Genomic DNA, 144,179 nt, shown 5'->3' on the forward strand with positions numbered 1-144,179 from the left:
GGTTGAGAATTTTTTCATATGTCTGTTTGCCATCCGTATGTCCTCTTTAGAAAAATGTCCCTTCATGTCCTCTGCCCATTTTTTAATTGGGTTGTTTGTCTTTTTGGAGTTGAGTGAGTTCTTTATAAATTTTGGATATTAATCCCTCATTTGATATATCAATAGCAAATATCTTCTCCCTTTCACTAGGATCCCGTTTTGTTTTATTGATGGTTTCCTTTGCTGTGAAAAAATGTAGTTTGATGTAATCCGACATGTTTATTTTTTCTCTTACTCCCCTTGTCCAAGGGGATATATCAGTAAAACTCTTACTCTGGGTAATGTCTGTAAACTGTCTTCCTGTATTTTCTTCTAGGAGTTCTATGGTTTCAAATCTTACATTTAAGTCTTTAATCCATTTTGAATTTAGTCTTGTATATGGTGTAAGGAGGTGGTCCAGCTTCATTTTTTGCATGTGTCTGTCCAAGTTTCACAGCACTGTTTATTGAATAGACTGTCTTTACCCCACCGTAAATTCTTGCTTCCATTGTCATAGATTAAATGACCATATAGGAATGGATTTATTTGGGGCTGTCTATTCTTTTCCATTGATCTATGTGTCTGTTTTTATGCCAGCACCATGCTGTTTTGATTACTGTAGTCTTGTAGTATAACTTGATGTCAGGTATCATTATACCTCCCACTTTGTTCTATTTCTCAAGATTGCTGAGGCTATACAGGATCTTTTACAGTTCCATATAAATTTTAGGATTATATGTTCTATTTTTATGAAAAATGTCCTTGGTAGTTTAATAGGAATTGTGTTGAATCGGTATATTGCCTTAGGCAGTATGGATATTTTAACAACATTAATTCTTCCTATCCATGAGCATGGTATGAGTTTCCATCTATTTGTATCTTCTTTAATTTCTCTCTTCAGTGTCTTATAATTTTCTGAGTACAGATCTTTTACTTCTTTGGTTAAATTTCTTCCTAGATATTTTATAGTCTTTGAAGCAATTGTAAATGGGATTGTTTTCTTAATTTCTCCTTCTGATATTTTATTATTGGTATATACAAATGTAACTGATTTCTGAATATTAATTTTGTATGCTGCTACTTTACTAAATTATCAGTTCTAATAGTTTTTTCGTGGAATCTTTAAGATCTCTATATATAGTATCATGTCATCTGCATATAATGACAATTTTACTTCCTCCTTATCAATTTGGATGCCTTTTATTTCTTTTTCTTCTCTGATTGCTGTGGCTAGAACTTCCAGAACTATGTTGAATAGACGTGGAGAAAGTGGGCATATTTACCTTATTCCTGATCTTAAGGGGAATGGTTTTAGCTTTTCCCCATTGAGTATGATGTTAGCTGTGGGTTTATCATATATGTCCTTTATTATGTTGCAATATGGACCCTCTATTCCCACTTTCTTAAGAGTTTTTATCATAAATGGCTGCTGGATTTTGTCAAATAGATGCTTTTTCTGCATCTATCGATATGATCATGTGATTTTTATTTTTCATTTTGTTAATGTGGTGTATCACATTGATAGATTTGCAGATGTTGAACCACCCTTGCATACCAGGAATGAATCCTACTTGATCATGGTGTATGATGTTTTTCATGTATTGCTGAATTCTGTTCATTAATATTTTGTTGAGGATTTTTGCATCTATGTTTATTAGGGATATTGACCTGCAGTTTTCTTTTTTTGTAATGTCTTTGTCTCATTTTGGGATTGGGGTGATAGTGGCCTTGTAAAAAGGGTTTGGAAGCTTTCCTTCCTTCTGGATTTCTTGGACTAGTTTGAGGAGAGTAAGCGATAATTCTTTTTTGAATGTTTGTAAAATTCACCTGTAAAGCCATCTGGTATAGGGCTTTTGTTTGTTGGGAGCTTGTTGATTACTGATTCAATTTCCCTGGTAGTAATCAGTCTATTCAGGTTTTCCATTTCTTCTTGAGTTAGCCTTGGAAGGTTGTAGAAAATTGTTCTAGAAAATTGTAGAAACTTCTAGAAAATTGTCCATTTCATCCAGATTGTCTAATTTGTTGGCATATAGTTGCTTATAGTAGTTTCTTAAAATTTTTTGTATTTCTGTGTTGCCCATTGTCACTTCTCTTTCATTTCTGATTTTACTAATTTGGGTCCTCTTGGGAGAGTTTTTAAATTATGAATTTAATTTACTTAATAGTTTTAGGTTAAGCAAAATCATTTATTTGTCGTTAGTGAGTTATAGTTTGTTTTTTTTTCAGGAATTGATCAATTTCATCTATATTTTCAAATTTATATAGAGAGAGCTGTTTTCATTATCCCCTTGGAATTTTTTTGATGACCGCAGATTCTCCAGAGATATACCTCATTTCATTCCTAATATTTGTGCTTTGTGTCTTCCCTCCTTTTTAAACTTGTTTTGCAAGAAGTTTGTCAATTTCATTGATCTTCTAAAAAAATCAGCCTTTGTCTCTTTGACTTTTTTGTCTATTATTTTAATGTTCTCCATTTCACTGATTTCTGTTGCTTGTTATTTCCTTCCTTCTGCTTCCAATCTTCTCAAACTCCTCCAAAAATTGAACAATAGGGGACACTTCCAAATTTATTTTATGAGGTTAACATTACCTGATACCAACAGGGGCACTGTAACGGGAAAAAATAAAACTAACAAAACAAAACTACAGTCCAATAGCTTTGCTCAACATAGATACAAAAATCCTCAACAAAATACTAGCAAACTGAATTCAGCAACACTTAAATATGATTGTACCTCGTGATCAAGTGAGATTTATCCCTGGGATGCAAGAATGGTTCAAATGACAGAAATAAATAAATGTAATACATCACATTAACAGACTGAAGCACAAAATTATACGATAATTTCTATAGATGCAGAAAAAGCATCTGACAAAATTCAACATCCTTTCATGATAACAGTCCCCAATACATTGGGAGTAACATAGTTCAGCATAATAAAGGTCTTGCATGAGAAGTCCGCAGCTAACATCATAATCATGATGAAAAGCTGAAAGCTTGTAATGACGAGCGGGGAAAAGAAGGAGGAGGAACATACTAGAGAGGAGCTAATGAATTTATTTATTTAGTATCTAATCTATTTATTTAGCAATAGGCAGTAGCAAAAGACAAAGGCAATTAATAGAGTATGTTAATGTCAGAAAGTAAAGGTGGTTAAGACTAAACTATATACATTGATGACAATGTCATGTCAAAGGAGTGCACATACATATAAGTTTAAGAGATCCCAACATATGTTTACTATTGATCAAAAATCACTGGGCTAAATACACAAATAACATCAGTGAGGGCTATCCAAAAACAGTAATAAATTCTATAGGCTAGTAACTATTATACTAGATGTCAAAAGCTCACCAAACCAGGGGAGAACAACACTGGAAAAGTCATAAATCAAAACCTTGCCAAGTCTGTAGCTGAGAGAAACTCAGGTGTCTCCCACACCGCTGCTTGTTAGTTCCCAAGAATGCTGCTGTTGTTGTCTTTGCTGTTGTTTGTTGTTGTTGTTGTTGTTGTTAGAAGTCAAGGTGTCTTCTGACACTTTAAGCTAGAAGCTGCATACAAGTTTTCAAGGTGTTAATCTGAAGAATGTTGTTGTTGACGTTGTTGTTGCTGTTAGAAGTTAAGATGTCTTCTGATGTTGTAAGCTGCAAGCTGCATGCAAGTTTTCTAGATGCTAACAAGTTCTCAAGAAGGCTAACCATGGGGAACAACACCGCAGAGGTCAAGAACCAGCCAGCCCTCACCAGATTCACGGCTGAAAGTCATGACATCCCCTGGTGGTGTAAGCTGCATGTTGCTGGAAGTCTTCAAAATGTTACAGTGATGAGAAATCACCAATGACAAATGACCAAATGACAAAATAATATTAATTATTACACTGCAACTGAGGTCTGTCTTATATATTTTTTCAGATGTACCTTAGAGCCAAGTTACTTTGTTCTTGCCTCCCGATCCGGGAATAGCCAGTTCCGGGAGGGTCCAACAGTTACTGATATAAATGTTGTCCATCCGTCCAAAGGGTCAATTTAAGCAATACCTGCTGTCCTTGTTTGGGATCCTCAGCCCAGTTCTTTCAAAGTCTGGCAATGTGCCTGTCATATTGTCCTGATATAACTTAGCTACTTTTTCACTTTATCTGTTGATGTGGACGAAATAGACAGAACAAAGAGGGAATTCTCTCAACCCCTGATGAAGAATTTCTTTAACCCTAAGCTAACCATCACCTCACAACACAGACAGAACAACAAGCATCATCTCATACTACTCTCCCCTACTTGAGAGAATGAGACCAAACAGAAAAACAACCTCATCTCATGTCTCTCCTGCTCAGGAGAATGAGACCCAAAAAACAACATCATCTCATATCTCCCCTGCTCGGGAGAATGAGACCAAAGGGGGAATTTACTCAACCCCTGATCACAGCACAGAAATCCCCTCACATGAAGGAACAGATAAAAGCTAATAGACAAAAGCTCACATAAACCAATGAAGGCAAATTTTCCTCAATATCTACCCTACAATCTGCCTCAAAATTTGTATTCATTGGTAATCACATGTAGTCTTTTATATGAGAGAAAAAAGAGTCAACAGACGAAACTTAACCATCACCTCCAATGCGGTCTCTCATGTGAGGGAAAAAAGAAACAGATAAAAGCTAATCATCACCACACATGCAGTCTCTCATATGAGTGAACAAAAAGCAAACCAAAAAGCTAACCATCACCTCACATGGAGTCTCTCATGTGAGGGAACAAAAAGCAAACCGACAAAAGCTCACATTAACCCATGAAGACAAACGTTCCTTAACATCTACCCTACAAAGCTTTTCCTCTAAGATAAACAAGAGAAGGACACCAACTTGCCACTTCTATTCAGCATAATACTGAAAGAACTATGAAGATAAATCAGGTAAGAAAAAAGAAATTGAAAGGTATCCAAATTGGAAAGGAAGAAGTAAAATTATGTCTCTTTAGGTCTCAGCCTATTTGTATAGGCTGTGGATCCAATGACAGTTTGATTTTCTGGCTTTTGTAGCTTTTTCTGTTCTGTTTTGTTTTGTTTTGTTTTTAACTGCTTCATTTATTTGGTACCATTGTGGCTTCCACCAGTTCTTTCTGGTGATGCCTGAGTGGCCAGAAGGGATTACTCAAGGTCTGGATACCAGCTGTCGCTCAGTAAGGGAGAAATGTAGTGGGATCCTCCTACCACTTAATACCCCCACCCACACACTCCCACCACCATCTGTCCTGGCATCTCCAAGCAGGAGAGAAGAATCTCTGGTAAGAGGACAAAGAAGCTTTATATATACACAATGGAATACTATTCGGCGGTAAGAAAGGATGATATAGGAACATTTGTGACAACATGGATGGATCTTGAGAGAGTAATGCTGAGCGAAATAAGTCAGACAGAAAAAGCAGAGAACCGTATGATTTCACTGAAATGTGGTATATAAACCAAAAACAACTAAAGAACCAGACAAACAAATGAGAAACAAAAACTCATAGACACAGACAATAGTTTAGTGGTTACCAGAGGGTAAGTGGGTGGGGGGTGGGAGATGAGGGTAAGGGGGGTCAAATATATGGTGATGGAAGGAGAACTGACTCTGGGTGGTGAACACACAATGGGATTTATAGATGATGTAATACAGAATTGTACACCTGAAATCTATGTAATTTTACTAACAATTGTCACCCCAATAAATTAATAAAATAAAAAAAATAAAAAAAGAAGCTTTCTAGTCAGTAGTGGAACCATTACGGTAGTGGATCTCTTCTGGTAACACTTGCTACCATTCTTGGTATCTCTTAGAGGTATCTCAAGGCTGATAGGGGAGAGTACATCCCTTGGCTGACTTATTTCTGGTCCAGCTCCCAACCTTTGCCATTACATTGGTATCAGGATGGCCTGCTGTTGTCAGGAGAACACTCGTTACATCAAGGGGAAGCATGAGTCTACCTGAATAACTTCTGCTCCTAGGGGTGGAGGGAAGCAGTCAGGAAACATCAGGTCTGGGTGGTCCTCTTCTGCTAAGTGGGAGTATACAAGACTCCCAGGTCAGAGATCTCAAACCAGCTCACCTTCTGAACACTGGTTGTCTGTTGCGCCTTTTCCAAGAATTATGTAGTTGTACTTAGCAGGGAAGTTTAGGGAAAAACAGGTCTATGCCATCTTGTCCAGTCTGGAAGTCTTTAATTTTCATTTACCATTCTCTCCCCTTGTTACTTTGAAATTTTTGTATTGAGTGTCTAGGTGACAATTTTTAAAATTATCTTCATATACACTGGGTAGACACTCAATTTGAAGGCTCATGTTTCTTCACAACAATGGGAGTTTTTCCTTCCATAATTTCTTTGTTAACTTCATCCCATACATTTGACTTATTCTGTTATCCTGGAACTCTTAATACTTGAAAATCGGCCGGCTCTACTGATAATTTATAGTTTTTAAAATGTTTTCCTCTGAGGCTTACATCTTTATCATATTGCTGTATTTCTAGGAATGTTACCTTTATATTAAAGCATTTGTATACATTTTTTTCAATTTAGCAACTGTATTTTTAATCTCTGAGAATACTCTCTTTTCCCCCATTTTTCATAATATTATTATTTTGTTTCTGCAATCAATAGCAATATCTTTTTGAAAAGCTCTAAAAAACAACTAATAGATTTTGTTTTTAAGTTCTTTTTTTGTACCTTGAATTATGTCTGATTTTTTTCATGATTTAATTTTTTTGTTTATTTTGTTTTCTTAGTCTTTCATTTTTACTCTGTTGCTGTTTTGAATCTCCTCTGATAATGTGTAATACTTGGCTATTTACCGTGAAGCTTGCTAATTGTTACCTTGATATGTGAGAGGCTTTTCTGCCATTAACAGTGGGTTAGGTTTGTTGTCTACTGATATGATTGTTTTATTGCTGAAATAATGAGAACAATAGCAACTCTTCACAGGTTTGCTCAATTTTTCAGAGACTATTTCTATCATTTTTTCTCCTGGGGCTGAATGCTAGACTGCATGGTATTTTTCACTTAAAGAGTGGATGAAAAGGTACAGGTGTTTTCTTTATTAAACCTCAATCAATTTCTCATTTTCAGCACCCCTTCTCTCCTTGGCCCTACAACAAACTACCAAAGAGAAGCCTAGATCCTTTATTGAGTTTGGCCAGCCAATCTACATTCATGACATACTGGCATCTTTCTCGCTGCTTCATCCATTAGCATTCTCCAGAGTCCAGCCACAGAAAATTTTTAAAACTCTCACCCACTTATGAAGACTCCCTCATTTCTCTTTGCCATTGTTGTTCTAGTTCTATTATTTCTATAGTGCAGTTGAGGGGTAATGGGATGTAAATATTTGTGTTAAGTCTTCCATCTTAAGTTGCAAGTTTATACATATATGTAAGTGCTAAATTACATTTGTTATAAAGATACATTTGCCAACAGAGAACCTCTCTTGAGCATAATATTTACCAATAATTTCTAAAAAAGAGAACAAAAATGCTGTTATACGAGTATTATTCTTTCCATGACAACCAAATTACAACAACAATTTCCCTAAAGGGTTAAAAAGGGAAAGTACATGCTGGATTCTCTTAAATTCCTGTAGATATTACAATACTTTTAAAAAACCTCCTTGTGATCTATCTTGCATCAATACAGAATAAAATATTCTAGAATTTTTGAAAATTGCTTCTTTACCTGATTTATTAGGGTACTTACACATTTGTTATAGAAAAGAAACTGAAACATGTGAAAGAGTGTCACATTCAATAATTTAAATATTGGCTTGAATACCATACCTATCTACATGTGAAGATTTATGAGTTAGAATTATATTTATATGTATATATTTTAAAACTAGATCCAGAATGTTTCTATTTTACCTGTCATTGACTAGAAGTGTGATTCAGAGAAGTTATTTTATTTCCCTGGGTTCAATTTTCCACCTGAGAAAAGAGGGGATTTCACTAGATAAATGTGTATTTTTCTTAGGATTTTGTATTTTATAAAGTTTATGTTTTGGTCTGTATATGCAGCTTATGTTGGAAACATCAATTGCTGAGGAATTTGTAGATTTTTAAAACAAATAGTCCTAAAATTTATATAGAACCATAAAAGACCCTGAATAGCCATGACAATCAAGAGAAATAAGAACAAAGTGGGAGGTATCACAATACCTGACATCAAATCATACTACAAGTCTATAGTAATCAAAACAGCACGGTACTGGCATAAAAACAGATGCATAAATCAATGGAACAGAATAAAGAGCCCAGAAATAAATCCATGCCTATGTGGTCATTTAATCTATGACAAACTAAGCAAGAATTTACACTGGGGTAAAGACAGTCTATTTACTAAATGGAAAAACTGGACAGATATATGCAAAAAAAAAATAAAAATGAAACTGGACCACCTTCTTAGACCATATACAAGAACAAACTTAAAATAAATTAAAGACTTAAATGTAAGACCCCAAACCAGAAAACTCCTAGAAGAAAATATAGAAAGTAAACTCACAGACATTGCCCTTAGCAATATTTTTACTGATATATCCCCTCAGGCAAAGGAAACAAAAGAAACAATAAACATATGGGACTACATCAAACTAATGTTTTTTCACAGCAAAGAAAACCATCAACAAAACAAAAAGACATTCTACTGAATGGGAGAAGATAATTGCCAATGATTCATCTGATAAGGGATTAATATCCAAAATTTATTTAAAAAAAACCTCATACAACTCAATACCAAAAAATCAAACAACCCAATTTAAAAATGGGCAGAAGACATGAAAAGACATTTCTCTAAAGAGAATATACAGATGGCCAATAAATCCATGAAAAAAATGCTCAACATCACTAATCATTAGAGAAATGCAAATAAAAACCACAATGAGATATCACCTCATTTCTGTCAGAATGGCTGTCATCAATAAATCAACAAACAATTAGTGTCGGAGGATGTGGAAAAAAGGGAACCCTTATGTGCTCTGTTGGTGGAATTGCCAATTGGTGCAGCCACTGTGAAAAACAGTATGGAGTTTCCTCAAATAAATTAAAAATAGAACTATCTTATGGCCCAGCAATTCCACTCCTGGGTATTTAATCCAAAGAACTCTAAAACACTAATTCAAATCCTAATGTTTATTGCAGTGATATTCACAATAGCTGAGATATGGAAAGAAAGAGCCGAAATGCCCATCAATATACGATTGGATAAAGAAAATGTGGTACGTTTATGCAATGGAATATTACTCTGCCATAAAAAAGAATGAAATCTTACCATTTGCAACAAAATGGATGGACCTAGAGAATATTATGCTAAGGGAAATAAATCAGATGGAGAAAAGACAACTACCATATGATCTCACTTATATGTGGAATCTAAAGAACAGAACAAATGAGCAGAATAAAGAACAGAATAAACAGAAATAGACTCAGAGATACAGAGAAAAAAACTGATGGTTGCTAAATGGGACGGGGTGTTGAGTGATGGGGATAAGGTGAAGGGATTAGGAAGTACAAATTGACAGTCACAAAACAGCCATGGGGATGTGAAATACAGTATGGGGAATATAATCAATAATGCTGTAAAGATTATGTAGCATGCCAGATGGTACTGGACTTATCAGGGGGATCACTTCATAGACTGTGTAGATACCTGAGCACTGCACTGTACACCTGAAGCTGAAGTAGAATAATATTGAATGTCAACTATATGTATACACACATTCATATAATATAGTCACAGGGTGTAAAGTACAGTATAGCAAATATAGTCAATGGTATTGTAACAGCTATATATGATGTTAGAGGGGTAATAGACTTGGGGGGTTATCACTTTGTGAGGGGTGTAAATGTCTAATCATTATGTTGTTTTGTTCATCTGAAACTAATATAAAAAATGAAATTAAAAAAATAATTTCTAGTTTTAGCATTCTACCTTATTTGCTAATATTTAAACATCAATGAAATATTTTGGCCATTCTGGAAAGTTATTAAAATATTATTCAACTATTTAATTAACTTCAATAAATGTTATTGAGTTTTTATTTCTGTCAAGGCACTTAACTTATTTTACCAACTGAGCTAAATACAGTTTAGAGACCAATATATTGATCAAATAAACATTGGAAACACACATATTAAGAAGATACACACATGTGATGAAATCATTTTGAAATTTATATACAAGGAAATATTAAAATTAGTGTATTTATTTTGCAGGATTACATGTGATAGTTACTTTACAGTACCTTCTACATATCCATTTTTATTTTTTTCTTTCTAATTAAAATCTGATATTTTTAGAATGCTAATGTACCATGTAAAAATTGTTCAGCCTTCTAGACTCCCATAAAGTTAAATTTGTATAACGGATCCATATATGACCAATTATATATGTTATATAGCACTTCCTGGGTAGCACTTCCAAAAACTGTTTATATTCTTAAAAAAAAAAAAAAAAAAAGTATCAAACTTGACTAGTACTCTTCATTTGCTCTTCAATTTCAGTAGAATATGTGTAACAGCCATCTTTCAAGCATAGACAACAAGCAACATAGTAAGCATATCAGAAAAGAAAGATAAAACCACCCTTGGAAACTTATTATATCAGAGAAGTATCTATACCAATTCTCTTTATGTCTGAGGTTTCCTGATCTATAAGAAAAATAGATCTCCATTTAGATAAGTCTCTGTAGGTGTATCACAATATGTGAAGCTGAGCATTTTAATTTTGCAGTTTCTTCATTTTCCAATTAAATAAACATTTGCTGACTTAATAATATATGAATAGTATAATGTAATATTAAAATCATCTGTTTTTATTGTTAATAAGGGCAGTCAGATGATACATCTGTCATGCAAATTCAAGTAACAGCATATTTTAAACCTTCTCAGGAGGTATTATTTCTTGCTAGGAGGTAGTATTTCTAAATATAGTTAACAGTATTACCAAATTAGTTAAATTCACAGACAGCTTTAAAAAAAAGAAAGCTAGACATCTGATCACCATAGAACTTGACCTGAAGGATAAAGAGTAATTCATTAGGTGGTCTAAATATGGCATAATATATAAAGCACAAGGATCAACATGTCCAAATATACAGAAACATAGAATTGCATAATGTGTTTAAAGAATGTCAAATAATTCAATAACTGTCTTTCCTGGTAATCTATAAACTCTGAGGACAGTGGAGTTCATCTGTAGCACTTAGAACTGTGCCTGCTACATAGTTAACACCCCAAAATATTTATGAAGTAAATAAGTAGATAAATGCTTTTATGAAAAATCCCACATGGTTTAGTGGTGGTAGGGATGCAAAAGACAGGGAGTATATTCATTCTTGTTTATTGGTTACTTTTTCCCCCTAATTTTTTCTTTCACAACCAGGTTCTTAGTATTTAATAGCATGGAAATAATTATGTTGGGAAGGCTATCTTTCTGTGAAAGCTAAAACTATATGTCTACATACATTCAACATTAATGAATGGGTACAATTTATAGGCGTTTGCTAAACATTTAATATTGACCATGTTAGGCATTATAGAATTTGAAAAACAAATGTCAGATAACAGGTTAATTCACTAAATTAATTACATGAGCAAGATTTCAGTATTCTACATGACGTCTTAATAATTTGGGTGTACTAGTAATAAAAGATAAAAAATTTGAAATATTACAAGGAGAAGTTGCTTAATGAAGTTATATTTGAGAAATATATGACTAGTACATGGCAGATGAATTATTTAAAACAAATAATTTAGAGGTTTGACTTTTTTAATTTATAAAAATATTTCCTGCAAGATAATATATATTCTTAAAAATTAAATCTCTGTCTAGCCAATCTCCATTTCATCCTGAATTATAGCTTACTTTTACATAAAGCCATAAAAATTGCATTCTTCCAATTTCTGTTGGTAATCAACTGTGACATTAAATGGCATAAATCTTTGTTCAATTCATTTCCTGCTTCTTCAAAGAAATAAAAATAAAGTACATCTAAAAATGGTGATTATAGTAAGCACTAGAGATTCTAACTTTTTTGCTAAGTTCTTGAAAGTTTCAATTTAGATTTAAACATTTCCTGTCATTCATCTGTAGCAACAGAAGAAAACTTGCTTTATTCTTAAACTAAAGATGACAGCTTAAAACTTAAACTTTTTTACAATTTCAGATCAGTTTAAAAACATCACTCTTTAAAAAACATAGTCCTGTGTTTTCTAGTTCAAACCTCAGGCAAAGATAGTAAACATAACAGCCTAATGTAAGGGTACTGAGCAACCAGAGCAGATGGGTCCAGCACCTGAAACTGACTCATTCTGTTGAATTGGGTGCATTTCTAGACCAATCTATACCTAAAGTTTCTTATGAGAGTTAAATTATCGGTAATATCCATGATGGGGAGATGATCTGTAGATTTGTGATTTAATTTACAGATAATTTTTGAATTTGAAAGATTTTTAAAATTACAGAGTAGTTTTTTTATGAAGAAAAATTTCAAGCACATGAAATTAGATAAAGGAGTATAATTAAATCCCCCCAAAATCAAATGTTCAAATATTATCAATATTTCTCTTGCTCCATTTATTGTCATTAAATTTATTTACTAAAATGTTAAGAGAAATCTCAGACTTCATATAATTTTATTTTTATATACTTCAGTTTGCATTTTTAAAATATAGACATTTATTACTAAACGATTCTACTCATATAACATGTAACAAAAACAAATCTTTGTAATCATCAAACACTTGGCTTATTCTAGGAAACTCACTAAAAAAGAAAAAAAAAGAAAAAAACATAACTGATGCTAAGAAAGAAAGGACAAAAAATGAAATTTTAAAATGCTCAATTAAATCCGCAAAAGGCAGAAGAGTGGAATACAAAATAAGAACATCTATGAACCTAAAAATAGAATGTCAAAATATGTAAGGCAAAAACAGAGAGAAAGGCACAAAGAAATAGGTGAATCCACTAATGTACTTTAAAACTTCAACACTTCTCTCTCAGAAATGAACAGATTCAGAAGGCAGGAAATCAGTAAGAACATAGTGAAACTCAACAATACAATCAATCAACTGGAAATTATTGACATCTATGGACTACATCATCCAACAACAACAGAGTTGACATTCTTCTAAAGCTCACATGGAACATTCACCAAGATAGATCACATTCTGGGCCATAAAACAAACCTTGACAAATTTGAAAGAATGAAATTCATACAATGTCATGCTCTCAGACCACCATGGAATTAAACAAGAAATCAATAACAGAAAGATAACTGGAAAATCCTAAATTACATGGAGATTAAACAACATACTTTTATATAATACATGAGCCAAGGAAGAAATTTGAAGAGAAATTTAAAAATATTTTGAACTAAATGAAAATAAAAACACAAACTATCAAAATTTGTGGAATGCAGAGAAAACAGTGTTTAAAAATAAGTTTATAGCATTGAATATACACATACTGGAAAAGGAAAAAATCCAAAATCAATAATGTATGTTTCTATCTTAAGAAACTATTAAAAGAAGAGCAAATTAAATCTAAAGTTAGCAGAAAAAATAAATACTAGAATAATAAGAATTAAAGAAGAAATGAAATTGAAACAGAAAGTCAATAGAGAAAAAACATCAAACTCAAAAGCTGCTTTTTTGAAAAGATCAATAAAATCAATAAATCTTATAACCTGGTTACCTAAAGACAAAAAGATAGAGGACACAGATTTCTAATATTTCAAAAGAAGAAGAAGACATCACTACAGATCCTATCAACATCAAAAAGACAGGAAAGGAATACTATAAAGAACTCTATGCTCAGAAATTTGATTACCTAGAATAAATAGACCAATTTCTTGAAGGATGCAATCTGCAAAAATTCACACAAGAAAAAATACACAACCTCAATAGGCCTATATCTATCAAATAAAGCAAATAATTAACCTTCAAACAGAAAGCTCTAGACCCCGATGGGTTCAAGGCTGAATTTATCAAACATTTAATAAGAAATTATACCGATTCTCTACACTCTCTTCCAGAGGATAGAAACAGAAGAAATTCTTCCTAACTCAGTCTATGAAGCCAGCATTGCCCTAATATCAAAGTCAGGAAAAGGTATTACAAGAATAAAAACTAGAGACCAGTATCGCTCATGAACATAGATGTAAAAATTCTCAACAGAATATTAGCAAGTCAAATCCAAAAATGTTAAAAAAAAATTACATCATGAATAAGTGGGCTTTATCCCAGATACGATGCCAGTGCAGAGCCTGAAGCTATTCAGCAAAAGTCTTGGAGCACACCAAGGCCAGTCACAACCTTCCTGGGGTCTGTCAGACTCTGATAGTTTTCCAAGAAAGAGAGCAATGAAGACAGGACTTGCTGCTCTTGGAGAAAGAGCCTCCAGGTGTTGGGAGAGTTGGGTGGAGCTGGGTCTCCAGTGACTCAGCAAGGCAGATCTGCAGAGCTCATCAGACCAATCAGATTTAGACTTGGCTGTGTGAGGGCGGGCACAACACAAAAAAGGTGATGCCTGTTTGCCGGCTATAGGAGAGGAAGACCTCACACTGGGAAATAGCGAATGTCCTCCAGCCCTCAACCCAGAGCAACACAACTCAGTCTGTTCCCTGTATGTCTCCGAAACCCCCAAGTTATTGTCCCTCCGCTGGAGCCCAAGGTGAGTGCCTTTGAGTGAGAGAGTCTATACGTGGGTCCTTTAAGAGAATGCCTGGGCTTCCCACCATCTTCTGTCCCACCCAGATGGTTGGAATCCCCACTATTTTTCACAGCCAGATGTTGTGGGGGCTCTTCTTCCTGGCACCAGTACTCTGGGCTGTGGAGGCAGGTGTGAGGATGGGGTGTCTTGCTCCTCTGGGGGGAACCTCTGTGGCTGAGGTATCAGTTCTGATTCTCAAGTGCCAAATGAATGTTTGGAATTAGCCAGTTCTACATCCCCACCCCTCCTACCAGTCTCAACTCAGCTTCTTCTTCATATCCTTAGTTATAAAATTTCTGTTCAGCCAAGCTTCAGATGGTTCTTCAGGTTGATTGTTCTATAATTTAGTTGTGATTTTTATTTGTTCATGGAGAGAATCAGGTACAGTGTTTATCTACTCCACCATCTGGGAACTCCTTAAAAATTTTTAATTAGTAAATTTTTTTAAAACCTCAAAATACCATGATTAAAATGAGTAATTATAAAGTAATCTGTTATAGGAGAAATGCCGATTTAGTATGCAAAAATAATTACTGTATCACCTTCCTAATACATTAATCAACCTCTTCGTTATTTAAATATAATTAAAATAAGATCCTCTGATATAATAGCAATAGGAAATTGAATAAAGCCTACTGTTTTTAGAGAAATGCTGATTTCATTTATTTAAATCTTCTCCTTAAAGCGTTTTTCATTAAATTATTAATATTTCTTTTGTATCCTAATTTCCTCCTTTGGATTGGATCCTACAGTCCAGTTCATTCCTGGTAAATTTTATTAGGTTTATCCCACAGTAAATCCTTGTGAATGAAGTCAGTATATACTTCAAATGAGGAAAAGAAAAATGAACCTAAAGAAAATTGATCTGCACCCTTCAATTGACTTTGAAACAACCGCAGAGCATTTTAAAAATCAAGTTTAGAACTCTTTATCCTGGTGAGAAACCTAGAAAGAGAATGCTCTTTACACTAAAAGAAAAAAAAAAAAAAAAGCTGGCTCCAAAGAAACATACAAATTAAAAGCTTCTTATCAATAAAAAAGATCTAATTACTGTTGCCAGGACCATCTTTTATATAGCACCTCAACACTCAAGAGAGGATACCATCTGGGTGGATTTCAGTTAGATGGTGAAGGTAACCTAGCAGAAATGTCAGCTATAAAAATTGCTTTCTCAAATCTTTCTGTTAAATACTCTAGCATAAATTAATGCAGAGTTGTTAGGGAAACCATTGGAATTCCTTTGTTAATCCTTGAAAAATTTCATCCTGAAACACACAAATTATTTGAATTCTATTCTGTAATCCAATTTACTACACAACCTTAATTGAACTATAATTTCTGTCTTTTCTGGTAATGTAATTAAATCAGAATGATTCAACTCTATGATGATTGAAGGAGCATGTGGCTTTAGTTCTTCCTTCTGTTTAAAAGGCAGCTGGTTTGTCAATGAACTGAAATCAGTACACAGGATTGAGGCAGTTAAATAGATCTGCCTTCCAAAAGGAAATGTGTTGTGGAATAAACTGGTTGTCCTTGCAAAATCTTCCTCTAGTATACAAATAGTCTGAGCTATTTCTACCATATGAAGTTCACTGATTTTATTAACAATAAAAAAAATCTCATTTATGGAATTATTCCAGCTTCTTTCCTTCCAGAATCAGAGTTTGAGTTGAAATAATATCAGTAATGGTATATAAACTCAAGTAAAGATTATAATAGGATTTGTGAACATGCAGGAATGCCTACCAGACAGCATTAGCAATAGTATTCTAACCTAATGCATGTGCATTGAAAGAGTGAGAGAATTTTCCTTTTACTATCCATTTGGGAAAGACATATTTTTCAAGCTTTGACTTCTTAATTTTCTATCTCAAAAAAAAAAATCACTCCAGTCCTTATTAATATATGTTTTTCAAAAAGATTGACTTTTCCTAAATTGAATTATTGAGCAGGCTGTTATCGAACTTGATAATGGTCCTTAAGGTGTCTTTATCAAGAAGAATAGTCCAAACACAGATTTCAAAATTGATCTCCATATAAAATCATTTACTGTATTTCATAAACTAAAATCGCAGTGGCCTGTCTGCCTGTCTTGGCTTCCTTTACCCTCATTCTGCCATTTCCTTTTCCTTCAAGTTGAGTTTCATCATAGCTTTGGATCAACTGTGTTCTTAGTATATATAAAGGAGATCTTTTCAATAATATTGAGCAGACTTGAAAAACAAAGTAAAAATCAACATAAGTCATCTCTTAGTACTAAAGCTCAGCTTCTGCCCTGCCCCTACATTGTACTTCAAAGTCTGGGAGGCAGGGTCCATAATTACCAGGCCTCCTCACAAAAGCCCCACCCTGAAAACCCCCATCTGTGGTCTGGCGTGCCACTCACTGCTTCATTTCTCCCTAGAATTATATGCTCCAGGCACTGTACATCTCTGGTTAACCCAGGCTTCTTTGTCTTTTTTGTGCTATTTTGCTTCTAGGACGTCTACCCTGTTCCTTATTATTAAACCCTAACACAATGACTGCAAGTATGAATCACCAAATCATCTGTCACATCACTCTGGATATCAGCAGCCAAACTGAACTTCATACCTGGCTCACCCTAATAAACACCACTATTTTCCCAATATCTGACTCCCCTTTCCTGATTTATGCCATCCCTTACAGAGCTTTCAAGCACATTTCTGGGAAACATTGAATCAAGTGTTTTCATTGAATTTTTCAGATAATTGACTAGCTTTTCAGTTTTAATATATAAATCTATTGATGAGAACACGGATGTTATGAACAACCTCCAGAAGGTGTATCAAGGGATAAGTTTCATCCAATATTTATTCAGAACTACTTAACGAGTGCCATCATGTACTCATTACTGGAGTTACACAAGAGATATGACAATGTCCCTGATTTTAGGGAAGTTTGTGAAGTAATTCAGATAATGTGCCAGCAAAATTAATTAACATGATAATTTGGGGATAAATTTTAATATTATGAAGTAACAAACCAGGGAAAGATGAGAGCAACCACTAAATTGTAGCAGTTTACAAAGGTCCTATTGATGAGTTGGCACTAGCTACCTGCAGGACAATCTAGGAATAGTGTTCAAAGGGTGAGAACAGCAATTGCAACATTTCTGAAGGAAAGATTTTAAAAAGTTATATATAAAAGTTATATTTCAAAATGAGAAAGCTAACATTGAAATAGATTATTTGATAGAACATAATTCTACAATGGAGTGTAAGAATACATTAATATTAAAATATCATTAATGATGCTAAATAACAATTTCCTCGAATAAGAACAAAGAAATTTGTCAGTTCACAGACTCAATCAGAATAATTATTGTTCTCGGGATGATATTCAGACCTCTAAAGGTCCCTGGAAAAACAGTTTATTGCTGTGGTTGTTGTCTTTCCTGTTTGTTTTTTTTTTTGTTTTTTTCTTCTCTTTTTGCTCTGCAAATAATTTTTTCTGTAGGAAAATGTGCACAACTATTCTGAAGTGTCCGTATCAACTTCCATCTCAGCAATTCCACATTAAATGTTGTACACCTGAGGATAAACATAAATAAAGAGAAAACACTTAATCCAGGTCTCTGCTTTACTTGGTCTGAGTAACCACAGAAGTTTAGAGAATGACTTAAGTTTGTGGTGAATACACATGGCTCATAGTCTTTTTATTCTGAACTACCACCTGGGAGCTATTGTACATTCATACTAAATGAACAAGATACACCAATATTGTCTTTTTTTTGTATGATCCCTGTGAGAAATGTTTCATCTAAACTAAACCCTCTGTCACAGGGAAAATAATTCATGATCAGTGATGGCAGCTGCACTATTTAAAAATGTAGATTGCTAACAACAAATTGCCTGTCTTTGATTACAGCTAACTTAAATTTACAAGTAGCATTAAAAGCAGTTATACTAGCTTTAACACTGGGGGTTAGGCAAACAAACCTTAAGTCCAATTCCAATATTTGTCACTTCTATATATCTATATCTATCTATCTATTTATCTATCTATCTATCAACTATCTACCAATTTTCTATCTATTTATCTACATGTATCTATCATCTATCTATCTACCATCTGGCTATCACCTATCTATTCTATCTATCCGTCTATCTATCTATATTTCACTCTACTGTATATGTTCAATGCTGATCATGACAATCACAACCAGAAAATCTAGTTTAAACCCTTTATTTCACAAATGAGAAGAGTTCAATGATCTGACCAAGGTCATAAGCCTCATTCATTAGTGACAATCCATAACCCTATTCGCTCTCCCCAAATCTATCAAGCTAACTGATGACTACCCCCATTCATCCATCAAGAGCATGCTAAGAAAAATTTTTTTTCCATTAATTCATTTCTTTTTTGGATATTATTTTTTTTACATTTGCCTTATTAATAACTTATTATAAAACAAAGAGTCCTTTTAGTACATATAATATTATCATTATTTTCAGGTAAATTCTTGAGTTGGAGCAATATAGTAATTTGGTTTCAAAAAAATCTGATTTCTCTCTATATAGAGCAGGTAGAAATTATGTAAAATATTTGAATATATGAAAATAACTGTCATACACTATTATCATATAATACATAGACGAACATGTTGAGACTTAACAAAGTAAAGTGATTAATTTCAAATTATATAAAAAATTTCAAACTTATGCAAAAGTATATTATAGTGAACCTCTATGTGTCCATCACCTTGATTCAACAATCACTAAATTATGGACAAACTTTTTATATCATATCCTTCAACCCCCTCCAGATTATTCTGAAGCATATCCTAAGCATATCATTAAATAATAATAAGTATTCACATTTTACTGGTTGTATTATAGACATACATTATGTAAAAAACACACATTTTTATATTCTTATCTCTACAGTTTATACATAAGGTATTAGGTTGGTACAAAAAATAATTGCGGATTTTGCAATTTTTAACCTTTTAAACTGCAATTACCTTTGCACCAACCTAATAGATACATTGTAATTTTTTGATATGTTGTTTGTATTTATTGGTCTATAGACTACAGTTCTTTGTTCTAGCTCTTCTTTTTCACTTTCTTCCAAGCTTTTGTGGAAGAAATCAGGTTGTTTCTGCCCTTATATGAATTTTACTTCCATAAGCCTCATGGTATCCTTTAGTATTTCTCCCATGTATTTCCCTCTTGTCAGTTAAAAAAAGAAACTTGCTAAGAATTTTAGTGAGACTATTTCCAATGTCTGTCTGCCTTTCTTTTCCTAATGTTAGTGCCCACAGATTATCAATGCTTAAATCCATGAATTATTAGAGGCTGAAAAGGTTAGTACTCTAAATCTATCATTATTTCTTCATTTATTGGCTAGAACACTTTCATAAACTTCATTTCACCAAGTATTGCATTATCCTAATGTAAATATTATGTAAAAAAAGAAGGTAACTACCCAACTTCTCCTGTTAATTCACCAGTTTTATTTGTTTATTTTTTTCCAATGTGCAACCCACTTCAGTGCCTGCAGCCTATGAGGCCAAACAATGGTTCAGAGCCACAGTTTGCTCTGGCATGGGGCACTATGAGAGGCCCAGGGGGACGGGCCTGCCATAAATCCAAACCTCTGCATGCATTCACCAGTTTTTAATAATGAATTGCTCTGTAGCATCCTCAAAGGTTAAATTAAGTTCTTTTTTTTTTTTTTTTGGTTATAATTGTGATCTATGACTCTAATGTACTTTATTCATTTTAACTTCTTGCAGTAATTGTTCTTATGAACTCACAAATGTTGCTATCATAGCTTATTCTCGCTGTCACCGGAGTTCTTTTGTCAGAAGCTAATAGTCTTCAAGAGCTTTCTTGTTTTGTAGCATTTCAAGATATTCTAAGCTCTTCCTGAACATTTCTGGCTCCAGACGTTTTATCAGCCATTTCTTTAAGGAGCTCTGGTTTCTTTTAATAAAAAATAGTATTTAAAGACCATAATTTATTTGACAAAGGGTGCTCATTGCTACTCAGTTGGTCATTGTTTCCAGGTTTTTTTTGGTAACGAAAGCTGGGAATACGTGCTTTAAAAAAAAAAAAATAATAATAATAATAATAAAGTATAATTTGAGTTGACAGTTTTTCTAATTTCAAATCAGGACTTTAGGATTTTTACTTAGCAGGTACTGTATATGTTTTTGGTTACAGTTGCTATCACAGTTTTCAACCATTTAAACCACTCACTATTTACTAAAAACTTCTCACTGTTTACTTATCCTGCCTTTGTTATAGAACTCTAAAGTGGGATCCATATTGTGGTAAAATTCTTTCAACCATTGCATGTACTATAATAAATGCCACAAAATCCTATGTTTTCATTTCTTATTAGGGAACGTTTGGGAAATTCTCCATAATATGCCTGAAAGTGCTTACAATAATGTCTAGTAAATCTTAATAACTGAATTAGAAGCTAGATGTGGTCAAGCAGAATGATTTCACTGAGGATTTTACTAAAAATCTTCTGTTGGAACACTCTGGGTTATAAAGACTATGATTCCAGGATGGGGGAGGATATTATCCAGGATACCTTAGCTGTAACTTGTCTTCGGCAGTTATCCTATTCCCAATATGAAATAGCTTTTCCGGACATGGTTTACCTGGGTTTGTAGCCATGGAGTCATATGCATATGAAGAAGCCAAATATTTACTTACAAAACTTGTGGCTAAAATAATATCTATCTTATGTGTCTTACTCTTCAATATATAAAGAGGGTACTTATGTCAAGAAGTGAAGAGGATGGGGGAAAGTGGGAGAGGTGGAGCTTTCCTAGAAAGCATGGAAAATTAAATGTGGAAGAGACTAATGTTAGTATACAGTTTCTTTTTTTTTTTTTTTTTTCTTTTTTTTTTAATTTATTGGGGTAACAATTGTTAGTTTTGTGTTTTGTTTTTTTTCTTTTATGTTTTTCTTTTTCTTTAGAGTATACAGTTTCTAATGCCTGGTATTACATAGAATCACCTAGGGAGCTTGATAAATACAAATCCATGCCTGGGCTGTACTTTCAGAGCCTCTGACTTACTTGATTTGAAATAAGATATGGACAAATTTTAATCCTCTTCAAATAAATCTAATGTACAGCTAGAGGTACTCCAAGCTCTTCATCAGATAATTGAAGCCTAAAGAAGTATAATGTGAAGAACACAAACCTGCAAATAAGAGCCAGCTTTATGCACAGGCCCATAAATATCCTATGCCTGCATGACATGTCACAACTTGGTATCTTTTTCATTTTGCAGCTGGGAAAACTACTCTTTTCCACCCCCCTTTTGTATTACTGTTTCTGTACAGTCATCATGTGTACTAGATACACATGCAATGAGTAAGGAGACATTTCCATCAGGAAACACTGGACTGAACTTGGTGGCAGTTCATTGGCTGATTTCCACTGGCATCCCTTCCTCTCATGCTCTGTGTTGGCAAGGTTGTACATGGAAGGAACTTCAGAGATAACTAGCTTCTACTAATCAGGCAGTTACCTACATCTTACAGTGTAGGTAACTTACTTTGATAAAAGGCTTTGTATTTTTCAATCTTCTCTGCATCTCCTGGAAATATATTAGCTCCTGTTAATTTACTATATGTAATGATAACCAAAGGAAATGACAGTCTATAAGAAATCATGGCATTCTCAGCAGGAGTTTTTACAGCTTACAAGAGAAAAAAAAAATAGCCTAAACCTGCGCACTTCTTGGGGGCTTTTTAGTTTTTGTTTTTCCTTTTTCTTGTTCTACTTAAATATTTGCATACTGGATGTTATAAAGCGTAGGCCATGTATTTCTCATCTTGCTAAACTGAAATGTATATGCTGTAAATATTGGAATAGTTTTCACTAAATCACTTAATTTCACCAAACCTTTACCCCGACAGTTTTCCAAAATTATCTGGATAATTTTTGAACATATTATATCTAACTGAATCTCCACAGCTTAAGTCCATGACTATAATTTTCATTTAATTAAAGTAAAGAGCTGCCAAGTCTGTTTTAAAACCAATATTGGTCTTTTCACAAGCTGTTATGATCCTGGAGAGCAAAATTCAAATTTTATGTGTAATTGCACTAAGAATGATTATGATTTAAGATCATCTTGTACAATAGGCAAGAGTAAACAGTTTACTAAAACCGAACTTGAACCAAACTTAATGATTTATCTATCTTTTCTAGAAATCACTGTGTTCTATGGCAATAGTTTTTATAATCTCTAAGTGTCTATATCCGAGGATATTACTTAAAATCTTCTTCTAATTCAGTAGTTTTAGCGAATCTTGAGATTCTGTACTTCTAGAAATTTCCCAGGTGCTACTTATATATGACAATTTCAGAAACATGGACCTTCTTGAGTAAGAAGTTACTAGGTTACTAAGAGGAAGTCACAAATCAAAGATAAATCATTTTCACTGTCAAGGGAATACAGTCAAATTTTCCAGCTTGTCTTTCCTTAATACTCTCTCAAGCCACTTATACTTTTGGGGAGCTTTCCACCTCTCTATGTAGAAAATTAAATATACTGTATAATTGATACCTGAAAGAAGTGGCAAAACTGGAATGACAGTTTAATAACTATGGGTTTTTCTTTTTCTTATTTTTATTGAGATATAATTGACATATAACATTATAGTACTTTCAGAGGCACAGCATAATGATTTGATATATGCATATGTTGTGAAATGACAACCACAATAAGTCTAGTTACCATCCATCACCACACAGAATTTTTTTTTCTTGTGATAAGAACTAAGATTTATCTTAGCAAATTTCAAATATACAATACAGTGTTATAAACTATAGTCACCATGCTGTACCTTACATTCCCATAACTTATTTATTTTATAACTGAGAGTTTGTATCTTTGACCCTCCGCACCCATTTTTGCCCCACTCCCATTCCCTACATCTGGCAACCACCAATCTGTTCTCTGCATCTATGAGTTCAGTTTTTCTTTTTTCTTTGTTTTTTGGATTCCACATATAAATGAAATCATACAGTGTTTGTCTTTCTCTGTCTGCCATGGGCTTTCAAAAGACAGGAAACAGCCTACAGTTAACCTCCTCCTCTTCTTCATCCTTATGATTAGAAACTTCTTTATGTTATAATTATTTATAAATTTGCTAACTGAAAAAAAAAATCAATATTTATATGTATTTACTCCACAGTGCATTATAAAGGTAGTATAGACCATACCTATACATATGAGGTTTGACAATTAAGTTCACGAACTCATCCTAGAAAAAGTACTACATACCTCATTGCTGAATATCACTAAAGTCACCTTTGAACTACTCCCCTTGAGAAGCTATGCACCAACACCAGTGCCTACTCCACCCTTCAAAGCAATTTTGGAACTCTTTTTCTGGAATGGCCATATGAACTGTCGTTGTATTACTGTTGATGTCCTAAATGTCATCAAAGTGTCTTCCTTTCAATATTTCCTTTATCTTTGGTAAAGAAAGAAGTCATTGGGGGCCAGATCAGGTGAGTAGGGAGGGCATCCAATACAGTTATTTGTTTACTGGCTAAAAGCTTTCTCACAGACAGTGCCATGTGAGCTGGTGCATTGTCGTGATGCAAGAGCCATGAATTGTTGGCGAAAAGTTCAGGTTGTCTAACTTTTTCACATAGTTTTTTCAGTACTTCCAAGTTGTAAACTTGGTTAACTGTTTGTCCAGTTGGTACAAATTCATAATGAATAATCCCTCCGGTATCAAAAAAAGTTAGCAACATCATTGCAACAAGTTCGCGAACTTAATTGTCACACCGCATATAACTCATGTACAATGGGTTAGCCTACACTGCTTTTCCAAATAAAAAAGGGAAAATAACATTTGACATTTTTTTAAGACTATAAACCAGTGTCTCTCTAAAATCATATCCATTTTCCCTACTCCAGCACTATTTTAGAATATTTAACACCTAAAAGTGTTTCTAGAAACAAATCCTGTATTGGGAAGTGGGGGAGTAAGAGATTCACCTAATTGGGATTCTTTTCTCCCTGCCTCCACCACACATGCATCTCTTTCTCTCTCTCTCTCTCCCTCTCTCTCTCTCTCAAACACACACACTTTAAATGTACATGACTTGTTCTGGGCCAGTTTCTGTTCACTTCAATTATATCTTTTCCTAAATAATCCCTAAACATTTTGAAAGAAGGATATTTAGAAATCCCTGAAATTCCCTATGGAAAAAATCATGTACTATGGATGATGCTCTAGATAATTTGAAAGTATTTTCAGTGAGGAAGCTAGTAACAATAAACATGTTCCAATAGTCTCTTGTGATTGTTGAATTAAAATCCAAAAAAGGGGGAGGAGGAATCAATCTATGTGCAAGACCTTTATATAATAATAAATTCTGCAGAAGTAATTTGATTTTACAATTTCTTAATAAATATAAAGAACATTGCACTTGAGATTATGCTCCAATTACATTTAGTTGGATCTAATTAGAATAGTGATCATCTATCAATGTGAAACTAGGAACTTTCTATTAGATTCACAGATTTATTTTTCTAAGCAAAATGCTATGAGATTTGATGCAAACCAGTGTTATATGTACCAATAAAGCCTGAAGAAACTGATTTCCTAAAATAATGTTCAATATCTTCTGGTTTACTTTTAAAAAAATTATGAATGTATTTGCTGTATTGGGGAAATCAAAAGGAAGACAAAGAATGAGGAAAGTCATTCATAGTGTTAATCTCTGAAAATATCTGTCAAGTTTTACAACATGATAAGCCCTGCTTGACTGAAATACAAAACGTGAAAATTCTCAGGCTTCATTCAGGACTTGGGCTCCTCTATAGTAACAAGAATAGAATTTTAACGTGATAATTATAATCATCAATTTAAAATAATCAGTATAACTTGATAACCACCACGTTAGCCTATCTTAATATCTGAGGGTATAATTCTTGTTTTAAAATATAAATTTCCCAGATACGTAAAGATTCCTTATTATAAATATCCTAACATAAACAAATATTTTGTTTTTCCCAATGGCAGAGCACTACCTCCATTCCCCATTCTAGTGTGAGATGCATACCGATTTTGCAGTGCATGGGAATTTGAAAGACTAAACACCAGATAAATGATCAAAAATATAGATTACTTACTTTAGACTTCATTTTGAATGACTATCATGGGTTTCACATTTAAGACAGCAGGTAATTGTATTCTAAACAGAAAGTATAAGGAATGAGATTACTTCCTTTAAAACATTTGATATTTAAGGAAAATGAAAATCAATGTGTTTTATCACAAAAATTTGAATGGAAACAATATGATACAAAAGAAAATCATAAGCATAAGACATATGTTGATTACCATTGCACTTTTTTTGGTTCCTTATTTTTCATTATTTTATATCAAAGGGAACTGCCACATATACTAGCAACACAAATGCACAGACAAAAAGAGAACACTATATTTCCAAATAAGCAACTATGAATGAGAGGAGATATTTAGTTGGCTTTGTAAAGATTCTTATAGGAACTCAATGCTAAGAATTATAAAACCATAAACAAAAATTGAGAAGTGTCTCTTCTTCAAAAAATAAAACTTGTGTAGTTATGCATGCTACAAACTTAAAAGTTTTATAAAATATATATTTGAGCTATTACAATTTTATGTTTAAAATAGATAACAATTATAATAACAAAGCATTTGTAAAGGTAATGTAGAGGTTAACTAAAATGAAAATAACTGGCTGATCTCCATTTATTATTTGACATATAAAATGAAATAGAATGGATGAACTGAATATGTAATTGTGTTCATGGATATTCAACACATGTTTGTTACCCACAGGAGAATTGAAACTGTAAAGTAGGGAGAATAATTTTTAAGCTTAAACACTAGCATTATGCATCTAAATTAGTGTTTCCTCCTTTAAACTAGTCATCTTGCTTTTCCAAAATATTTTAAATTATTCTATTAAAATTGTTTTCTATATCAGAAAGACAATTCTATGAATAGACTGAAGGACAGAAAAACTGTATCCTTTGAGACTGAACTCAATTTTATGATAATAGTTGAACATAATGAAGATAGTGCTAAGCTCAAGCACAGTATTATCATTGAGGGCCAAAACTAAGGTATAACTGAAAAGATTGAGGGAATTTTAAAATGTGGAGTAGAAACTAATCCTGAAATCACATCCAAACACTGTCAGGAAACTCATCAGAAGAAGCAATATAGGAATATTAAATTGCATTCCAAATGTCTTCCTTAGTATATGGACATATAAATGTGCTGGACATTACATTTTAAAAAGGAGAATCACTTGTATTGTTTAGAATCTCATAGAAGCATGTGCATTTAGAATAATTAACATTTTAATCTTTGGTGGAGAGAAGAAAACTATTTTTATGCAAATTATAGGAATAAAATGAAAAAAAAATACTGAATGGTGACAGACAATTATGGCTAGCCTTGCTACCTACTTCCTAATATTTCCTCTCAGAACAATACAAACAACATGAGAGAAAAGTAATTCTATATGGAAAAATATATTTTCAGTATAAATTGAAGATAATAACAAGTTTAAATTAATTCTTAGTAAAGAAAAAAACACCAAATCCCAGCCCAACTGTTTGGTTCACACTCTTGGGATTTCCCTCAGTGACATTTGAAATTGTCCCCACCCCCAACATGGAATGCAGGAGAGACTGAGAAGAGACTTCTGACTAGTAGGCGGCAGTTTTAACAAGCAAGGGATCTTAGGAGGCTCCTGTCAGGTGCTGCAAGATAAGTAGTAGCTCTCCCCTCTTCTCCCCGCCCCCATTCCACCTACACCTACTCCTCCATCCCCATCCCCCGTCCACCAGGATCTTAAACGTTTATATAGAGGCTTAAACAACTTTCAGTGATGTATTCTGTCCAGATGGTCTCAACAACACATTGCTTTCTCAAGGTTCTGTCCTTGAAATGGCTCCCACTGTGGGAACAGTGGGCTGAACGTTCGAAGACCAGGGAGGGGTGAGGAGCCTCTGATATTTGGGTCCAGCTTGTTAGTCAAACTGCAGTCAGGTTCTCTCCATGACCAACCCTAAACAACTTCATGCCACCAGAAACCTTTATTCCATCAAAGGAAGAAGAAAAAAATGGGGGAGGGAGGCAGAAAACAAAAGTTATTGAAAGGGCCCAAGTTTGACCAGAAACCGCTACCAGAAAGATTCAGGTCCACCCGAAGTCTGAAAATACTAAAAATAGATCTATGATGATTAGAATATACGCTACAGGGAATAAAACCCAAAGTACAGTTGATTCAAAGGGGCCATTATGGTTTAAAGGGAAGGGCACAATTTAAAGAGTCAGGTGCAATGGCAAGTTTAGACTTCAAAACATAGATTGTAGGGAAGAAAAGGATAAAAATAAAGGGATAAGCACCTTTTGGAATTAGGATAGGAAAGGAACAAGAAGAAATCAGGAAATTGTCACCCAGTACCCCAAGGCTCCTCCCATCTGGCTACCATCAGTTTGTTCTCTACATCTATGAGTCTGTTTTGTTTGTTCATCATTTTGTTTTTTAGATTCCACATATAAGTGAAATCATATGGTATTTGTCTTTCTCTGTTTGACTTATTTTATTTAACTTAATACCTTGTAGGTCTATCCATGTTATTGCAAATGGTAAGATTTCATTCTTTTTTATGGCTAATATTCCATTGTATATGCTCGTATGTACCACGTCTTCTTTATTCATTCACCTATTAATGGATACTTAGGTTGCTTCAATATCTTGGCTGTTGTACATAATGCTGCAATGAACATATATCTTTTCAAATTAGTGTTTTGGATTTCTTCGAATAAATATGCAGAAGTAGAATTGCTGGGTCTTAAAGTAGTTCTAGTTTTAATTTTTGAGGAACCTCCATTCTGTTTTCTATAGTGGCTGCACCAATTTACAATCCCACCAATCGTGCTCGAGGGGTCCCTTTTCTCCACTTCCTCACCAACACTCATTTGTTGATTTATTGTTGATAGGTGAGGAGATTAAGAAGTACAAATTGGCAGTTACAAAATAGTCACAGGAAGGAAAAGTATAGCATCGGGGTATATTACAACATAGTCATTTTGTAATGACTATGTATGGTGCCAGGTGGGTACTAGATACATAAAGTTCACTTTGTAAATTATGTAACTGTCCAAACACTATGCTGTACATCTGAAACTAATGTATATTGAATGCCTACTAGAATTGAAAAAAAATAAGGAAAATTTTTAAGTTCCTTCAAAAATAAATAAATAAATAAATGAATAAATCCATAAAATAAAATGACTTACAACTATGCCATTGCCAGAACAAACAAACAGTAAAAACCACAAAAGTAACTGACTTGCTATTATGACAGAAAGGGTACCATTAAACTCTACACCTTGTAAAATGTCTGAAAATTTTAAAAATGAACATTAGGAAAAATATTTCATGCAAAGTTATTGTAGAAATTCAGGAAACAGAATTTAACACAACTGTGGAATTTCAACATAGGAAAATCCACATGTGTAAGCAAAAACATTGATGAAAAAAAAATGTAAGTCAAAAGTCCAAAGAGCATTAAGTGTACTCAAACAAGCATTTAATGATATAAGATCATCTTGAATCTGAAATTTACAAAATACAAACAGAAATGGACAGAAATCAGGAAGAAAAAAAATTATTTGAATGAACTCAGTAAAGAAATATAAAAAAGGCAAAATTATCTCAGAAATAAATAATAAATTAGAAGGTGCTCAAGGAAGAGAAGACTTGAATGATAATTTAATAAAAGACACTAAAGAAAAGCATAAAAATAACAAAGGAAAGAAAGTGGCATAAAGAAAAAACTAAAAATGACAAGAAAGAAAGGAGTAGAAATGGAAGTGAGAATAACATTGGAAATAGTGAAAATACAAGGAAGAGTAATATTTGTAGTATGAGAGTCTTTTGAAGAAGTAAAGTAAAATAATGTAATAGAGCTATTATTTAAAACTATAATCTAAGAAAACTTTCTAGTAGCAGAAAGGAGCTGAATCTAACACTATACAGGCTCACTGGATAGCTAAAAAGAAAAAAAAGAAATTAACCCAAAATGATCAACAACGTGTAAAACCTTTAGATTCCAAAAGTAAAAAATAAATTTTCTAAACCTGAAGGAATAAAGTTCAAATAATTAACAAAGGTAAAATAATTCAAATATCTTAGGCTTTTCAATTTAACTTACCTTTGCAGGACAAGTGGTCCTGTCCAAAACATCCACAGAGACATTTGGTCCTCACCAAAAGGTTCTTGATAGCTGGTTCTGTCAAAAAGGTCCATACTAAGAAAATGCCCCATGGATTCAAATAGCCCATAACTTTTATTTATATTTTTGGTTTACAGGATTAATATATAAAAATACTGTCATGTTTTATTGGTCCAATAATGTATTGTGGCTAAATTGCCAATAATAACCCTTTTTGTCTTGGTAGCTTACCCAAGGTCATAGCACATGGGGTTAGGTAGATGGGTTGGTGTGGATGGAATGTCCACTAATCCAATTTAGAGAACTTCTTGCTTCACCACCAACATGTAAAGGGCTTGAAGTCATCCTTTTAGAAATGCTTTACAGAAATCTGGAGCCTACACTAATTTTAATCCCTTTTAAGGGAAAAAGTTTATAAGACCTTTCATAACAATGTGCTACCTTGCAGATTTTTTGTTTAATGTTGTTATCCAAGGATACATACAGATTCCTAAAGTATATGGGTGATTGTACTCAATCTTCTAGCCTACAATTTGGAATTACGATTTTTCACTTTAAGTGCAACTATAATAATGTGGAAAAACATTTTTCATTAGAAAGCAGAACTTAGAATACACCCTGGTTTTCCACATTTTATACATAAGAGCTCTGTGCTTTTAAATTATACAAATTTATAACACAATTGTATGCAGGAGTTAAGATTCTGTGATAATATACAATCAGGGAACATTCTTGACAACAAAAAATAAAATTTAAACATATTACCTTTACTGTTAGGCATTTGAAAAATTGTAAATCATTGCCATTAGTAATCCACATAAGCTATCTTTGGTAAATATTTATTTTTGAAAGTATTTTTAACAATATAAACTATTTTATCTTTTAATGATAATAGCAAATAGCATGTTTAGCTTTCAACTTACTTTCTGATTTATGGTGAAAGAATCAGACCCTGAATGCTTCAAGAACCCACAGGGTTCAGGCAGTCTACTGGAAACTACCATCTCCTCTTCCTTTTGTTCAGTACTTGATATATCTGTATTTGATCACTAGCATCTTCTTTCCTTTCCCACACCTACAGTGCACACTTAAACTTGGCCATTCTTGCTTATCCCTGTCTGACATACCATTATCACATTTCTAGGGTAATTAAATGGAGCTTACAAAATTTCGGGGACTCAGTTAAGATAATTAGCGATATAAATTAAACTTCAGCAATAGGAACAATACATATTTTTTAGAATATATAATTATTTGATTTTGTTTTTTAACCTCTATTTCCATTCTCTAAAATGTTAATATGTCTTGGGCCAAGCAGAGTAAGGCACGTACACAAAAGGTAATCTCACTCTCCTGTAAGGATTCACGAGAGTTAAGAGATATGGGCATTGGCTCTATGTCCTTTGATGTTTTTGGTATCTGTTTTCTGATTCTGCAGTTTCACCCATAACATGCTATAGCATTCCAGTTATGTTTGAGTTATTACTAGGTTTTCTCATTCAGTGTTCTTGGCTAAATCTCAACAGGCAGCCTAAACTGTGGCTAAGATTTACTATGGCACTGAGAATATTAAATAAGGCTATGCTACACAAAGCAGAACATAATTAGTGCCAACGCCTAGTTCTGCCTCACATTTACAGTCTGTTTGAACTACCGAAAAGTGCTAGAGTGGTTCATAATCAAGTCCTGCTTGAAATTTCAGTGACCTAATTTCGTGGAACAGAATTGTGCTCCAACTGCTGTCAGCAATATGTCTTCAATTGATTTACAAAATATTAATATAGCGAATGTTATAACTGTTATTGGGAGTGCTCTGGGACATTTTTTATGAATATATCCGTTCTTTATCTTGTCATTTATACTCATTGAGGACAGAAATAGACACAGTTTCAGTGATGCTGTAGAGAAACATTCAATTTCCATGGTTAAACCAAGTTAGAAGCATATCATTTAAACCAAGTTTGAATTTCTTTAGGGTGGTTAAAAAAATTCAAAATTGCTTTGAAAAATTCAAAGAAAATCTTTAATTCTTATTCTGTGCCAACTGATTTTCACTATTTTAAAATGTACACGAGTAATCCATCTTTATTTTATTGAAATTCAACAAATACAGATAGCCAAATGGGGAAAAAATGTACTTTATTTCTCACTTCTAAGAGGTAAAAAATATTAGAATTTATGTACATCCAACCAGAATTGTCTAAAACTATGTTACTTAAAAACATTAAACATGGTTTTTCATTGGCTACATGTTGTTCTGTTATACACTTTATCATTATAAATAGCCTTTCATTAAGCTTCCTTATATATACACTTACTTGTCTATTTGTCTTATTATTACCTTAGGATAGATTCATAAAATTAGAAAACTTGGTCAGAGGGAAAACATATTCTGAGAGTTTTTATGAAGATTAATCCAACTCCTTAAAAATTATTTAATGTAATTTTTTTATTCTCAAATACTCATTATAAGTGTCTGAAAATATTTTTATTAATAAAGGTGTTTGCTAAGATATCTCCATCATTCATCTGGAGGAAATTTATGCATATATATATATATTTGAGCATATGGTTTAAAAAACTGTAGTAAATTGTTAAAAATAGAATTTTCATGAATAGGAAAATATGAAAAACATATTTCATAAAAGGGTAAAATAAAAAAGCAATAGCATTGATTGAATGACTGTTGTGAGATAGAAACAAAAATAAGTGCTTTCATATATATTATTTCATTTAATCCTCACAATTTCTGTGTGATACACCCATTACTATGTTTTTTCCTCTTTTCCAGAAGAGGACAACATGGAACAGTGATTTTAAATAATGACCTTTGTTGACTTAATGAGTTTGCAGTAGAGAAAAAATGAGAACTCAAATTTCTGTGACCCCCAATTTCTGGTTCTTTTATATTATTCCAAAAATGTAACTTTAAGCAGTCTTTTTTTTTTCACTATAGTAATGAAATATTTAAAGATCTTTTAATACAAGGAAATTGGAACTTGAAGCCGGCAGGTTAGAATGTAATAATAATAGTAAAACTTTTCCCAAACAAGCAAAGAGCTATTCTAAGCAAAGCAGAATGATTAAGACAGAACTTTTCAAAGTATGTTGGATAAGATGTGAAATTGTATCCTACTACAAGTAAAATAAATAAATGAACACTTAGTTAAAAAATTTGGGAAGGTCTGAGTTATACATTGTCATCAGATTTGTTTTCAGCGGGCCTTTCAATTGCCAGTATTACTGGAAGATTTCAGAGTGAGGGTAATAATGTGCAAAATATCATGAATTTTATAAATGTGCATTTATAAGAATGGTTGTAGGTCAAGTAAGTACTCGAAGGGACATGCATTGCTAAAAGATTTGGTTGTTTGAGTAAATGGGGTTTGCCTAATATTACCAGGTCAAATTTAACAATTCATTACAATTATTCCCATGAGGTTAAGGCAAACGATCAACCACAGATCCACACCAGCTCGCATTAGAAACTCCTACTGACCTTGCTGTTGTACTTATCTGCCTCTGCAGCCACAGTTCAAGTTGCCTGGACTCAAGATATATCTAGCTGCTTTTACTCAACCTGTCCTTTTATTTTAATCTATCCATTAATTTGTTTTGGGCGTGATATATCTGATAACATTTTACTTACTCCCTGCTTATTGTCTCTCCTGCCCTTATTTCCATCCTAATCTAGAAAACTCTGTGTCTCTGCTCTCTCGGCTTCTAATTTATAGTTTCCATCCACCTCTGAACCAAATCTCAGTTTATTACTGATCCTTCTTAGCTCCCCTGCTATCCTCCTGAAGTCCTTCAGAATCCTGTATTCTCTCTTCCTGTTTTAGCAGACAGTTTAATTAAAGTTATGTCAATTTCTATGTATTTACATCTTTACGGATTAACATAGAACATTGCACTCCTTTCATTTGGCTTTAAAATATCCCAAATAGCATGTAAAAAATTGAATATAATCTTATTAAATCTGTCTAAAATAAGATTAAAACCTTTAAATGTTAATTTTTTTATTTTTAACATATAACATTACATTTGTAAATATATATTGTCTTCCTTAGCCATAAGACGTCAAAAACAGGTAAAAAGATGAGTGCCACAAGTGCTAGTTTACTTTATTTGCAGAAGCTGAAAGCATCAAGAAGCATTCATGATTTCTATTCTTGAAGGATAAGCATAATTCTTACATACTGTTCTTGATTGAACAACATTATAGTTTGCTACCAGAGCAGTTTTAAAAGTGTCTGGATAAGTACTCTCCTGGCCTAAGAATATGGACTAGGCCCACAGCTAATTAAGTGAACAGTAAGCTAGGAGTCTAAAGCAAAGAAAGCCAAAGTATAGATTTAGGGAAGAATAAAAGTTGCATGACTCCACTTGAACACTAGGAAGAACACTAAGATTGTTCATTATACCCCTCTGATTAGAACTATAGATACACAATAATTTCTGTTTCCTGGGAGGGAGCAGTCTTCTGCTGCAGAACCAAGACTCCAAAGATTGAAAAACATCTCATTAATACCAAGGGGATCTGAAAAGGAATATACACTTTTACATGTTTTGAGTAGGCTTTGGCTGCATGTGAGGCATATAAATGGAAACCCAGCAGACAGTAACATTAAAATTGTATAATGTGAATTTTTATCTGGTTCTACTACCATTCCTCATAACAGATTATGCTCTGATTTTTCTTTTCTTCTTTTGTCTTATTTACACAACCTTAAAAAACAAACACAACTCTTTAAAAACTTTTTATGTTACAAATATTAGATCCTAGTACAGATAGTTTATTGCATTTTTATGTGCCCTGAGTTTATTATCCAGATACTCTGCTGTATGTGATATTTCTTTTCCTTTTACATGAACATACATCTTCTCTACTACATGGAAATGAGATATTTAGTTCAGTTATTAGATATTACAAGCAAGTGTTTATGAACAAACACATTCAAATTACATTTAATATAAGTAAGTTTTTATTTTTTGGTTAAATTGCACATGTAAAATGGGTTGCTGGTACCTTGAAAATGTAAGACATGTTTTGTTGTGTGTTGCTTTCTTTTAATTCAGAATGAATTATTTGTTTATATTTTAGGAAAAATATGGAAGATCTTTTTTAATTTGAAAAGTTTTGTTTGTGTGTTTAGAAAAAATAGGTAATATCTCCCATTCATAAATCAGAAAAGCTACAGAACTTAGCCATAAGGCTAAGTGCATTTCCACCCAATTAAGAAATCAGTGTATACACTGTTGGAACTTAAATGCTAGATACTTTAAAGTGGGAAATGGTAGAGTGAATAGTGTAGTTTAATACATGGTTGAAAGGTTTCTTGATTAGAAGAGCTATGAAGAAATAAACCATTTATATTAACAAAATAAAAAATATTGAGTTAAAAAAATTCTGTACAATAGGAGCTATAGACAACAAATCCAAATTTAGGGATTAAAAAAGTTTTACTAAAGTTTAATAAATGAATATATGGTGAGGATGTAAAGAAATTAGCTGAATATCATATTCTCAACAGACCTCTAAGGAATTTTAGGTATGGACTCATTCAATTTTTATGACAACCAAACTTTCCAATGAATAAAATGCTATGATTTGACACATAACTACAGTCTTCATGTGAAATGCATACAAATGTTAGATGATGGTAATAATGATAACATAAGTAAATTCTTTTAGAATTTTTTTCTCAGTTTTTGACGTACACTACTACATTTTCCAAACAAAGAAATTACACCAAAGATTCAAAAACAACTAGTAGGAAAGAAAGGTCTCATATATATGGATTCTGCTACTATACTATGGTTTTGTTTACTGAGAAAACAATCTCTAAATGTCAAAGAAAATTATATTCAGACCATATACCACTATGGAATGAAAAATGAAGATTTCCTAAATAAATAAATAAATAAATACATAAGTAAATAAGTAAATAATTTTAAAGGTCAATGCCACATTATATTAAAAGTCCAATTTTAAACAACAAAAATATGAGACATGCAAAGACATTGGTAAATATGACCTATACAGGAAAAAAAATCCATAGACAAAATCTGCCCCTGAGGAAACTCAGATGTTAGATTTACTAGACGAAGACTTTAAATAAACTATTAAAAATATGTATAAGGAGCTAAAAGAATGTATGAAAACAATGTGTTATTAATACAGAAGATCAGTAAAGACATAGATCATATTTTAAAAGAACCGAGTAGAAATTATAAGTTGAAAATCACAATAACTAAAAACAAAAATTTGTGACAGAGGCTCAAACAATTTCAGCTGGAAGAAGAAAACAATCAGTGAACTTGAAAATTAGTCCATATAGATTATCCAGTCTATATGTTTTTATGTTTAGTTTTTTTTTTTTTAACAGAAAGAAAAAAAGCAATGAAGAAAACTGAACAGATCTTTAGTAATCTTTTGGAGACCATCCAATTTATCAACATATACAGAATAGGAATCAGAGAAGGAGAGAGACATGAAGTATATTTGAATATATGTTGTCAGAATTAATGGTTAGTAGAATTCCCAAACTTTGGAAGAATTCACCAGTGAAAGAATATAGGCCTGGGGCTTATATTTTTGGAATATTTTTAACCATAAGTCAATATATGTAGTATATATAGAACTGTTCAGGTTATTTATTTCTTCTTGAGTGAGAGTTGTTTTACAGTTAATGCTAGGAATGCAAGTCTCATTAATACTCAAAAATAAATCAATAAAACTAACCATATGAGACTAAAACAAAAAATATGCTTATCTCAATAAATGCAGAAATAAACATTGACATTTTAATATCCATTCATGATAAAACTCTCATCAAGCTAGGAATAGGAGGGAAATTCCTTAAACTAATAAAGGGTGTTTATAAAAACCAGAGTTAACTACTTAATGACAAAACACGGAATGCTTTCCCCTAAGGATGTTGAACAAGGCAAAAGTGTTCTCTATTAAGTTCTACTTAATTTTGTATGAGACGTCCTAGTGAAGGTAAGAGAGAAAGAAAAGGAATAAAAAAAATGCAGATTGGAATAGATGAAAGAAAGCTGACTCTATTCACAGATAAATTATTGTTTATATACAAAATCATAAAATTTTAAAAATAGCTCCTAGAAGCAATGAGTTTAACAAGTGCTCAGGATAGAAGAGTCAATTGTATTACTATATACCAGCAGTTAACAATTCAAATTGGAAATTACCAAAACATTAACATTTACAATAGAAACAAAAAAGTTAAATACTTGGGAATACACAAACTATGTGCAGTGTCTGTACGCTGAAGACAATAAGACACCTGTGAAAGAATTTTTTAAATGTAAAATGATGGCGAAATATACTGTGTTTGTGAATTAGAAGACTCAATATTATTAAGATGTCATCTCTCCCCGAATAGACCTATTGATTCAATGCATTTGCAATCGAAATCCCAGAAAAAAATTTTGAAGACATCAACAAATATTTTCTAAAATGTATATGGAAAGGAATAGAGTAGCCAAAGTAATTGTGAAAATGAACCAAACTGGAAGACCCACATGACTTGTTTAAAAGATGTACTTTAAAGTGATAGTGTAATGTCCTTCAGATTAGCTAGACACAGAAAGAAAATTACTGCATGATCTCAATTATACATATGTGGAATCTAAAAAAGTTGAATACATAGAAGCAAAGAGAAGAAAGATGTTTACCAGGTCTGGGGAAGTAGGGAGAATGGGGAGATGTTTGTCAAAAGGTACAAAGTTGAAGTTATGTAGGATGGATACGTATAGATATCTAATACACTACATGATGACTATATTTTAATAATAACGTATTGAATACTGGCAATTTGCTGAAAGAGTATATTTCAGATGCTTTTACTACATGCACACACACACGGAAACTATATGAAGAGATGAATATGTTAATTAGCTTCACTGTAGTAATAATTTCACTATAAATATATAAACATAAGGTTGTGTGCCTTAAAAATATACAATTTTATTTTAAAAAGCAGTAGTACACAAAACAATGTAATATTTACAAAAGAATAGATATATAGATCAATAGAATAGAATAGAAAGCCCAGAAATAGATACACACAGACATAAACACCTGCTTTTTTACAAAGAAACAGAAATAATTTAATGCAGAAAGGACAGTCTTTTCAGTAAATAGTGCTGGAATATTAAACATCCATATATTTAAAAAATCTCAGGACATACCTCACATACATAAATTAACTCAAAATGGGTAATAAACTTAAAAGTAATATTAAAAATAATTTTTTTAAGAGTTAAGCATAGGAGGAAAGATATGGGAGTGTAGGTATAGCAAAGGAGTTTTACATACCGTACCAAAAGAATGATCCATTAAAAAATTGATAAATGGCACTTTTCAATACTGAAAACATTTACTCTTCAAGAGATATTGTTAAGGGAATGAAAAGACAAGCCACAGTTTGTTATAAAATAACTGCATATTACATATGATAAAGTACTTTTTTTCCCTGCAGAATATATGGAAAACTCTTAAAACTCACAATAGGAAAAGAAATAACCCAATTTTTTAAAAAATAAGAAAAAATATTTTAAAGAGACTTCACTAAAGAAGAAATACATGTAAAAATGCTCAATTTCATTAGTCACTATGGAAATGCAAATTAAAAACACAAGCTACTACTACATGCCTATTAAAATGACTAAAATAAAATAAAAAAAACTGACAATACTAAGAGCTGGTGGGAATGTGGAACAGTTGGAACTCTCATCCACTTCTGGTAGTAAGCAAAATCATACAACCACTTTGGAAATCTATTTGGCAGTAAACACAATTAGCATAAGAGTTAGCAATCTCACTTGAGGTATTTACTCAAATGGATTGAAAACTTATGCACACACACACACACATACACACAATCTGTACACAAAATTTCATAGCATTCTTATTTATATCACCAAAATCTGAAGCCGATCTTGATGTTCCTCCGTAGGTGAATGGATAAACAATAAATAGTACACCCATGCAATGGCATACTTCTCAGCAATAAAAATGAATGAAATACTAATCCACGCAAAAACATGGATGAAACATATTTACATTTTGTTAAGTGAGAGAAGTTAGTCTCACAAGTTTCAATACTGTAGTATTTTTTACAAATACCAAAGTGAACTCAGAAAACTGAGACCATTTAATCCAGGGAACATACATTTAAAAATCTGCAAGGGATGCCAATTCACATACATGAAGCAGGACAAGTAAAATGGTAGGTGCTAACCTGATGGTATTGCCACCCACTTCTTATAAGTATTATTATGCCCTTTTAAAACACGAACTAGACATGAGCAATAATAAAAAAAGTATATTTGATGTAAGAGTCCCCATACACAAATCGGGCCTCAAGTTTGACTCCTAATGTAGCCTAGACAAATAAAGACATCTATACCTCCTACAAGAAGAGACGCTAACTTCAGAACACAGTTCTTCATTTCCTCTCAGGTCAAGATTTATTATTCTTTTTTCAAATGAGAATATTTATGGGGAAATATTTCTCTAAAAATTTTAACCACCAGGGTGAGTTTTCAAAGGAGATGACAAAACATTTTCCCTAAAATGTTTACAGCCATTTTAACACACAGTTCCTAAACCTAACTGAGAAATCTCTATATGCCCATTTTCACCTTCAAGTTCTATGAATCTGACAAGTAATAGCGATGGTCTAGTACCCATACTCTGTTGTTTAACTTAAATCAATTCCCATATTGAATGTCTTTAAATATGCAACATGCAAGTCAGCATCAGAATCAATAGCTCTGGCTCTTCATTGGCACCTGCCAGGAAAACATCTATGAAATACAGCACAGCTCTCCTCCTCTCCTTATTCAGCCGCCAGCATTCTGCACAGAACATTTACCCTAACACTCTAAATAAATGTGTGCTATTCAAGTGATAATTTTTCAAGTGTAAGATCAGTTTGGATTTGACAATTAAAGGAACGAGCACTCCTTCAGGAAATAAAGCAATAAAGACAAACTTCCCTGTTTTTCTTTTTGTTTTGTTTTTGTTTTTTCTATTTATCAACAAATGGATCACGGATTAGGGTATTTCAGATGAAAGAGCATCTTTCATAAAACAGATTTTATCCAAACCATAAAATATTTTAATGCATTGCATCAAAAATATCAAAGTAACAAATACTAGGCAAGGTTTCTAAAAATATGTAACTTTCAGGGGAAAGCCTGGATATCTAGAATAATTATACAAACACTGTATAGCAATACACTATTAACTCTCTGTTTATCCTCTCTTCACTGTGACGGCTGAAGCAATTGGTGGAGAGATTCACCATGCAGCATTCAGATTCTTTGCATAAGGCTGAAATAACAAGCTCAATGGTCCTTTTGGAGTTATTTTAGTTAAAAGTTAGAATCATTGATTCTTTGAATAATAACTATCCAGAAAGGAAATAGTCTTTCATTTTAAATATCTTATACATACAACTGTGTAATTTTTCTAAATGACATTGCTCACGCTGCAACCTTTTTATTTTTCTTTTATAACCTTATATTATATTTCTTTTTTCTCTGGTTCAAGATAAACATCAAACTTGAAACCTGACAATAATTATACTTGATGATAGTGTGGTGAATTTGTATTATCTGAGAGTAAGTTCCTTCACGAAGAAAATTCAATGAAATTCAATAAAATACAATGCAATTCCTGTATTAACTTTAATGAAGCTCTCCCAGAGGGCAGATGCTTGGAGAGGTTTTAGAAGCAGATAGCTTGCATGCCAGCTGGGGTTTTCTCGGCACAGTCAGATTAAGCAAAGAACACTTGTGTAGCTTTATTAACACACACAATTTAGCAGAGTAACAGTCAGGTTTCTCTATTTCATGGGTTGGTTGCTTACTGGTAATATTCCTGGGAGAATTCAGGACTTTTAATTATGCTATGAATAGTTTACAGTATTGAGCTACAGAATGAAAATTAAACTGGGGACATTTTATTTGTGCACTGGTTAATTAAATTGCAGACAACAGCAAGCTAGACTTATAGAAACCTCAGCTAATTTGGTTTGCCTACCATGTGTGAATTTTCCCCCCCCAATTTCTATTAGTAGCCCACTGTAAAATAAAACTGAGTCAAAAGTGGGTTTTGAAGTTTTACATAGACATATAAAATGACACAAGCACTTTTAAACATTCGGTAGATATTCACAACTCCCAGTTAATGCACTCTACCTTTTCAAGTGTATATTAAAAAAAATGGATAAATCATGACTCCTGAAAAATACAACTCGTTGCCAACTCACAATACATCTAATATAAAATAAAAAGAAGAGGATGTTTACATGAAGCAATACAATTTTACACAGCTGATGAAAAAACTACTTTCGAGTATTAGAAAGTAATGAATTCTTTAAAACTTGATTATTAACAACTGATGTAATTCTGAATAATCTCACATTTGAATTTAAGCTCTTCTGCATGCCATGTGTCTTGCTAAATGCTAGATGAGTACAATTCAATTTGTTTTCTTAATAATTTTTTCCAAATCAAAATCTGAATGTTTAGTGACCCTGCTTATTTTTTTAAATCACTTCTCATTGTTATTTAGGTAAAAATCAAAATCTTTAAAAAGGTATAAAGGGCTGTGGAGGATCCTGGCCCTACCCATTTATTGAACTTTATTTGCAATGCTTTCTTGTAGTGTGCTCACATAGGACCATAACATCCTTTGTTCAATTCATCAAAGATGCTAGTCTCCTTTCTGACTCAACGCCTTTGCTGAATCTATTTCTTTACCCTTGAAAATCCCCTGCTCCCAGCCCAACTTGAACTTTACACTGTATTCATTTTTCAAAATTCACTGCAAATGTCACTGTCTCAACGAAACATTCATTGTCCACCCAGATTATAATCCCATTAACTCTTCTAATAATGAATCCTCTGATTTATTGTTGTTGAGCAGGTAATTGGGTATATGAGTCTAGAGTTCTGAGAAAAAGTCTAGGTTGGCAATATTAATCTGGAGTCATCGCTATTTAAATGGTATTTAAAGCCAGGAGGCTAAATGATGTACTCACACAGGAATAAGTATAGACAGAAAAATAAGAGTACTGGTATACTCCAAGCTTTTATTATTGCATTTGTCAATCCTTGTCTTTCAACTGTTGAGTTTAGTCCACTTTTATTAGTTGTTAATATCATTATCATTACATGTGTTTCAATAACATACTTTATCATGTTTGTCTTGATTTTTTATATTGTTTTTCATCCTTCCTTCCTTACTTTAAAATAATAGATATCCTTATTTTCAGTCTAAGAATAAAACAGTTTTTCCAAGTTTTTAAAACTCTTGATCTTCTTCCAACTTCATCATATTATTATGTAGGTTTCTAAGTAAGATAGATGATAGATTACATAGATAGACAGACAGATAGATGACAGATCGATAGATATAAATATATATATATATTTTAAGACAGTAACAAATGTTATTCAAGTATCTCTTCATCTTTTCTTCAGATTATCTTCTGGATGTGTCTACTATTATACACAATTCTGTTCTGTTTTGCTACTCAAAATTCAATTCTGTGGTTTTTGAGTAGCAAAGATTATGAAACCTTATATATTCAAGGCCATATTTTCATGCCTTCTTTTTAAATAACAATTTGCTGGAATAAAATTCTAAATTATTTTTCTTTAAACTCTGGAAATATAATTTCATTATATTCTCTCATTCATGTTTTTTTAAGCTATTGTCTATATCTTTCGTCTTGCCCTTTTATCTAAGATCTTCTTTTTTCCCTATAATTTTTTTCTTTGTCTTTGATATTTAAATTTCACTATATATGTAGTACTGAAGTTTTCTCTATCTCTCCTCTTTGGCAATGATTGAGCCTTTTCATTAGAATAAGTCTTAAAATTTTCTTTCTTTTTTTTTCTTTATTACAATGTATTACATCTCCGTTATTTAAAAAATAAAAATTTACTTCTTCATTTTTATCTCCCAATATTTGAGACTCCTATGATCTGGTATTACATTTCCATTTTTATTCTTTATATCGCTTATGTTTTCCTCTTGGAGTGTCTTCTTCTTAAATGAGATTTGTGATTCCGATTTTATAGTTTTTCTATCCCGTCTATTGAATCATGTGTTTCAGTTCTTACATTTTTTATATTTAATATTTCACTTGGTTCTTTTTGATGTTCTCATGATACTATATTCCCTTGTGTAATTTAGTAGTATTATTAAGTTACTATGAAATTCCAATTCTTTTTATATTGATATTTCTGCTCATGATACAATTTGTAATGCAGTGTACATTTTCTTTTTTTCCCATTCTTTTTTGAGATATAATTGACAAGTTGTATATATTGAAAGTATACAACATGATGACTTGATATATGTATACATTGTGAAATAATTACTACAATTAACATATCAATCTACAGATTCAATGCAATTTTTATCATAATGCAAAAACACTTTTGACAGAAACAGAAAAAGCAATCCTAAAATTTGTATGGCACTACAAAAGACCCTGAATAGTCAAAACAATTCTGAGAAAGAACGAAGCTGGAGGTATCATACTTCCTGATTTCAAACTATATGACAAAGCTATAGTAATTAAAACAGCATGGTACTGACATAAAAACAGGCACATAGATCAATGGAACAGAATAGAGAGCCCAGAAATAAACCCACACATATACAGTCAATTAATCTTTGACAAGGGTGCCAAGACACATGGGGAAAGATAGTCTCTTCAATAAATGGTATTGAAGAAGCTAGATATCCACATGCAAAATAATGAAACTCCTGAGGAGGGGCATTGGTGCTTGCTTACGTTAGCCTGGGTCTGAAAGCTTCTTATAGCAACGTCATACCCAGGCCTGGATAGGCAACTCCCACTTGACTGCATTTACCCTGGATTCCACAAAGAGGGTTAGGGTCCCATACCCTGATCTTTAGCATTTATCTCTATCTTTATCAAATACTTATATAGTACTTACTTTTACTATATGCCAGTGACTGTTCTAAGTGTTTTACCTAAATCCTCAAAACAACCTATGAGACAGGGGCTACAGTTACAATTTCCATTTTATAGAGAAGGAAACTAAGTAAAACACAGAGAAGTTAAATCACATGCCCAAAGTCACCGAGCTGGTAAGAAGTAGAGCCAGATTCAAACTGAGCAGTCTGGCTCCAGAGACCTCCATCTTCTTGACTGCTGTGCTATGCCGCCTCTACTGTATCTCCCTGTTTTCTTGTCTGGTCCCCTCAGACTGTAAGATTTGTGGGGATAGGGCCTGTGTCGATTTTTCACCGTTACCTTCATAGTAATTGGCATGGTGCCCAGGTCCTTCATAAGGAAAATATAAAGAAGATATACTAAAGGCCAACAGTTACATGAAAGGTACTCAATATTACTAATCATCAGGGACACGCAAATCAAAACCCCAATGATATATCACCTCATATCTCTTAAGATGTCTATTATTAAAAAGATAAGCGATAACAAATGCTGGCAAGGATGTGGCAAAAGAGAACCTCCACACAATGTTGGTGGGAATGTAAACTAGCACAGCAGAACGGAAGTTCTACCAAAAAATTAAAAATAGAACTACCATATATTCCAGCAATCCCACCTCTGGATGTTTATTCAAAGAAATCAAAGAGATAGATATCTGTACTACCATGTTCATAGTAACATTATTCACAATAGCCAAGGGACAAACAGATGAATGGATGAAGAAAATTATATATATATATATATATATATAAACCCTGTCATTTCCAAAAACATGGCTGGAACTTGAGAGGATTATGCTAAGTGAAATAAGCCAGATGGAGAAAGACAGATACTGCATGGTATCACTTATACATGGAATCTTTAAAAAAAAAGTGAACTTAAAACAGAAAGTAGAAAAGTGGTTTCCAGAGGTGGGTGGATTAGGGAGAGGTTGGTAAAGGGTACACATTTCTAATTATAAGATAATTAAGATTTGAGGATCTAATGAAAAAGGAAATGAGTAAAACTGGAACTCTATTTTATACTGCTCATGAAAATTAACTCAAAATGGATTAGACTTAAATATAAGAACCTGAAACCATACAACTTCTAGAGAAAAAAAACCATAGAGAGATTCCTTTTTTTTTTTTTTTCTTTAGAAATAGAGGTGCTCTGCAAATGCCTTGTTATTTTGTTTTGTTAGCTCATTGTTTTCCGGGATGAGTGGCTTCTCGTTCAAATAATGTGAATGCGGAAGGCCAGCCTTTGTGAGTTTAAGAGGTAGTGGCAGATAAGTTTCAGTCTATCTTGGGAGAGGGAGCCAGGAGTCCTGTTGTTAGCATATTTTCCCAGGGCACTCTGAGTTTTAAACAGCTCAGAGTTGGAGGGGTGGGGAATCAGACTGTTGAGGAGCAATGTGCAGGGAAGAGAGTTTCTTTTTTTTTTTTATTGGGGTGACAATTATTAGTAAAATTACATAGATTTCAGGTGTACAATTATGTATTACATCATCTATAAATCCCATTGTGTGTTCACCACCCAGAGTCAGCTCTCCTTCCAACACCATATATTTGATCCCCCTTACCCTCATCTCCCACCACCCAACCCTCTTACCCTCTGGTAACCACTAAACTATTGTCTGTGTCTATGAGTTTTTCTTTCTCATTTGTTTGTCTTGTTCTTTTGTTATTTTTGGTTTATATACCACATATCAGTGAAATCACATGGTTCTCTGCTTTTTCTGTCTGACTTATTTCGCTTAGCATCATACTCTCAAGATCCATCCATGTTGTCACAAATGTTCCTATATCATCTTTTCTTACCGCCGAATAGTATTCCATTGTGTATATACACCACAACTTCTTTATCCATTCATCTATTGAAGGATATTTTGGTTGTTTCCATGTCTTGGCCACCATAAATAAAGTTGCAAAGAACATTGGAGTACATGTATCTTTATGTATCAATGTATTCAGATTTTTTTGGGTAGATACCCAGGAGAGGGATTGTTGGGTCATGTGGTAATTCTATTCGTAATTTTTTGAGGAACCTCCACACTGCCTTCCATAATGGCTACACCAGTCTGCATTCCCACCAACAGTGTATGAGGGTTCCTTTTTCTCCACAGCCTCTCCAACACTTGTTACTATTTGTCTTGTTGATGATAGCCATTCTGACTGGGGTAAGGTGATATCTCATTGTGGTTTTTATTTGCATTTCTCTGATGATTAGTGATGTTGAGCATTTTTTCATATGTCTATTTGCCATTTGTATGTCCTCTTTGGAGAAATGTCTCTTCAGGTCCTCTGCCCATTTTTCAGTTGGGTTGTTTGTTTTTTTGTTGTTGAGTTGTATGAGTTCCTTGTATACTTTGGATATTAGCCCCTTATTGGAGACACTGTTTGCAAAAATCTTCTCCCATTCAGTTGGTTGCCTCTTTATTTTGTCGATGGTTTCTTTTGCTGTGCAGAAGCTTTTAAGTTTCATATAGTCCCATTCGTTTGTTTTAGCTTTTATTTCCATTGCCTTTGGAGTCAAATTAAAAAAATGCATTTGAACCCAAGGTCCATAAGTTTAGTACCTATGTTTTCTTCTATGCAGTTTATTGTATCAGGTCTTAGGTTTAAGTCTTTGATCCATTTTGAATTAATTTTGGTACATAGTGACAAATAGCAGTCCAGTTTCATTCTTTTGCACGTGGCTATCCAATTCTCCCAGCATCATTTATTGAAGAGGCTGTCTTTTCTCCATTGTATGTTTTTTGCTTCTTTGTCAAAAATTGTCTGTCCATATTTATGTGGTTTTATTTCTGGGTTCTCAATTCTATTCCATTGGTCTATGTGTCTGTTTTTCTGCCAATACGATGCTGCTTTGATTACTGTAGCCCTGTAGTACAAGCTAAAGTCAGGGAGTGTGATACCACCAGTATTGTTCTTTTTCTTAAGATTGCTTTGGCTATTCGGGGTCTTCTGTGGTTCCAAACAAATCTGATGATTTTTTTGTTCTATTTCTTTAAAAAATTCCATTGGGATTTTTATGGGGATTGCATTAAATCTGTATATTGCTTTAGGTAATATGGTCATTTTAACTATGTTGATTCTTCCAAACCATGAGCATGGAATGTCTTTCCATTTCTTTTTGTCTACTTCAATCTTTTAAAAATGTCTTATAGTTTTCAGCATATAGGTTTTTCACACCCTTGGTTAAGTTTATTCCTAGGTATTTTATTATTTTTGCTGCAATTGCAAAAGGAATTGTTTTTTGTATTTCTTTTTCTGAGATTTCATTGTTAGTATATAGGAATGCAATGGACTTTTCTACATTGATTTTGTAGCCGGCAACTTTACTGTATTCGTTGATTGTTTTTAATAGCTTTTTGGTGGAGTCTTTAGGGTTTTCTGCATATAGCATCATGTCATCTGCAAAGAGTGACAATTTAACTTCTTCATTCCCAATTTGGATGCCTTTTATTTGTTTTCTTGCCTGAATGCTCTGGCAAGGACTTCCAACACTATGTTGAAAAGCAGAGGTGATAGGGGACAGCCCTGTCCTGTTCCTGAAGAGCAAAGGGCTTCAGTTTTTCACCATTAATTATGAGATTAGCTGAGGGTTTGTCATATATGACCTTTATTATGTTAAGGTATTTTCCTTCTATACCTATTTTATTAAGTGTTTTAATCATAAATGGATGTTGTATCTTGTCAAATGCTTTTTCTGCATCAATTGATATAATCATATGATTTTTGCCCTTTATTTTATGTGATGTATCACATTGATGGATTTGCGGATGTTGAACCATCCTTGTGCCCCAGGGATGAACCCCACTTGGTCGTGATGTATAATCTTTTTAATGCATTGTTGTATTTGATTTGCTAGAATTTTGTTTAGGATTTTGCATCTGTATTCATCAGAGATATTGGTCTGTAGTTTTCTTTTTTTGTGCTGTCCTTACCAGGTTTTGGTATCAGGGTAATGTTGGCCTCATAAAATGAGTTAGAGAGTACTGTCTCTTCTTCAATTTTTTGGAAGAGTTTGAGCAGGATTGGTATTAGATCCTCTTTGAAGGTTTGGTAGAATTCACTAGTGAAGCCATCTGGTCCCGGACTTTTGCTTTTGGGAAGGTTTTGGATGACTGATTCAATTTCATTACTGGTGATCGGTCTGTTTAGATTTTCCAGTTCTTCATGGTTCAGCCTTGGAAGGCTATATGTTTCTAAGAACTTGTCCATTTCTTCTAGGTTATTGAATTTGGTGGCATATAGTCCTTCATAGTATTCTTGGATGATCCTTTGTATTTCTGTGGTGTCCGTGATAACTTCCCCGTTTTCGTTTCTGATTTTGTTAATTAGTGTCTTCTCTCTTTTTATCTTAGTGAGTCTAGCCAAGGGTTCGTCAATTTTGTTAATCTTTTCAAAGAACCAGCACTTTGTCACATTAATTTTTTCTATTGTCTTTTTGTTCTCTATTTCATTTAGTTCTGCTCTGATTTTTGTTATTTCCTTTCTTCTGCTGACTTTGGGTTTCATTTGTTCTTCTTTTTCTAATTCTTTAAGGTGTAACATGAGGTTATTTATTTGGGATTTTTCTTGTTTCTTGAGATAGGCCTATAATGATATAAATTTCCCTCTTAAAACTGCTTTTGCTGCATCCCAAAAATTTTGGTAGGATGTATTTTCGTTGTCATTTGTTTCTACATATCTTTTGATCTCTCCTCTAATGTCTTCTTTGACCTGGTCGTTTTTTAATAGTTTGTAGTTTAATCTCCATGATTTGTGTTTTTTCCTGCTTTCTTTTTGCAGTTGATATCCAATTTCAAAGTCTTGTGATCAGAGAATATGCTTGGTGTTATTTCAATCTTCTTACACTTGCTGAGGCTGATTTTATGTCCCAATATATGGTCTATCCTTGAGAATGTTCCATGTACACTAGAAAAGAATGTATAGTCTGATGTTTTAGGATGAAGTGCTCTATCTATGTCAATTATGTCCATTTCATCTAATGTGTCATTTAGGACTGCTATTTCGTTATTTATTTTCTGTTTGGATGCTCTATCCATAGCTGTCAATGTAGTGTTTAAGTCCCCTAGTATAACTGTGTTTTGGTCAATTTCTCCCTTTAGTTCTGTTAGTAGTTGCTTGGTATATTTCAGAGCTCCCTGATTGGGGGCATAAATATTGATGACTGTTATGTCTTCTTGTTGTATAGTCCCCTTTACCATTATGAAATGTCCGTCTTTGTCTCTTGTTACCTTTTTCACCCTGAAGTCTGTTTCATCTGATATCAGTATGGCTACACCTGATTTTCTCTGGTACCATTTGCCTGGAGTGTCAATTTCCACCCTTTCACTTTGAGTCTATGCTTGTCCTTGTAGCTGAGATGTGTCTCTTGGAGAAAGCATATGGTTGGGTTTAGTTTTTTGATCCAATCTGCTACTCTGTGCCTTTTTATTGGTGAGTTCAGTCATTTTACTTTTAGGGTGATTATTGATATGTGAGGATTTCCTGTCATTCTATCTTTAGTTTTCTGGTAAAGCTGTGTCTCCATTCTTTCTTTGCCTTTTTGTTGTTGTCTATTATTTCTGTGTGGTGGTAGTCTATGATGTTTCCCTCTGTTTCTCCTTTTAATACAGTATGTATTTCAGTTCTGGATTTTTTTTGAATGGTTACCCTTAAGTTTATGAAAAAGAAAGTTTGATGTTTAGAGTATTCCATTTTCTTCAGCACGCTTACGTTCTCCATTCCCATATTCCAGTTCAGGCCTTTACTCTCCCCCTTTTTATGTTTTGGTTGCCACAAATTGTCCGTGTTGATGGTGGTCGAATAGCCTCCTTTAGTATTTCTTCTAGTGCAGGTCGTGTATTAGAAAATTCCCTCAGCTTCTGTATGTCTGGAAAGGTCTTTATTCCTCCTTCATATCTAAAGGATATCTTTGCTGGATATATTATTCTTGGCTCATAATTTCTCTCTTTCAATAGTTTGACTATTTGGTTCCACTCCCTCCTGGCTTGTAGAGTTTCTGCTGAAAAATCTGATGATAATCTAATGGGCTTTCCTTTGTAGGTTACCGTCTTCTTTTCCCTGGCTGCCTTGAGGATTCTTTCTTTGTCGTTGATTTTAGACAGCTTCAATACAATGTGCCTTGGAGAAGGCTTGTTGGGATTGAGGTAATTAGGTGTTCTATTTGCTTCTTGGATTCGAGGATCCAGTTCTGTCCACAAGTTTGGGAAGTTCTCATGAACAATTTGTTTGAATATATTCTCTGTTCCCTTCTCTCTTTCTTCTCCTTCTGGTATGCCCATTATTCTTATATTGCTCTTTCTGATGGAGTCAGAAAGTTCTTGTAGAGTTCTTTCATTTCTTTTAAGTCTCAAGTCTCTTTCTTCTTCCATCCATGTCATTTCCAGGTTTCTATCTTCGATGTCACTGATTCTTTCCTCCATCTGGTCAACTCTACTACCTAAGCTGGTTATTTCATTCTTAGTTTCTTCTTTTGAGTTCTTAATCTCCAGAAATTCTATTTGGTTCTTTTTTAAAATTTCAATCTCTTTTGTAAAATGCTCATGTTGTTCTTTGATTGTGTTTCTAAGTTCATTAAACTGCTTTTCTGTGTTTTCTTGCATCTCGTTGAGTTTTTTCAGAACTGCAATCTTGAATTCTCTGTCATTTAAGTCACATATTTCCATATATTTAAGTTCCTTTTCTGGAGACTTTTCACTTTCTTTCTGAGCTGTCTTGTTGCCTTGGTTATTCATGGCAATTACTGATTTATTATTTCTCTTCCTAGACATCTACAGGAGTGGCTTCTGCAACAGGTTGATAGGAAGAGGTCTTTCTTTTGTTTTCCAGTACTTGTTGGTAGAATGTTTTATCTTCTCTCAGACTGAAGCCTTTTTTTCTCTCTCACAAGGTAGTGCTATGTTTTGTCTGCACTATTCCAGCTTCTCACACAATTGGTTGATTCCATGGGAGATGGGCTTCTCCTCTGTTAATAGTTTGCCTGGGTCACAGGGTGCAGTGTCTGTGTGGGTATGCGGAGAGCTTTTGACGTTCCAAAGCTCTTCCTGCACCAGATTCAGAGCCCATATGTTTCTGCAGTTCTGTTTACTCCTGCAGGGATCCGCCCAGATAGGTGGGGCCAGGGGCAGGGTGAGTTGTGAGAGGTGGCCCAGAGCAATGGCGGTGACCACCACCACAGCCGGTCCTGCTTTCACAGCTCCCTCCCCTTTGCTGAAACTAGTTGGGCTGCGAATCTGTGTCTGTGGTCCATAGTTCTCAGAACAGCAAATATTCTGTTCTTTTGATCTGACACTGCTACTGTTCCGCTTCTAGCACCAGGCAGTTGGGGTCAGGGCGAACTCTGGGAGGGTAGGGAGGGGGCGGCTAGTCTCAGTGCCTAAGGCTTCCATTCTCTGCTTGGCAGTGTGGGTTTAAACCACCGTTTTCAGCCTTTTTCCCTCAGTCTTTGCTCCGAGGTCTTTGCTGTGAGCATTGGGTTCAGCCGTGTTATATGCTGTCCCCTCAGCCCTGTGGGCCATAAGCGGAGCCCTAGCAGTCCGAGTTCTTCCCTCTCCCGCAGCTGCGGTAGTTCCGGGATGCAGGGAGCTCGGAGCACTGAGCTATGTCTGAGTCCTGCGCCCATGTGGCTCCTTCTCCTCACTTCTCCTTTCCCTCCTCTGCTCGCTCGATTCACCTACCTTTAGGTGAATTCAATAGTGGGCCTCTTCGTCTTGCCTGTCTGCTGTGCAAGGAGTCCTTTGTGGAGTTATAGTTGTTCGATTAGTTGTAAATTCCAGGGGAGATTTACAGAGGCTCACCTCACACTGCCATTTTGATGACCCACGGAAGAGAGTTTTAAAGAGACAATGGTATTCCATCTGAAGGAAGTGTTTCAAGAAGATGGTGTTAATCAAAAATAAGAACAATAACTAGATAAGGAAGTGGGATACAAAATGTTATTTGTAAGTTCTGAGAAATTAAACACTTTATATGCCAAATTCAAAATCTCTTTCCAGAATATTGAGTCAGTCATGTTAAATTTCATTAACTGATTATTTTATTTGAATTTGTTGTCATAGTATACTCCTTAAAAGTTAGCATTAAAGATGTAGACTTTATTTCTGGAAAATTATATAAATTTTTATTTCAACAATTCACATTTTGTAAAAAAAAAAGTTAAGCAATCTCAAAAATGCATAATTTTGTTTTCCTTTCTGATTATAAAGTTTTTAATTAGCTACCCATATAAATTTTATAAATACTAATATCTTTTGGAGCTTTATTCTTAGTGCTCTTTCTGACTCTCATGGTTTTTAACAAATACTAATTTTGAGAAAGCAAATCAGAAAATGTGTCAGTGCTTATTTAATTGCCATTTAATTTTAATACATGCTGATACATGCCTGTTTTGATTCTAGTTTAGCATGGCATTAGGAAATAATGTGCTTGTACATATTCATTGTTACAACTATCCTGTTACAACAACTGGCGAGCAGTCATGCCAAAACTAAGATTCATTACAAATAGGCTAATTTATTTTACTAAGTATCTCTCTGTGTGACCCCTTAATCATTCACTTTGACACACCAGCTGAAAATGCCAAATAACTCTCCCACTGCACTGCTTATTTTTTTAAATGAATAGTGAGTATGAGCAGTCTTGCCTTCTATGCCTTTACCTGACAATTCATTGGGCACAGTCTATGGATAAGTGGGTGTTTGCATGTCTCCAGAATGGCTCTCAAGGCATATATTGGCAGAAGCACTAAGTAGTCAAGCATATTATAAGGTAAATCATTTAGTGTAGAGAGCTTCAGCAAGCCTTGTTCATGGAACCACACATATAATTGACCATATAGGTCACCAGGTGTTGCTGTTGTCTTCCCAAAGATATGGCATGGGCAGTTCTAAACAACCAATACTGAACTGCTACAGGATGCATATTTTTCTTTGAAATAAATAAGAAAACTTTACCAAACTAGTTTCACACTATCAAATAAAAGGGAAAAAAAAGAGACAAATTTGGCAGTTTAGTGAAGTTAAATTTTCCCTTTGGATTCATAAAGACGAGTCCTCTTTATGAATTTGCCTCTGGCAACAATTAAACTTGTGGTCTTAGGCAAATTGTTTATCTTCTCTGAGCCTGATTTTTTATCTTTTAAAATATCTTTTAAAATATTTTCTATCTCTTCAAGTTGCATACTTCAAAGAATAGTGATAATGTATGAAATCAAGTAAAGAAGACTTTTAAGAGAGGCCATCTAGTACAGTCCTTGTCCCTCAAGAATTGTTCATGTTTTAAAAAGTTCTTATTATACTTATGTTTGGTGAGTGGAATGACATAGAGACCAGGTAGAATTTGTAAATTTGTAGTAATCATTTAACTTTGTCTTCCCCCTTCCCTCCTCTTCCTCTTCCATTTTCTCCTTCTTCTCCTACCTCTCCTGCCCAGGATCTGCAAACTTTTCCTAAATTTGGTGAAATTCTCTTATTTTCATGATATCTATTATGTGTAACAATCTCAAAATATAGTGGCTAAATAATAATGTATTTTGATCGCTCAGATTTTTGTGGATTTTGTGAACTTTCCCTGCTCAGTTGACCAGTTCCTGCTTGTGATCCCTCTTGCAGTCATGCGTCAGCTGGGACTACAATGATCTTAACGTTTGACTGGAATGGAATTCTCAGATGATGCACTCACATGGCTGACGATTGAATTGGCTGTCAGCTGGAAGTTCAACTGAGGCTTTTGATCAGAACGTGTATACATGGCCTCTCTTGTGTTTCAGACTTATCACTGTATGATAGTTGGGTTTCAAAGTGAGCAACTCAGCAGTAAATAGCTCAGAAGACTCAGGTAGAAGCTATTAAAAAAAAAAAAAATTGCCCTCACTTCATTACATCCTATTGGTCAAGAACTAGTTACAGGGTCAACCAGATTCTACAGAAAGATAGATAAATGGAGAATGCTGAATTTTTCTTACCTTATGCTTTTACATGACCAATCTCTAGATTCTCTGTTCAGAATATTTTACATCAGATGAGTGTGTGTGTGTGTGTGTGTGTGTATGTGTGTCTGTGTTTAGAAAGGAGAAGAAGAGGAAAGTAGGAGAAAGAGTTAAGAGTGTAAAATATTATGAAGAACCAAAATAAATAATGCAGAATTTACTCATGTCAATCCCTTACTATTTTCAGCAGCAGGCCATTACCAAAGCATGAATATCAAGGCATGTATAAAGTTCCAGTCAGAGCACAATACTTTCCCCAATAAGCTTATAAACTGATGGTTTTTCCCAATGAGGCTGCTCATTCAGTTTCGTGAAAGAGTTCCTCAGTTTTAGTAAGACATCTGAAAATTCATTAGTAAATGAGAATAAATATAAAAATGCAACATTAATAATATTAACTGAGTTAACATATGCCTGACTTCTGAAAAATAAATTATATTCTGAACAGTCTTCTATCCCTTATGGGACGATGACTATGTTAGACATTTTTATGTCCTTTATTACTTCCTTCCCAACACTTCTCTGATTATTAAGCATGAAGTATGGTTAGTAAATATTTACAATGGTCATGTCGATATCACTATAGAAATATGCTGCAGAGTAGTTAAAGGCCAGTGTGCCTTATCAAAAATAGTGATAACTCATGACTCTCATATTAACAGTCTTTGAAAATTGACTCTTAGTAGTAATGCTTATGTAGATATTTATTTTAATGAATTTGATTATTATTATATAGAAATATTTCAAATTAACTAGCTAACATAAATGATGAAAACAACTTAATAGTCTCCAAATAATTGGCAAATCCCATAGAGATAATAACAACTATATATATTAAATAATAAAAGAACACTTTCTGTATGCTTATAATGAGCCAGATGTTCTATGCACTTAGTTCTTAAGACAAGCTCAGTGTCTGGGTATTATTATTATTATTATTATTAATGCCTGTCTAATTTATAAGGAAATTAAGGCAGAAGGAGTTAAGTAACTTGTTCAACATTACACAGTTAATAAGTGGTTGAGCCAAGATTCGAATGTGGGTAATCTGGCTCCAAAGTCAATCGCTTCAAGTCTGAGTATCTTATCTTGACATGATCACAGCATGTGGCACCTCGGTGAATGCATTTCTGAGGATTCACTGGCTTGAAGTTTTCTTTATTTTCATTCATTACTAAAAGTTGTTCCATTATTTAAAATTTCAAAGACTGAAGAGTGCTTTAGTTACTGAAACAGGTTCTCCATTGGAAATAGAACGAAAAGAACATACTTAGAAACAAAAGCTCTATTTTGATCTGAGAATGTGGTGAATCAGTGGAATAATTTTTATAATTATATTTCTATACTTGAGATTTTCTGATTATGATACTATTATTTGTTTCAGAAAGTCAAGAGAGCTCTTTAGGAGAGGTGATCTCAAAGGCTTTGCTATTTATGGTGTATTCCCTCAGAGATAAATATTACATGTTTTGTTCTACAGAGAGACCATAAAATATGAATATTCAGGAGTAGCTATTTGGGCATTAGCATTTTTCAGTTTGTTTGCCCGCTCACACAATTTAACTGGAAGACAAAATAAGAAATCTTATTGTATTGACATAAACCAAAATATAGTTATCCTGTCTTTCAACTCAGGAAATATTTGGTCATCAGATTATCAGAACAGTACTTAAGATTGAGGTCAGGTGAAATGCCATTTTCCCTTTTATTTCTAAATTAATTCATCTTCTTTAAACTAGGACAAAATTATTCTTCAGTTTTTAGAACAAATTTTAATATTTATTTTACTGATGCTTACATCTCCTCTCTTCAGTTGTTCCATAATTCATCAATATACCCAGCTCAATATTCCCTTAGGAAGAGTTTGTAAATATTTGAAAGTGCTAGTAATTGTACTGCAACTTTTTAAAGTAAATATGTTTAGTTGATGTTATCTGTACAAGATACCAGTTTACCTAGTTAAAATTTACATAGATCAAGACTGTTTGCATAGAAATTTCATCTGGCTTTAAATAAAATTTGCTGGTCATATTCATTCAGGCATTTAACACATTAAATAATAATTGACTAGTCTTATATTCTAGGAGCAACTGATATAAAAGTGAGCAAACAGATAGAGGTCCCATTTCAGTAGAATTGTATTCTAGTAGGGGAAGACAAAAATTCACAATTAAGTAGATACATGTTTATGATAAATGCTATGTTGAAAAATAAACAAATCAGAGAGTGATGGGATGGTGATGCTCTTTTAATACATGAAATTGCTGGAACCCAATCTAATGTGGTGACATTTAAGCAGATCTGAATGAAATGAGGACATTGTCCCTCTGGCAAGCCAGACAGTGTAGGATAAAAAGTCCTGTAATGGGAGAAGCTTCGTGCGTCCAAAGGACAGCATGGAGATGCAGGTAACAGAGTAGCATGAGGTGTAAAAGATAAGGAGAGTGATTTGACATTGTGATGTGATGTGTGTGTGTGTGTGTGTGTGTGTGTGTGTATAAAACTAAAAGGAAAAGCAACCTTTCCAGTGACAGGTAGGTAAGAGGCTAACGTTGCAGTCATAAAATCTCTAAATTGTGAACTTATATCTCTTCCCATCAAAAGACATATAAAACTCTATAAAAATCTTATTATTAGAACATTGTAAAATGATATGCAGACATCATAATATAAGTATGACAGGGAGCAAAAGGACCAAATGGTAATAGATGGATACATTTGGTGTCTATGTAGTTTTCAAACAGGGATGAGACATGACTGAATGTTCTAATATGACCTCATTCCAGTACTGCAGTATATTTTTTAACTGGTCACCATACCATCATTTTCCTCCCTCTCAAAAGCCACCATGCATACACCAATTCATCTTTTTAAAGTTTACTGTTGGTAATAGCTTTCCTTTGCTATTATAGAGGTTAAAATTTAGGCACTGGTAAATGTGAACATATACTTATAAAATGCCACTTTGTATGAGGAACTGAAAATGAAAATTAAAAGTCTCTTAATATGGTCTGAACACAATTTAAACATTTTACCTGGGACCACATCATTTAATTCTTACAATGATCCTGTGAAAATAGTTTTTGAAAACTGTTTCCATACCGATTTTCCAGATAAGGGAACTGAAACAGACAGATTTTCCTTTTGCAAGGTGCTATAGTGAGTGATTGGGTTAGAATCAAAACCTGAGTTTATCAGGTATCAGAATCTGTGTTTTAACCATGATATGTATGTACACACACACACACACACACACACACAACCATACATATTAATAATTCTAACTGGAATGCTCTACAATTTTCTATTTTCAAAATTCATTAAAAATGTCAATGTTATTAGGTGGGTGCAAATGTAATTGTGGTTTAAAAGGTTGAAAATAATTGCAAAAAACACAATCTAATAGTATCATAATCAAAATGATTATTTGAATATCTCTGTAATACTGCATTCAGTAGTCACTACTCTTAATTATTTATGATGATTTCAACATTGCAAAATTCTTCTTTTTTTTTTTTCATGAAGTTTTCTGTACTCTTTCAGGCCATTATCTTGAGGAGATTGTAGGCAACAGGATTATTGTAAGGATTCAAACACCTTTAAGGCACTTAATATATGTGCTATTTCTAAAGTATTTTTGTCTGGCATCTATTGTATGTAAAGCCAGACGATAATCAGTAACTATATATCCTAATCATTCCAATAATATATTCTGTATGCTAAGAGTCATTTTCAGAAGCTGGCCCACTGTCTCAGTATTTTGCCAAAGGAAAACAGCAGTGCAGTGAGCAACACATGAAGTCAGCATTTAGGAATGAGTAAAATATTAAGAGCTTGGAAGAGAGAAGTGAATAGTATTCCACATTGATAAAGTGGTACCTCTTTTCTGATTGTTCTCAGTTTAGAAAACATCCAAAGGCATACTACCTGTTATTCAATTAGATACCCTCTGTATGTATTTTCAAACTAGCTAGATTACAATTTACAGATTAACACAACTCAAAATTATAATACTTTAAACAACCTTATTTTTCTTGGAATGATCAACATAACAATTAGCTGAGACTACTGGATGTGTTGCCAGAATTGTTGTGCGTTGCTCAGACTAAATATTGTGGTCTGTATATCCTGGCACAAATATGACAAAACATGTGCATTTCCAGAATGTCAGAGCAAATTAATCTGTTTATAATTTTTAATATCTAATGTCCAGTGACTCATGTTGACTGATTTTTGTCATGATACATTATAATATGTGTTAAAAATTAAGAGTGGTGTTGTCAGGAAACTTCAGGAGACATTTCATGTATCAGCTAATGTTTTTCATAAATATTTCTATGTATTCAACATTCACATCTTTACTTATCTCACATGAAAGTCTATGTAAAAGGCTTTATTAAAGCATTATAAAAAAGATATTTACTGAGAGAAAGACAAGATGATTAATACACAGAGATCATGTAACACATTAGAGTACATGGCCTTGCCATTAAAAGGACAAACACTGCTTGGAATGTTGATCTTCATTAATGTAATAGCGCCCTCTATGTTCAAGAGTCTGTAACAGAGAGAAGAATAATAATCCTTGAATAGTTAATGAAACCTGATTTTTCCATATCAGTTTTTATACATAGGGGTGAAATCAACTTCTTAACTTGTTTATCAGTCAATTTTATAGCCCACTTTCATAAAGCCAAAAGGATACTGTTAAGATTTTATAAGCAGGAAAATTGAATAGAATTTTAAAATCCACAGTTGTTAATTTCTTTGGAGACTAGCCAATCACCTATTGTGCTTGCATATTAAAAGCAGAAACCATTTTGAGTGGGAAATAATACACTTTTAATACACACAATTAAGATTTAAAAGACTTCAAAGTAATAGAAAAATATTTGACTTTAACATAAACCATAAGCAGAAATTACAGGTTTTATTCATAAGTCAACTTCTTGCAAATTTAAGGAAAGCCTGGCTGAATTATGTAGAAACCTTCTACAAGGGAGATTTCATCATAGAACAAGTGCCAGAGAAACAGATTAAATGTACTGTTTTAGAAACTACTATCCAGAAGAAAAGCCTTATTTCCTCCCCACCTTTTAATATCTATAATGTATCCATCAATTTCTGGATGTAAATCTTCAGATTATTTCACAAACTTTGCCCTCAAAGTGTAAAGGAAAGATGAAAGTTAGAATAGGGAAGCCCAGTTTTGTTAAGAGCTTACTTAAATAAGAATAGTTCCAAATGCTTATTTCTTTTTAATAGTAATTCAAAATGTTTGTTCTTTTAAGGTACCTGTTAGCTTACTTTAATTGTCGCAGTCTATAAGCACTTATAAATATTGAATTATCTTATATGGGATGACATGTACAAAATGGAGGTTTTGATTGAGGATTTTTTTCCCTAAATTTTCCATTTCTGCAATGATGGTGCTAAACATATTGCTAAAAATATGACGAAAAGGAAGATAGAAAAAAGTGGATAGGGAAATAAAGTTGAAATTTTTTATAAAGGTGTTTGTCAAATTAGAAATTGGAGTAGGCATAGGATGTCTAAGAAATATTCAACATTTCTTTCATACACTTTAATTTTCACACAGTTCAAAACTACCAAAGTGCTATGACAATTTGAAGAAATACTTCTATACATTTTTCTCCCAAACTGTCAAACTTATTCTACACGATTTATAATATAATGCTACTGAAGTTTGAATGTGTAACACTTGAGATTGAAGAATAGCTAGCCAAATGAAAACAAATAAACTTTAGCAAAAGAAAAGTTCAATACAAATATATTCAAATTCAACCCTGTGACTTTCATCAAATGTACAAATAAGCTATAACATGACTAATAAAAATTAAGCATAAACATGTTAAAAATTGTCAGGGAGCTAAGAATGAAATACATTCTGAAGTTCATTCCTATCAGATCTAAATATAAACCTAAAACATTTTAAATCTCCAAATATTTTTTCGAAGAGAATTAGGGGCTGCAAACAGGGAGTACATATAAAAAGCCATGTTTTTGTTTCATGAATGTGGTAGAAGAATAAACTGTCTTGTAAATTACAATTCTAGTCTACCTTTAATATTTAGAAAATTATTAATTGTTAAATATATTTGCTTTTCTATAAACCAAAACTGTAATTTTAAAAACATGCAGTTTATAAACATAATATAATTTTAAAAACTAAGAAAAACAGAAAAGGAGCAAAATTATTTACTTTTTCTTTAAATGGCAGGGAAGAAAATTCAAATAATTATTTCAACATTTTTGTTTTAAATACTGTGAGGGAGAAACAACATTTATATGCGAGATACATTATAGAACAAAAATATCTGTACAAGAACCAACTGCACAGAACAACAACAACAACAAAAAATGCACAAATAGTTACAAATAGTTAAAAAAAGTAGGTGATCAAGTTGGGAAGGGACCATCTTGTAAATTTTTGAGTAGATTACTAAATATTTGGGGGGAAAGAGAGATTTATCAACCACTCATCACCGTACTACGAGCTATTTAATTGAATGTGACTGTATCTCTATGATTCTGAAAAGAAAACTATTCTAAAAGTAAAGATATTCATTACCCAGAGAATAGTACATTTTGGGAAATTTAAAAAGTCAGGAAGAAAGACCCAAAGTCATTAAATTCAGTCCCAATCAGTAGGTTAAGCAGATGCTGGGCACCCTCTAAAGTCAAGAATGCTGGTAACTGATGATCTGGCAATGATGATGATTTTAGACTCCAGGTTAAATTAGTAGATAAGGACTGTAAATACAATGATGAGGACACACAGTATCTGCCCTCCATTTGCTCCTAACTTTACAAAAAAAAAGTGGGGTTCTAAATGCCTCCATCTAATATATCCCCATCTTTGTCACCAATGACTTCCTTATGGCTTGATCCTGACCCCGTAGCTCAGACAACCATCTCCGTTTGCTTCTTGCTCCAACTCCCTCTATCTGGTCCTTCCTTGCTACAATTCATTATTTATGCTGAGGCAGAGTGACCTTTGAAAACCATCAATCTAGATAATAAGCTCTATGAGGGAAAGGACCCTCACAGTGACAAATTCACTGCAGTCTGTAGCTCCTAACCCATGAGCCAGCACCTGGCACACCATACACATAGCAAGCTTTTAATGAATATTGTTGAATGAATGAATGAACAAATTAAAAAGCCTACTCATTGCATTCCCTTCACCGGCATTACATAAATTTCAACTTTATTAATGTGACCCAGAAGGCACTGCACACGCAAATCTCACCCTTTTTTAATCTCTGTCTTTTGTGCTTCTTTCTCATACGATGGACTCTATTAACCAAACGTGCCTCAGCAAAAAGCAAGTTTTCCTTCATCTTCAGTCCCTTTCACTTGCTTTCTCTCATCTGGAATATTCCCACACTCTTCCTCTCTTTTTCCTTCTAAACTGCCCTACTTAAAGCTAACATCTACTCATCTTTCAGCTTCAACTCTCTCTCAAAGCTCCCAAAATACCAAGGACAACTCTCATGTTGAATTTAGCCTATAGTACAATGCCAGGCACATGATGAACCCTCAATAAACGTGTGTTGGAAAAAAGAAAGAAAAAGAAATGTCAATTAATTGATAATTGGTCACTTTAAGGTTGTTCAGTCTGTTTGTAGATCAAAGTCAACTCGCTTTGTACTTGTTTTGCAAATGTGACTATTTCCCACATGACTAAATTTTATGCAACCCTGTCTTTCTGACAGTTTCCAAGATGAAATCACTTAGGAAAATAATAATAGTATCTTGTTTATGTTCAATAAATTTCTGTTACAAATACTGTGCAAATAGTCATACATGGATATAATTTTACATATACATATATTTGTAACAATTATGGATGCATTTAATAAATAAAACATCACGGATTGACAGTGTGGTAGAGTAGAACAAACATGGAATTTCAGTTATGCATCCACCTGGGCTGGAATCTTAGGCTTACCAATTCAATTTTTCTGACCTTGAGTTTGTTACCTAATATCTCTGAGGCTCTCTTTCTTCATGTATAAAATGAGATGAAAGCACCTTGTAGTGTAATTGTAAGGAATATACAGAGCTTGAAAGGTTGGAGGTGTTTGAAAATGGGTATCATTATTTCAAAGTCCTTGAGTTAAAATCTATATCATAGGATTTTTTATTTTAGTGGAAAGTGTTATTAACAAATAAAAGAAAGTACCACTGAAGAATACCATAGTAGATATCTTTATAAGCCTGTTGTTTTCCCATTTAAGAAGATAATTAAGATTTGACCATGACTAATTACCTTAGAGATAGGTTTCCTGCCTCTATTGCAAATTAATTTATGTCACATAAAGTGCACTAAAACATGCATTAAATTAAGTATTCAGTGTCTGGTAATCAATTCATCTTTAAAAAAAATTAAACACTTGTAATTGTATCATTGGTGCCTTTTATAATTTCAATAAAATTTCATCAGAGATTATGTAAGATTTTTGGATGGACTCTTCAAACTTTTAACCATTAATCCTTTACTCAGCTGGATTTACAGTGAAATATCTATAGTGAGTCTACAAGATTAAAACAGTCTCAAACTATTCATTGTGTTTTAGTTTGGTAGGTTAATTGGATTTCTGAAATGTTTCTTGTGTGTCAGGCAAAATTCTAGGCACTAAGGAGATAACAGTGAACAAAATGGGGAAAAAAATTATTCTCATAACAGCTGAATGCATCACCCATTTATCATCTACGTACTGTAGGTAGGAAGTCTGACTGATGTTAGCTGGGTCCTCTGCTTAGGTTCTCACAAGGATGAAACAACCAAGATATTGGAAGAGGTAGGCTCTTCACCAGGAGTCTAGGGAAAAATCTGCTTCCAAGATCATTATGTTGTTAACAGAGTTAATTTCCTTGTTATTGTGACACTAAGAGCCCCATTTCTTTATTAACTGTTAGCAAAGGACCACTCTTAGCTCCTTGTGGCTGCTCCTTGCACATGACCCATTTCATCTCCAAAATCAGCAATCACACATCAAATTATTCTCTTAATTCAAATATCTCTCTCTCTCTTTTTTTTTCCCTTTCTGCTACCAGCCAGAGCTTAGTTTGATTGAGTCAATTCCACCTGGATGAATGGATTATCTGTGTTATCATAAGGTCAACTGTGTGGGGAATTTTACTACATCTGCAAAATCCCTTCACAGCAGTACCGATATTAGCATTTGATTAAATAAACAGCAGACAAGAAACTTGGGAAGAAGGCATCTTTAGAATTCTGCCTACCACAAAAGGGAACACCAATATTTAAAAAAAAAAAGTGAAATATGTACATATTATATCAGATGATGATAAGGGCTATAAAAAAATAAAGCAAACAGAGTATAAAAATTACTCATGTGGAAATGGATTGTAAGCTCACAATCTATCGTCTGAAACACAGGACATACCCAGAGAGACCTGGACTTTTGGAGGCGACATACTAAAAAGAACATTGAGGATTCCCCCAGAGTTTAAAGCAGAAAATAGTGGGATAAAGCAGAATATGTTGGGGGATGGGGGGAAAGGAGAGATCTTGGCAGGAGCATTTAGCGTTTGGGGACTCCATTCTTCACTCTTATCAGTGATTGTTTCTAGGTCAAAGGAGGGAGGTGTGGGCATCTTATAAACTAGGCTGGGCCAGTTTAAGAAAAGTGCAAATAGCAGCTGTACCCATCCTCAACTGCATCTTCTTCCCACAAACCTGAATGTACTGTTTATGATTCCAGTGTACGAGCATATATTCTTATACTGAAACTTGAAACAAACAAACAAAAAAGAATAGTTTCAAAACTGTATTAGGACTTACAAAACTGTATCTATGAGAGCATGACATGCAAGATACACTTATCTAAGTTCAAGTTTTTAACATCAATTTATTCAGACATGTACATGCCAGACTAAAACAGACCAACTGATCTCATAGTAATCCTATCGAGACATGTATTTTTACGGGTGAGACCACTGATCTTCCAGCAACTCCCTATTTTGCAAAATCCATTCATTCCCTGTGCATACCATTCTGTGACTAATTTCAACACCCAAAATACTATAAATAACCTTCCCTGATTCCCCATTTTGAAAATCCTCACGGTTCCTCGTGGTTTGCCTTTTCCTTTGCTGTAGCAAGCTAATAAACCTAACGCTAGATTATTACTGATACTCTTGGGCTGGTGAAGCTTAGCAAGTAGAGTTCCCAGCAAGATTCGGCCAAGTCCCTCTGAGGCTGACAGGAAACTCAACTCTATAACCGTGTGCATATGTGAGGTACCTGGAGCCTTCCCCTGCTGAAGCCGCCCTGCCCTTGAGTATTAAGTAAGTCATATGCTTAATCTGAGCTTCAATGTTTCACAATCTTCAGTATTAAGTTTTCATCTTCATCCTGAGAAAAGACTTTTTGGTATTGGTCAACTTTGTACACTTTTGTGTGTGTGTATGTGTGTGTGTGTGTGAATCCTCCAAAGCATTCATTTGTCATTAACCATCCTCTCTACTTGTCTATTGTCTATAAGACTTTATATCTCTAACAAGGTTCAACAAATGTCTTTCTGCATAAGGCCAGATAGTAAATATTTTACGCTCTGTAGACCAGTCTTTGCTCAAATCTGTATTGTAGCATGAAAACAACTATAGACAACATGTAATGCATGCACGAGACTGTGTTTCAACAAAACCTGATTTACACAAATAAATGTTGGTCTGGATTTAGACTGCTGGCTGTAGCTTGCTGACCCCTAGTTTATAAGATGAAGTTCAAAGGGCAGGTGACGGATAGTGGTCAGAAAAACTCCATTAGAAGCTGACAACTTCAAAGTACCCTGTCACACCGGTGTCCTTTGGGCAAATGTTACATCAGTTCACCTTTTCAAAATCTTACAAGGACATTCCTCAGTATTATCTTTGTGTTCCTGAGAATATTTTATTCAATTCCCTCTGCCGGTGCCAGGGGCTCTTTTGGGCCACTAGTCTTTGGTGATGATCAGGTTGTGAAGATATGTGGTTTCACAGCTATAATCCTTACTGACTGCTGCTAAATTTTAAGTTTCTTAAATCTGTGTTCCCTCCAGACTAAAAGCCTGCTTCCTTCATGTCTCATGTTACAATCCTAACTTATGTGCAAATCTCTTTAATTGGCATAATTTCATCAAGGGCAATTTGGACTTGCAATGACAGTTTGAGGAACTTTTTATATGAATGAGATTTTTCACTTGAGAGGCTCTATAAAAAAAATAATCAATAAATCACATTTTAAGGGCTCTTATAATCTACTGGAGGTCGGGTTCTAATTAAAACATATTTAGGATTTAATTATAAATTTAAAATGAAAAAAATTCAAGAAATCTTTTAAAAAGCACAATTTTCCATGCTTTAAATATTTTGACTCTTCTAAAGAAAACTCCCCTTCCCCCCCAAAAAAAAAACCACAACTCTGTAAAAAGCTAGATAGTAAATATGTTTTTCTGAAACAAATATTCTAAAATTCAGTGAATTAAGCCAATAGCCACGGTTTTGGTTAGAGATAAGAAAAATGTGATACTCAGAACTTTGAAACATAATTAAGAGTCTTTTAAAATATAATTTGTAAATACAGAGGTTTATAATTTTTTTAAGTTAATTTATTATTTCTAATAAATATAAGGCTCTTTTTAAAAATTAGAGTTACTAATATTGGTTTTAAAACAATTCTTTATGTCTTCTTCCTAATTATATTACAGTGTAGATAATATTCTACTTTAAGACTAAGAACTCTATGAGTTCCTTATATATTTTGGATATTAACCCCTCATCAGATATGTAGTTTACAAATATTTCCTCCTATTCTGTATGTTGTCTTTATTTTTTGTTTATCATTTCTTTTGCTATGCAGAAGCTTTTTGGTTTGATATAGTCTCACTGGTTTGCTTTTATTTTTTTGCTTGTGCTTTTGCTATTATATCCATGAAATCATTGTCAAGATGATCATCAATGAACTTTTTCCTTTTGTTTTATTCTAGGAATTTTATGGTTTCAGGTCTTATATTTAAGTCTTTAATCATTCCAAAGTAATTTTTGTGAATGGTATTAAGATATGGGTCTAGCTTCATTCTTTAGCCTGTGAACATACAATTTTCCCAACATCATTTATTTAATGGACTATCTTTTCTCTATTGAGTTTATTGTACCCTTCTCAAATACCAGTCAAAGATCAGTTGATAATATATGCATGGTTTTTTTTGTTTGTTTGTTTGTTTTCTGGGATCTCAATTCTGTTCCAGTGGTCTATGTGTCTTTTTTTTTTTTTTTTTTATTTTTACCAGTACCACACTTTTTTGATTACTAGAGCTTTTAAATATGCTTTGAAATCAGGGAATGTGATGTCTGCATCTTTGTTCATCCTCAGGATTGTTTTGACTATTTGGGTCTTTTGTGTTACCATACAAATTTTAAAGTGATTTTTTTCAATTTCTGTAAAAAAAATGTCATTATACTCAATAGCAAAAAATCAAATAACTTGGTTTAAAAATGGGCAAGGGATCTGAATAGATTTTTCCAAAGATATCCAATGGCCAACAGATACATGAAAAGTTGCCCAACATCAGTAATCACCATGAAAATGAAAATCAAAACTACAATGAGATATCACCTTCTGCCTGTTAAAATGGTTATTATGAAAAAGACAGGAGATAACAAGTGCTGGTGAGGATATGGAGAATAGGGAATACTTGTGCACTGTTCATGACAATGTAAATTGGTGCAGCCACTATGGAAAATAGTATGGAGATTCCTCAAAATATTAAAAATAGAACTGCCATATGATCCACTGGATATCTATCTGAAGGAAATTAAATCACTACCTCAAAGAAATATCTGCACTCCCATGTTTATTGCAACATTATTTACAATGGCCAAGACAAGGAACAAATCTAAGCATCCATCGATGGATGAATGGATAAAGAAAATGTGATATATAAAAAATGAAATACTCTCCAGCCTTAAAAAAGGACATCCTGCCACTTGCAACAACATGGATGGATGTTGAGGGCATGCTACGTGAAATAAGCCAGAAAAAGACAAATACTATATGATCTCACTTATACGTGAAATCTAAATAAACCAATCTCCTAGAAACTGATAGCAAATTGGTGCTTGCCAGGAGTGGTGGTAGGTGGTAGAGAAAATATGTGAAGGTGGTCCAAAGGATGCAAGCTTCCAGTTACAAGAAGAATGGGTTCTTGGTATTTAATGTACAACATAGTGACTATAGTTAACAATGCTGTATTTTATATTTGAAAACTGCAAGAGAATAGATCTTAAAAGTTTTCACACACACACACAAACACAAAGACATTTTAACATGATTGGAACTCTAAATTTTCATATTGATTTTATGGATGAAGCAAAATATGTTTTTCTAGAAAACTGTTTATAAAAAAAATTGTGTCATCTAAAAGAAATTGTAATAAAGGATGTCTTTTAAAAGAACTCATTCTTATAAAGTTCCTACCTTGTTCAAGCCATAAAAATAAAGATAGATAGATAAATTTAAATAGTAGTTTCCAGATTCTTTTTAGCTATAAGACCTTAATCTAAAATTGACTGATAAATTACATTTATAGAAAGTATAATGTGTGATCATATGTAATATATTATAGAGTAGCCTTCAGCTAAAGAGGACATACTTATGGATTTGGATCATGTTCCATACCTGTTTATTTTGAACAAATGTAAAAAAAAAAAGTGTGTAATCTAGTAGGTGTATATGAAGATAAATGGATATTTATTGTTTATCTAGGAAAAAAGAGAGATAAAAGGAATTTTTTTTTTTTTTTAAAGAAAGAAGGGTTTGGTTGTATCAAGATATAAAAGTAATAATGAAATATACTTGAAGATATATAATAAATGTAGAAGGTACACATAAAATAAATTTTGTGTTACTGGGTTTATAATGAGTACAAATAATGAGTTAGATAGAAGCAATGAAATGTACTTAAAATTTAACAAAATTGGCTAAATGTGATAGGTTTATTCACAAGGGAAAAAAAAAGTCTTGTGACTCCTTTACTGCAAATTGTTAAATGTATGATATGTCGACAACAACAATAAAAAAAAGAGTACCTAGAATTTGAGTTGTCTCTGTTAAATATGAGGTGTGATCACAAAATATGGTGAATGTTTAAAAGAAAAAAATTATTACAGTAAAAGACACATTGCTATTAATCCCCCACAAAATACTCTCTCTTGCTTCAAATACACTTATCCCATCATTCTTGCCACTTTCTGAAGCAGTTTTGGAAGTTCTCTTTCGTGAGTATCTTTAGCTGTGCTGTCATGGCTTCCTCGATGTCCTGGATCGATTCAAAACATTTACCTTTCATGGTTATTTTGACTTTGGGGAAGAGCCAGAAGTTGCACGGTGCTACTCGTAGATCCAGTGAATAAGGTGGATGAGGACACACCATAATGTTTTTATTTGACAGAAATTGCCACACCAAGAGATGTGTGACACAGAGCATTGTCATGATGGAAGATGAAGTAAAAACACTCACGAAAGAGAACTTCCGGAACTCCTCCAGAAAGTGGCTAGAATAATGGGAAAAGTGTGTTTGAAGCAAAGGGAAGTATTTTAAGGGGGATTAATAGCAATGTGTCTTTTACTGTGATCATTTTCTTTTTAAATTTAAACATTCACCATATTTTGTGATCACACCTCATAATAGTTATTCTGTGCCCAAGTAACAGTTTCCTCTTATTACAAATACAATTTTAATTCTCTGGACTTTTTAAATTATTTGTAAATTATCCTTGAAAAATACTATTGATTTTTCTAAAAGTTAAAAGTTCCTAATATTTTTGTCACTTAGTGCCAAGTGTATATGTGCATGTGTGTGTTTGTGTTTTAGAATATTATGTGTAACTATTTCCTGTATAATTGAATATTATAATTTATATTTGGATGCCTACAACTTACTTTTATCTTTTTCTTCTAACAGTTTTTTTTGATTTTCACATTTCACAAATTTAGATCCCAAATTCAAAATAATGAAACTTCTGTCTTATAAATAAAATAGCTATGTGTTTCCTAAATGACCAGTTTTAACATAAAGCTATTCTCTAGTTTATTAAAAAATGGAACATTAAAATAATTAGATTTGTTTTGGCATGCTCTAAATATTAATTAACCAAACATTAAGATGAGCCTTTGACCAAACTGAGAAACATGCCTGGAGCTTCCAAATACATGGTTAAGTCTTTGTTCTGGACATCATTACAATGAGAAAACCAGTGGGTAATGGCCACCCATTGACACCTGTGATAACAACCAAGGAAACTGCAGAAGCCTTCAGCAGCTATGGGATGGAGTATTTCAATATTCTGTGAAGGAACCCCACTATCTTATACTGTTGGTTTGGTCATCCTTGATGTAACTGAGAACTAAGACCATCAAGGAAATGTCACAAGAGTAGCGAATTATCTTACTGAATTACCAAATAAAAGGAAGGCTAAACACAGTTTGATAGGAGATATTAGTGGTGTTGGCCTTTTTATTGGAATTGACGTAATTAAGAGACATCAGAAAAAGACTGCCACAAAGGAAACATGACACGTCATCTATAAGATGAAAGAAAAGTGAGTGGTGCTCAGTGCTGTTGAACCTCATAAAAATGTGATTAAAATAAAAACACCTGTGTACGTCACTGAGGAAGATTCAAAGTTTATGGTGGACCAACTTGATGGGATTTTAATAGTTTTGGAAGAAGCCAAGGTAGCCAAAACTGAAAATGTAATCTCTGAGAATACTCCACGCAGAACAAAGATACCTACAAAGCACATTCAGGACTTCTCAGTGGTAGCACCACTGACTCCAAAGAAAATTCCAACAGAAACAGAAATGAATTTTACACAGATAAACATTCACTGCTCAGTAAGAGGCTCAAAGTATGAAAAAATCAGTATTTTAAAGCAAGATAAGTGTCCAGGGTTATAGGAAGTGAGTGAATGTGTCTCTTCTGTTTACATCTCTGTTGTACTGTCTAAAGGTAAAATTTTCATTCAGTTTAGATTTATAAAAAAAATGAAAACAAGTAATAAGAATAAACCAAGTGATGATCAAACCATGTCAAGATTATTATTTAGCTCAACCTTTAGAACCTGTTAATTCCGTACTTGAGATTTCTGAAAATAATTAATTTATTCTATAAATTTAACCTCAAATTTAATATTAAGTTGGCAGTTTCACTTCTTATGTTTTAAAGTTTGAAATTAGAGAGCAAAATACAATAAGTTCCTTAATTTTGGAGACTTAGTGACTTAAAATATGAATTCTATAATAATTTAAATACACCATATGTATATTTATAGTCTGTAATTGAGGGGGCTGAATAAAAGGAAAACTAACAAAGCACTGTAAAGTATGAAGTGAGTCACTGTCACTGAAGGAAAATGTACTCAGTATAAAGGAAAACACAAATAATGATCAAATTATATCCAGTTTAACTGATTTAAGATCAACTTTTCATTCTAATCTTTGACTTTTAGAAATACTTACTTTGCTACTTATTGAGTATAAAATAGGAACCGAATATATATATTTTTTATTTAAAGGTCATATAAAATGCAAGATAATGTATAAAATGCCTAATAACTATAAAGTTATTGAATTCATGAGAACTTTAATCCAAGAAACTCAAAGGATTCACAGTTTTAAATTCTTTCTGTTTAATTACTATGGAAATAAAACACTACTTTTATTTACAAATGTACAAGCTACAATGAGGTAGATGACAACATAGAAAAAGACCTCAGCTCTATTAATTTTGTTGAGGCTTCCTTCCTGTCATCAGGGCTGACTACCTAAGTCTAATGACTTCATAAATAATGACAATCAATAGTAATGTTCTTTGAAATTTAGACTATGCAGATTCATTAACCTTTTATTTATTCTTAAAAAATCAAAATCCATTTTCATGAAAAATAATTTGTCTCCAAAAATAAAAATAAAGAGCGAATATGATTAGAATAGAGATATATAAAGAAACAAGCATGCCATAACAGGATTTTTGAGGTTTCGTATATGGATAAAATAGCTTATAAATTAATTGTTAGAGGCCATGACAAAGAGCTTGAAAATATGAGAACAAAACCTCAACATGTTTTGTATAAATGATAGTGTTATAATAAAGCATTTCAAAAAACGAGCCAAATATGGTATCTATTATAGAAGATAAACACATCAAAAGATGAGTGAAAGGAGAATAAATAAAACAGAATGTAACTGTGTAAAAACATCTGATGACAGGGAAACTATAAATATAGATTGATTAATGAAAGCAACTTTACAAAAACTAAATTTGAAGTAATAATTTCACTAATATAGGATACTCATAAATTAAGTGAAAAGGATAAACAGTATACATACATAAAAAAGAAAAAAAAAAAATATATATATATATATATATATACTTGTATAAAAATACACCTCAAAAACACCACAAAGAAAATCAAGAAAGGGTGAATAAAGAATGATTATTAAAATAAAATTTTCTTATGATTTACAAAGGACCTCCAGTGATACTTTGTAAAATTCCCCAGTATGAGCTGCTCTAAAAGTGACCTGAGATGTTACATTAATTTTTCTCTCCTTCAGTATGTCTTGTGTATTTCAGATACAGTTTATCTTCACCCTGTACTTCATAGAATATTTACTACACATGAGCAAAGTGGTCACATGGCTCACAAAGTTGCTTTTTCTTGTAGCCACTCTAGAGAGGCAGCCTACAAAGAAACTGATTTTACAGTTGTTCAAGGTGACATCAGGGATTCTAACTCAGTTTTATATTATATATGATGCTGTTTTCTTTTGTCCCACATTTATGTTGAAGTTTATCACAAGTGCTCAATGCAAAGTGACAAAAGTCTTGCCGTGGAAAACAGTGGGTGCTATCATTTTATGTATTCATTTATTTGTACTGACGTAGCCCATGATAATAATATTGACTAACCTTTTCCAAGAATTTGATATGTATTCTGGTATTAGTCTAAGTTTCATGCGGGGATGTTCTGATTCTATCAACGACAAATCTATGAGGGAAATATCATAATCCTCATTTTACAAATGATGAAACTGAAGCATTGACAGTTAAGTTAGATAGTAAGACATAAAATTAGAATTAGAGAACACAGACAATCCTACTCCAGGGCACAAGTTCCTAACCACTACCTTAAATTGCTTCTTGGTAGACATTTCAAAAGGTCCTAGAATACTTTCTCTTTGGAAGTCATACAATCAGTGAAACAAGACTAGCTTCATTCTATGTGACTCTGTCTGGTGACATTATTGTTTACTCTTCTCTTCTGTGCCATCGCCCAAACCTCAAACCTCGAGTACAGGTTTAATGTGCATCAGAGATACAGTCCCAGTAAAAATAACTAAAAGTTAAATTTCTGTATAATACACGTAAGGAATATAAAGCTATGATAAAGTAACCCAAGGAAATGTCATTTCACTCAAAAATAAGAGAATACTCTAAAGGTCAGAGTATTTTATTTCTTTGCTCTAATTCAAGGGATTCAATTTCTGATACATCCTCACAGCATAGATTTTTAACGGGTAGAAGAAAGAAAATATAATAGTACATATCCCCTTTTTTTCTGACAATGAATAAGCAGACAGAAAAGGTAATTAACTCTTAGTGCTCCCAAGTTAGTCTTTTCCTCAGCACGATTTGCTTGGAAATAATGCTAGATAAAAATTTGTTCCCTTCTATCATTTCACATATTAGTAAAAAGGTAAATATGAGCATATACATAATTCCTTTGTGGAACATTTATTTTTATCTCTCTGTTTACATATTTACCTGAATTATGTGTGTGAAATAGTTTTAATTTCTTAGTCATCATTTGTTAGGAAAGCTTGTGAGAGTTTCCATTCCTCCTTGTGCCTTTAATTCCTTAGATCTGTGCGTATAACCAGCCTTCCTTCCTCCTGTCCTTCTTTCCTCCCTCCCTCCCTCCCTTCCTTCCTTCCTTCTTTCCTTTCTTCCTCCTCTCTCTCTTCCCTCCTCTTTTCTTTCCTTTGTTCTTCTCCTTCTCCTTCTCTTTGTCCATCTTCTTTCCCTCTCCTCCTTCTCTCTCTCTCTGTTCCTTTCTTCCTCCTTTTTATCCCTTGAGAAAACTTTTTTTAATAAAATACTTTGCCCACAACTCCAATATATTTAATAAATAAAGTAATGCTTCTGTTAGTTAGCTGATGGGATGAGGTGCTGGAAACCTTCTGCTCCTTGTGAATCACACCAGGTCCTTCAACTCCACAGTAATAATTTAAAAACCACTATTCCAGATGATTGGCAAAAGCAATCAGTGGACAATCCACATAAATATAATCAGAGATTTAAGCATTTCTGAGGTGCTCATATTTTGGTATCTAGGGTATTAATAATCTAGTAGAAAAATATGTCTTCTTAAATGGCACTTCTGCTTGCTTCACAAAGTTGTCATGAAGATCAAACTGTAGACTGTCAGGGGAGATGAGATGCCTTAGAAGTCAGTTAATCCAATTCTGCCTAATGATTGGATTCTCTATGCACGCCATTTTAGATACAGGCCCTATCAGTTTGGAAAATTCTAATTTTGATAAAATTATTCTTTATATCATCAGGAACTTTTTGAACATATTTAAACCACATCGGACTCTAAAACCATAAAATATTATTACTCTATTGTGCCAGATTTCACAGTAGATAGAATAATGGGCAATGCATATAATTCCTGTCGTCTAGAAGGTTATGGTTTTTTGGTGGAGGAGGGGAGGAAACATAGGAAGATAGAAATAACTAAAGGGTAAATAGGTTATGATCTGGACCATGAGAGAATAGAAATTTATTTTGCATGTTCAAGGAAAATATTTTACATCTAACTGAGAAAATCAGGAAAGATGTTTTAAAACTGAGGTGGACATTAGATGATGAGTGAGGTTCTTCTAGAAATTGAGATGCCTGGAGGTAAAAGTCACTTCAGTAAGGGTATGCAGATGAGGACTGGTAAAATCTTTGAATAATAGTAGGTCCAAAATGTCCAAATTGGGACGTGTTGAGAAATTAGATGTAAGGTATTCAATGCGAGTCAGAATAAATCATTTTTAGTGCAGCTCTAAAACCACAGGTGTTGTAGAAACATAAAGATGGGTTCAAGTCTCAGCCTAACCAATTACTACATAACATTGACAAAAACTTACCAGTACTTTTTTCCTTTGAAAAATAGGGAACAGGCTACTTTAATAATAAGCTACAATTAACCTACTGGGAATTAGGAAATTAGTATGAGCAAACTAAATGTTAGTTATTACCATCAACTTTATGATTATAATGACATGAATTATTGTTAATCGTATTCTGTCTTTGGATAGATAAAAACTTAGTGAAGTAACAGTTTTTACTTTTTGTGTTGATTTTTGTCTATATAACTAATGATAATTTTACTTTTAAAGGTTTATGAAACACTAGTTGCGAATTCCTCTTTCAATTTGTTTGAGAAGCATTTATCAGAATAAAGATGACAGTTTTAACTCAACATCTAGCAAACCAAATCATTACTATCATAACCCTGCAAATGCTTATAAACTAACTCTTTTATTTATACTCTTAATCATGTCTTCAAAAGTTAAATTTATCAAAAATACTATTTTTCATTTGTACTAGATTTAAAGTTTTTTAAAGTCACATGTAATGGCAAAATTTATCAAAGGGTAGCATGAATCCTACAGTCGCAACTGACAGTCTTACAATTCAAATAAGACTATAAATTAATTCTACAAATATGTACTGAATATATACTCATATGTTCTTATGTTTATGAGACTCCCATTTGGAAGTCGATGAACATGCAATGGCCCCTTCTCCATCAATGCTGCTTACCTTTATTCAAGTTTAAGACATTGTTAAGACATTTGTACCATTGCTGTGATTTCAACTCAACTATTAGGAACTATGTAGAAGGGCAGGGAGCTAGTATATTGATTGATGTGAAGAATTCAAAGCTGAAAGCACCGTAGTCCATGGTTCACAGTGTAATTTATGGGCATGTCCACAGCAAGAAAGAATACAATATTCTACAATAAAGCTGAAGATGTTCTAGGATATGTTTAAAGACAGGAGATGGTTTATTCCAAATAAAGAGCTTGGGGAAATTTTCATGGAGAAGCAGACCTTGAAATAGAATTTCCACAGGTGCAAATAGGCTATGCACACAGCATGAATAAAGACACAAATATTAAGATCTTATTAATAGAAATCTAGCAGAAGAAAACTGTAAATAGAACAACTTTAGCAAATGGTATTTTATTTTACTACTAATAATACATTTTCACTTTACATAAATCTATACTTTTATTGGTAAAAGAAAAATATATAAATACACACACACACACACACACACACATTCAATAACACTTATAATACTAAGAATGCTACCAAAAATATAAGCCGAAATGTATAACATCTTATTACATACAATCACAACAGCAAAAACGACATTTATTCTCTAAGAAAGTAGGACTAAGTTAAATATAGAGTAGATATTAGACATGGGTAACTTAGTAAAGAAACAGCCATAATTGAATATAATTCATTAAGTGTTTCTTCTGATCAACTAAAAATTATATGATTATTCTGGGTTGGAGACATCACCTAATCCAGTGGTGGACAGACTTTACTCTGAAAACGAGAGTGTGAGTAAATGCAAAGTTTGTTTTTAATATTGGGAATTTTGGTCATCCTCAGCATGGGGTGCCATTTGGCTGAACTTTATCCTGATGTGGGGAAAATCATATTATTTCACATCCTGAAGAATTCCTGTAGTCTGAGCGTCTTTTCACACAGTGGTGGAGGAAATGGCTGAACTGGAAGCTGACCCAAGGACTTCATCTTGCACACATGGTTCCAGGTCCAACTGATGCTGTAGTATAAGAGCATGTCCAGCAGTTGCGCAGCAAACAGATTTCTTAAGTTTGTGTAGGTTTCAGTTCTCTAGAACTTGGCTGTAGTACAAGAAGTTCAATGTCTCCTTAAAGAAGGGGTTCATTCTAGAAAAAGCTGCTTCTAGGACAAACTGAGTTCCTTTCTCATCATGGTGAGGCAAAAAAAGCCCAGCAGAACTATCTTTTGGGACACTGTTAGCACCACACATTCCTGGACGTATTAGGGGAAGTGATATACAACTGAAAATGGTACTAATCAGTGCACTTTGAAATTCTGTGGAGGGGGAGGGGGCATTATTCTTACCCTGATTTGGGAATCAAAATGTTCTAGTTACTATTAAAACACAGTTTTAATCTTACAGGTTTCATTGTATTCTCCACTGTTAAAAGCAACTTTCCTTTGACTCATTTTTTTTTTCCTCTCTTTTTATTTCATTTTATTTTTTGCTATCAAGCTCCCATGGGTACTAGTTGATTAGTGATTAACTGGTAGGTGGAAGTGACTTCTAAAAATAGACATGCAAATGATATGCTTATTTCTAAGGGTCAGAAATTCAATAGAAGTTGTGCAAATTGTACAAGTATCATATTTGTATTGAATACAATAATTATAAAGAAAAAAATGAATGATTCCAAACTTTTTTATAATGCACTTAGAACCAAAGTAAGCAATACAATAAAAATCAATTGACTTTAGTAATGTAGAACAGGACACCAGGAAACTGTTTCTTCTCTTCCAAGCATATTGTTTGTGGTTATTCACAAGGACAGTAACACTCTTTCGTGTTGTTATTAAACATCTTATTTTATCCCTTTGTTTAAAAATACTCTTCTATAACAGCAATAGTGTTTCAGTTATGAGGGAATCTCGGTAATTGTTAGGATGATCAGATAACCATTGTGCTTTCAGCCTTAGATATTTTTGACGAAATAGATTTTTGTTTCTCTGAGTTCTGTAATAGAAAGCATGACATCTGGTGCACGATGTTTTTATTGTAGCCACTTCATAAAAGCAGGATAGATAGAGCACCCTAATCAAAATTTGGTTCAGACGTGACGTTACCATCAGATGCCACATATTCCCCAACAGGGTATGAAAAGGTTTTCTTGGAAAAACAGAGTGGCTTCCAAACCTGGTCCGAAAATGACTTTAGAGAGTGAGGAAAGGGGATGAGCTCATCTTTTCTATTGGTGAGTGGGGTGGGCCTGGAGCAAGGTTTCCCACAAACCTGGCATGGCTTGATCTTGACACTAAAGGAGAGAGCACCAGGCTGTCTTACAAAATTGACCCTATGTGGAGCAGAGGGTGAAGCAGAAGTCAGGGAGCTTGAAAGCTGTCAGCCATCAAACATCAAAAATCGAGGTAGATTCAATTACAATTCACCTTGATGTCTGATGACTAACATGTGCCAGGTTTCATTTAATTGAACTTGAACCTGTTTAAAACATTGTGTTGCCTATGAGACTTGTAGTCCAGTGCCGACAAGGGAGGTAAATGATTCATTGCATGTCTTGTTTAAGAGCCCAAGAAAATGTATTTTGAGAAGTAAAAGGAGTGCCCTATTCAGTGTCAATAGTAATGTCTAAATTCAGAAGGGTTGAGGAGTAGATCCATGAGGCCTTGTGGGTGGTTTTAGTATGGGTAGACTTTGAATTATACGTGTGACTTGGAATTATATTTTCAGTATCTGTGAGGCAAGAGTTTCCAAAAACTCTTTATCCCAAGTGCAGTAATATTGAATAAGGAACTGTTGTTGCCTGCCCTTGGCTGGACCAGATAGCCAGACTATAGACAATGGCCAAAGAATCTATAAAAATATACAATCTAGTTGTAAAGATCACTGCCTAAAATTCAGCCAATTGTACTAGCCCTTGGATTCTATCATTGATCAGAGAGATTCTGTTTAAGGGATGAGAAGCAGTCATTCTCCAACAAGCTCCATCATGTATGAGGATGTTGCTACCATATGTAAGGTGTAAAAATTCCCTTTGCTATTCATTCAGTTAATCCCAAGAAGTTCTGCAGGTGATACAATGGGGTGAAAGGGAGAGTGACCTCTATAGCACCATGCATCTGACAATGGGCTGGAGATGAAGGAGGCCATTGCCCCTGCAGCGAGGACGAATCAGAGGATCCAGATCTAACACTTATATATGTATATACATGTGTATATACATATGTATGTATATATGTGTGTGTGTGTATATATGTATATTTGTATATATATATATATATACATACACACACACACACACACACACACACACACACAAATTTTATTGAGGAGAACTTGGTGGTTGAACCAAGCTTGCAAGGTGCTGCTTTCATGATTCAAGCCATGATAAGCAGCTGGCTATGGAGGAGCATAGGCTTAGAGCCTATGTAAGCCTAGCATACAGCCAGCAACTGATGCTCTAATGGAGTGAAGTGCGGAAGTTTATGCTGCAAAAGTCCAAGAGAAATGCACTGTCATCAAGTTTGATGCAGAGAGTCCAGGAGTGTGAGAGGAGGTTGCTTAAAAGCTTCTATAGTGAAAGAGTGTCTGGGAGACATTAAGGGAAGTGCCTATTGTCTTGCAATATGGATAAATTCTAGTCTTTTGTAGTTAGGTACCCCACCAAAGTGGGCCAATTTGCAAGTAGAAACACAAATGGATTTAAGTTGAATTTATAAGTCACGAAGGTGTTTCCTTCACAACACAAAAAGGCCTAAGAGATGTTTGGCTCGTGTAAACATTGATGATAATAAGTAGACAAGTTTTTGTTTCTCAATAGTGTCAGTGACAGAACAACCCTTGACTGATCAAATAATTTTTAGGAATTTAACTGAGATGGTGGGGCTTTTCAATAATATTGGAAAGAAGTCCCTTCATGGGGACAACCACAGTATAAAGGTTGCTATAATCTGCAGTCTCAATTCATTCTTTTCAAGTTTAAGATCAAGCCAAATTATGCTGTTAAATGGAGAAATGGTGGGGAAAACCACTTCTTATCAAAATATGTTTTATATAATGGGTTTCAATCCTTGAAAGCCTGTTTTAATTTACACTAGATCAAAGCAACTATTTTATTTGGGGTTGGGGAAGTACCAGGGGTGGGTTTATGGCAGATCCTATTTTGCAAGCTGGTTAACTGCCAAGACTTAAAATGTATATGTGTTACTCATTGAGTCAGAATGGCCATGCCCACTATGGGATATTTTAGGGCAATGGGTACTGTGATCACGGGGAGTTTTAGGCAAGGCAACAGTTCCAATGGTTAAGGTAAGACTTTTATATTTGGTAACTCTCCCAAAAGCATAGGAAGTACTTCATTTAAATTTAGTAAAGTCATAGGTATGACTAATTTGAACCCCAGTTTCAATGAAAGCTATTAAGGTTTGCCAATTGGGACATTCCAAAGATGTTAAAGTTAATTCAGACCTATGCTGTAGAGGCATAAAAGCTAATCGAAGCTATATTAGATTTTCTTGTATAAATTATTTTAGTAAATTTTGGATTTCCAAATATGTCAAATTGTGGACCTCTGTGTTACTTTTTGGATCTTCTATAGCTAAGCAATGACTACTATTTCCCTTTCTCCTTCTCCTCCTCATCCTTCGTTTTTCTTTTCTCCTTCTTCTTAGTCTTACGGTTACTGGGTCCACTCAAGGGAGATTCTCTCTACCTTGTCCGTATTTATTAGTTTCTTCCTCCAGAGAGCCTTTAATCAATATCATCAGTGTTAGCAGCAAAGCTATTATTTTCATCGAAGGACAGATAAGGAGTTCCCAGATAAGAAAAAGCTAAAAGAGTTCATCTCCATCAAACCACTATTATAAGAAATGTTAAAGGGACTTCTCTAAGAAAAAGAAAAAACAGATAAAAAAATATAAATAATAAGTTATTGCCACGCAGCAGCCTACCCGTCTGTCTCCTTGTACCTGTCCCTAAAGCAAGGAGAATCTGTGAGACAGATCCTTTCAGGGATTTTGCTTCACCTTTGTGCTTGCACCTTATGTCTCCCTGTTTGGCCCCAGAAAGATGGCTGGTCAGCCAATGATGGATACGACTCCTCACGGGGCGGGCAACCCAAGCCAGGTGGAGCCACGTGGGGACCATCAGGAGAATCCACAGGGTTGTAGACGTTGGCACAGCTCCCCACCTCCCCCAAGTTAAGGAAAGCCTCTGCCTCTGTTCCTTCCCACAACCTGCAAGGGAAGAGATTAAATGGTGTGCTCTCCATCTATTCATATGCATAAAGGTTTTGTCCCTTGGGGAAGCACAAACATCCTGAGACTTATGGTTCAGCTGCCTGCAGGCAATGGTGATTGGCTTGAATCAGTTTCCTATTATAATGTATGGGATTCACAGATCTTGAGATTGACAAGCTTTATCTCGTTTACTTCCCCACCTAACTAATAAAAACTATGTGTAGGCCCAATTCAGGGCTCAGTCCTTGAGGCTGCAGTCCCTTGGCCCTGCTTGCACTGTATTCATGGCTACTGTCTTTTTTAACCCTGTGCCACCCTCCTCGCTCCCCACAACCCTCTTTGTGACAATAAGTGGCAATAACCACATATCTATCAACAATTACTTTCAACATAAATGGATTAAATGCTACAATCAAAAGATAGGATAGCTGAATGGATAAGAAAACAAGACCTTTACATATGCTGCCTACAGGAGACTTACTTCAGATCAAAAGATACACAGACTGAAAGTAAAGGGATGGAAAGTGATATTTTATGAAAATAGAAACAAACAAACAAAAACTTGGGTAGCAATATATACCAGACAAAATAGACTTTAAAACAAAGGTTATAACAAGAGACAAAGGAGGATCCAACACTTCTGGGTATTTATCCAAAGAAATCCAAAACACTACTCAAAAGGCACACATGTATCCATATGTTCTTTGCAGCATTGTTTACAATAACCAAGATGTGGAGGCAACCTGGGTGTCCATCAGTGGATGAATATATAAAGAAGAGGTGGTACAGATATACAATGGAATATTACTCAATCATAAAAAAGAATGAAATCTTGCCATCTGCAACAACGTGATGGACATAGTGCATATTGTGTTTTGTGCTGAGTGGAGAAAGTCAGACAGAGAAAGGCAAATGTCATATGATTTCACTTATATGTGGAATCTAAAGAACAAAATGAACAAACAAAACAGAAATAAATTCATAGATAGTGGGAGCATTTTGATGGTTGCCAGATGGGAGGTGGGTTGGGGGAATAAGTGAAGTGGGGGAAGGGATTAAGTGGAACAAATTGATAGTTACAAAACAGTCCCAAGGATATAAACTATAGCATTGGGAGTATAGTCAATAATATTGTAATAGCTATGTATGGTGTCAGATGGGTACTAGATTTATCAAAGTGATCAATTTGTAAGTCATATAAACATTTAATCACTATGTTGTACACCTGAAACTAGTATAATACTTTATGTCAACTATAATTTAAAAATGTATTTATTTAAAAAATAACAATAATGGGAGAGAAGCCATGTTTGGAGGATTTTTTTTTCTCTCATTTCCCTAAAAAAATATATATATACATGTATGTGTATATTTTTTCTCTCATATATATGTATATGTATATATGTATATATATATGTATATATGTACATATGTATACATATATACGTACACACACACACACACACACACACACACACATATGGTTAAGGGCCTTCCTCATAGTGGTGGTTGCTTGATAGTAGGGCTTAACGAACCTGTATTCACGTCAAGTTTGGACTAAACCTTTGGTTATGCCACAGTGGTGCCATGGATATTTTTTCCTGAAATGCTGAGGGTCATGATCTTTTCTTTAGCCACAGAAACACAGGCAGCAGAAACACCAGAAGCATTTTATAGGGTTCTAGCAAGACATCTGCTTTTAGGGATGTGACCTCAGTGTGTCACAGGGTGACCATTCTTCACACAATATGAGCCCACGTATTTCAAAGAATATCAGCTTTTCCTCTGAGCAATCTAGAAAATAGCGTCCTAGGTCTGGATTGGACACATACCCAGCAGTCACAGGATAAGAGTTGTTTTCCTGAGCCTAACACCATCATGGCTTATACTGTCATTGAAACATATGATTCAACTAAGACACAAAGATAGTCTGGGGCAAGACACTGAAATCAGGACCACTGTAAGGAGAGCCCAGTATGACACTCCTGGCTTTAAATGTCAATGATCAAAACTTCCTACTTAGGTTTATAAACCTATAAGAGGCTCAGTTCAACCCAATCAATGCAGCGCAGAGAAGCAGAGCTCAAAAGCATGCTTTCCAGAAGGCGGCAAACCAAAGCAAGAGAATAGTGATAACCAGTGCTGGTGATCATCACCTGGGCAAACTGCTTACAGTTAACCAACTCACAATAATAGATGGTCACCCACTCAGCATTTGTTTTGTGCATTGAGACTAGTGTTCACACACATACACACACACACACACACACACACACACACACACACACACACACAAACACACACACCAAGAAGGTATGGAAAAGTTTATTACTTACATAGTGAGGATTCATGGACCGACTTTCCAAGATGGTCCAAAAAGAGACTGGTCTGCTTTTATGGTTAGGGAGTGGAGCTGGGTTCTTCTGCATGGGATAGAAATCGCATGCTTTGAACTTCTTACCAGCATTAAGAGTGAGCACCCAGGTTTACTTTTATTAGCTTGCCCAAATGTGGGTCAGAAGGGAAGGGAAATTGTAGGTCTTAAAAGCTGTCAGGAATCAAACATCAAAAATGGAATCGGTCTTCATTACAGTTCCAAATGATTCCTCTGATGTGTTATTGTTAATCAATTTCTTTGCAAAAGAACATTATGGTAATATTACATACCTTTGGAGAATAAAGTAGGTTAAAAAAAATATGTGCTTATATAACATTAAATATGTGCTTATACAATATATGACAAAGGACCAACTTTAAATTGACGAATATTAAAAAATGAATGTGGGAAATGTTACATGAGACTGAAACTAAATTAAAATAATATGTGAAGGACAGTGTAACAATTTAGATAATATTATGAAATGATATGAACACATAATTAAAATTTCAGTTCCTTTATTAAGAATTATTTTATGGGTTGTATCAATCTGCATATGATATTACCTTTCAATGATCATGTAATCAGATTTAATTCTGAGTAGTCTAATTTGTCTGCTTAAGTTATCAAGCATTAAAATTGAATTTAAATAATTTAGTAGTGAATATATATAAACATTAAGAGAGGAAAGAGTAGCTACTTATTTCACCACCAAGAAACTGAAGCCAGCTGAAATTCTAAATACCAAGAAAATTCTAGGTAGACAAAAATGACAATATTCAAGATAGAAATAGAAATGTATTTTTTAATGTCACTAAGATTTACACATTAATTTCATAAAAAGCCTGTTAGACCCCAGTAAACCTCAGACGTACATGAGTCACGCCTTGCACTAAGTAGCCTAAACATTAGTTTCATAAAAAGCCTGTTAGACCCCAGTAAATCTCAGATGTACATGAGTCATGCTTTGCACTAAGTAGCCTAAATAATGTGATCATTTGTAACTCTAGTACCAGCAAGCTTATGTTTTCAAGGCCATTTATTGTGGATTATATTGTCTGAAAACATGCATTACAGAGTTCCCTCTTTTTAAAGAGGAAAGTAAGTATTAAAGTAACCAAACATCTGTATGACTGTCTTTCTGGGATATATTGAGGGAAGTAGAGGGAAGACTCGTATTTTGCATAAATTATGTGATATGTCTTCACTGTCACTCAAAAGAACTTCCAAATAGAATTTTAAATAAATTAATTTTGACAATATTCATTGCAATTTTTAAAAAATGTTTCATTTTAGTGGGTACTCTTTTAAATGTTTTCTTGTTTCTAAAGAGAAAATCATGGAAGCAAGAGTCTAAAATCTATGAGAAAATTAAAAAATTGTGAACTGTTGAAATAGGGTGCTTTTATGTTGGAGGGAACCTAGGATATTGCAGTGTAAGAGAAGATGTATATATACATATATATGTGTATGTATATATATATATAATATATGTTATATAATTATATAAAATGTATAATTTACACTATATATGACATGTTTTATATATATATATTATATATTATATAGACGTATACATATAATATATATGTATATGTATATTATGTATAATATATATAAAATATGTCATATATAGTGTAAATTTTATTTGTAGGTCTTTCTCTGATAAAAATAAACATATATAGAAAACAGAAAATCCATATTTTATACTTCAGGACTATGCACCACATGGAATAACACTTTCAATGAGGACCTGTCTATATGCATCCTTTCCCTGAGTTAAAAACCAGAACTCTTTGACTTCATTGTTTAGAGAAAAGTGTATTGGGTTTTGGGGTGTATTAATTATTATCACTCTTCCCTTCAAATAGGTTCTGAATAAAGTTAGAAATAGCTATAGGTTTCAAATTAAGGTATTTGTATCAGCTTTGTTAACGGTAACCCTGGACTGAATAGTGTAACTTTCATCAGCTGAATTGTGGTCTTCCTACTATGTCTCTTCTCCAGTTATAATCCACTCATATTCATGGAGGTTCATAGTTTTATTAAAACTCATTGTAATTAAAGTGACAGAGTTAGGGTTACAGAGAGGGAGGAAGAGAAAGAGAAGAGACAGAGAGAGAAATAGAGACATATGAGAGAGAGAGAGAGAGAGAGAGAGAGAGAGAGAGAGACAGAGACAGAGACAGAGAGCGAGACAGAGAAACAGAGAGAGAGAGAGAGAACTCAACCCGTCTTAATTGGGATATTTGATGTCTTGGAGATTCAGGTGATGAGATCCTCCTTTGTTATTTGAACAATTCTTCAGTATGAGTGTTGATAAGAACAACATTCTCCTACCACACACCCTGAAAAGCCCAGATATGTACTTTTCTAGATAATATTTGTGACTGAGACAAAAGTACTAGTCCTAGACTCCAATAATTAGGTGTTTCTCTCCTAGACAATAAATCAGGAACTAAAGAAACATGACCTGTGTAAAGTCCATTTTTCCAGTGGCTGCAGCAACAGCAAATTCTGTTTCTGGGACAATGATGGCAGTGGTGCCAGGCTTGGGATTCAGCATTGAGTAATGATAGTGGCAGCAGTACCAGCTGTCAAATTCATCTTTCCTTGGAGAAACAAACAGTATCTTCATTGAACTGACATTGCACACAATTTTGGATGTGGTTCTGTTTGCTTCTGAGTGTGCTTTAAATGAGTCAGTTTAAGCCTGAGTATGTTACTTAAAAAGCAACAAAAAATCTCAGGGTTTAAATAAGCATTTACTTTTCAGGACTCATACCTTAGGAACAGTCTCTATGCTGTTAAAGAGAGAAAAGAGAGACGATGGTAAAATCACGCAATGCCTCTTAAAACGTTTTCTCAGAAGTGGTGTAAAAAAATCCCCATTTGTATTTCATTGTCCAAAGAAAGACACAGAACAAAGCTTAGTATTAATGGAGTGGGGAACCATGTGCTTGTTCTTATATCTTTTATGCTTTTTTTTTTTAAATCTTAGTTCTTATAAACATCTTTGGCAATATTGTGAACTAGACGATATCTTTACAGTAAAATATTATTCTGCAAGAGTTAGTTTCTGTTCCTTGTGCTCTGACAGATGAATACCCCTAGACGATGGAGACTAAGCCCTGACGCAGGTCCTCTGGTTACATGCAAATGAGAGCAGAGAAAGAGCCTGGTGTGAGCAGGGGAGAACAAGTTGGTAGAGTCACTGGCAGAAAAAATATTTCCACATTCTTCAGTATAACACAGTGGTTAAGAACTGGACTTTGGAGTCCATAATGCTTTGAGTAGAATCTCAGTTGTTGTGCTTATCATCTTTATGACCTTGTGCAAACTATTAAACTGTGTCCCGGTTTCCTTGTCTGCAAGAAGGCAATAAGTACCCACTTCCAAGAGCTGTTGCGGGGATTAAATGGATTCATACGAGTATAGGGACACAGACTAGTTTGTGAACCATAATAAACACTTAATTTTAGATATTATTGCAATTATTATTATTATTATTGTTGTTATTGTTATTCCTAGAAGATGACTAAAGATTATTATGCCCTTGTTTATGAGATGTGGTAGTAACCCAGGAAAATGCAGAAAATCTCTCTCCTCTCCAGAGTGAAACAAAAAGAGCAGGGGCAGGATGAGGGCAATGTGAGCCTGAATAATTACTTTGAATCACATCTCACAGAAGTTAATCTTAAGTTTATACTCTGGCTGTATTTGCTTAGCAGTCCCTCCAGTGCTTTGGGAAACCAACCAACCAAAAATACAGCATGGTATTCATGATAAGCTTCCACATACATTTATGCGTAGAAATATCCTCTGCCTGGAGATTTATTGGAGAAATTATTTCACTGGATGGAACTTAGGGTCACTCCATTCTAAAGGAATGACTGATAATGCAGTGCCTCATATAGATGTATATGTATATGAGCTTAATGACAATCCAGCAAAGGAAACACTGATATTCTGAATCTTTCCGGTTTGTTGACTTGTGCCTATGCACCAAGCAATGACGCTTGCACTGGGACGCAGTGTGGTCAGTTGGCCCTAACATATTAAACTCCATTTTACACAACTACTAGTCATGGACACAAAATGGAAAGAAAGGAAACTTGCTGTCATTAGGGACACATTTGATAGTTCTTTGTATTGTTTTGTGTTTGTTTTGCATTTTAACACTGAATTCGCAATGGAGAGCTTCAGGAGTTAAAGGAGAAAGGTGGGTGGTAGTCAGCACCCAAAATTCCTACACAGGAAAACATCAGCTGATGGATTTTTTTTTTTTTTAGATCTGTTTAATTGATGTGTCTGCTTATTCCTGAATTTTTAAAAAAGAAAATGAGATAACTGCACAAAAGAGAAAAGTAAGTATATATATTTCCATGTTTCTTCACTTTTCTTGGGAATGCAAAGAAGTTGTATTATTCAATAAAAGAGGTAAAGCTAACGATAAAATAGTTTTGATGGTTTAAAATTGAAAGTTAGAGAAATATGGGAAGTACAAATGTCATAAATGTATTCAAACACAGCACATAACTATTATAAGTTATTAGCTAGACTGCTAAATGAACTGTCAATTATGCAGTTTGTGTAATTTTAGAAAAGTAGTTTTATGAGAAATAGCACTTGCATTTTTCTGGCTTATTTGGAAATTTCAGATAGTATTGTGAATTAGTTTTTTTGAATCAGCTTCTTAGGTTTTAAGAGAAAGAAGACCAAAAAAATGACATAAAACAGAGAAAATACATATGTATATTTTAGGATAGTTCACAAATTTGTAATTATACTGCATTAGTATGTTTTATTATAAGAAACTCAAATGTTTATAAAACAGTCTTTAAATCATGCTTACTTTTCAGCGGCTACATTTCTAGAACTAGCACAGTCCAAATTGTCTTTGATGGCAAAGTGGTAGCCATGACAACAGAGCTTTGAGAAGCTAAAGAGCATATATGACATGCCATGTATTGTTAATCTGTAACGTGATGGAAAAAAGTTATCTCATTGGTTTGAAATCTTTATAAATATTCAAGTCTTTTCAACTAAAATTTAATGTATATGGGGTATTTGACAGAAAATATAAGTAATAAGAAAGAAGGGATGAGAATGTGAATTATTTACACTGAATTAATGAAATCAACAAGGCACATTCCTAGATGCTTTAAATGTGTTATATACCCACACAAAAATCCTGTGAGAGGAGTAAAAACCTGTTTTTTGCAGTTGGGAAAGCTCATGTTCAGAGAGATAAAGTAATTTGCCTAAGGTCACATGATTGGCAAAGGGCAGAGCCAGACTAGAAGGCATCCAGCATCATCTGTTAGAGTAGAACTTTAAAACCAATGACAAATCTACAGATAGAGACTTTGAAAGAAAAAAAAAAGAATCGCTATCAAATAAATTAGATGTTCCACAGGTAAGTGCTCTGAGTCAAGAAGGAGAAAAGGCAAATAATCACCTGAACTTGAAGTTCCTCCAAAAACCCCTGCACACCTCATTAGACATATGCAGCAACGCAGTCAGTTGTTTGCTAAAGGTCAGTCATCCCAGTTTATTCATTTGGATGCACATACAGCATTTATATCTCTGGCTATACTTACAACTTAAAACAAAAATTAGAAAAGACAAGGAAGACTAATGAAAGCACATTTTATATTTGAAATGTATTTACATTTATATTAACAGCTTTATTAACATATCATTGATATCCAAAGAACTGTAAATATTTAATGTGTACTATTTGATGAGTTTGGTCATCTATAAATGTAACTCCTGTGATACTAGCACCATAATCAAGGTAATAAATATACCCTCACACCTTCCAGAATTTCCTTCGTTGTAGAATATTTAACCTGAGATCTATCCTCTTAGCAAGTGTTGAATGCACAGTACCACACTATAGACACGTTGTGGTACCACAGATATCTAGAACTTATTCATCTAGCATAACTGAAACTTATACTCTTTCAATAACAACTCACCATTTCCCCCACCCCCCAGCCCCTGGCAACCACTTTTACATTCTCTGCTTCTGTGAATTTATTTTGAAATACTTCATCAAAGTAGAATCATATAATATTTAAAATATAACACTTGATATGTGAATTCTTGGCTACAAAGAATACTTTTCTTTTTCAATGACCTTGCTCTAAGAGTTACATAAAAACAATATACTCTTATAATCCAGCCCAGTATTTATAATTTTCAAAGTTTTAAATTACATTAAAACATACTTGAAATCAATCTGGAATATTCAGGTACTTTCAAGATCATATTGTCCAGCAAGCATATTATTTTAATTTTACAAATGACACCTTAACATTTTTTTGTGAAAACTTCAAACAATACAGGCCAAGCAAAAATAGCCCCTACTATTATCACCACACCACACTCCTTTTCAGTGGTAATGACTGTTATTTACTGCTATCATTTTAGCATATTTCTTCCAGAACTCTATGTTCATTATATGTACTTCTATATATATATGTGATCTATGAATGTGTGGGTATATAAAAACATATATATATATATATATGTATATATATATATATATATATGTATATATATGTATATATATATGTATATATGTATATATATATATGTATATATATATGTATATATGTATATATATATATATATATCTTTGAACATACAGTTATACATGAATACCTACATACTTACAGTTTCTATTTTAAGTTTTTGAAAGTGGAAATGAAACCACATTGTATGTATTTTACCATTAGCCTTTTACTCAGGATAGAGATTTTCCATGCCAATTATACAGATCTTACTCTTTCAACTGCTGCATCACATTTAAATTATTAGAGGCTTTCACTATTACAAAACACTGTGGGAACATCTCTGTGATAATGCTTCAATAGATTAATTCCTGAAACTGGAGTTATTTGTTATGCCACTGATAAGTTATGCTTCAAAATATAGTACATAGGTACACTGACAACTAATAATGGTGAGTACCCATTTACTCTAAAATTATTCAATGTGCGTATTGTCATACACACAAGAGAAAGTGTCAATGTATTAATTCTCCATACACTGGGTACTTATGAAGTTGAATTTATTTTCGTATTTTATTGTCTAGATAGCATTTCTTTTTTCTGTAAAATAGTTTTTAATATTATTTGGCCATTTAAAAGTTGGAGTGGTTTTCTTTTTTTTATGGTGTGTGAGCCTCATTAGTACTATCATATAAATATTAATACTTTCCTCTTAGAATATTTTTCTCCCAAACTGTCACTACCTTTTTGAAAAAGTAGTAATGAACAGACTGCATTTGACCTTCTATATGCACAGTTGATAGCAAGTGCACTTTTTCCTTAAGTTTAATTCAGATGTTTCTTGTTATTATGCATCTCCAAATCTATCTATATTAATAAGTGACTTATTTATACTAGTTCGGCAAATCAATCAACGGAAATTTTGTTTGTAGTGATATTTAAAAATTACATAAGTATTTTAAAACCCTATTTAAATCATTTGGTAGCCTTCAGCCTTAAAAAGCTCTCTCTCTCTCTCTCTCTCTCATTTCCAAGCTAATCACTTAATGCCAGATACATTGACAGTAGGAGATTCTGAGTCTCCGTCTACTAAAGACTACTTAATTACCTTTGTAATCTCAAAATTTATCTACAATTTTCTTTTCAATAACATACTTAAATAAAGAGAATTTTTCTTTTAATTTGACTAGCAGGTGGCAGGATAAGGGAAAATGCAGTATTACTTGAAATCATCACATCAAATAGACAGGATGATGAAGGAAAAGGATTTTATTTTGTAATTTCCTTGTGTCACTTTAAATCCTGTTACCAGGTTAGCTTTCCTGAATCACTGTTTTTCATGGTATTCCCTACTAAAATCCTCATCATTCTCTGTTGTCTATGGATACTGAAAGACATATCAAAATTCAAGACTCTGCATATTCTGGTTTTACTCTGTCTCACCTTACTTCTTCTTTTTCACTCCCTTTTGACTTAATAATGAATCTTTTTTTAAAAACATTTTAATATGCCTCAGTTTATTTTTTAACACTAACAAATCTCCACACATTTAGTAGCTTAACTAGTGTCCACAACTACATGTGTATGTACAACTGTGTCATTTTACTGCTTCTCTAGGTTGGAAATCTGGAAACTGATTCTCTAGATTTTCTGCTTTAGGGTCTCACCAGGTTATATTGTAGGCGTTGGCTGTGGTTGCAGTCTCATCAGAGGTTCAGCTGGGGAAGAGCCACTTCCAAGGGCCCTCAGGTTGTGCAGAATTTGTTTCCTTGTGGTCATAGGACTGAGGGTGTTAGTTTCTTGCTGGAGACAGCCCTTGGGACCTAGAGGACACCCAGAGTTTCTTGTTAAGTGGGGTACTCCCACGTGCCCTCTTACTTCATGATAGCTTGCCTCTTCAAAGTTAGCAATGGACATAAAGTGAATCTGCCAGCAAGACAGAATCTTGTAGGATTAAACATAATTACGGGGGTTGTAGGATTGTAGGGAATCTTGTAGGATTAAATATAATCCCATCATCACCTGTGCCATATTTTACTGGTTAGAAGCAAGGTGCAGGTTGAGCCACACACACAGGGAGAGGATTACACAAAGGCATGAACACCAGGAGGTAGGGATGATGGGGGCCACCTGTATGTGCCATATCTTAGAATTTGGAAAGAGCCCCATGGGCACATAGTCCAGACTGAGAGTTTAGGGAGTTTCCTAGAAGAAACTAAAGACACATGAGTGAAGGGTAAAAAAAAAAGAACAAAAATGCTGATGCACATACAAGAGCGTGCCATGGAGCTCCCGGTGAATGGTGAGATGTGGCTCAGGAGGAAGCTAGGCATCAGGCAATGGAGCTGATGGATGGTGTGCTGAAGAACTGGAAGGAGGGGAAGGATTTTACATGGGGACATGGGGTTGCCTTGAGATTGGCTTTTTAGCTAGAAGACTGACAAGATTTGCAAAGTGATTTGTTTGTAAAAATTAGAGTCAATAAGACCAGTTAGGAAGATAGTTCAGTGGTACTGTCAGAGATAATATCCTAAATTAGGATAAGGGCAGTGGAAATGGTAGGAGAAGAGAGTAGAATAACCTGTAGAAAGCAATAACAACAAATCAAAGGGTGGTGATTCATAGCATTTAGAATTAAGGGAAAACAAGGTGTCTAAGACTTCTCTCCAGGTTCCTGGCTTGTATCTAAGTAGAATTGAAGAGGCAGGCTTAGAATAGGAATACCTTTTAAGTTTATTTTGCTATGTTTTCTTAAACCCAATTTATGTTACTATAGTTTTGTTTTAGGATTGTTTTCTGTAATTAGGATTGGCGAAAATCTGTGTTGTAGCAACTTGCTTAATATGATGCTTTAATTGTCAACACAGAAGACATACATATTAAAAATTAATGTGGAAGAAGCATCTTGCTTTTCTTTGCATTGGTATGGGTACCTAACGGGAAATTTCTTGGCTACTTTCACTTAAAAAGCAATATTTTCTATAGTGCTTTATAATGATTAAATTGGATAATAGCAGACTGAAAATACTTTTGATATAGCTCTTAGGTAATACACTTCCAGCATTTATGTATTCACAGATGCTTTCTTTAACATATACTTTGTAAATTTTTAGTTGTGAAGCATCTAAAATTTTACAAACGATAACATCACTGACACATAAATACCCATAAGTAAGATTAAGCAGATGTTAAGGTTATGCTTTATTTACTTCTCATCATATCTTTATTGAAAGAAAAAAACAACAACCCTATACTCATCTTAATACCCTCATCCCTCTTCTATTGCTTGCTCCCTAAAATTAATGTTTATGCTAAAATTGCTGCATATCATACCTAATTATTTTTTAAAGATTTTTATTTAAAATGTAGTGAATATACACCATTATATTAGTTTAATGGGTACCATAGTCATTCGACTTTTATAGCACTAAAGAAGTAACACCGTGATAAGTCCAGCAACCATCTGACATCATACCACGCTATCACAACATTATTGACTATATGCCCTATGCTGTAACTTACATCCCCATGACTTACTGTTCGTGTTATACCTGGAAATTTGGACCTCTTATTCTCCTTCACCTTTTCCCCTCTTCTTAAATTTTTCAAATACAGTTGACATTCAATATTATTTTATATTAATTTCAGGTTTACAGCACATTGGTTAGACATTTATGTAATTTGAAAAATGATCCCCCTGACTAGTCTACCTGGCATTATCCATAGTTTTTGCCATTATTATTGATTATATTCCAAATGCTTTACTTTACACCCCCATGACTATTTTATCAGTTTGTACTTCTTAATCCCTTTACTTTTTTCACACTTTCCCCCAAACCCCTCCCATCTATCACTCCAACAAATGTAGTACCCATCTGATACCATGCATAGTTATTACAATAGTATTGACTATATTCCTTATGCTATACCTTCATCCACATGACTACTGTATAACAACCAATTTGTACTTCTTTATCCCTTTCTCTTTGTTACCCATCTCCAACCCCCCTCCTATATGGCAACCATAAAAATTTTCTCTGTATCTATGAGTTTGTTTTCTGTTTTGTTTGTTTGTTTTGTTCTTTAGATTTCACATATAAGTGAAATCACATTGCATCTGTCTTTCTCCGTCTGACATACAGCTCTCAGCACAATACCCTCCAGGTCCATCCATGCTGTTACAGATGACAAGAACCCATTCGCCTCCATGGATGAGCAATATTCCATTGTATATATGCACCACCTCCTCTTTATCCATTCATTCTCCATTAATAGGCACCCAGGCTGCTTCCATGCCTTGGCCCCTGTAAACAATGTTGCAATGAATATATGGATGCACACGTCTCCTCGAAGTAGCATTTTGGCTTTTTGAGATAAATACTCGGAAGTGGGATTGTTGGGTCCTTCTTTATCTCATGCTATAGGCTTTGTTTTAAAGTCTATTGTGTCTGGTATCAGTATTGCTACCCCAGATTCCTTTTTTTGTTTGTTTGTTTCCATTTTCATGGAATATCTTTTTCTATTCCTTTACTTACCATCTGTGCGTCTTTCAATCTGAACTGATTCTCTTGTAGGCAGCATACATAAGAGTGTGTTTCCATCCAGCCCTCCTATGTCTTTTGAGTGGAACATTTAATTTATTTATATTTAAAGTAATTGTTGATAGATATGTAGGTATTTCCATTTTATTATTCATAATTTTGATCTATTTTTTTATTTTTTTTATTTTCCTATCTTAAAGAAGTCCCTCTAAGACTCTTTGTAATATTGGTTTGGATGTGATGAATTTCTTTAGCTTTTTCTTGCCTGGGATGCTCTTTATCTATCCTTTGATTTTAAATGATAGCCTTGCAAGGTAGAGTAATCTTGGTTGTAGAGCCTTGATTTTCATCATGTTGAATATTTTGAGCCAATCCCTTCTGGCCTACAAAGTTTTTGTTGAAAAATCAGCTGACAATTTTATGGGAGTTCCCTTATAAGTTACTGGTTGTCTTTCTCTTGCTGTGTTTAGGATTCTCTCTTTGTCTTTAAACTTTGACATTCTAATTATAACGTGTCTTGATGTGGGCCTGTTTGGATTCATCTTGTTTGGGACTTTCTGTGATTTCTGGACTTGTATGTCTGTTTCCTTTGTCAGGTTAGGAAAGTTTTCAGTCATTATTTCCTCAAATAGGTTCTCAATCCCTTGCTTTCTGTCTTCTCCTTCTGGTGCCCCTATGATATAAATGTTGTTATGCTTCATGTTGTCCCAGAGGTCTCGTAAATATAATTCTCTTTTTCTTTTTGCTGTTCTGAATGGGTGTTTTCTACTACCTTGTTTTCCAAATTGCTGATTTGATTTTCTGCTTCATCTAGTCTGCTGGTGATTCCTTCTAGTGCATTCTTCATTTCAGTTATTGTATTCTTCACTTCTGACTGGTTCTTTTTTATGGTTTCTATGTCTTTTATTATGCTTGCTATCTATTTGTTGAAGTTCCTTGAGCATCCTTAGAATCATTGATTTGAACTCTGTCTCTGATAGGTTGCTTGCCTCTATTTTATTTAGTTCTTTTTCTGGAGTTTCTCTTCTTCTTTTATTTGGGATGTATTTCTTTGTTTTCTCATTTTGGCTCCCTCCCTGTGTTTGTTTCTATGTAGGAGGTAGATCTGTTATGTCTCCTAGTCTTGGCTGGGTGGTCTTATGTAGTAGATGCTCTGTGGGGGCCTGGCATAGTCTCCCTGGTCACCTGTTCTAGGTGCTCCAAGAGTGTCCCTTGTGTGGGTTGTGCATGCCCTCCTGTTATAATTGTCTTGATTGCTGTTGGCACATCAGTGGATGAGACTGACCCTCAGGCTGACTGGCTGTGGGTTGGTTTGGCCACATCCACAGCTATGGGCTGCTATGCAGGGGGCTTACCAGAATGAGTAAGATTTGCCCCAGTGAGCTCTCACGTCTGTTGAGACTGCCCTTTGTGTGTGTCATTTGTGGGGCTAATTGGGCAGTGCTCTGCTGTGGTCTGAAGCTAACCTCCAAGTATGTTAGTTCTGGGGCCTCTTGAAAGGGGCTCTGATGAGGTCCAGGTCACCTACTGCCTGTGACCAGCTCGGGGCTATGTGGTAGAAGCTACAAATTGATTGCAGTTTTTTGCTGCCTGAGGCATGTGGGAGAGGCCACACTATGAACTGAGGATGTCTGCCACCAGTACCAGGACTGAGGTAACTGCAAAAAGCCAAGACAACCCAAGGCCTGTTGCTATCTGTCGGTTCCCTTAAGGTTCAGCTGTTGATAAAGCCTCATACGATATGTGTTTGGTGAGGCAGGGTCAGGGAGTCACTAGAGTAGGAAAAGTTGTGGTCACCAGGTTAATGTAAATTCTGGTTTGGTGCCAGTATTGAGCCTGGAGCTACTCAGACTAAGTCTCAGAGCACCAAGGCAGTTACCCCCCACCTGGGGCCTGCTGGACTCTGAACTACAATAGTTTTCCAAGAAAGAGTGCAGTGAGGGTGGGGCTGGCTGCTCAGGAGAAAGTGCCTCCAGCATTTGGAGAGTTGAGAGGGGGAGGGTCCCAGCAGAACTCACCAGACCAATCGGATTCAGATTTGGCCAAGTGGGGGAGGGCTCAACAGAGGAAAGATGATGCCCACCTGCTGGCTGCACAGGAGGATTGGCCCTCACAGGGAAAATGGTGCCTGTTCTCCAGCCCTTATCCTGCCTCACCTCAGTCTGCCTCCCATATGCCTGCAACACCCCTGGAGTCACCGTCCCCCCACCAGAGCCCAAGGCGAGTGCCTGCAAATGAGTGAGTCTGTGCGCGAGCCATTTAAGAGGATGCCTGGGATTCCTGCAGCCTTCTGTCCCACCTGCATCAGTGGAATACCTGCTGTTTCTCACAGCCAGATGTTTTGAGGGCTCCTCTTCCCAGCACCTGTACTACAGGCTGGGGGGCTGTGGTCCCACCGTCCTTTTGCGGGGGGAAACTCCATAGTGGAGATTTCTATCCTGATTCTCAACTGCTGTATGGAGGTATGGGGCCCATTTCATGTCTCCACCCCGCCTACCAGTCTTGACATGGTTTCTTCTTTATATTTTCAGTTATAGGACTTCTGTTCTGCTAGACTTCAGATGACCCTCCACATTGATTTTCCTATAATTTAGTTGTAATTTGAATGTGTTCACAGAAGGACACAAGCACAATGTTTATGTACTCTGCCATCTTGGATCTCCTCTTTACCTAATCTCAGTAATGAATCTTGCATTCCAGCTAGGCTTAGCACTTGACTCTACTTGGACTAGTCATTTGCATTACAACTCTGGAGCAGAGGTTGAGACCATAATTGTTAAGACTCAGACTATATTAATGGCAATGAGGATATACAAAGGAGTTCACCTTATCTTATCAAGAGGTGGAAGATAAATCTTAAAAAGCTTTATGGTGCTTTATATTTCTTTTGATTCTCTCTTTGCAGTTGGTGAATAAAATATGAATAGCTGATTAAATAGTTTATGCTCAATAGTTAACAATGTTAAAAATGTTATTTTTATTAGATATGTGAATTCCAAACCAGAAAAGATAAAATACAAATAGAAACTTCTGAATATTTTCCTCAGCATATTCTCTCTGAGCATTTGCATTTCAGTTGTATAAATGAGAGTCTACTGTATAATTTATTGAACGGTAGCATAACATAGCAAAAAAAATTATTGACGGTAATAGAAGCTGAAGCTTTTAAATCCCAGTTTAATACATGTGAACATATTCAATAATACTCTGAGTTTTTCACATTGAACATTCTAACAATATAGATAGGAAATAGGATACAATAGCTTATTCAGATTAATTAAATTTTAGTGTGCCTTAGTATTCATGTGTGTATAATGGAATTGCATTACATTACTAGGATCCTGGTTTTAATTAATTATGTAGAGTAATGCCTCCATGTGCATATTAAATGTTCCATAAATGTCTGGGGAAACCTCATATTTATATTTTACTTTCTTAAGATTCAAAAATATATTTTTTAGTATTAGTTTCAGGTGTACAAAACAACATAGTGATTAGACATTTACACTCCTCACAAAGTGATAACCCTAAGAAGTCTAATATCCATCTGACACCATGTATAGCTATAACAATACCATAAACAATATTCCCTATAATATACTTTACTGTGTGACTATATATATATCTATATATATATATATAGATATATATATATATATAGATATAGATATAGATATAGATATAGATATAGAGATAGAGATAGAGATAGAGATAGAGATAGATAGAGAGAGAGATATAGAGATAGATAGATCGATAGATAGATAGATAGAGTATATATATATTTAATTCTAGTTGACATTCAATATTATTATATATTAGTTTCAGGTGTACAGCATAGTGCTTAGGCATTTATATATTTTATGAATGGATCCCTTCGATAAGTCTAGTACCCATCAGACACTATAGTTTTTACAATATTATTGACTATATTTCCCATGCTGTATTTCATATCCCCATAATTAATTTGTAACTACCAATTTGTACATCCTAATCCATTCATCTTTCTCACCCATGCCAAGCCCCTCCCTTCTAGCAAGCATCAGTTTGTTCTCTGTATCTGTGAGTCTATTTCTGTGTTGTTTGTTCATTTATTCTGTTATTTAAATTCCACATATAAGTGAGATCTTATAGAATTTGTCTTTATGTAACAGTTTGACTTATTTCTGACTTAGCGTAATACCCTCTACATCTATTCATATTGTTGCAAATGGTTAAGATTTCATTCTTTTTTAAAGGAGAGTAATACTCCACTATATATATCTACCACATTTTTTTAGCAAATCGTCTATTGATGGGCATTTTGGTTGTTTCCATATCTTGGCTATTATGAATAGTGCTACAATAAACATAGGGGTGCATATATCTTTTCAAATTAGTGTTTTGGATTTTTTTTGGATAAATACCTAGAAGTGGAATTGTTGAGTCATAATGTAGTTCTATTTTTAATTTTTTGGTGAATCCCCATATTGTTTTTCATAGTGGCTGCACCAGTTTCCATTCTCATCAACAGTGTAGAAGGATTCTGTCTTCTCCACATTCTCACCAACACTTGTTGTGTATTGATTTATTGATGATAGCCATACTGACAGATATGACGTGATATCTCATTGTGGTTTTTATTTGCATTTCTCTGATGACTAGTGATGTTGACCATTTTTTCATATGTCTGTTGGCCATCTGCATGTCCTTTTTGGAGAAATGTCTCTTCAGGTCCTCTGCTCATTTTTTAACTGGGTTGTTTGGGTTTTTTGGTGTTGAGTTGCATGAGTTTTTTTAAAATAAATTTTGGTGTTAACCCCTTATCAGATGTATAATTTGCAAATATCTTCTCCATTAGTAGGATTTTTTCATTTTGCTGATGGTTTCTTTTGTTGTGCAAAAACTTTTTAGTTTGATGTAGTCCCAATTTGTTTTTGTTTTTGTTTTGTTTTTTTTGTTTGTTTCCCTTGCCTGAGGAGATATCAGTGAAAATATTACTAAGGGTAATGTCTGAGAGTTTACTATATATATTTTTTCTTCTAGGAGTTTTATGATTTGGGGTCTTACATTTAAGTCTTTAATCCATTTTGAGTTTATTCTTGTATATAAACTCACTTTTCATTTGGTGGTCCACTTTTCATTTTTTTGTGCATGTATCTGTCCAATTTTCCCAACACCATTTATTGAATAGACTCTTGTTACCCCAACATAAATTCTTCCTTTCTTTGTCATAGATTAAATAGCCATATAGGTGTTGATTTATTTCTGGGCTCTCTATTCTGTTCCATTGATCTCTGTGTCTGTTTTTATGCCAATACCATGCTGTTTTGATTACTACGATCTTGTAGTATAATTTGATATCAGGTAGCATGATACCTCCAGCTTGGTTCTCCTTTCTCAGATTGCTATGGCTATTTGGGGTCTTTTATGGTTCCTTATAAATGTGAGGATTATTTGTTCTAGTTCTGTGAAAAATGTGATTGTTATTTTGATAGAGACTGCATTGAATCTATAGATGGCTTTGGGCAGTATGGACATTTTACCTATATTAACTATCCATGAGCATGGTATATGTTTTCATTTATTTGTATCTTCTTTAATTTCTCACTTCAATGTCTTATAATTTTTTGAGTACAGGTCTTTTACTTCCTTGGTTAAATTTATTTCTAGGTATTTTATTTTATTGATGCAATAGTAAGTGAGATTTTTTTTCTTAATTCTCTTTCTGGTATTTCATTATTGGTGTATACAAATGCAACTGATTTCTCAATATTATTTTTGTATACTGTTACTTTACTAAATTCATTTAGAACTATTAGATACTTAGTTCTAATAGTTTTTTGGCAGACTCTTTAGGTTTCACTATATATAGTATCATTATCTGCAAATAATGACAATTTTACTTCCTCCTTTCCAATTTGGATCCCTTTATTTCTTTTCTTTTTTGTATGTCTGATTCTGTGGATAGGAATTCCAGTGCTCTGTTGAATAAAGTGATAAAAGGGGACATCCTTGTCTTGTTCCTGGTCTTAAGAGGAATGCTTTTAGCTTTTCCCTATTATGATATGAGCTGTGGGTTTTTCATATATGGACTTAATTATGTTGATATATGATTCCTCTGTTACCACTTTGCTGAGAGGTTTTTGTTTTGTTTTGTTTTGTTTTTTTAATCATAAATGTATGCTATATTGATCAAATGCTTTTTCTGCATTTATTGATACGACCACATGTATTTGTTTTTTTCTTTTTTCATTTTGTTTATGTGATACACCACATTCATTGATTTGTGGATATTGAACCAACCTTACATAGCAAGAATGAATCCCACTTGATCATGTTGTATGATCTTTTTAATGTATTCCTGAATTTGGTTATGTTTTGTTGAGGATTATTGCATCTGTGTTCATTAGGAATATTGGCCTATAGTTTTCCTTTTTGGAATGTCTTTGGTTTTGGAATCAGAATAATGGTGGCCTCATAAAATGAGCTTGGAAACCTTCCTTCCTCTTGAATTTTTTGGAATAGTTTGAGGAGAATAGGTGTTCATTCTTTTTTGAATATTTGGTATGCGTACAATTCATCTGTGAAGCCATCTGGTCCAGGACTTTTGTTTGTTGGAAGCTTGTTGATTACTGATTCACTTTCATTAATAGTAATTAGTTGGTTCAGATTTTTTGTCTCTATTTGATTCAGCCTTGGAAGATTGTATGCTTTTAGGAACTTATCCATTTTTTCCAGATTATCCAATTTGTTGGTGTACAGTTGCTTGTAGTATTTTCTTAAAACTTTTTGTATTTCTGTGGTGTCCATTGTCACTCACTTCTCTCTCATTTCTGATTTTATTTATTTGGGTCCCCTCTCTGTTATTATGATGAGTCTGGATAAAGGTTTGCCAATTTTGTTTATCTTTTCAAAAAACCAGCTCTTGGTTTCATTGATCTTTTGTACTTTTTTAGACCCTATTTCATTTATTTTCACTCTGATCTTTGTTATTTCCTTCCTTCTGCTCACTTTGGGCTTTATTTGTTGTTTTTTCCCCCAGTCCCCATAGATGTAAAGCTTGATTGTCTATTTGAGATTTTGCTTGTTTCTTGAGGTCAGCCTGCATTGCTGTGAATTTCCCTCTTGGGACTGTTTTTGCTGTGTCTTATAGTTTTGGTGTCATTGTGTTTTCATTTTTGTTTGTCTCAAGGTAACTTTTGATTTCTTCCTTGATCTTATTGTTGGCCCATTCATTATTTAGTAACATGTTATTTAGCCTCCATGTGGTTGTGTGCATTTTAGTTTTTTTCTTGTAATTGATCTTGTTTCATACCATTGTGTTTAGAAATGGCACTTGATATGATTTGGTTATGTACATAATCATGAGAAAACATAATATTAAATTATCCTCCAAGTCCATTCCCAACTCATAAAATGGCATTAAAAATCAGAAATAAAATCATGAAGTTACAAATAATGTATCTACCCATGTCTATATGTTTTCTTGCTTTGATGATTATGTAAGCACTGCATTTGAAGATTGAACTCCCTGAACACTGCCCTTGAACCCTTTCTAGTTCTCTGTTGCTCTGTTTGCCCTTGGGCAAACTACTCAAGTTATAACTATTCTTACTTTGAACACTGAGTTTCTGGTATGCTGCCATTGCTACTTGATTCATAGCAAGCATAACAGACATTTATATAAACTACATAAAGGGATAATTGTCTGTACAATTCTGAATGCCACATATCTATATATTTTTCTAATTGAAAGCTTGAAATTACTAAATCTTGACACTGTGTTTTGTCTTTTCCCATCTGAACTTTAGTTCCTCTATGAGCATACCTCTTCCCCTCCTTTTGTTTATTCTTACATGTGGTCCAATGTCAGGACCCTCTTAGTATTTGCTCTTCATCAGGAATCTCAAAATGTGGAATTATATTTTTTTCTTCAAGGCTAGGTAATATATTTTTAATCACTGTCTTTAAAACACCGACAAAGGAGACCTTTTGTTTCAAGCTATCAGAAAGTAAACACATATCACTTATTTAGAAGTGATATTGCTATAAGCTCTAATGAGTAAAAGATGCTCAGAAAATAAAATGAAGCTACTACAAATTTTCTAAATTTTCAGACATGACTCATAAACTAGCACTTAGAAGGTATTTCTCTATTCTATTATGTGTCTGAACTAAGAGATTATGACCATGAGAAGATATTGAGTTAGCATGTCAAAAACAATACTCTTATTACTTGCAGTTTATTATTTGAATCATTAATTATAATAATGTTCTATATTTAGAAAGGAAATCATAAGACATAGTTTTTGTCAATAAGTGTCTTCCGATCTAGAAGGAAGAGGCAGACATATAAGTAAATAACTTTATACACAATGGTGTTCCTTTCTTTATAATAAATAAATAAAATAATAAAATAAAAATTATTTTATAATTAATTACAATTAAATATATAATAGTATCAGCTTTGGAATATACATATATTACAAATACACATATTATAGTATTCCCTATTCTCTTTAAATTTTATAAATTAATTAGAATTAAACTAAATCTACAAGTAAATTTGAAAAAATGTATATTACTTCTTCTGCAACAAGGTTGCTTCACAATTATTTAAATCTACTTTTGATTTCAAATATGAACACAACTTAGATATCTTCAGTATGCATGCTTCAAGAAGTTTACCTTCCATTCCTCTTTGCTGAAGAAATTACTGGAGGGTAAGCTCTAAAAAAATGAAGGTGCTGGAGGAGTTACAATGGTAATTATGGGAGGGATCACATAAGCAAGGCATTGGGTGAAGCAGGATGGGGTACTGAAGATAACTATTGGAAGAATGAATGGACGAGATGTGCACATGTTAGGCCATGGGATTAGTGTGTAGTGAACTGCAAGACTACAGCCTCCGCTGACACATAGGGTATGAGGTGGAATCAAAGAGATGCGACTCTGGACACTAGTTTCAGTCAAATTGTAAAGGACATTATATGTTGTACTAAGGAGCGTCCGTTTTATCCTATGGATAATGAAATCAGCTAGCAAATTTAATAAGAACACATTTAATAACTTGTTTATTAACTAAACAAGTTTAATAACTAAAAATAAGGCAAGGAAATCTAAGTAGGCGATTAAGTAGAAATATAAATTAAGCAATACAAATGATAGATACCTAGCTTGACATAAGACACAGGAATCACAGGGAAATATAAACTGGTCAGATACATGGCTTGAGACTAAATTCTAGGCACTCAGAAAAATAAGAAATGACTGACACAGTCATTTACACAGACCTTTGCAAATCTGAAGAGTATAAGTTCTCTGCCCTCAAGCAGGACGTGATAAGAGGAAATAAATAAATGATTTAAGGGTCTGAGAAATTAAATCAATCAAATAGTATAGAACCAGTAGACCAGTAGTTACAAAAGATAATATTATTCTCTCAAAATTTTAGTCAAACCAAGAAAATGTGTGTGGCTAATTACCATTAAAAATTTCCTCCTTTCTTTTTTGCTAAATGACATTTTAAAATCAAAATTACATCTTCTTTTCCTGATTGGTTATTAAGAATTACTGAAACATTAAAAGTAAGAGTCACAGTTAAATATTACTTAATATCTCACTAATATAAATAAAATGTAATTTTAATGTATAAAAGTAGATGACTGTAGTTTCAAATTTAAATCAGAGTCAATGCATAGTATTTTCCCACAAAACAAATAGTTTCTCGGTCATAAAGATAACTATCCATAAAAATATCTATAATAAGCATGACAGACAGAGGCAAGGTTACTCATCCTTAATTCGATTTTTAATAGCCCTTATGTAAATATTGTTTTGTATTCATTCACTTAGGCTCAGTATTTAGTTTATGTTGCCTATTCAAAGCAGGTTAATAAGGATGACAGCACAGATGGTGTCTTCTTTTTCTTCACAAGTCAAAGTGATGAGCCTTATAAAAGACTGTCACATGCATCCTCTCACCTGTCTGGTCCCTTCTGTGGCCCCATCTGCACAGAGCAAACCTGATGATTTGTACTTCCTTGACCTCTTGAAAACCAGGCTTTTAGGACCAGTTCAGAGGAGACAAATTAGAGCCTTAAGTTTTATTTTTAATTGTATATATATATTATATTAGCAAGTCAGTTTTATACCACAAGGTCATAGGATGCTATATAAAGTTTTTTTATAAAACTTAAATTTCAAATACCTGTAACTTTCATGAATAGCAGCTACTTTAATGTAAAGTCTAATGTTCCTTTTGAGTCAACACACATTACCTTTTTTTCCCAGCTTTATTGAGATACAATTGACATATAACATCGTATAAGTTGAAAGTATATAACTTGTTGATTTGATATACTTTTACTGCAATTTGATTATCACCATAATGTTAACTAACACATTATTATGGTTTCCTTTTTTTGTGGCAAGAACATTTAATATCTACTCTCTTAACAACTTTCAAGCACGTGCTACAGTACTGTTTACTATAATCACCAAGCTGTGCCTTAGATCCCTGGAACTTATTCATCGTATAACTGGAAGTTTGTCCCTTTGACCAAAATCTCCCCATTTTCCCCACCTCCCAGCCCCTGGTAACCGTTATTCTATTCTCTCTTTCTACGAGTTTGGTACTTTTAGATTCCACATATAAGTGATATTATATAGTATTTGTCTTTCTCTGTCTGATTTTATTCACTTAGCATAATGCCCTCAAGATCCATCCATGTCACAAATGGCAGAATTTCCTTCTTCCTCGTGGCTGAACAATATTCCACATCTTCTTTATCATCAAGCTAATAAAATAAGAACCAAACCAATAAGGTACTATTTGAGCTGAAAGCAATTTTCCTTTCCCCTATCTTGTTGAATAAGCACAGATACTATTACATCAATGTCAATTCTATTCCTCCAGATAAGCACTGTTTAGATGTTATATTTCTTTTAAAACTTGGCTATAATACAATATTTCTGGTGAGATTGTAGAGTTGTGTATTTTCTCTCAGCTTCAACAATCTGTTCTTAGTTACACCTAAAATAGGCTAACTTTGTAGTCTGTTCCTAACTCTGAATGTATCACACATCTCTCCTATACCAAAAAGTGCCAGTCTTTTTTATAGGCAGGTCTACCTTGGTCCTGGTGGACAAAGCAAACAAAAGTAAATGAATAAAGCAACCTTCACCAAAATCTTAATTACTGTTTTGTTTCTTCCTCCATTTTTTTTAAAGAATGGATTGGAAAATGTTTCTCTGCTAATGATAGCTTCCAAATATTTTTCATTCATTTGTTTTTCTTTTATCTTTCATTCTATTATATTTGCTATTCAGCTTAAGTCATTTTGTTTCAGATATATTGGGTATATCATTCAGGGTACCTGCCAGGTCCAAATTATGATACATACAATTATCCATACACAGCCTCTGTTAAACCTGAGTTCTAGATTGTGTTGTACCACGTTTGACTGTTTTGGACTGTGATCAGGAAACTAACCCAGCTAAAGATTATTTTTAGACTAGGAGGTAAGTCCTGCAGTTGCTAGAAGCAAAAGACCAACCAGTATGGGAATTTATAGATAGGGGTTAGGCAAATTGGCAAGGTTCTCATGACTGTTTCTCTCCAGAACATATGGAGATGATGGGTCTAATTTATGACAAAAGTTGGCAAAAGATGCTCAGAAAGAAGCAGAAAATCATCTGAACAATATGCAGACCATGAGAAAGATTCAAAGTATTGTTGCTAGAACTTTTTTATGTCTTGGTGACAGGTACCCTCTGAAGGAGGGTAACCATGGACAATAGTGAATAATTCAGCCTAAAAAAGAGAAGCAAATATGGTATTTTTTATAATTGTGACTGAGTGTGATTGAGGCTAAAGGAAAGAACACAAAGTAGCAGATACAGTGGAAATTGATTTTGCCCCAATTCATCACCTAAGAAGAGTTTTATCTTGCAGCAGCAAATAAGACAGTCTGTAAACTTAGAGCATGGGGAAATTTAGAGATATTTTAATAACATTACTAAGTTTTATTTTGCTTATTTTTTATGGTTACCTCCTATTTATGGTAAGTTATACTGGTATTCTATTTATAGCAGGAATGACATTTCTTTAAACTAATTTAAGGGGCGAACTTTGAGGCTTGAAGGGTCAGAATCATTATAGGAATAGAAATAAGATCCTCTGGCAAAATGGAAATAGGTCAGGAAGTAGAGCAACTCAGTACATGTCCTTTTTCCTGGCTGCCGTGAATTTAATCATAGGGAAGTTGCCAGGTTCTTTAGCAAGCTATAACTGGAGCACTGGCAATGGATGCCAAAGGATATGATACTACTGACCATTTAATTTATAGGTTCACTCATAAAGAGTGAAAATGCCTAGCAACGCACATTTAGATATTAAGAGACAGGTTCCCTTCCCCATACCCCCAAGGTTGCATTGGTTTCACCAATTGCTATCACCAACTAAAGACTCTGCTCCAAGCAGAGTGGTAATGTTATGAGTCAGGGGACAGAGAAGAAGCTAGAAGGCTGGATGAGAAGTATCTATAGATTCATTCTTAAATGCAGTTGAGGCATTACTCTGGCGTGGTGCAGTTGAGGCACAAACTCTAAGGTGGTGGTTTATTTTTTTTTATTATGGAATCATATACACAAAAGGAGAAAGAATTTTATAACAATATAATAAAACCCCACAGACCAATCACCCAGCATCAACAGTTAACATTTTGGCAATTTTCTTTCATGTCACCGCATTTCCACTTAAGAAAAAAAAATTTTGATGGAAGGTTTGAATTATTATTATTATTATTTTTAATTGTGGTTGTGCTTTCTTAGAGTAGTTGTAGGTGTGTAGCAAAATTGAGAGGAAAGGACAGAGATTTTTTTCATATACTCTGCCCCCACATATGCATGGCCTCCCCCATTATCACCATCCCCTGCCAGAGGGGTAGGCGTGTTCTAACTGATTCACCTACATGGACATATCATCATCACCCAAGTCCATAGTTTACATTACGGTTCACTCATGGTGTTGTACACTATGGGTTTGAGCAAATGTATAATGGCATGTATCCACCTTTCCAGTATCATACGGGCTATTTACACTGCCCTAAAAATCCTCTGTGCTCTGCCTATTCATCATCCCTTCCTTCTCCGACCTCTGACAACCACTGCTGATTTTACTTTGATTTTTTTTTTTTTTTTGTAGTTTGAAAATGATGATGTAAGGTGTTTCTTTTTCTTTTTTTTTTTTTTTTTAAGCTTTTATCCTGCTTCTTAGTTCTGTGGTTTTGATGTCTGAGTGAATTTGGGGAAATTCTTATTATTGTTTCAAATATTTCTTCTGTTCTTTTCTCTGTTTTCTTTCTGGTATTTGCATTGTATGTATGTTACATCTTTTGTAGTTGTCACACAGTCTATAGATATTCTATCCTGGTTTGTTTGCTTGCTTGTTTGTTTTGTTTTTGTTTTCTAGTCTTTCTGATTTTGAAATTTCTATTGATATGTCCTCCAGCTCAGAGATTCTTTCTTCACCTGTATTTTAATTTTTATTGGGGAATATTGGGGAACAGTGTGTTTTGCCAGAACCCGTCATCTCCGAGTCGTTTTTTTCAATCTAGTTGTGGAGGGTGCAGCTCACTTATCCATGTGGGAATTGAACCAGCGACCTTGGTGTTATGACCACTGTGTTCTAACCAACTGAGCCAACTGACTGCCCCACCTCACGTGTTTTCCACTGTGTTTCCCTGAAAATAAGACCTGGTCTTATATTAATTTTTGCTCCAAAAGATGCATTGGGGCTTATGTTCATGGGACGTCCTCCTGAAAAATCATGCTAGGGCTTATTTTCTGGTTAGGCCTTATTTTCGGGGAAACACAGTATTTACTAATGAGCCCATCAAAGGCATTCTTCACTTTTCTGACAGCATTTTTCTTCTCTAGCATTTCTTTTTGGTTCTTTCTTAGGATTTCCATCTCTCTGCTTATGTTGCCCATCTGTGCTTACATACTTATTCATCCATAAGCATATTAATCATAGTTGTCTTAAAGTACCATCTGACTATTTCAAACTCCCTGCCATGTCTGGTTCCAATGCTTGCTCTGTCTCTTCAATCTATGACTGTTGACTTTTGGAATACCTTGTAATTTTTTCTTGATAGGTAAACATAAGGTACTGGGTAAAATGAACTGTTATAAATAGATCTTTAAGGTGTGGGGAGAGACGAAACACTCTATAGTCCTATGATAAGTTCCCAGATTTTTAGTTCTGGACTGTGAACTTCACAGTGTTTCTCAGTTTTTTTCCTCCCCCTTTAGGTGGGAGAGGATGGCTAGCGTGGGCTGGATTTGGGTATTTCTCTTCTCTTTTGTGGTAGGCTAGCACTAGCTACTGTTGAGTATTTTCCTTTCCCAAGGTCAGTTAGGCTCTGATGATACCCCTGCTGGTTAGGCTCTGGCTAACTAGCTTTCCCTGAGTCAGGCCTTGTTAAGAAGCATAAAGTGCCCTGGCAGATTTCAAAATGGTTCCTCTTCCCTCCCCCTGACAAAAGCAGGAAGGAATTTTCTCCGATATTTACTGTGGGAACCTGGCTGAGCTTCTGAAGGTAAGTCTCACAATTTTGTTAGCACTCCTACCCCCCAAGATTGGGTTCCCCTGGAGTTTTTAACTCCCAGACTTATCCACACTGAGCCTCTAGCAAGTCATCAGTTACAGCTCAGGTTGTTTTTGCCAGGCGCTGGCTCCCATTGTGGTTTCTGTTTGTGAGACTTCTCTTGCAGGCCATGACTTCTTACATTATATTTGTCTGTCTCTCTAATCTTGGAGGCAGTGGTTTGCATGATGTCCTCTCCTCTCTTATGAATTCAAGAAGAACTGCTGATTTTTTTCAGTCTTTTTGACCTGTTGCTTGTTGTTAGATTGCAATAGCAACTACATACAGAACCAGAAACTCAGTCTCCACTTTTTGTAACCAAAACTACGGTTGGATTTGATTGTGATAGAGCAGCAGGTTGTCAGCTAAGGTAGGCAGAAATCTAAAACATGCCCACCCAAGTTCCTGGCGTTAATTGTTCAATAAAACACTAACCTAGGTACTGCTATGAAGGGACATTGCAGGTCTAATTATGACAAAGAAATTATATCTAGGATTATATGCGTATGTGTGGACCCAATCTAATCACCTGAACCCTTAAAACCAGAGACGTTTCCCTGGCTGGGGTCAGACAGAAGAGAGAGAATGAGAGATGAGACCAAAGGGGATGTCAGAAATATCATAATGTAAGAAGGACTAGACTCTTGTTGCTGACTATCTAGATGGAGGAAGGAGACCAGGAACTAAAGAATGTAAGTGGCCTTTAGAAGCTGGGAATGAACCCCAGCCAAAAGCCAACAAGTAAATGGAACCTCAGTCCTACAACCACACAGAAGTGAGTTCTGCCAGAAACCTGAATGTTTGGAAGTATATTCATTCCCAGTATATTCAGTATCTCCAGAAAGAAATGGAGCCCTGCTAACACCTTGATTTCTGACTGGGTAAGAGAAGTGAGACACACTGTACTTGGACTTCTGAGCTACAGTACCATGAGATAATAAATTTGCGTTGTTTTAAGCCACTAAATTTGTAGTAATTTATTATGACAGCAATAGAAATCAAATATATCAGATTTATTTATCTTTTATAAGTTTCCCAATCATCCTTTCACCAAATGTTTTTAGCATTCACTATTAATCATTGCCTAGATCCATTATTTCATTAGAGACTGCAAAGTGGTAATATAGAAATTCTATCATTTCTCCTGCATTTATTACTTGTGATTTTTTTTCTATAAAGAAAACTTTCTCTTAATAACTGTTGGTTATTCAACAATGTAAACAGAGCAAAACCATCATTCCCTGCTTTCACTTTATTTGCCACTTTTCAGAATAATGAGTTAATGTTCTAGTTGGTTCCTAATTTGAGTATTATTATGAATTCTAGATTTCTATGTATTTGATGTGTTTTGGTCCATTGCATTCAAAATTACCCCATCTTTGTCAACCAACGAACAATCTCTTATTTCCTTTGACATGACTCAATTATTTTATACATCATCCCTTTTTCTGGTACAGCAAGATAATAGTTAACTTTGCATACTTTCTTCCCCAGACCAGGAATCAAACTTTTTTCCCCCCTAACAACTCACTTATTTTTTGCAGAAAATTTAGATGTTATCATCTGGGTAATAGGTTGGCTCATTGCAACTGAGTTGTTATTGCTCCTTGGACTTTAAACTGCACAGAGCAAAGAAATGCTATTTAATTGAAAAAAAAAATCATAAATTCCTACTGATATTTCCATTTCAAATGTAATATTACAGGTGTTTTCTTAATTTATTTTTTAACTTATTTCACCTTAATTTAAAGACACCAACGTAATTACTTTAATATATCTTGCAATACATACATTATAGTTCCATAGATAAGTGACTAATAAAAGTAATAACACTGAATAGAGTTTAGAATTTCTTTATGTGCTTTTTGTTCTTAGGGCATATTCCACTGGGAGTAAAGTGTAAAAACTGTGTTTGAAAATGTTTTGAAACATATTTTTCATCTGCGCAGTTGTGTTATAGTGTGTCATCCATATTGTCATTATACTGTAATGATTGCTTTTTTCCCCCAATTTAAGAGTTTAAAAAAAGTACAATATTAAACAATTCTAAATTTAAAATTATGTACAAGTTGTATTTAGAGAAAAGCTTTAATTGTAGCCCTTCTATTGGGTTGCTTCACTGTCTTATAGGAACCATTTTTAATAATTATATATTCGTCCTTGCAGTGTTGCTCTTGGAATATAGGTATAAAATATGCTCTGCCAGGCAGATACGAAGGAGAACACAGGACTCTTGAGTCCCACATACCTACTTCCTTCTCCCAGACACCAATTTTCCCGGTGGAGAAGTGAATGAGAATCTTGAAAGAGATCAGTACTTCAGTCTATCTCAGATCCTTCCAACAGCAAGCAAGAAGTTGTACACCCTTTGTAACATTTATCTCTTTCTCTTTCTTGATGAGTTTAAAGCCAAGTTTGATACACTTGTCACTGCTATAAAATTATTCTTAAACTTTCCAACATTATTTTTTATCCTATTTTAACTCATAATCAGCATGTGAATAAAACACTTCGAAACATTACCTCCTGTTCAGTTAGTCAGGACTAAATGGCTCTTGTATGGATTGTATTAGTGCAACAGAACCTGTGACCCTAGGGTTTCCCAAAGAGTGGGATCTTTACTTCTTGTGAAAAGAAGCATTAAATCATATTGAGTCACCAGCGAGCGGGGTATTTTTAAATTCCATATCCTCTTTCATTCTCTCTCTCTCTCTCTCTCTCTCTCTCTCTCTCTCTCTCACTTTTGGCAAGGAAAAAACTTATTCTGGTGCTAATAGATTATTAGCACCTCTCTAACACTAAATAATCCTCCTTTTCAAAAAGAGAAAATACTCTGTCAGACTCAGAGTTTATGTCAGGCAACACATATATAGATATCATGAAGGTATAAATCCAGGAAAGTTAACCAGATGTTAAAATTCTTATATGTTATCAATTTTATATTAATTACCTAACAAATGTGGTTCTCAATTCCTAAATTTACTCTCCACCAAAAAAATGTGGAGGAGTTTCCCATAAGCCAATAATGAAATGTGTCTTGTTTGTTGATAAGCATGGGTTTATTTGTAACATTCTCTTCATTTGAATCCCTAAATTAGGAGGATCCCAGGTTAGAGATGCTCCCTGTGTATAAATTAGTAACTCATTCTCACTCATCAATGATCAGCAAACTTCTTAATAGGATTTTGTAAATGAATTTTGAAGTCAAATGCCAAAATTTCTCTCCTGGTGATTGCATGTAGCCCTTAATACGTAAAGTTGTTCTCCCTTGTTCTAAATGAAGTTGCTGAATATAAAAAAAACTATTCTCTCCTTTCTGTGATCAGTAAGACATATGCCATTTTACAGTTGTCCTTTCAGACCAAGTAGGGAAAAATATGAATAAATTAAGGTGGTTCCATTTGCCCAGCCATGAAGTCCAAGTCTTACTAGGAAGAGAAGAACACAGAATAGGTATTATATGCAAAGGTCACCTACAAACACATAAATGTAAATTATAAAACGAGCAGATGGGCTTACTCTTGAAATTACTTTGTAGACTAATGTATATTTTGCTTCACTGAGTAACATAACCTTCAGGCTTTTCCATGCTACACATAAAATAAGTAAAATTAGGAAGACACCTAAGTGGCTAGAGGATTTCTTACGTTGCTTTCCATGTTGATTAGGGAAATCATGATAAACACCACTCTACATTATGAACCTCAGATACAAAGACAATTTGTAAGATACATATAAAGCAGAAATGTTGGATTCATAAGAGTTGAAAGTGAGAAAGATTTTCTTCTAGTGAATGCTTATAAATATCTTCAAGGATAGACTGTAAGACAGAAGTTGAGTTATCTTTTAAACATATTTGTGTTTAGTAAAGTAAGTTACTCTCTTTTCTTTTACTCAGGAATATTTTCCATCACTTTATTTTGTGAAAAATGGAACAAATCACCTAACAATGTAAAATTACGATCACATCTTAAGACACCACTAACAAGATTGGGGTTGTGGTAAGAAGGGAGACTAATCCTCCGGAGGAAGATATTTAATAATTTTGGTTTGTTAGAAAAGTGTACATTTATATATGTAAGTAAAATATAAACATAACAACTAAGTACTAAAAAACATAATCTATAGCTTTCAAGCTAACAGAGAAACAAACGGTAATTATCAACATATAGAATCAATTAACAAAGGCAAGAAAGGAGATAAAAGAAACAAAAAAGAGGGGCAATGAACAGAAAACACAAAATAAGGTCATTTAAAACAAACCAAGATCATTGAAGCACATCAAAAACAAAAGTAAAAAGGAACAGTTAAAGATGTGGAAATATATATATCACCCAAACACTAAACAAAGAAAAATTGTTGTGAGCAATATTGATGTTAGATAAAATAAAACTTACGTAGAAGGCATTAATACAAATGAATTATTAGCATTATGTAATAAGAGGCACAACTGGATAAGGATACGTTAAAATAATTGATTTATTGGCATCTTCAAGAAATATATAAAACAAAACCTGTTGAGACTTAAATGGAGATATTAACAAACCCAGTAATCATAGTGGGAAATCTTTATAATATTCTATCAAAAAATTGTCTTCAAGTTGATCAAAAATTTTAGCAAGGATATAGAAGATTGTAAAATCAAAACTAATACTCTTTCTGTATTCTCGTTACTATAATCAACAACTAGAGGTAATAGATTATTATCAAGTATATATGACAGTATTATAAAAATTGATTAAATGCTAGGTTACTCTTAAGCCTCAATGCATTTGGAAGAATTGATATCATACCATCCATGTTGTCTGGCCACAATAAAGTTAAAATGAAATTAACCACTATATTTTATACTTCTTTTTGTGTGTAAGGAAAAATAGAGATGGTATTAAGCCATCATTTCTGAAAGCTGAAAAAGTTCACCTGACCTAATGTTATTGGAAAAGCAATACAAACAATAAATTTTGCTGCCGAGGGAAAAACAAACATTTTCCAAAATAAACTAAAATTTAGGTTGCAAATGCCTTTGTGGTTTGCAGAACCAACAGTGGATAATCACAGTGAAGAATTGTATAAAATACTTTATCCCCCAGTTGAAACTATTACTGAGTAGAGAGATTTATAGAGGGAGGAGATAAACAATTTTCACTGTTGGTTGCATTAGTCTTTCTATACCATGATTAAGAAAGTATAACCTTGTTTGAACTGTGGATTAAAAGATCCTAGGAGGATTCTTATTTTCCTTGTAATTGATGTCTTTTATCGTTTTTCTCCCCCATTAAAAATGGTTTTGCTTTTTAAGCACTGGAGAATACTCCTGCTATATCATATAGAAAAAAACCTTGAAATCCCATGGCATAAACTCACAGTCTCTCTGTATTATAAGAAAATATGAACTACCAGGAGGAATACAGTATCATAGAAATTGAGAAGAGAAATAAGAAGGAAACAATAAGAGGAAATCTGATTCTCTGTTTGATAGAAAAAAGAAAAAGTTTGAGAGAGTAATTTTACACTCTTAACAGATAAATGGTAATCAGAGAATGAATATTAGAAGGATTTTTTTATCCTCAGGGTAGAAAAAATCCTGAAGTTTTGAAAAGCAGAAGCCTTCCTGCTGCTAATTATGTCTGGTGGCGTTTTCTTACTTAGAAGTGACAATCCACTTACAGGCGGAGATGACTGGGAGCTACTTTTCTGACTAAGAATAGCAGAGCATGTTTTTTGTTTCCTCCTCAGAACCAATTATACTTTTAAAATCAACTCCCCACAAAAACAGTTAATACACGACAATCTTTCTTGGTCAAGTATGCCTTATTTAAACAGAAGTTTCTCTGGAGAGTTTAAATGGCTTGACATGGAACTATATTAGCCAGTGATAGCTCTGTTCCATTTTAGAGACTAGCACAAAGAAATGAAAGTAACATGCATCCAGCTATAAATTTAATAGTTATAAAAAAAAAAAAAAAGTCATTTTAAGCTCGTATTGAAAGGTAAGGGACATATTAATAAAAATGATGGGTAATTGAACAATAATAATCAAAAAATTATGATGCACCTGCAGGGTAAATTTGGTAACTGCTTGGTCTTGACAATGTGATAACCCTTAGGCTTAGGACTGCAGTGTTAGTTGTCAATGAAACAATGTAATTCGCTGCATATTAGTCTAGGAATAAAAGAATTTGTTTCCTGTTTCTCATTTTCAGAAGCAATTTAGTAATGATCTACTTTAATATTTGAGAAGAACTATGACATAAAAGAATTGCAATGATTAAAAGAGTAATGTTATCTTAATTACTCTAGGAAGAAGCTGTAATCATTTAGGGGACTATTTCCTACATGAACCCTATGGTTCCTTAAGTGATAGCATTACCACAAGATGGTCATGGGGGTTTGAAAATTAATTTGGGGAACGTACAGAGGGATAGTGGATGGGGGGAGGGGGGTTCACACAGTGTGAGGGATATAAATGATAAACGTCTAAGTTTTGCTTTGTCTTGTGCACCTGAAACTAATTAAAAAATAAATAAATAAATTTGAAAAAACACACCAAGAAATCCTGTAAAGAAACTGCCTAAAAAAGCCCAAACTTGTTTGTAATGAAACAAGCAACTGTTTCTTTCTCTTTGTTTTTTAATTTGTTTGTTTCTTCCTTCTTTTTCTTCTTTCCTTTCCTTTATTTCCCTTCCTCTTCCCCCTTCCATTCCCTTTCTTCCTGCCCCCTCTGTCTTTCTTACAAGAAAAGAGAACAGGTGGGTTCTTATAAATCTAGTGTTTTTAAAATACAGTTTAGAAAAGCTGACTTGAGGATTTGAGATTCTTCTCTGAACAGGTATTTAAATAGTTACTTAGGTATATGCCACCCAGAAAAATTTATTTTCTTTTGATCCATCTAAATATATTTTTACAATTTTTTAAAAAAATACCTTCATTATATAGTTCCCTTTCTTAATTAATTCTCATTATGTACTTTAAAACTTATTCCTACGATTAGAAAATAAAATGAATAATGAAACTATCTTCGATAATAAGAATTTGAGTAGAACTTAGGAATGATCTAGTCCCAATTTTCATTCAAAGATGGGAGAAATTAATTCCCATTCTACATGGCATCTCGTTACGGATATGTTTATAATTCCACATAATTTTAGAAATTATAACATCTCCATCTTCGAGATTCTTGTGTTTTTCAAGTTTTCTTCAGATACTACTCGGAAAAAGTATCAGAACCCATCAACAGATGGTAAACCTTTTGAGTATATGCAATTAGTCTGGAGAAATCAATCTCTCATGTTTTACCACAGGGGAATATTGGTAAGTTTTGATTATTAGAAGACAGTAACTGATTTATCTCATGTAAATCTATGAAAAATATTCTTAATATCTTTATGTAACCATATTTCTTATGTCAGGGGAACATGGGATAAAAAGATACAATGTTCAGGAAAGAAAAAATAGGAATGGAAATCTGGAAGAAGTAAAGTGAAAAGTTAAAAAAGAAACAGGTGCTGTGTTTTGTTCTTTTGACTTTTTTAATAGTTTTTGACAGCTGGTTTCACTCACGTGAGGTTTTTGGCCCAGGGCTGGAAATGATTAACTGGTAAGTTTAGCTCCACTGGGAACGGCTCCCAGTAGATGTAGATTGGAGTTGAGTGTGTCCCCAAGAGACTATGAGTGGCATGTTTCTCCCCTGCAATCCACATAAGATTCCTCAAAATTTACCCTCCCACTCCTGAGGTGAGAACCCTGTGTCTGCATTGAAACATTATTAAACAGTGTTAGGGTTAAATATTGGGTCTACTGAAGATACAAGAGGGTTGGAGATCTGTTGAATTTTCAATTAATAAAACTGAGAGGAAATATTTAAAAGACACTGTTATAATTTGTTTGTTATAAAACAAAGTAAGAGGTCTTGATGACTTACCAAAGTACCAAGATATCAATTAATAGGTATTTATTAAGATTCTACTCTAAGTTCAGCAAAATCCTAAACATGTTGAACCAATAGAAAAACATACAAAATTTAGAATGCTTTTATGGCATCCCTCCTACTCCTAAAAAAGAATGATGATGACCCATTGGATGCTTTGTTAGACCTATATTAAGCTTGTAAATCAGTTTTAGGAGAAACAGGCATCTTTAAAATATTGGAAACGTTTTACATTCAGGAGTATAGTATCTTTCTTCATGTCTTCATTCTTCTCCAAGGTCCCTCATGGATTTCTTGAAGCTTTTGTTTTAACAGGTTTTTTGTTTTTTGTTTTTTCAGTTTATTTCTAGTACATGGTTATTTCTATTGTGAATAAAATCTTTATAACTTTTTAAAGTTAGATATTAAAGAACAGTGTTTTTAAACGTGATTGCATTCTCAAACCAGATGCTCATTAGAAACTCTGATATGGGGCCCATTTGAACTCTGGCTCTAGAAATTATTTGTTGCTCACAACTAAATTTGTAATTCGTGTTTTCCTAGTTTGACTATGATCTAAATTCTTCATTTATTGTCTTTTTTTCTTCTGTAAACAGACTTGCATCTGTAAATAAAAACCACACAACACAAGTCTATCCTTTAGTTTCTAAAATGTAAAAAAATAAACAACACCAACAAAAGAACTCTAGAAAATTAGAAAATGATGTTCGTGTTTTCAATAGCAGCAACATTGGTAGTAAAAGTAAATATTTGCTCATTTTTGTGTAAAGTTCATCCTCATATTTCATTTGCAAATGTGAACACATCTTGTTCTTTTTATTTTACTTCCCCTTATGTTTTTGAAAAACAGATTTTGTCTTATCTAATGCAAGAAAGACTATCTGACTGTTTAGAAGAAAGGGATTACTATAATCTCTAGGTGTTTCTGATATTCTGCTATGGGCATCCCTCATTCTCCCAAAATGAGGAAAATACCATTCAGACTTTTTATGACTTCATAATAAATGTGGGCCAAACAGGACAATTAAGTCAAAACTTTTCGGAGGGGAACCATATCAATATATATTTTTTCCAAGTTCCTTAGGTGATATAACATGCAATCAGATTTGGAGCAACTGTTGTACGGCTACTATTTCTTTATTAAATACCTTGGAAGGTTTGTTTGTTTGTTTTTTTAATGGTGATATTCTATTGAGCTTTTCAAAAGTGATTGACTTAGTTCTCATCTTCTAACTCTCCTATGACCAAATGATATTAAGCAGCCACTATGATGAAAAACAAGCATTCCTTGCAATGAGGTAACACTCTCCATCTATCTTCTTTATTCCTGGGACAGAATAAGAGCTCAATCTAAATATGTGTGTTGTTACTTTACTGTATGGTTTCATTTTTTAAATTTGGATATATATTTTCTTATTTAATTGCCCCTGTGACCAGAAACATAGACTTATAAGATGATTTATTAGGTTAAAGAATATAGTCAGTATTTGTCAGGTGAAATGGAGTTAATTGGTCCCTAGAGAAGTTATTCCCCATAGCACTGCTCTCATAAGCACAAGATTTTAACCTACTGACTTACTAATGGAAGGACTTATGATTCCATATCAACTACAGAAAATATCTTTGCACAAATGTTTTATAGAGGAAGATGGGGCTATTGCTATGCAGATGGGATAAATTTGAGAACTACTCTGATACTGAATTTTTGATACATGATTATCTAGTTTCTCTAGCTCTTCTTGGGAAAAATATTAGAAAGAATATTTTACACATACAGAGCAGAGCAAATTTTCAAGTAACGGCAGAGCTGACCTCCTGTAGATTACCATGGCTATAGTAAGGAAGTCAGAAAATCAACAAGGGATTTCTTCCAATTCCAGAACATCAGGTAGTGACTATCCTCTGGAATACAAAGAACACTGAAATGTTAACATTGGAGTAAATTTAACATTTCTTTTCTTCAACAAATACTCAGTGAGTAATAGCTTTATCTCAGTAACTATCTGTGATGTTTAAAAAAAGCTGACTAAGTCCATGATTTACATTATTTAAATCAGAGTGCTTATGTTTTAATGTAAGAAACAAACAAATTATGACAGTATGGCATGTAAGTACCATAATAAGAGATAACGCACTAAGGACGGTGGGAACACAGCAAAGTAAACCACGAACTGCTTGAAAAAATTGCCATGGGGATTAATTTGTAAATGAAATAACCATTAAGCTCTTCTAAGTCTCATTCATGTTCTCCCTTACCATAGCATGCATCCCTGTTGATCATTCATTTCTATTTCTTAACAATCATGGTGATTCTTAAAATCTGAAAGGATTCAGACCCCCTAATAATTTTTGTCTTAGACCTTTCACTCTCCCAGATTTTCTGCTGTTTTAGACCACTTTCTCTGATTTTGCATATTCTCCCCTCTCAGTCCATTCCTTAAATTCTTTATAGTTTGACATTCCCCAAACTTCTTTCCTTGGAGTTCTTTTGACTTCATGTTTTTCCTTGATGATCTCTTGTATATTTATGCCCTTTGCTCTACCAAATATATCACTCTACCCCTCTATTCAGTTATCAGATAATCCTTCATCTGTCACAGGATATGTTTTATTAGGTTTAAAGATTCCTTTGAGGGCAGAGCACAGCACAATGACCCTGGGTAGAACTTTTATTTATAGCTCTAAAGGAGCAGAGGCTGCCAGGCAGGGTCACACAGGGAATTACACCTGGGGGCAGAGTCCACAGCAAACTAGTGCCGTAGGGGGCAGTTTGTGAATGGCAAGAATTAGCTAGGTTTCACAGGCTTCATGTGGGTGGGCTAACCGGAATGAACTCTCCGGCTCAGAGGCATAGTGGCATCCCTACTTGTCTGACCTGGCTCCAGGGTGATTAGGGTAGTGCACAGTGGCATGGAGTGTGCGTACCTGGTAAAGTGGCTCAGAGGTAGACTTAAGAGGCTTCTCAAGAAGGGGAACTGATCATTCTCTAACTAGAGCTTCAAACTCCTGAGAAGAGGAAGAATTTATGAGAGAGTGATGTGAGCAAGATGCGGGAAGAGGAGATCCCACCCCCAACCCCCAAATAAGTGATTTAATAGTTCTCCATGGATGAAAGTCGGCTTTCAGATTCAGTGATTATTCTACTATTCTGCCTCTAAAATTTAAAGTTTGAGTGACCAAAAGACCAGAGTGCAATGTTCCAAAGCAGGAAAGTCAGTCTCTTTGACAAAGGGGCTTGCGTGAAAATAAATGGCTAGTTCTCAGAGCTTGTTAAGTGGCAAGAGCCAAATTCAAAGCCAAGTCTTTGTGACTCTAAACATCATGCTCATTCCATCATTTCATGGTGCTTCTGCTCATCTCAAGGTTCAGTCATTAAGTGCAATACAGTAACAATACAGTAACAATACAGTAACAACAACTAAGAATAGATAAAGAATTCAATGTCAGATGAAATTTGAAGTAACTCAGGGAAATCCAAGTATCTTTTCTTTTGCCAACTGCATCATTACAAAGTACAGGTAATATCACCATGTGATGAACTAAAATAGTTCTCCCCTTGGAGTCACCACATCATTTCTAATTCTACTAGTTAGAGCCACAGAACATAAATCTAATCTCTCTCCCATATGATGGGCCTTCAAATTTTGGAGATAAATATCATATTGCTGGCAACCTTCTTGTCTTTATAGTAAATGTCCCCTGTTCCTTTAATTGCTTTTCATTTTTATTGCCCTTTTAGTTCTTCCCTGAATGCATTAAAGCCGATCAATATCCTTCAAGTTGTGGAGTACAGAACTAAATGTAATATAGTTACAGTCAGACTTGAGAAAAATAGAACAAATCTATGTGGGACTCATTCTACATAACATATATCCACCAGAAAAACTTAAATTTATATTTGCCATATAGCCGCATCACACTATGGATTTATAAGGCATTTATTTATCCAAAACTCCAAGATTTTTTCATATTAATTCTACTCCACAAGAGTAGAAAGAGGTATCAGGCATCAAAAATAATTATGAACTCTATAGAAAGACTGAAGGATGACAGTGTTTTCCATATTTTTAAAACACAATCTTTTTAATAGTTGCTATTATAGTTTTACTCTAGGATTTTAATTATGATTTCCTTGAACTGAAAAATTTTTAAAGATTTAGTGTCAAACTGAGCATGTCTTGAAATATTTAACAAAGTAAATAAATGCTTGCTTATAGTACAAATAGTTAAAAGTACCTTGCAATCTGTGAAGTCAGACAAAAAATTTGCAATACACACATATATATATATATATATATATATATATATATATATATATATATATATAAATCCTTTGATGTATGTTCTATGTTTACAACATGAGTCCATCATTTGCAAACCTATAGTGAGTTCTAAATAATAAAATTAGATTATGTATTGTTAAGTACTCCATTATTGAGAGTTGAACTATAACAATTTCACATTTAAGTTTTAGGAGAAATCAATATACAAATATCTCTTAATAAATATTTTTACTACATATTTTTGCTCATAAGCTTGTCAAATACAACTGTGCATTATAATTTATCTTAATTCACAATTTATAATCTATTTGCTCTAAAAATCTATTAACATTTATGACATGAATGAAAACTAAATATAAAAAGGTGGCTAAACACATTGATTCGATGGATAAATTTATATTATAAAATAAATTATTCAGTTTGCTCTTTCTGGCAAAATCAAATCCTCCTATCATATTACTTTAAATGCACTATTAAAATCAGACATACCACATAATATATTTTTTCTGGCATGCAGCATTACTCAAGTCTTTCTCAATTTCATATATAGTTCACTGTCAAAATGTTCTGATAATAGCTCTCTAAAAATAAATAAATGGAAAGTGTTAAGTCAAATTTGGTCAGCATCAACATTTCAGATCAAAAGAAGGTTTAATTTGCTCACTATCAATCAGATTATTTAATGTGCAGAGACAGAGAGAGAGAGAGAGAGAGAGAGAGAGAGAGAGAGAGAGAGAGAGAGAGAATATATCTTGTGACTGAAGGCAAATGTCTGGACAATGCCTAATTCCTTATTTGAAACACTAGATATTTTCAAAATCTAGAAATTCAATTAAGCATTATTCTGGATTTCAGCTTTCTTCTCACATCTAACCCATCGGCAAATTGTGTGTGTGAGTGTGTGTGTGTGTGTGTGTGTGTGTGTGTGTCCTGAATTTGTCTACTTCTCACTTTTCCATTGCTTTCTTTACAAGTATCTATAACCTCAAACTTGAACTATTGAAATAGGTTCCCTTTGTCTACCTTTGTATTTAATTTATTTTCTACACAGCAGACAGAGAGATCCTCTTTGCTGGGTTAATCATATCTTTAAAAGCCTTCTCATTACATTCATAATAAAACTTAGATTGCATCATTTCTGACAAAGCTCTCAAGAGCAGGTAAGTTACAACATTTCTTGTCAAATCTGCCACTCTCTCTCTCATTCAGCATTTAGTAGTTACCTTGGCTGCCTTCTGTTTTTTGAAAACATGAAAATATTTACAACTTTAGGATCTTCTTACAGCTCTCTCTACCTAGAATATACATTTCTCAGTGTTTTGATTCTTTCTAACTGTAGGTCTTATCATTATGCAACAGAGGTTATCTGCCCACCCAATCTAAAGCACAACCTAACCCTGACACTATCAAATTGTTTCCTTCTTAGAAATACTCACTATCTTTGCCATGGTTATTTATTTATTTATTTATTTATTTATTTATTTATTTATTTATTTATGAGACCACTCCTACCCCTGTCCTACTCACACAAATATACAGAGGGTGCCAAAAAAACGTATACACATTTTAAGAAAAGAAAACTGTACTAAAACTGTAATAGTTGATATATACCAATAACAAAAGATGAATACAAGTGATATTTGACTTCTGCAATTGCAGAGATACTCAAAGTGGTTACCATCAGCGTCCAGACACTTCTGATTACGGTGAACTACGGCTTGAGCAACGTTAACCAAAGTGTCCACTTGTATACATTTTTTTGGCACCCCTGGTATATTAGAATATAAGCTTCATAAGAAGCAAGAACTCTATATTTTTCACTAATGTCTCCCAAAATATGGAAAGACAAATCCTTGAGCAGATAGTATGTTATCAATAAATATTTGTTGAATGAATGAAAGATCAAATAAATAAATGCTAAAGGCTTTAATTATATCCTGTTATGGTGACTGGGAAAAAGATGATATTTTACTAAGAGTGCCCTTATAAAAAATTTAAGTAATAAAAGATGAAGAAGCCAATACTAAAACATTTATAATAAATTAAGAGTAAACAGATTTTTTTTTTTTCATTTTGACAAATAAGGCTATTGGAATTTTAATAGGGATTGCATTGGATCTGTAGAATGCATTGAATATTATTGCTATCTTAACAGTATTGTCGTCCAGTACATGAACTCCTACACCATGTTTCCCCCAAAATAAGACCAGGTCTTATATTAATTTTTGCTCCAAATATGCATTAGGGCTTATGTTCATGGGATGTCATCCTGAAAAATACTAGGGCTTATTTTCCGGTTAAGTCTTATTTGTGGGGGAAACACAGTAATTATATTTTTTTTATTTCTGTGCGTTCAGTAGCAATGTCCCACTGTCATTTCTGCTTTAAGTAAATTGAGCTTTCTTTCTATTTTTCTTTGGCAATCTAGCTAAAGTTTTGTCAATTTTGTCAATCTTTTCAAAGTACAAATTTTGAGTTTTCTTTACACTTATTTAGGACTACATTAAGTTCTTTCAGCAAATTTTTGTAGTTTTCAGCATACAAATCTTTGCACCTTCTTCATTAAATTTATCTTATTTTTTAATTATTTGGGTGATATCAGAAATGGAGTGTTTCTTAATTTTCTTTCAGATTGTTCATTATTAGGGTACAAAAATACAAATGAGTTTTAATTGTTGATTTTGTATCCTTCAGCTTCCGAATTTGTTTATAAGCTCTAATAGTATTTTATGTGTTGATTCTTTAGAATTATTCATATATAAGATCATATCATCTGTAAATAGCAATAGTTTTACTCCTTCCTTCCTGATTTGGATGTTATTTATTTCTTTGTCTTCCCTAGTTTCTCTGTCTAGAATTTCCAGTACAATGTTGACTAGAACTGACAAAAATGGGCATTTTTGTCTTTTATTTTGTTTTGGGGGGTAAAGCTTTCAGTCTTTCACCTTTGAATATGATGTTAGCTGTGATGTTAAAAACTACCCTGTTTCAGTTTGAGGAAGTTCCTGTCTATTCCTTGTTTGTTAGTATTTTTATCAGGGAAAGTTTAGATTTTGTCAAATGCTTCTCTGTATCAATTAAGATGATCATGTTTGTGTTTTACCTTCATTGTATTAATGTGGTTCATTACATTGATTGATTTTCATATGTTGAACCACCCTTGCATTCCTGGGATAAATTCAACTTAGTTATAGGGTATAATTCTTTCCTCTACAGCTGTATTTGGTTTGCTAAATATTTTGTGAAGGAATTTTACTTATGTTCATAAGGGACATTGGCCTGTTATATCTTTTTCTTGTGATATCTTTGTGTGGCTTTGGTATCACGACAATTCTATCCTTAAAAATGCATTGAGTAGTAGTCTCTTCTGTTTTTTGGAATAGTTTGAGAAGGTTTATCATTAACTTGTTAAACAATTGGTAGAATTGACCAGTGAAGCCATCTGGTCCTGGGCTTTCTTTTTGGTGGAAGAACTCAAAACTTTAAACACCAAAAAGATCTTGGAGTACAGATTTTCTGTCTAGATAATTAGGAAAGATGTGATAGATATCAGAGTAGATGATTAAGGTACTTGGAAATATTAACAATTATATGTAAATATAATCCTGAATTGATGCCCATCATTTCCATCACATTTTTGATTCCTTTGTGAATAAATTCATTCTCAGTAAAAATTTTATTTTGGATACCAAAAGAGAATGAAAATATTAGAATAATTTATTACAAATTAAATTAACAAAATGTAAGTGGGAAAAATCGTACAGGTAGAAAACAGCAAGCAGTGGCTGGTGAATCAAAAAAATAAGCCAAACATTAGTATTTTAATTACCATATATTTGTTGTGACATCATTCAACATTATCAAGTATCAATATGTAAATAAGGAATTAAACCTAGATTTACAAAGAGTTTTGTGTGAAGACAGCCATAAATGGCAGCCACTGTATACCCACATTCTGGATTGCATTTGTTCTTTCTAAGAATGATCAACAACTCACTAGGGACAGACTCTCTTAAACTTTAACCTCTCTTTGAACTATTTCAAGAATGTAGTTCAATAGGAATATTGTTCCTCTCTGTCCCCTATGAACAGAACTAGTTTGCTTTGTTTTTTGTTGTTTCCCTATAGTTAGTGCCATCTACAATTGATTGATTCTGGCATTTTATTAGTTTTAAGGCAAGAGTTTGTATGAGTACAATAATAATGGACATTTTGCTATCATTTTACTTCTATGAAACATATAAGTAGCTTGAGAGTAGTGTAAATATATTTAAAATAAATGACATAAGCAAAGAAAAAATGAAGCTAAATCTGAGGGATTAAAGATGAATGCATTTATTAATTTATTCATTTGTAATATTTGAATAAATATATCCCCTACCTTCTGGTTCACCTCTGCTCTTCCTGCAAATAATAAAGAAACTTCTATTTTACAGAATTACTTTTTGAAATAATAATAAATGATTAATAATTACTTTAAGAAGCTACTTGAGATAGTGTTCTCAGATCATCAGAGGGGATCACTATGCTGCTAGGTATGATGGAAGGAAAATTTATTTTGTTCTCAAAAGAAAAAGAGAAGAAAAGAGAGAGACTATTAAAAGAGATGATAAAAGTAGTGAGTAAGATAAATGTCACAGAGCAATAATTTCAAAGATGCTAAGCCATGACTCCAGACTTTTAAATCCTTGACACGAATGATTTTGGACATATAGAAACTTATCAGCCACTGATTTCACATCCATACTGGAATCAAATAAAGGGAAACTGAATATGTGGATATAAAACACAGAGGAAGGGAGGCTGATGAACAAATGAGCCTCACAGACATCCTTGGAAAAAGTTTAGATTTTTTAGGTCATGGAATTAGAGGTCTGAGCTGAATTTATCCATATATCCAAAGAAGGAAAGGGTACAGCTGACATCTAAGTTAATGATTAAGCAATCAAAAACTTAGGTGTTATGCAAAATAGACAACAGCCAGTCATAACTAGCTTCCCAAGGACAATTAGTTCATAAGAATATTTATGTGTCAACACAAATAGAAGCCTGGTTTTGTCTACTTTAATTACAGACAAAACAAATATAGCTTTTATCTGTACATGTCTTTATTTTTCCCAGATCTCTTAGAATTTAGGCAGGCAAAATTGGAAAATGAGAAAATGAAATAATGATCAATGCATTGGTTTGTCTAATTTCTTTTATGTACATTTCTAAGCCTTAAAGAACAATCAAACAAACACATATGCTCAAAATTATATTTTTTGTATCTACAAAAGTAAGGTAATTGGGATTCAGATAGTTGTCACATAAATGATCCAAAGATGGTCTCTGTACATTGGCCTCTCTAGGTTGCTTATTACTTCACTGTAGATAAAGATGTGTTGGCTCTGAAGCCCATCGGTGCCAAAATCAAATGTTTATTATACAACCTATTATTTTTAAAATAGCCCAAAGAAGCAGATTTTTAGCCATATAGAGCCTGCTTGCTTTGCATACCCCAGGAAATGTCATGTTATTCCATATATGCTGGGCTTTATAAGACAGAGCATTGTGGTTATAAGACCCCAAATGGCCATGGCCCTTCAGAGTTCTGTGACCATAGCCATTGAGTAACATCACCTGACACCCAATGCTTCAGAGTGACATCATCTAGACACCCAATCCCCATCTCTGATTGCACCCACTGCCCAGGACTTCCCTTGGCCTCCTCCATTCTGGATGATGGCCTCCTTACTGTAAGCCCCTGGATAGTCTCACACTGAGAGAGACTTCCCCTTGCATGTAACGCTGTCTGAGCACAACCCAAAAAAGCTCACTGTGAATTAATGCTTCTCGTGCTCATATCTTTTTCCTTGACCATCCCCACATCCTTTGTACCCCGTATTGACCATGGTTCCCTGAAAAGAAGACCTACCCCGAAAATCAGCCCCAATTAAGATTGTCAGCCAGACGGACACATTTTGTATGTTATAACAATGTTCCAGAAGAAGATGACTGTTTTTGAATAAATGTAGAATGTTGTTTATGAAAAAATAAGACAGCCCCTAAAAAAAAATACGCCCTAATGTGTCTTTTGGAGCAAAAATTAATATAAGACCCGGTCTTATTTTTGGGGAAATATGGTAGTTATAGAAAAAATCATAGAACTCACTTTGCAATATAGTGAGCAATATAATATATCCTAGAAAAAAAGCAAATATATTAAACACTTAAAAATGTGAGAAAACATAACAAAATCCCCCCAGAGCCAAAAATAAACATGAAACTAGAAAAAAGCTAACACTGAAATTATGGCTTCCCTGGAAGCATTTGTCAATCTTAGTATCCAAGAATCTCTAGTTAAAAGAACTGCATAGGGAAATCAGTCAAAAACCTGAACCTATGTGTGAAAGAACATTAAAACATAGAAACTCAAAAGCTCCTTGAGTATTTGGACAATTTTTAAAAAATGTGTCAACCATCAATGCCAGACATTAAAGAAACTTAGCTGTCTAGACTTGGGTATTGTGTAGGCTAGAAAATTCCTCTGATAATTTATGATCAGCATTCCCCTCATTTGTGTTTAGAGTTTGAAATTATAATGTTACATTCTTCAAATATCCTCAAGATGAGAAATTAATTTCCCTAGGTTGGTAGCTCTGGTATAGTTGACTTCTGCAGTATTCAATGGTTACTGGAGAGATATAACCCCAACCCCCATAGACTCTCAATGATAAAACTCTTTCTAACACAGAAACAGAAGGGAAAACCACCATAAACAAAATACAACAAAACAAGCAAACAAACAAGCAAAAATCCTGAATAATTAGACCTAAACTGAATTATCAGACACAGGATTTAAAAATGGAGACATGTAGAACTCTTAAAAGATCCAAATGTTTAAAAGATAAATTATAAAAATAATAAATTATAATTTTTTTAAATTAAAGTTTATTGGGGTGACAATGGTTAGTGAAGTTACATAGGTGTCACGTGTACAATTCTGTAATATATCATCTATACATATAAATCTTTAGAACATAAAATTTATTAGACAAGTTAAATGGCAAATCACATATAGCTAAAAACAGAATTAATGATTAGAGAGAAAGATTTGAAGAAATTACACAGAGAAACAAAAAAAATGAAAAAAGGAAACAGGTTAAGAAGGGAAAAGAATAAAGATCTAAAATAAACTAATTGAATTCTGGAAGAAAAAATATAAAGAATGATGACGAGTTAACCTATAAATAAATAAGGGGTGAGAATTTAGGTAATTGATGAAAAGTCAATTCTCCAATTGATAAATCTCAACTAATCTGAAGCAGAAACTGAAATACTGGCCACAAATTAACTATATATTTGTGAATATATATATTTAAAATCAACCAAAGGAAAGAGATATATAACCGACCAAAACTGATAGTGGACTTTTCAATAGTGGTAACGAAAGTGAGGAGATAATGGAAATTACTTTAAAAACAAATCAAATCTATTTTTATCTCAGAATTTTATGTCAAATTATTAATAATTCAAGAATAGAAAGGGGAAATACAACTATTTTCACATACACACAAACACACATGCACATAGGAGAAATAATCACCAATATTCCTCACAAAAAAATTCTAAAAACTATACCACAGGAAGATAAAATTGATATCAAAGTCAAAGCAACACAAAAGAATGAATTATGAGCAGAAAAATTGTTAAACAAGTGGAAGCTAAAAAAATACTCATAACGAAAATAATAATGTCTGGTATTATAGAACTAAAATACTGAGCGAAAATATCATGTAAATGAGAAAAGGTAAATTAAATTATTTAAAATATACTGAGAACAACATACATATGTTGATTAACTTGTTTTTCTTAAGCGTTCACATTAAACTGTTAAGCTTATTTTACAAAGGAGAGAAATTGTATAAATTCTAAATAAATATAAGAGGAAGATGAAATTAAAAATAAAATTGATGATTAACCCCTTACCAGATGTATCATTGGCAAATATCTTCTCCCATTCAGTAGGATGCCTTTTTGCTTTATTGATGGTTTTCTTTGCTGTGAAAATACTTTTTAGTTTGATGTAGTCCCACATGTTTATTTTTGCTTTTGCTTCTTTTGCCCAAGGAGATATATCAGTAAAAATATAATATTACTAAGGTAATGTCTGCGAATTTACTTCCTATATTTTCTTCTAGGAGTTTTATGGTTTCAGGTCTTACAGTTAAGTCTTTAATGCATTTTGAATTTATTCTTGTATATAACATAAGGTGGTCCAGTTCCATTTTTTCCATGTATCTCTCCAGTTTTCCAAGCAGAAACTTAGAAATAGACTGTCTTTACTCCAATGTAAATTCTTGCTTTCATTGCCAAAGTTTATAAAAAACTCAAACAACACCAAAAAAACAAAAACAAAAAAAGAACAACCCAATTAAAAAATGGGCAGAGGACATGAAGAGACATTTCTCTAAAGAGGACGTATAGATGGCCAACAGACATATGAAAAGATGCTCAATATCACTAATCATTAGAGAAATGCAAATAAAAACCACAATGAGATACCACCTCATTCCTGCCTGAATGACTATCATCAATAAATCAACAAAAAGTGTTGGCGATGATGTGGAGAAAATAGTGCATGAGGCATTGAAAATTGGTGCAGCCACTATAGAAAACATTATGGAAATTCCTCAAAAAATTAAAAATAGAACTACCTTATGACCCAGCAATTCCACTTCTGGGTATTTATCCAAAGAAATCCAAAATACTAATTCAAAAAAATATATTCACCTCTATGTTTATTGCAGTGCTATTCACAATAGCCAAAATATGGAAAGAACTGAAATGCCCATCAATAGACGATTGGATAAAGAAGATGTGGTACATATATACAATGGAGTATTACTCTGCCATAAAAAAGAATGAACTCTTAGCATTTGCAACAACATGGGTGGACCTAGAGAACATTATGCTAAGTGAAATAAGTCGGACTGAGAAAAACAAATACCATATGATCTCACTTACATGTGGACTCTAAAGAACAGAATAAATGAGCAAACAAAACAGAAATAGACTCAGAGATACAGAGAAAAAAACTGATGGTTGCTAAATGAGATGGGGTGGGTATTGGGAAGAAGGTGAAGGGATTAGAAAGTACAAATTAGCAGTCACAATATAGTTACAGGAATATGAAATACAGTATGGGAAATATAATCAATAACATTGTAAAGATTATGTAGGGTGCCATACGGGCATTGGACTTATCAGGGGCGTCACTTCATACACTATGTAGATGCCTGACCACTGCACTGTACACCTGAAGCTGAAGTAGACTAATATTAAATATCAATGATAATTAAAGATATATACACATATGGTCATGGGATGTAAAGTACAACATCGAGATATAGTCAATGGTATTGTAACAGCTATACCAGATCAGACAATTATTAATAAGTTCATGAACACATCCTAGAAAAAGTGCTACATACCTCATTGTTGAATATCACTATGGTCACCTTCAAAGTACCCCCCTTGGGAAGCTATGCACTGATGCCAGCGCCTCGTCCACCCTTCAAAGCAATTTTGCAACTCTTTTTCTGGAATGGCCACCAGAGCTGTTGTCATATTACCTTTGATGTCCTGAATGTCATCAAAATGTCTTCTTTTCAATATCTCTTTTATCTTTGGGTAAAGAAAGAAGTCTTTGGGGGCCAGATCAGGTGAGTAGGGAGGGTATTCCAATACAGTTATTTGTTTAGTAGCTAAAAACTCCCTCACAGAGAGTGCTGTGTGAGCTGGTGCATTGTCATGATGCAAGAGCCATGAATTGTTGGCGAAAAGTTCAGATCGTTTTCGTCTAACTTTTCATGCAGCCTTTTCAGCACTTCCAAATAGTAAACTTGGTTAATTGTTTGTCCAACTAGTACAAATTTATAATGAATTATCCCTCTGATATAAAAAAAGATTAGCAACATTGTCTGCACAACTTGGTGAACTTATCAGACATTCGTACTCATTTTTCCAAACATACTTAAATATTTTTCAATAACTAAATATCCATTTTTAAAACTTAAGTTATTTAAAATTAAATACAATTACTGGCTCTTCACTTGTTTGTCAATACTATACTTTTAAAATTTAGTTCTGTTTGACTTCGCTCAGTTTTCTTTAGAAGTAACCACCGTCAATGATCTCATCTAGGCATAAACTTTATTGCTGAAAACTGCATTATTTTATTTTCTGGTCCCTCTGCAATGACTAATCCCCACTCCCACAACTTAATGTATGCTCTCTTGACGCAGTCTTCAAACAGTAGGCTTGGATGGAAGGTAACAATTTCAACCACATCGTTAATTCTGGGCTACTTTCTACTGGTTCCTGGAGATACTTGAGTAATGTTGGAAACACTGACTTATCTCCTAAGGCTGCTTCTTGAAATCCATCCCTTATATCTGCTTTCACTTTGGGAAACAAAAGTAGATGCATCTTTCCATGCTGGAAGGTCATATATTACCTGAGTCTTGTTCAACTTATGTTGCAGTTTGAAATTAGAGAGAACCTCCCTTGAAAAACTATATTACATTCCATTTCTACCTGCTGAAGATGGCAAGAAACAGTTAACACATATCTACTTAATGGGTTACTCCAACTATATGCCTGGGAGCTACAGATAAGTGAGCACATGATGTTAACTAAAAGTTTGCCATGCCATTTAAAAGAGAAATCAGCTGACCACTGAGCAAAATCGGGGTCCTTTTGCTAGAACTTGACTGCTGAACCAATCTAACATAGCTTAGGCTTTACTGTGTGCTACACCCCACTTTTCAGAACCAAATTCCGTATTACTTAACCTTTAGGTTTGGATTATGTATTAATCAGTTCAGGTTGCTGAAATAGAATACCACAAATTGGGTGGCTTAAGCAACAAAAATTTGCTTTCTCACATTTCTGAAGGCTGGAAGTCCAAGGTCAAGGCGCTAGGGGTTAGTTCCTAGTGAGGTATCTCTTCCTTGTTTGCAAGTGGCTGCCGTCTCACTGTCTCCTCACATGGTCTTATCTCTCCATCCATACAGAGGTAAAAGACGGAGGAGGGAGAAGAGAGAGATTTCATCTCTGGTGTCTCTTCCTCTTCTTGAGAAAAGACCAGTTCTATCCAATTGAGGCCCCACCCTTTTGATCTCACTTAACCTGTGTTACATCTTTATAAGCCCTATCTTCAAATACAATCACATTGGGCATTAGGGCTTCAGCATACGATTTTGGGAGGATGAAAATTCCATAACAAATTATAACAAAGAACCAAAATAACATGGCTAAAAGAAGATGGAATATTTTATTTCCCTAACATAATGTATGTTTGCAAAATAATGACTGGTCCACATCCTTTCCCCTATCCCTCCAATATCTATAGGATATTGTATATATAGGTCGGAGATACTGCAATACACTATCTGTGTTTCTGCCAGCATGAAGAGAAGAGGAAGGGACCTGAACATTGCTACCCTTTAAGTTTGCTACCTAGAATTTCGTATATTAGTTTTGCTCATGTTCTATTGGCCAAGATTGCTTTATTTAAAAGTTGGAAATAGTGTTTCTACTAACCATAATCTAGTATAAAAGTTTAGAGCACAGAGTAAAAATGTGTAAGAAGAAAAAGCATCCTAGTCTTCCTGGTTAATTAGCAGTGAAGTAAAAGAGCCTCCATATTTTCCATTAAAAATATCTATGAAGGCACAGAATTATAGGAACATCATTAAAACTATGTAAACTATGTGGAAAAGAATCTCATGAGCTGATATTCAAATTAAACTTCTACCAACTGGACATCATTGGTAAAACATAAGATTCAGATTCTAGGATATGGTAACACATGTTCATGTTCCACTTTCTACTGGGAAATTGTCCTAATAGTTCGTGTAGATCCTGTTCTGACTGAGACTCAGGCACTAGGCCAGAGCCAAGCAATACATGCTAAGGAGAAAAATTGAGCAGGGAGGGAAGATTGAAGTGTGTGTGTGTGTGTGTGTGTGTGTGTGTGATTTCATATTTCTGCTTTCCAATCTCAAAATGCCATCACTGTCTTTGTCACTTCTGTTGTATTTGTCCTTGGCATTTTATGTCTTTTAAAAATCTCTTTATTTACATTTTAGTAGACTTTCAGTAAAGAGTGGAAGTGAACACATGTGTCCAATCCTAGATGTTGAAACCAGTTTGTATTACGTTCAGAGAAATTATTTATATAAAGGAAATAAACATACCTAGCACTAGAAGCTGAATATTACATGACTTACTGCCAAGTTCTACACTGACCATTAGTTTCCAACTCCTTCTCTGTCAAATCAAAATACAAAATACAGGTCTGTACACTAATAAATTTAAACAAGGAGTCTAAACAATAACCCATTCAAAACCAAATGAAACATCTAATGTATGTATAAAAAAGTCATGTAGCAGCTGTTCTGATTTCCTCTTTCTAGCACAAGTAGAAACAAAACAACTTATAGCAGAGCTTAGCAATCTACATATTGAATAAACAAAAATATGCAGGAAAGCAGTGGAATCATGTTAAAAATAGAACTAGCAATTAGCATGTGAGAAAATATTATCAGGAAAGGAAGTGCATGAAAGTGAATGTGGGTCACTTGACTTCTTGCAAAATTTAGACAACTCACACATTAGGAAACATAAAATGTGTGTTTTGAGAGGAACCCAAGAAATATGTCACTGATTTAAATGACCATTATTGGACAGATTGAAAAGGACATATGTTTTGTCCTAAATGATTGTTTCTCTCCATATAAAAAAGACTTTTAAACTTTGTTTTTTTTTTTTTTTGTATTCAGGTCCTCTGCCCATTTTTTAATTAGATTTTTGTTTGTTTGTTTTTTGGTGTTATGTGAGTTTTTATAAATTTTGGATATTAATCATTTATTGGATGTATCATTGGCAATTATCTTTTCCCATTCAGTAGGTTGTATTTTCATTTTGTTGATGGTTTCCTTTGTTGTGCAAAAAAATTTTAATTTGATGTAGTCCCATTTGTTTATTTTTTCTTTTGTTTCACTTCCTTGAGGAAATATGTCAGAAAAAAATATTACTAAGAGTAATGTCAGGTAATTTACTGTCTATGTTTATTGCAATGTTGTTTACAATAGCCAAAATACGTAAACAACCTAAGTGCCCATCAATAGACAATTGGGTAAAGAAGAGGTGGTATATACATACAATGGAATATTACTTGGCCATAAAAAAGAATGAAATCTTAGCATTTGTGACAACATGAATGGACCTAAAGAATAGTATGCTAAGTGAAATAAATCAGACAGAGAAAGACAAATGCCATGTTACCTCACTTATATTTAGAATTTAAAATAAGTAAGTAAGTAAATAGATAAATAAATAAATAAATAAATAAACAAACAAAATAGAAACAAACTCATAGATACGGAGAACATTTTGATGGTTGCCAGATGGGAGGGAGGTTAGGGGGCTGGGTGAAAAAGGTGAAGGGATTAAGAAGTCCAAATTGGTAGTTACAAAATAGCCATGGGGTGTATAGTATAGCATAGGGAATATAGTCAATAATATTATAATCACTATGCATAGTGTCAGGTGGGTGCTAGGCTAGCCGGGGGGATCACTTTTTAAATTATATGAACATCTAACCACTATGCTGTACACCTGAAACTGATAAAATAATATTGAATGTCAACTGTGATTGAAAAATATTTTTAAATATGTTGGTTTTTTTTGTAATTTCATCGGAATAAAATAATACAAAATAGTTACTTCTGGCCTGTTAGGCTTCTTTTAAACAGGAAAATAAAGTATTGTTTTTAGAAAGAATTGATGTGAGTAGTTAGTTTTTCCAGATCAAAACTGGTGAGATTAAATAAATCACTGTTGTTTACAATACAGAGAACATCTATTTTGGTATACCATCCCTGTAGATCAGTTGTTTGTCAATCAGATTATCCATTTGACCTCAGCTAGATCTTCAACAGAACGAGCAGTAACTTTGTTCTGCAAAGAAACTGCAAGCCAAATAAAAGTTAGTTTCCAAATCCATTTGCTCAGCATAGACACAATTTATGTTTTTTTCTTTTGCTTAGCAAGCAGTAATGCTTTGAATTTTATCTTGAGAATTTGGGTGGTAATGAAACATTGCTATAATTTAGGGTGAGTCACGCATGTATAAAAAGGAGAGAGCAGAAATCTGTTTTACTTGGTCCACTAAGGCATTCTTTTAAAAAATCTAGTTGAAATATGTATGCCTTCCCTGAGCTGTTTGCATAATTCATCATTTAAAAATATCAATAAAGATTTTATTTTCAATTAGTAAACATTTATCTGCCAAGGAGCTAGACATTTTTTATTTCTTTATTACATTCTAAAAGATTTTACAATCCAAGAATATGCGACTGTCTGTATTTATATAATAATACATTAAATAAATTGTAGGCTAATACCCCTATGCACATATAAAAAAAGATGAATTTTTGGATCATCATATCAGGCAAATAGTAGACGCTCAGTAAATGCTCTTTGATTTTTATTGCTCAACTTTTTCCAGACAAGCCACATATAAAGTATCTGACAAGGAAATATGAATTATTCCCAGTTTAACATTAATATTTCTATATCTTAAAGGATATAGAGAAATATTGCCTGAATGAAACTAACATCACAAAGAATAAATTGCTTCCTAACTGTTGTTGCAATTCATCCATCAATATACTAACTTCAAAAAAAGGAGGTGGGTGTGAAAAAATGGTAGTCAATAACACATCACTCAAAAACATTCTAGAGAAAATTATATCAAGAAAATGTACATTTTAAAATGTGTTTATTTGATTATTTTATATGAATAATGGGTCATTCTCGTGATACTAAGTTTAATCAAAAGTTTAATCTATTACCTAAAAAATACATGAAAGCTATTCTTAACATGTTTCTCTAACATTCTTCTAAACATTTTATAGTTTTAATGTAGACCAAGCTCTTTCTCTTTATAAGAATAAAAACAAAACAATAAAAACAGAGTTGTAAGGGAAATGTGTGTAATAAATCTGAAAACAAACAGTAGATGATAAACTTGTGACTTATTTCTTTAACGGCGGCTTTCTTAAGACGATTTCAGAAGTTCACAAAGCCCTAAACTTCTTAAGCTTTTAGAGGTTCTGAGGCAGTGTTTTCAGCAAAACGTTTGCTCAAAGAGAATTAATGCCACTAGTTTTTATATAATGTTCTGGCCTGCCCAAAAGACTGTGGAATAGCTAGCTCACTGTAGAATCTGTCAAAATATGATGAAATACTTTATATTCCACCAAGTCAAGAGTCATACTGGCCCTTCTCTATTATGTTCACAGCATGACAAAAATATGTAGCCGCCATACAAGGAGCAAAGATGTGAGGGAAGTGAGCACACTAATACTGATAGAACGTATATCCATAAAGTTTTTTGAAAAGTACTTTTGCAAGACCTAACAGAGTTTAAAGCTTTGTACGTTTGAAAGGGAGATTCTACACCTAGAAGTCTAACCCCCATTAATACAAATTCACAAAGTTTTTAGAAGAATATTCAATACAGATTTGTTTGTAATTGCTGCAAATGACCAAACTGTTGATCAACAAATGGGTAATTATGTAATATATGGTACATCCATATTGTGGGATGCTACTGAGCCATTAAGGAAAATGACATAGGCCTCTATGCACATTCACAGAAATATCACCGAAACTTAGCAATTGAAATACAAATGTTGCCTAATAGTGAATATAGCATAATCTCATGTAGGTAAAAAATGGTAAATGTATATAAATTCACAGCAAAATGATATACACCAAACTCTTAGGAGTGGTAATCAGTAAGGATGAAAGCAGGCCTAGGGAGAGGAAACTGGCACAATTTACTCTTTATATTTATGCATTTTGAAACTTTTATAGTAAGAATATATTTATATATTACCTGTATAACAAGAAAGGACTACATATCAAAGCCAAATATGAATATATTTGAATTTTCCATAGTTTTTATAGTATTGGCATAAGCAATAATAAGAAGAAACTACCATTTATTAAGTGTCAGGGACGTCCTAGGCATTATATATCCAACACAATAGGCTGACTTTTACTAGTTAATTCTCACTGGATACCTGAAAATAACTTTTTTTTTTAGGTATTTCTGCCTTTCTGCCTTTTATCCATTCAATTCAAACTAAGAACAGCCAAAATTACGTACCTACCTTATTGGTATGTGTGTGGTATGTGGGTAATATTTACATTATTGACATATGTGTATATGTGTATTCAACTCTTAAATATCATATGTATTATATACATGACATGTTGGCGAATGTCCATACATATGTATTGAATTCTCACACCTATTCTCCAAGGTAAGTCTTATAATCACCTTCACTACTCCCTTTAAATTAATAACATGTTCATCAGCAGTCAGAAAATGATTTTTAAATGTATTTAATATAAATCATTTTGGAAAACATTCTTACTGAAGGAATTATCTAAAGCTGGCTATTTTTCTTTTACCTACAAACCACTTTGAACATGTACAGTGTGAAAAATGTACTGTCACCTCCTGACAGACGCATTACACTTCTGACCACCCCTTTAGTATCTAAAATCCTGGAACATCTTCTTCCTGTTATGATCTAATTATGCAGCCTGAACCCTGTCATTACCTACAGTAATAATAGGAAAATAATATTCTTGTTATATCCACACTACTTTGCTTTAAAACCAAAATCAATGGTGTCATGTGAGGCATGGAATTCATTTTCTAGGTTGCATTTCAAGTCTGCTTGAAGATGCACCCCACCTTTGGCTCAGTTAAAACAATATTCTGTTCAGCTCTAGTTTTATTACTGATATCTATATACGATATGGGATATATATATATATATGAAATGGGAAGACAAATTTACCAATAAGAAGGAACAAAAGCGTGCTCAGGGTAAGGAGGTTGCTTAGGTTTATGTCCACATCACGCCACTTTGTTCTTTTGTTTTATCAGAAAATGTTCTATTTAATCCATACCCTAATAAAAGCATTTAAACAGGACCAGTTTGTGGCCATAGATAAGATGCTTCTAAATTACAATAATTTGAACGAGATGTTCTGCACACCAGGCTGAATCCCTACTAGCTAACTCCTATGGGAGAAATGAAAATAGCTTGTTTTCTCTAGGTAATTCTGCCTGCTAATTATCCATTCAATTCAAATTAAGAGCAGTCAAGACCTATATAAAAAGGGGTCACTCAAAGTGACTTCTCTAAAATGGTACTAAAAACTACTCTTCCTCAACATATAAGATTAGACTTTTCTTCATACACACATTTGGTCAGAGTCAAGAAATAATTATAAGACACATGGGCAAATCATATTTTAAAGTCTCTGATAAAATGTAATATTCATTACAATATGGTCAAATTTTAACAACTCAAAGGTGATGGTTACTAGCAACTGTTTCAACCATGTGTTGAATATTTATATTATAGTATGAGCCAGTGTTTCTTTCATCTTTACTTTCGTTCTTGTCCATATTACTTAAGAAATGTTTTTAAATCGAGTGTTTAGCAGCTCTCCAGACAGATTTAAACCATATGTGCTTTCTGCCAGTTGAAGCAATAGTTAAGAGCTTAGTGACTGGGCTAACATCCTCCATTTAATTCTGTGACAGTGGAACACCTCATTTTTCCTTTGTGTTCTCTCCATCTGTAAAATGATAGGGTAGAGCTTGACCTTATCTAAGATTGCATTCATTTAACTCTAACAATATATGTTCTTCCTATTTTCTTTCCTTCTGATATCCTTTCAGACTCCTACAGAGTACATAATGTTGAGATGATTGAAACATGTTCAATATTCAAGGAATATTTGTTAAAACCAAGTGGTTATACATGTTACATATGTGATAACCTAAAGCCTTTGACAAGATTTTAGACAAATCCCAAGTATTTGTCCAACTATTATCATTTTCTATTTTGTAAATATTAGTATGACATAATCACCAATTAGTATGAAAAATATGTCATTATGGTTACTCAAGGTTAGAGAATATCCTATATGCTCTGTTTCTTCATGATACTTAATGGTAATTTATAAATTGTGCAATCTTAATAACTACACCAAGAAAGATTTCTATGATTATTTTTATTACAAAAATCTATAAAACAACAACCATCCTCTTCAAATTTTGTAATATAAGAACTACTTTGTCTTCACTGTAGTTGGGATGAACCAATGCAATGAAAGAGGAATAGAAAACAGCTCTGAACAGAAATAAAGTGTATATATGTTGGGGGAGGAGGGTTATCACTTTGTGAGAGGTGAAATGTCTAACTATTACGTTCTTTTGTACACCTGAAACTAATAAAAGAAAAAAAAGAAAAGAAAAGAAAGTGTATATGTGATCAGGACAGTCCTTTCCTTTCCTTCAGCTTGACCACATTTTACTCAGGCTTCTTCCTGTCTCTAAGCCCTGACCTCCCCTTCCTTAGATCATTTACTTTAGAAAATATGTCTGTAAACTTTTTCTCTGTCCCTCTGAAACTTATATAAATCTTCTCCAAGCTTCTTGCCAGTTTACCACCCAGAAATGTTTTCTCTCAAGGACCTAAGAACCATCATCCGTCCTTTTGAATGTAAACATGGAGGAAGTTAGTATCCCTATCTCCTAGTTTCTGTAGGAAGACAGGAGCCTAACTTCTGTGGGCATCTTACTACAAATTGTAAAACTACGTTCTGTTGTGAAGATATAAGGAAGTTTACTTTTCCTTTGAGTAAAGCCAATTATCAACAAGATGGTCTAGTATTCCTCCTCTCTACCTCTTAAAAATTCTCCAGCCTTTGTTTCAGCAAACTTGAGTTCAGTCAGTCTCTCTTTCCTATTGCAATAGCCTGAATAAAGTCTTCCTTGCCTGTTTAACTTTGGTCCAATATTTACTTTGTCACATAAGAACCACCATGAGTAAAGAAAAGATGTATAGAACTGGGGGGCGTATAAAAACAACTCCCCTAAAAATCATAATCATGATATTGAGAATGCATTGTAACCTATTTAAATCTTACCCTTATAATCTGTTCAGCTAAGCTTACCTTACAACAAACATTTTAAGTAATTTTGAATTAGCTTCTGTTGGAGACAAATTTTACATTGTAGTTAAATTATTTTTTCTTTATATTGAAGTTTTTAGGCATTAGAATCACCACAACTGCAAGCTTATATTCTGATTTAGAATCCACAGTAAATGGTTTCTTGCTTGTAAGAGCTTGTATTTAATAGAAATAACGAATATTGATTTGCAGAGAATTACTAAAAGCCCATATGAAAAAAACCGAGACAAGCTTCAAGGTGAAGCTGAATGTTGCTTTCATGCAGGCTTGGCACTTTATACATGTAACACAGAATAGAAGAATGTGTCCATAAAATAGTGAAAGAACACTAACAGGAAATTCATAATACACTGATCTTAAGTATAGTTCAATACATGCAATGCTCTTTAGTGCTTTTGGGCTTTACCCCAGATTTCTTGTTCTTTACACAATGGTTAGAGTTCTCTTTTAACAACTAAAGATGAAAGAAGCTACCACGCAAAGAGAAGAGATTGAAAGGGCAAGGAAACAGACAATAGCCACTTCAGAAGGGGAATGATGTGATGGGAATGTTCTTAAATATTAGTGAAAAGATAAACGAGAATGAAGAATAAAAGAAAATGTGGATTTCTTTTTATATTTGTTTTAAAAATCTCTCACGGTTTCACGTCTATGTATGTCATAGAACTGGAGGGCATCTTTTTATCTCAGCTTCTCAGGTCACTTGACAACTTTTTTGAAATATATATTTTTTTCAATTACAGTTGACATACAATATATTAGTTTCAGGTGTACAACACAGTGATTAGACATTTATATAAATTACAAGGTGATCACCCCAATAAATCTTGTACCCATCTGACACCACACACAGTGATTACAATATTATTGACTATATTCCCTATGCTATTCTTTATATCCCTATGACTATTTTGTAACTACCAATTTGTACTTCTTAATCCCTTGCCATTTTTCACCCATCCCTCAAACCCCCTTCCCACCCGGCAGCCATCAAAAATGTTCTCTGTATCTATGATTGTGTTGATTTTGTTTCTGCTTTGCTTGTTCCTTTATTTTATTCTTTAGATTCCACATATAAGTGAGATCATATGGCATTTATCTTTCTCTGACTTACTCCACTTAGCACAATACCCCTAGGTCCATTCATATCGTTGCAGATGGCAAGATTTTGCTCTTTTTTATGACTCAGTAATATTCCATTGTACATATGTACCACCTTGTCTTTATCCATTCATCCACTGATGGACACTTAGGCTGCATCCACATCTTGGCTTTGTAAACAGTGCTGTAGTGAACATGGATACACATGTCCCTTTGAAGTAGTGTTTTGGGTTTCTTCAGATAAATACCCAGAAGTGGGATTACTGTGTCCTTCTTTGCTTGTTATAGCCTTTGTTTCAAAGTCTGTTTTGTCTGATATAAGTATTGCTACCCCAGTTTTTTTTTCTTTCCATTTCCATGAAATATATTTTTCCATCCATTTACTTTCAGTCTGTATGTCTTTTGATCTGAAGGGAGTCTCTTATAGGCAGCATACATAGGGTCTTATTTTCTTATCCATTGAGCCACCCTATGTTTTTTGATTGGAGGATTTAATTCATTTACATTTAAAGTAATTGTTGATAGATATAAAGTTATTGCCATTTTATTATTTATATTTTTGAACTTTTTTCTTCTTCTTCTTCTTAAAGTCCCTTTAACGTTTCTTGTAATAGTGGTTTGGTGGTGATGAACTCCTTCAGCTTGTTCTTGTCTGGGAAGCACTTTATTTGTCCTTTGATTCTAAATGATAGCTTTGCTGGGTAGAATAACCTTGGTTGTAGATCCTTTCTTTTCCACTTTGAATATTTTGTGCCAATCTCTCTTGCTTGCAAAGTTTCTGTTGAAAAATTAACTTGCAATCTTATGGGAGTTCCCTTGTAGGTAACTAACTACTTTTATCTTGCTGCTTTTAAGATTTCCTTTTTGTCTTTACTCTTTGGCATTTTAATTATGATGTGTCTTGGTGTGGGATTGTTTGGGTTCATCTTGTTTGGGACTCTCTGTACTTCCTGGGTTCATATGTCTGATTCCTTCACCAGGTTAAGAAAGTTTTCCATCACTATTTCTCCAAATGGGTTTTATATAGGTTTTCAATTCTATACTCTCTCTCTTCTTCTTCTGGTACCCCTATGAGAATGTTGGTACACTTGATGTTGTCCCAGAGGCATCTTATACTATCCTCATTTTTTATTTTTATTTTTCTGTTTTAATTGAGTGTTTTCTGCTGCATTATCTTCCAAATTGCTGATTTGATCCTCTACTTTATCTAATCTACTGTTGATTCCTTTTAACGTATTCTTCTTTTCAGTTATTGTATTCTTTATTTCTGACTGGTTCTTTTTTATGTTTTCTCTCTCCATTTTTATGTTTCCTATCTCTTTGTTGAAGTTCTCCCTGAGATCATTGAGCATCCTTATAACCAGTGTTTTGAACTCTGCATCTGGCAGATTGCTTGTCTCCACTGTGTTTAGTTCTTTTTCTGGAGCTTTGATCTGTTCTTTCATTTGGGACATGTTTCTTTGTCTCCCCATTTTGGCTGCCTCCTTGTGTTGTTTCTAAGTATTAGGTAGGGCTGCTGTGCCTTCTGGTCTTAGCAGAGTGGCCTTATGTAGTAGGTGTCCTGTAGGGCCCAGCAGCACAGTCTCCCTGGTCACCTGAACTGGGTGCTCCCGGTGTGTCTCATGTGGGTTGTTGTGCACGCTCCTTTTGTAGTTGAGCTTTTGTTGCTGTTTGCATGTCAGTGGGAGGGATTGCCCCTCATGCTGATTGGTTGTGAGGACTGGCTGTGACTGCCCTGGAGGAGCTGTTGTGCAGAGACTGAAACTAATGGAGCAGGATTTGCTTTAGCAGGGCAAATCCTGTGCCTGTGCCTGTCATTCTGCTCATTGGATGTTTAGTTCTTTACTTTTAAGAGTGATAATGAGAAACAGAGTCAGAGAGAGACAAAGATAGAGAGTTTTTGCTTTTTTACACATTAAACTATTTGAAAAATATATTTATTATTAGAACAAAGTATACCTTGCTATGTCTACGCAGCATCAAAAATCAGCAATATAATCTACTAATATATATAATGAGCAAGTGGTCACCCAATATCATTGTATCGTTTTGAACTCCATATTAACTGAATCAAATGATTGTGTAGGTATTACATAAATTTAACCTGAGATAAAAGTTTATTAAAACAATTAAGAAACATGTTGCCAATTCATTCTGTGTCACTCTTTAACTTACATATAGTTGCCCTAGCTCTTTTTGAATTGATACACAAATTCCATTTTCCACTTGAAAACTGAGAAAGAAATCAAGAAAGCAGAAAAGTGATCATGGTAACTAGACCAATAAAACAATTCATAAAAATTAATTAGCTCTGGCACTAAGCAAAATTATAAATAACTTGATTCCGTTTTAACAATTCTATGTGCGACTTTTATCATTATTTAGGATTGAGCAGATTGTGTTTGGATAAATGCTTCAGCCAAATGAATTATCAATAGAATTTCCTTCCAAAGCAATTGGTCTATGGGAATATGTGGAATTGGGATTTAAAATAACAAAACAACTCTGAGAATTAATTTGGCAAAAGCTTTTCTTGTAATTTTTTGCATGCGTCTCATACAGTTTTAAATGGGAGGCAATTTAATAAAAAAAAGAATTGTAGAATCTCAATATCTGAAGAGAATTTGAAAGTCACTTTGTCCAGCAATTGCCTTAGCCACTTTTTTGACTCAAAAACATTCTTACTTGAAAACAACAACTGACTGACAAAAGGTGGTTATTCAGAATTGAGTGTTTGCTAGAAATTTTCTAAAAAATTGAAGTAAGCCTGTTAAAAATATGATAGTATTTGTTGCCAATAATAAAATATTGTATTTCAAATGAAAGTTTAAAACGTGTATTTGTCACCATGACTTTGATTTCCCCTCAATATTTAAAGATTTTTCTGAAGAGACCAGTATGGGATAACGCAGTGAACCAATATTTTCCAAATGACCAATGACTGATAATGCAAAATTTTCCATCAGGAATAGATTCATTCAAAGTATGAAACAGAGCAATGAATCCTAATGTAAACAGTGCATGAAAATTGCATTGATATGGGATCAGATTTCACAAATAACTAACATTTAAGAAACAACTCCTTGTTGATTTTTGGTATAATATCAAAAGGAGACTATCCACAATTATCTGCAAATGCTATTAATACTTCTTTCATTTTCCTACTTCGTATCTATGTGAGACTGGATTTGCTTCATACCTGTCAACAAAAATATAATACAAACTTGAATTCAGAGGCAGATATGAAAACCCAGCTACCTTTCATTTAAGCAGACTTTAAAGAGATTTGCAAAACGTTAAAAAAATGCCACTTTTTCACTTTTTTTGGAACTATATCACAAAAATGTTATTTATGTTAATACATAACGGACTTGTTGCTATTTGAATTCCTTGGTAATTTTTAAGAGTAAGTAGAGGTCCTGAGACCAGAAAGTTTGAAAGCCATTTTCTAAGCTTGCTTATCTCTCTCTCTCCATGTTTATCCCTTATT

The 144,179-nt window shown here is 33.7% G+C and overlaps 1 non-coding gene and 1 pseudogene across 1 annotated transcript; one reads left to right on the top strand and one right to left on the bottom strand.

Annotated features, from left to right (window-relative positions):
- The first annotated feature begins 14,613 nt into the window (after window positions 1–14,613).
- On the top strand, window positions 14,614–69,967 carry LOC109452922 (ethanolamine-phosphate phospho-lyase; annotated as a pseudogene).
- Window positions 20,243–20,371, bottom strand: LOC141570275 (small nucleolar RNA SNORA42/SNORA80 family). The gene has a single exon (XR_012494280.1). It is a non-coding gene; the product is annotated as a small nucleolar RNA SNORA42/SNORA80 family (small nucleolar RNA).
- Window positions 69,968–144,179: the final 74,212 nt, after the last annotated feature.

Source organism: Rhinolophus sinicus, linkage group LG02 (genome assembly GCF_036562045.2).
Source record: "Rhinolophus sinicus isolate RSC01 linkage group LG02, ASM3656204v1, whole genome shotgun sequence".
In the NCBI taxonomy this organism is placed as follows: domain Eukaryota; kingdom Metazoa; phylum Chordata; class Mammalia; order Chiroptera; family Rhinolophidae; genus Rhinolophus; species Rhinolophus sinicus.